This window comes from Brachycentrus maculatus, unplaced genomic scaffold (genome assembly GCF_059751285.1).
Source record: "Brachycentrus maculatus isolate JH-2025_06_01 unplaced genomic scaffold, ASM5975128v1 h1tg000042l, whole genome shotgun sequence".
Taxonomy (NCBI): Eukaryota; Metazoa; Arthropoda; class Insecta; order Trichoptera; family Brachycentridae; genus Brachycentrus; species Brachycentrus maculatus.
Genome location: NW_028280796.1, coordinates 1,529,180 through 1,668,991, shown reverse-complemented (window position 1 = coordinate 1,668,991; position 139,812 = coordinate 1,529,180). Strand labels below are relative to the sequence as shown.

Here is a 139,812-nt window from a genome sequence, read left to right as displayed (position 1 = left end):
CGTTCCCTTTCATTACAAAGCGATCCATACACTCGGCTAATAGTTCAACGACCCCTTCGCGGAGTGTGTGTATTCTGTTTATGTATACATATGGAATTTAAAGCTACCATTCACGCGCAAGTGTCGAACGGTATAATTTTTAAATGCACATGTAAACGTTTGCATAAAGTGCGAAGGTTGTTGAATAATTGAATATTAATATAGAACGCCAGTAACAAAACACTTTGATTAAGAAAACTATTAGGCATCCATAATTATGATTTTAACTGATAAAAACTATTAAGAAAAACATTGTTGAATGCATGTATACAATCCTTTGTACTTATTTTTTTTACAAGAATGTTAATAATATTAGTGCATGTTGGTCTACGGGTCGACCAAAAATCGCACGTGTTAAACATTTTGTGTAGTTTTAAGTGTGTAAATGGTGCTATGGTGGTATTGTTTGCATGTTGTAGTAGTGATTGTCCTGACGAAGAGACGGGTACGTCTCGAAACCGGTAGACATAAAAATCTCGGTGAGTGGTTATATACTAATATTATTAACATTTTTGTAAAAAAAATAAATAAGTAAAAATGACTAACCACAAAGTGAATGCTTTAAATATTAATAATATTGAAAATCTTTTGTAGATTGGTATACTTTAAAAAAAATATATATATTTCTGTTTTTTTTATTGTTTACAAATATACTGCAATTCAATACTTTTTCTGTACGCTTAAACGACTCATTATTAAAAATTGGTATCATATTGTGGTAGAGTGGGTTCGAACCCAAAAACTCTGACTCAAGAGTCCGTGACACTGACCGCAGGACTACAACTTGACACTAAATAACTACATAACTATCCTCTAACTAACTCTTCACCGCAGGAGTAGGCATCTCTATTTTAATAGTAATATTTTATTTCAGCGTTCGATCCTTTCATTGTCTTTGCAAACATATTTCACCTCTGCCACATTCATGCATCTCCTAATACATGCCCTCGGATTATTCTTCCTCCTTTTTCACATACATTCAAATATTTGGACTCTCCAAGTTTTCCTCTGCTCCTTTATCTAACTACATTTGCCCCATAAATTTGTTTTACCATTGTTTCTTCACTTATTCATTGGAGATGTCTAAACCATCTTAACACACCTCTCTTAAATTTATCGATAACGCTTATCTCGGCTTTGTATTCTTTTCTTATTCCACTGTGGATATGGGTCAAAAGAAGAATATATTTCTCACTCCTTTCAAGAACGTCATAAATCAAAATACTTGATTTTTCAGGAGAACGTTTTTAAAGTTTAAAAATATAATACAATGTATTAAAAATTAATATCAAGACACTTATTGAACTTTTTATTGTGCAACAGATCTTTTTAGGTAAAACCTGGAGGTTTTTTATCCATTTGAAAAATATTTATTATAGTTAAAAAAAAAAAAAAAAACCTTTTCTTCAAAATGCAAAAACAACACTTTCTGCCCTGTAGCGGGTAAATGTAAAGTTAAAAATATGCCGCTTTTGCTGAGATATAGTACATTTTCTGGGCATTCCGAAAATATGCACAACTGAAAATTGACGAATTTTGATTTATGACGTTCTTGAAAGGAGTGTGCGATATGTGATATGTGAAGGATGATGCCCTGTTTGAACGAAACGTAGGTAAAAAATATTCTAGTAAAATATATTTTTTTAATAGACACTACACAAAAGACAACATCAAAGTAGATTTAATTTGTTTAACGACCACCAACCGGCTCTCGTATAAGGATTACCTTAAAAGAAGATTATATCTTACAGTAGGTATTCATCAAATGCATTTGGAACTGAGATATAAGGGTTAAAAGTTATGAAACCGTTATTTATTTGTGTGTTAATTCTCAAACTTCAAATTTCATTATTACGGCACCGACTTGGTTGACAGACCGGTTTCCAAATTTAACCGATAGCTACTCATAAATAAAATGCAAAATTTTGACAACTTTGTATGCATATCTGATTATCACTTTCGTGTATGCAAGCCTTTAAGTTAACACGTTCGTATTTAGCATGAAGACTGTGTGTATCTGAACTCACGTTTGTGTGAGCTGACTTTCACTCACACATTAATGTGTCTAGTCGTGTACGTATACGAGAGAACCTCACACGGGCTTAGGACACAAAAGAATAGCACCATTAGCACGATTTGTGTGAATTTTCATTTCTAACCTATTAACCTAATGTATGGGTTATTGTCCTTTTGGCCTGAATGTGCCATATTTAAAATGTAAATATTAAAATAATTCAGAAACTAGGTAATTTTAAACAAATATTTATGCATGTCTTTCAGGAAAAAGGCCACCAGAGTACATTATTTATAAATAGGTACCGTATTTTTTGGACTGACATAAAAATATCAATCAGCAGCTTTAAAAAATTACAGCTAGTGGTGAAATCATATAATTATTAACTTACATTTGATATATCGCTCACTCCTTTCATGAACGCCATAAATAAAAAATCGTCAATTTTCAGTTGTGCGTGTTTTCGGAATGCCCAGAAAATGTACTATATCCCAGCAAAAGAGGCATATTTTTAACTTAATATTTACCCGCTACAGGGCAGAAAGTGTTGTTTTTGCATTTTGAAGAAAAGGTATTGTTTAAGCATTTTTTTAAACATACAAAATATTTTTCAAATGGAGTAAAAACCTTCAGGTTTTACCTAAAAAGATCTGTTGCACAGAAAAAAGTTTAATAAGTGGCTTGATATTTATTTTTAATACATTGTATTATATTTTTAAACGTTCTCCTGATAAATGAAGTTTTTTGATTTATGACGTTCTTGATAGGAGTAAGCGATATGTACTTTATATGAACTTATTATATGCATTACATGTAATACAATTTCCACAACATCTATTTTTCCTTTGATTCAAATATATCATTTGACTTTTTTACATTACCTTATAATTTAAAATAATAGACATTCTACTACATATTTAAAGCTTACTTATTTTTTTTGGGAATATGGCAAACTGTGCGTTATTTTCTGTTTAAGGCAGCTTGATGCCATTGCAGTATTTCATATTTTTCTTCATAAAATGTAGATACATTTTAAAACGGACTCGTTTTTTTTAAGAAAATAAAGGTTATAATATCGCTCACTACTTTCAAGAACGTCATAAATAAAAAATCGTCAATTTTCAGTTGTGCATGTTTTCAGAATGCTCAGAAAATGTACTACATCCCAGCAAAAGAGGCATATTTTAAACTTAATATTTACCCGCTACAGGGCAGAAAATGTTGTTTTTGCATTTTGAAGAAAAGGTATTTATTAATATTTTTTTTAAATATACTAAATATTTTTCAAATGGAGAAAAAACCTTCAGGTTATACCTGAAAATATCTGTTGCGCAATAAAAAGTTCAATAATTTATTGATATTTATTTTTAATACATTGTATTATATTTTTAAACTTTAAAAACGTTCTCCTGAAAAATCAAGTTTTTTGATTTATGACGTTCTTGAAAGGAGTGCGCGATATGTTTTTGACAATCTTAAACAAGAAATGGAATAAAAGAGTATTTGATAATAAAATACAAAGCAATATCTTAAAATACGAAAAAAATAACTTTACAAACAGTTACACTGTTTGCCGTTCTAAATTAAAGAAAATGTTATAGGTAAAAATATTGGAATCAAGGAAAAATAATTTGATATTATTATAAGATACTGTTAATTATCTATATCAATTAGACTATCAAGGTTATTTTAATATTATGTTAAACTAACCTTGACACGGGTTGATTAACATTTGTATATAAAAATAAAAATCTTTATCGAAGGTTTTTGATTGCCCATCTAAGGATTAAAAGTTCAAATTTTCGATGACTTATAAATGCTTTTTTTTATCTCACTGTGTCTATGATCTTTGAATGAAACTGCTGTTTGGTCAATTTTTAAAAATCTCGAGTTTTATATCAAACCGAAATTTTTTTATTTTTTTTTAAAATAAAAACCTAATATATCCATATATTCTTTAAACGTTTTCATAATCTTTTTATATTAAATAATAATAATAATAAATAAAAACATTCCACGTTTCATTAATAAGAGCAATTTTTCTACAAAATTTAAATGATATACAACAAAACGTAATAAAACATTTTAAAAACACCTGTCAAACGAACCATAATAATGAACAATTTAAACTAAATATTGTATTTTATATTAAATCAAAAAGCCTTTTAAATCATTAATTAAAATAATTATCCTAATTTTATAACACTTAATTGACTCAAACGTAAAAATACATACACGATTTTAAACCAATGTTTTTTTTAAGGTACAGTTAAGAACTATTTTGACACTCACACACTTCACAAAGGCACTGATTGTAATTTTTGGACCTTGATTATAAATGTAATGTGTACAGCGTTTTGCATCGATAAATTGCATTAGAGCTTGATGTGGATCGAACAGAACTGAATCTATAAGTGTACAAAAACACAAGGTGCAAGTAGATATTATTCCATGTAGTTGCAATTTACAGGTACGAATGGCACGAGCACATTTACGTCAGTGGATTGAATTCATTCAGATGTATTGAAATATTCACGTGGTAAGGGAATAACAACCATCGGCTCTAGAATGCTGTTATTGTTGTTTTTTACTATAAAAAAGGTTAATTGAGGGGTGTTTTATGAAGCTTTATAGATATATTTATACATACATATATATATATATATATATATATATATATATATATATATATATATATATATATATATATATATATATATATATATATATATATATATATATATATATATATATATATATATATATATATATATATATATATATATATATATATTTAACAAAACATGTAAACAGTAATTCCAAAACCATAATGTATAATACTTTAAATATATTAAATACGAAATAACTAAATAAATATTTTGTCAAGTACAAACGATATAACGTATAAATTAATTACATAAAATTTTCGCGATTCGCATTGCATAAAAAATAAAGATAAATTAAAATTACATTTTTACATAATATATTTAGATACGTGTAGGTTAAAAATGATCACACTGTTTTTCATTAACATGTTAAAAGATGATCGGTTGAGTTAAAAGTCTATACAACAAAAGGAATTAAGCGGAACCTCTTCCTCTATATATAAATCCTATCCTCATCATGTTTTTTTGTTAGTATACTTAAAATTCAAGACAAACGTAATCTTTCCATTTATAAAAATCAACGCATAAAAATATCCCATAAATTGTTAATGGTACCAGTCATGGATCTGTCAAAAATTGAGGTTATTATACATACTACAGGAGAGGCACAGCGAATCTAAATATAAAAGTTTTCCTTATGTATAAATATTTAAAATGTATTATGTTATACTTAAAAATGTAAATATATTAAATAAATAAATTAAAAAAAAAATACTCGTATGCACATATACGAGAATATGTAAGTATCGCAAAATATACATTAAAATACATTTATTTACTGATATTAAATGGAAACATGACATATGACATCGAAAGACGTTTGGTGGATACGTTTCCTGTATTCTAAAAAAAAATCATGGTATTAAAAACATACTTTAAGCATATGCCTAATAATACTTTTTGCACAATAAATTGATCTCCTTATATCCAATTGTCGAGATCACTAGCACAAATTACATTTTGATTAACGAAAATAAATCAGTAATACCACGGTCATCCTTTTATGATTATAGATTTATTTCCAAGCTGGGAATGAAACAGTATTGTTTTACAAATATTTCATAAACCAAATGTTCAGTTTCACTGTTTATATCTGCAAAGCATAACTTTCTCTTCTTTCAAATTCCAATCAAATATTACATTTGCTGCTGTAGGGAAACATTCATTATTATTGACACCGGCTAATGACCCCAGTCGCTGTCACCTGTCAGTCACAGATGTGGTAACTGCGCGAGTTTTCACAATCGGCTTGCAATAATAACAACTATATTGCATTTATTCTGCCTTCGTGGGAACGGATTGACAATGAGAATGGTTGCACAATGTCATCAAGTAATGACTTGATAGAATCTCATTTACGACTAGTGCAAAATGAAGTATGTTGTCCGGTTAATAGCATTGAATGTGTACGTACGCAAAGCGTATTCCGTTATATGAAAAAAACGGATAAAAGTGAAATTAAAAAGCCCTTATATGTACTGTTTTATAAAATTCAAATCTCTTTTTTTGCAAGTTTTAAAAAAAATATAATTTACGAAGTTGCAATAAGTATTATAAAAACTATCATTTTACCGGTATTTATCAATATCAGGGTAAGAAAAAACAATATTTTGAGTTTTTAATTAATGTTTTACTTCGTAAATATCACTATTAATATATTTAATACCACTAATAGTGGTATTTACTAAGTAAAACATTTATTAAAAATAGATAGATTTTACCACAAAGTGACTGCTGAATCAATTAATGAAAATATTTTGAGTATTATATACTTGAATATAATACATTATGTTTTACAAAATAACGAACGGAAAACGATTTTGATACAAATAACGTAAATTTTATTTATGCTTCTATCGTACCATTTCTTTATTTGAATATCTGCCAAAACAACATGGATCAATTTTTTGATTACAAGTTCCAGTAATAAATAGGATATAAAAGTAAGAAAGAGATTCTTCATCCGCGAGAAAAGTAAGGAGATATAGCTGATAAAAAAAATCCGCATTATAATATCATCTACCGTTTTCACTTCTTGGTTCGGATCGTATTGCAAATGATATCTGATCAGTTTGATGATGGACACATCGGCTGCCTCGGGTTTTCAACGAATGGCTATTCGCATCCATAAAATACAAGTCACGTGATCATGGGCAAAAATATAAATCGTAAAAATGAGAGATTTTCTAAACACATTGGGAAGAAATAAATTAATAAATGATTACTAGGAATAAATCCCAAATTTTAACAAAAACCTAATTGACTTCAACCATTGAACGCTGTTGACTTATTATAACTTTATGATTGCCGTGTTTTGCAGAAACTCCGCTGCAATACTTTGAATAAAAAACTTACACAAATGAATAGTATGATCGCTTAACCCAGCCGAATTCCAGATCACAAGACCTGGGATGCTCAGACTTACATATTTTTTTTCAAATAAAGATTAACGATGGATATTTCATATCAAGTTGAGACACCTTTGATATTGACATCTCATCCATAGAGTAAATAATCTAGTGTTTGATAATATAATAACTTTATTGTAAAAAATACTTATTGACCACCAAAAAAGCACTTGGCTGTTTTTTTTCAAAAACAAATTGACCTCAGCTTAAAGGTATTCTAGATTCTTTGCGTTCTAAAATCAGATGTCAAACCTTTTTTGGATCTGAAGAGATTATGTTCGGATTTTCAATTTCAAGTTTTCAGAACCTTTTCAGGATGAGAGGAGAGAATTCACGGTCTTCTGCAGTTAGAAAGTTAGTTTTCAGGAACGAGAAAATATCAATTGACAAATTATCTTTATTAATATTATTTTTCTTTGAGTTCTAAAATCAGATGTCAAACCTTTTTTGGATCTGAAGAGATTATGTTCGAATTTTCAGTTTCAAGTTTTCACAACCTTTTCAGGATGAGAGGAGTGAATTCACGGTCGTCTGCAGTTAGAAAATTAGTTTTCAGGATCGAGAAAATATCAATTGACAAATTATCTTGACTTTTTCTGGATTATCGGGACTCCATTGTCGACAATGGCGACGCATTCTGACGTATCGGTTTAAGGCCGATGACAATATGACCGAACGCTTGCGACATGATTTGAATTGAGTTGAGGTTATTTTTCTATGGTTAACACTTAGATACAGTTTCATGACGAAATGTAATGAAAAAAGTTCAATTGAAAACAAACAGTACCTCGACACAATCTCACGTCTAAATGATGACCGATTGAGACACGCGCTGTTCGGTAAATAAACGTATAATGCTTCTTTTTTATTGTTCCATCTTATATTGGAGGCTGGCTCTCATTATGGCTATTCTAAATCCACTGACAGCCGCACGAAACAATTGTCTTTGCACACGTACCCGTCTTTCAGGCTTCCACGTATGATGAGATGATGAGATTGTACAATATATTTTGACTCCATCATAATATGACCGGTTTATTTAATCTTCCGTATTTCAATGCTACGACTCACTTATCGTTCATTTGATATGCACTGAAGAACTTGAATACAGATAAACTTCGTTTTGCACCGGTTTGATTTACGCCGATTCACAAAAACGCCGGCTCGTGCCGGCAGTGGGTTTCCCTAACCAAGAATTAGAAGATTTGATGGAGGAATTAGACCCCCCTCAAGAAAATTATGGGAAAATCCTAAAAACAGCCGATATAACTCGTATCCTTTTTTTCAAAGAAAGGTGAAAGATGAGCTCTATGAAATAGACGGGGATTTCAATCGAAGCGTATATGTTAAAAGAAGCGTCATTTTCACTTATGTTATGATTCTTCAAGAAAGGAAGCAATAACCAAGCAAATAAAGTTAGATGCGTTTCAAAAGAAATTTTAGTGATTTTTCAATCTAACATTTATTTGATTTTACCCTGGGCTTGTACCTGAAGCGCAAGACTAATCTTTTCTTCATGTATTTAACGATCAAGCTTCCATGCAATGCAGTGCCCTATGCACCATTGGGTGCAGATGAGGATTGGAAGAAGAAGAAGGAGAAGAAGAATAATAAATAAACATATTATTATTAGATTAACATATTAAAAATATTTTTTTTTAAATTTGGACACGGAGCCTAAGATTTTTTTTCCATTATATTTATGTTCGTTTTACGCCGGTGTCTCTCGGAACAGAACTCCAGCGTAAAACGAGGATTACTTGTGTTTGTGACTAGGCCTCAACGACAACATAGCTCATGGTCCAGCGTCGACGGCTGACAGAATGACGCAGATACACAGCGGACCACGTGCTGGTCTAGTAAAATGTTCACATTAAATAATGGGCCCTATTTGGCGCTCTGGCCTTTCGCATCGTGTCGTTAAATTGTCCGGCCCGATCGTGACCGCCAGCGCCGGTCGCTTGGCCTGGTTCGGCCGGTCGCCGGTACCGGGTCACCGGCAAACCGCTATTTCGGCGTGAGCGCCGTACTCGATGGGCCGGTAAAGAAAAAAAACAATGATGTTGGTGATTAGCAACGGTACTCTTGGGCCCAACACGGCACATGTTGATGAGCTTGAATAATTTGTTTTGGGCCTAAAATCGGTCATCTGCCGAGTTGCGGTAGCCGCGGTTAACGGCTTATAGAATGATCGATATTGTTACACAATAGCGATGGGGTGAATTGAACTGTTAAAGAACTATCCGTTCATCCGTTGGAATGTATGAAGTCGATTGATTGATTTTATTGATTTGAAAATAATTTTTGGCTTCTGAAAACGGATGAAATTGTTTAAAGTCTATTCTTCATTACCTACGGTTATTATTTTACAGCCAATAAGGTGAATTCAAAACTTTTTTGTTTTAAATCAAATAAAAAGATCTGTGAATTTAGTTTCAGAAAGAATAAAAACACAAAAAAATAAGGAAAATTTAACAGTTGAAATATAAAATTTATAAACAGGTTTTATTATTTCATTTGGGCTGGCGCTTTTATCTAACACATGCACTTGTATTTCTAATCATCACATTCTTCATAATCACTAATTAATATTTACGATCAAATTATGCGCAGAAAAAAACGAAATTTTTTGATGAATTTTGGCGTTTAATCACACATTGAAATACCATGATATAATTGACTAACCTGACAAAACATAACTACAGTTTTGACAGCAGTAAATAGGTTAATTAAAATAAATGTATGTAAATTTTACACAAATTTTAATCCCGGGCAGCGTAGGGCATGTACAGTTAATTTTACGATATTCACATTAGAAATGAAATAAAATTTGCTTTAAAAAATGCTAAATACATAACAGAAGTTTTTAGAGCTTTGCGGTTAACCCTTTCAGTCCCAAGTATTTGACATTCAACAATACCCTTACCACACACACACATTAATACCATTGTCATATTTATTTTAAATATTTATCTAATCTGCATCCGTAAATAATAAGGGATATATCTTACATAGATCTAAAGACAAGGCAATTGAGATGGTTTGGGCACATATGATGCAGATCATATTACGAACAACGCATATATATATTTATATATATATATATATATATATATATATATATATATATATATATATATATATATATATATATATATATATATATATATATATATATATATATATATATATATATATATATATATATATATATATATATATATATATATATATATATATATATATATATATATATATATATGTAAGTTGCGCAATATCTCACTCATTAATTATCTAAATGCAAGGTGATCAGTCTTTCGCTTCAGGCGCTAGGTCAATTTTTTCTTGAAAAAATAATTATTTCATCAAATAATTATTTAATCTTGGATTCAAACTCGAGGCCATAGTATTCATTGAACTTTTATTTAACTTCATTATTATTTGAAAAAACAGTCAATTATATATCGCTTACTCCTTTCAACAACGTCATATATCAAAAATCGACAATTTTCAGTTGTTCATGTACATGTTTTCGGAATGCCCAGAAAATGTACTATATTCCAGGGAAAGGGATAATTTAATATTTACCCGCTACAGGGCAGAAAGTGTTGTTATTGCATTTTGAAGAAAAGGTTATTATTTTAAGAAACTATTTTAAAGAAAGGTTTAATTATTTTTTTAAATAAACAAAATATTTTTCAAATGGAGAAAAAACCTTCAGGTTTTACCTAAAAAAATCTGTTGCACGGTAAAAAGTTCAATGAGTGGCTTGATATTTATTTTAAATACATTTTATTTTATTTTTATAAACTTTTAAAACGATCTCCTGAAAAATCAAGTTTTTTATGTATGACGTTGTTGAAAGGAGTGAGCGATATATTACAAATATAAAGAGTTAAGTATCGTTTTTTTTAAATATTAAAGTCTTAAAATTTAAATGTAACGAGAAAAATCCTTCATTTCACTATTGCATATTGCAGATAAAGTAACGGGGATACAAACCCGGATTATTTCAATCAATCTAATATATTTAAAAACTTAGTTCTGAATTGTGCAGAATGTTTGATTTTAAACTTTTAAATAAAAAAAAGAGTTTCTGCTTACCAATGTTTTCCTCATCCCACCATAAATGTCTCTAGTGACTCTCGCACACTGTATTACCAATTGGATCAATATGTCTAGAATCTTCAAGAATTTGAATAGTGTGGTTGTCAATCATGGGTGAATGCTACACGTGTGTAAAATGATCACTTAAACCAGCCTATGACGGTCGTAAGCCCTGTAAATACCCATACTTCCATATTATTCTTCAACTTTGTATAGATATTAACAATAATAAGGAAACCACTAAATTTTTTTCTTAGAGTAATATTATCATATCATAATATCAAGATAATTTTTTTCAGCAAAAAGTTTGTAATTAAATATGTATAAACTTTTAAATCAGCTGACACTAAAGGGTTAGTTAGCCTTACATTAAATAAACGGGGCATAGGTTCAGAATTGTAAAACTGGGTCCAAGATAAAATTTTGACTGACTAAAACGGTAACCTTCCTTGGCAACAACGGAGTATTCAAACAGTTAGAGTTAACTGGTTCAGTTTATCAACAATAGTTTAAAAAGAGCATTAAAAATATTTGTAAGGCAAATAAAACTATTATTTATTATAAATATCGCGCAGAGGAAAGAAGGAAAGAAAAGTTTTCGGGAATTTAGAGGGATAACGACTTGTCCCTCTAAATTCCCGAATTTTGTACAGTTTTGTACAGTTGAATGAAATTCACATTTCTACTTTTTTGAGCTGATGTTTTGAGCTTCCATACAAATGAATATGTTGGAACATGTGTTTTATTTTATTTTTATTTTAGGCGTATTCTAGTATATTATTTATAAACATATACCAGAATACGCCTGAAAAGAAATTGCTGATTTTTAAATATTTAATTTATCTTAGCCAGATAATTTTTACTTACAGTGTTTTGAATGTGTCCTCAACCTTTAAAAAAAATCAAATAAAGGATTTATCTCCTGTGAGATTGTTATCAAAAGTTTCAAGCAGCAATGTTATGGAAAGAGATTTTTTTTTACAATTTGGACATAATTTATTTTCAATTAATTTATCTTTCATAAATTTTTATTAGTTATAAATTAGTTATGTTTCATATTATTTTCCAACCGATAAAATATATATAACCAAATTGTTTTAACTTTTATTTACAAACGAGCCTCAGATGATTTTTAACGTTATCGTTACGTGATTCGATGTAAAACTTTTCTTTTCAAAAATGTTTAGCAGCCGCAGTCCGCAGAATGATACGAAAACGGATTATATAAACAAATAGGAAGATATCACATATATTTATGTATTGCCTTAAAATTAATGGTCACATCATTACTTGTACATGATAATTTAACATGCAGCTAAGGTTTAAAGTCCTTCGTTTTCCTAACTTAGAAATAAATGTAAATATTATATGCTCGTGTCATATTGATCAATGTAATGTTTTTTTGGGGTCGTAATTTCAATATACGTATTTAATTTTTATTTGTTCATACTTTTATAAACAAATACGAGTATGTCTCCCAAAAAAGTAATTGTGTTTGGGAGGAACATAGATTAGTATGAATAGAGCTTATACATAAATGTGAATGCATTTTTAAAATTATAAATGTCGAATACAAATATTCTTTAAAATATACTATACACTATAAAAAAACAAGTTAATGTCCATGAAATTTTATATGAGATGTTTATTTTTAACGTAATTTATTTATTTTCAAGTTTTATTTGTATGCAGCGTTTCTTTATTTTTAATTTGATTTGTTTCATAATAGTTTTTTTTTCAGCGGGACGTTGCAATGCCCAGATATGTATAATTTTGTTGAAATTACTTGTTGTTACAGTAAGGTACATTAATATACTTATTAAAATTTTACAAACACTTTATTGTAAACACGTTATTTTTGGATATTTAGAAAGGGATGAAAAAATAATCAGGGATGTAAAAAAACAGTTCTTTTCGTCTTCTGAATTTCGATCAGTCAGTTATATTGAAATGATGTAAAATAGATTTTATTTTATATTTTTTACCGATTGGAATTATTATTATATTAACCCCAGTGCTTCCATTACTAACGAGTTCCGACTCAAAAAATGTATTTTACTTCTATACAAGAAACTTTTATGATCATTAATATCGTATTCAATAATAACTTAATATGAATTAATATAAATAATCTTCCGACTGATTCCAGAAGATCTTCAGCGTGCAAAGGATCTATTTTTCTATAGTGCAATTCATTATTTTTCGATCTATAAGTATTAACTTATTTATCAGTTATTTAGATTTTAATATTTTAACAATGGTTGTCATTCAATTGTCGGTCGAATTTGTTCGGTCGATCAAAATGCAAATATCAAAACTCACACAGTATAACTGCGTGTGAATTAAGCCTAACGAGGAAAACTTTAATACATAATATTATTAAGTTCTAAGATTAATGGGGTAAAGTAACGCGTTTTCTCCAGTTTCTGTCGATTCCCAAAGGTACGTAGGTATGCGAGCAGGTTCCTACCGGATTTGAAAAGGTAACCGCTGGTTGGGCAGGTAGGTACGGGTACCTACCGAGTACCTACCGAGTTTGGTTGCTACGGTGTGTGCGGCTCACGTGCAAGTAGGGCATCGCGGGTTAAAAGTGCAACTTGACCGTTAATGCAAACGAGATGAGTAGATATCACGTGTACTTCCAAAGGCACTCTGGGACCGGGTAGTCCAGGTCGATAACGTCCCGGTTGTGTCGAAGGCACGAATCTACAATTGACTGTTCAAAAATCTCTTAAAAGGTAAATTGTGTTGAACATAATGCGTTATATCCTTTATAGAACGAGTCAATGAAATTAATAATTTCGTTAATATTTGCAATTTACCATGAAACCGTTATTCTTATTATTGTTAAGACTAATTTTCGTTAATATTTTCTTATTATTTTTCTATTTTTGTAATGGTTATGTATATGTATTAGGTACCATCGCAACTAAAAAAACTTCTTTATAAGGTAGAATCACTAGGTTGAAAAACTTACAGTCGATTCCGTCTAATTGCCACAAATCGAAACCCAATTGAGACAATTTGAGACTCATTTGAGACACACTTTTGTCTCAATTAAGGAATTGTCATTTTTCTACTTTGGGTATGTTTTTTGTTATTTTTAATTTGATATTTTTGGATGAAAATATCAATTTTCAATAAAAAAAAACCTTACTATTTTATGATTGTCCCTTTAATCATCATCATAATCGTCGTATAATAATCGTCATAATTTTTGGTAAATCAATTTTTCAAAGAAATCTTAGGCAGGTAAATTAAAGTACTGAGTTTTGACAGATTGTTAAAATCGGATTACAAACATTCAGTTGAATAGACAAATGGATATGGGATTGAATGACATAAACTAATGCATCCGTGCTTTTTAATTTTGATCGTAACCTATTAAAATGTTAATTATTGTCGAAAACATTTCATAAAAAAATAATCGGAACATTTAGCATGTCTTAAAATTTACCATTTTGTAGACGTTGAATTTTGCCAGTACAGAGATAAAATTGTAAATATTATACGATTCCTTACATATTGATATTTTAATTTCTATTGTATATTCACAAAGATCGACTGCCAATAAATAATGAGGTACATCGAATGCTAAATAATAATGTCTGTATTCATGAGAACAGTATAACCTTTCGGTTATATCGTGACAAGATTGCGGAGGTATGGTATTCCAAGTCTAAAGGTCTCCAGTGCGACGCTTTCAGTACCTAATCAATATTTTAATTTCAGGTATTAAATTTAACAATTTACTAAAAGTATTGTAATTTCTACAGTCTAAATTCCCCAAGGATTTAACCTAAGTGGAGTGAATGGATGAAATAAACTGCAACTGTAATTTTACGCCATATTAAATTTTACTATCCATTAATTTTATGAAATGAATTATTCTCCGACAATGAGGTAGATACTTATTTCCTTAATGAATGTCGTACCCTCGCAATATAACGAAATGTTATTACGAAAAAAAAAATTGAAATTCTAAAAAACGAACATTTTTTTTTCTTCATTTACGAATTATTATTTTAGATCTCGTATATTTAGGAATAAATTTATTAAATTGAGTCCTTTTTGAGTGTGTCCAAATACTTGTTCACAAAATCTGGATCATCTCCAATTATAGGGGTTATTTGATGAGATGTCGAAAAATCTTCGAAAAAAGATGTCTCTTTTTTATCAAGTTTTATTTCCTTAGACTCGTCTTAGTAAAAGTAAAGTGAGTTAAAATATTTATTATTTGAAATGACAGCAATAACCAATAACTTTAAGTTGGAAAATATTAGTGATATGAATTATTACAATATAATAGCATATCTTTCACACATATTATATTTTGTCTTGTGTTTTATTTGTTTGTTTATTTGGCTTAAAAAGAGACTTAAAATTTGGATAACTGAAATCAAGACAAAAATACTTAATGATTAAATGAACTAATCACTCATTTCACTCTCATAAATTAAAATTATTACACCTTGTTCCATATAAAGGCAAAATTATGAATAATCTTGAAAATTTAGAAATCCAAAAAAACCTAAATTCTAATAATAATTTATTAAATAATTTATTGTTTCAAAATTCTTCACCGTTGCTTTCCATTTTTCCTTTGTTTTCGAACTCCGCCCCTTGACTAACCCTTTCCTTTTACTTTCCCCTCTCCTTATTTATAGAACAATTTTATATTTTATATTTTAGTTATTATACAGACCTGAATGATGGAAGCTTAACTTCTGAAACATGTAGTCTATAATAAAACTCAAGTGGTAAAAAACAAGTGTTTTCTTTAATCATTATACAATTAAATGTTTTGCAAATTTCGAATTTTCTATAAAACGATTTTTTCCTTTGATTTATTATTTCATAGTAATATGGATATTACAATTTAATTGTTGATTTCATATTAAGCAAAAATAGGAATATTTGAATTTTACCTGCATTATATCGCTGCCAAATAAATTTTCAACACTAAACAATATCTGTGGTCATTCCAGAAAACAGTTTCCTTCACTGTGTTAGCAGACAGCTAGTTTCTTAGTAGTCAGCTTCGTTTCCTTTTATGCTGATTGGCCTTTTTTGCGAAATTTTGTGACATATTTTTTGTAGTTGTGATAATTAATCATGTATAAAAAGTAAGTTTGCAAGTGTTTTTCTACTAAATCATTTAAATACATAAATAAATGTACAAAATTTGCCACATTAAAATTATCTTGAATTTAGATTCAAGGCAAAACTCGGAATGATTTTTCTAGGTGAGATGGCATTTAGCTGTTTTAATGGAACATTGTCCTTGACATATAGATTACGTTCGCAGGTATCAAAATGACATTTTGTCGGCCCGATCCGTTAAGTGTCAAACTCTATCCGGGCTTAGCCTGCAGGAGAGGGTAATTCAAAGAATATTAACGGTTATCCGAAGTATTTTGTTATATTATTCGTAATTCCCATATGTACATATTTTAATCGTGTTAATGACGGTAAACCCAGATTTGTGAACGAAAAATTGAGAGCAATCAAAATATTATGAATAAAAATACTGGTCAAAATAAAACTTGTCAATAAAAATTGTAAATCATATTTTCAAAGCGTCTCCTAGTATGTAAAATAATTCGGGAAGAATCTTATTGTAGATACATTTCTTGAAGGTCTCTCCTAAAAAAAAAATATTACTTAACTCAGCTATAGATAGTACCGAGAACTTGTGAAAGAATGTGTAAATTGAAGAATTAATGCGATTTTCAATTTAGAGTAGGTACCTACTGTGTTTGTCAATGATGGGTAAAATGGTGAATGTTAAATAAAGTGATCACTTAAATCAGCCATGTAAATATCAAGAATTCCAAATTTTCCTTTGCCTTTGTTGAGATTTTATTGTTGAGTTGATTTTTTTTTAGTTATCTCATATAGATAATATGGGGTTCAACACTATAAAGGTTGGATACCATAAATTATAAAATAGCTATAATATGCATAATAAGAAGCAATGGTACATACCATTGTTTCTTAAAATGTTTAGATGTGTATGTATTTATATGCAATTTCTAATGATTTATTTGTTGGTTTTATTGCATATATTTTTTTTAAGGATTAAAAAAATGTAATGAAACAAATAATTAATTAAAATTTTCCTTTAAATGTATTATATATTGAAATATTTTATGAAGCAAAGTTATGTACTTATATGCATTTTGTAGCTATTTTAAAATTTATGGTTCATATAAGTAACAACGTAGGTATTTTAAAATTTACTATAATACATGGTGCTATATTTATAATACACAACATCTATTCGTATTGAAGACAGTTTATAAATACGGTTAAATACACATTTAAACGTGTAATACGGAAGATATGGTCAAACCTCAATATAAGAGACCTAGACATTAGAGAAACCTCTTTAAAGAGAGCTGGCTTAAGGTTCACTGTAAGAGAGATCTCTTTATAATAGAAAAATATTCCAGTCCAGTAAATCAAGATTTGACTATATTTAACAAAAATACACATTTTTTTACATAACAATATTAATGTTTAATCAATATTTTTTTGTGGAATTGCTAGTAATAAATTGGATCGATTTATATTAATTGAGTGATCATGGCAATGTTTTTTTTAATTTTAATTTTAATCATTTAGTAATTATTTCCCGGTGAAACGAATGTTATTTTACACGTTAATTTACCTTGAACGCCAAAAAACCTTCTGGCAAGCCAATCTCGCAGTTGGGCAGTTTTTCTTTTACAAATTATCAATCGTTTAATATAAATATAACTACGATTTTGTTTTACGTACCCGATATCTATGTACTCTGTACGAGTATATTTCCTCCAGAAATAATGGTTCAGTATTTTCCTCGGTCTTCATAAATTTGTTTAACTGTTCTTTCCTCACACATACGTTACACATCGCACACTCCTTTCAAGAACGTCATAAATCAAAAAACTTTATTTTTCAACGTTTTTAAAGTTTAAAAATATAACATAATGTATGAAAAATAAATATCAAGACACTTATTGAACTTTTTACTGTGCAACAGATCTTTTTATGTAAAACCATCAGGTTTTTTCTCCATTTGAAAAATATTTACTAATTATAAAAAAATAATTAAACAATACAATTAAACAATTTTCTTCAAAATGCAAAAACAACATTTTCTGATATGTAGCGGGTAAATATTAAGTTAAAAATATGCCTCTTTTGCTGGGATATAGCACATTTTCTGGGCATTCCGTAAACATGAAAATTTACGAATTTTGATTTATGAAGTTCTTGAAAGGAGTGAGCGACATGTCCAAACCATCTCAACACACCATTCTTAATTTTATCGATAATGCTTATCTCAGCCTTGCATTTTTTCCTTATTTCACCATTCACGAGTCTTACGCAATCTTTTATAGGTTGAGTGTTAAATTAGATATTCCTCCCGAGTGATAATACCCTATTGTATATGCAGGAGTTATTCGGGCTAGTTTAAAAATCATCTTTTCCGCGTGTCCTTTTGGCCGTGCAAACTCTGCGGTCGAAATCCGAAGCGCGCGGGTCGACCGGTCCGCAGGCGGGGGGGGGGGGGGGAGGGCAGTTAGTGGGGGGGAGGGGCAGTCTAACACTAGTGACCCAGAGCCGCGGCGACCAGTGGGTCGGCCGATATGCTGAGCGCAGGGTTGGCACAAGAGATAATTAGTATTCCTAGGGGTATAGAATTGTAAGTATGTACATAGATATAAGAACAAACAAGTAAATTCACTACATGAGTAAAATCAAGAATTAAAATCATACGACTAAGTAACTTCACTGCTAACTTAGAATCAATGAAATGTATAAACTCTTGCCTCTAGCGAGATAGCGAGTGTTTTGCCAAGAATTTTCACTCATGAATTACATGAAATTATAGTAACTTTAAACATAAAGAGTAAATCCACTCTCAAGTAGGCATTGGCTATGAAACTTATAAAGTTGAAGCCTGAGTAGGGACATGATAAACGGTGTTGCATAAGCCGTAGCTAGATTTCAGAGTCACTTGGACCTTAGGTTATTTAAAAAAAACACAAAGGAAAATGTTTTTAATGATATTTAACGGAGACGGATCCTTTAAAAAAAAAGAAGAAAATATTTGTGTTTTTATTATTTACAAAAATACTTTTTCTGTGAGCTTCAGCGGCTCATTATTATAAATAGGTATCAAATTATGGTAGAGTGGGTTTGAACCGAGAACCTCTGACTCAAGAGTCCGCGACACTAAATATGGGACCTAAACCCGACGCAACGACAAGTTTTTAAGATGGGATTATGGAAGTCTGGGAGTTTACAGAGCTTACTAATCAAATAAACATTTTGACAATAACCACTTGTTAAACCTAGTTAATTAAATTCAGCTGGAGGCGCGTTGCAGGAGCCTGGTGAGGACCTGTCCGATATCGGATCCGTGATAGCTCATAAGGAACTGCCACGAGAGGTGGTAACACACATGATAAAAATAGTAGAGGACATGGTACCATGAACCAAGGTAGGATACAAAATACTGAACCATCTTCAAGTGGAACGGAAGGTTTGTTGACGACAGTCAACAATCCAGCTTCTCCCGAGGAGTTTAACGTGGTTTTCTCCCAGCAATGAGCAAATGCTGAGAAGTTCCTGATAGCCTTTAATTAATTGAAGAATATTACAAACACTTTATAAGGGTATCTGCTAAATAAAAAGCTTACTCGACTTAACTATTGATGGTGCCGAAAACTCACATGTGATAAAAAAGTGTCAATTAAAGCATCCAAAATTTGAGTAGTGTGGTTGTCAATCATGGGTAGAATAGTAAATGTTACACCTGTATAAAGTGATTATACAATCCAGCTTATGTTAGATCTTAAGCCACATAAATATCAAGATTTCCATATTTTTCTTTAACTAAGTTGAGATGTCAACGAAATGCATTTGTTTCCTGCAAGCGCTGGTAGCCCTGCAATGCTTTTTCAGCGAACTGTTAGCGCGAGCCGCACGTTGCTTGCTCTAATCGTCCGATCCTCTATAATAATATCTGATGTCGTTTGACATTCCGCCATCTTTCCTTTTCATGGCGGAACTAAAGCCAGAACTAGTTTATTTGCTCGTATTTCCGGCAGACATGGCGCATGGCGTGGCCTATCTCCGGGAACTAACCGCAAGATAAATAAGCAAATTGACAGATATATAGGCAACGCGATTAATACAAAGTAATCACGTCCAACGCATAAATATTTCAACTGGAAAAGATCCTGAATATTATCGAATTGCTCCAAGTAGCTTTTTTTTAAATAGAGAATTAATTAATTAGGTAATATTGTGTAAACCCGGGATTGTACATTCTGTATTCAAAAAAATATTGGGGAAATTCGATAATTTTCAGGAACTTTTACCATTGAAATATCTATTCATGGGACGCGATTACGTTGTATTGATGATGTTGCCTATATACCTGTCAATTTAGTTATTTATCTTGTAATTACGTTGAGAAAGAAAATGTTGTATATATATATATATATATATATATATATAATATATATATATATATATATATATATATATATATATATATATATATATATATATAAATATATACAAAACCTGAAGGTTGAATAAGATGGTAAAATTGTATAAACTTTTTCTTTATACGTCTTAAAAGACGTATGTAGAAAAGGTTTTTAAAAAACCGAACGATATTCCAAAATGATTTTAGAATAACAAAATGCAAGACCAAGCAATTCCAGCAAATTTACAAATATTTGGGAATCAAATATTTGAATAACCTTCCTACGTATATAAAAATTAAAAATTTAAACTATTTAATAAATTAAATGCTTTTTATGAAAAAATAACTAAAATACGATTCAAATATCAAAGTCTGAATTATATATGTAGTTGATAAGTACAATAAATTTACTCGTACATTCAGTGAGATTCTCTTTCTGAGTACAAGGGCTTGGTCTCTTTTTTGGAAAAGCACAGCTTAACTAATATAAAATATGTTACAAGTAGAAATGTAGTTTTAATAATTAAAATGCAATATATTGGACGATTTGAATATAAAGGCTATGATGCCTTAGACGAAAAAAAACACACAAAAATATTGAGTTTTCTGAAAAGTTACTGAAAAGCATCTTACATTGCAGCTACCTACCTAAAAAGTAACTACCCACTCCGGGACTCGAACTGGGACTTTCAGATATAACGTCTCTAGTCGATTGTGCTAAGGTTATCTATGAAAGCATTACTTATAAGCTCTTTCGTATACATATAGATAATAATAAAAAAAAACAAAAGAATTTCATAAACGTTATATCGTAGTCGTACAGGAGAAAGTGACCAACTAACAAAACGTAAAATGTTCAGGAGGTCCATTTAAGTCACTTTTGCTTGGCAAGAAAATAAACATTAATGCAGTTAGTCATTTTTAACAAGTCAATATATTATACTTCCATGTTTAAAATCCTTTGGGATTTATTTCAGGGCAAAATTAAGCTTGTATCAGATATCAAATAGTCAATGATCACGTTTTTGTAAAAGATGCACTTGGTCACTTTCTCCTGTATGACTACGATATGTACCGTTCAATCAATTTTTAAAAAAAATCCTGTTTTCATCAGATAGTACAAGCTACAAAGATTTTTGAATGATTTTATACTAAAAACGCAACACGCGAATTACTATTGTAAAACCATTTTTCCTCAATAGAAAACTTATTCGATTTGTCACGCGTTTCGAAAGTTATGGAAGAAAATAACATAAAATATTAAAAATCATATGAATGCTTACCAGACAACGTCATGGTCTGATTATTATAAACGAAAGTTGTATACTATCCCACTTATATTTTAAATATTCTTATGTATGATAAATAAAAGTCTCTACGCAAACCTGTTTTAGACAAGCCTAGATTCCGAATTATTTGTTTAGACGCCTACTTAATTCAATAAATAGTTATTATTAAGTAGGAAGTCGACACAAGTCACAGGAAAATATTTCCATTCATTTCATATAATCGAATGAATAAGAAATGTGGGTTTGAAATGATATTTATAATTTAGTGCATAATAATCTAGAATCAACAAAAAAAATATTAACACATCAATTTTAAATCGGATAGATTTTTTTACTTTGAAAATTCACTCTTGCCGAGGGTTGCTATATGCTGTTTTTCGATTAGTTACACTTAAAAAGGGAAATAATATTGTTTCATGCGATCAAGTCCAAGTAATAACGTGGTAAACGGAAGCTACACAGATTATAAATTCCTCAAGAAGTTTTTTTTCTAAACTCATTAAACATCTGTTCCATTCAAAAAGTGCAGCAAAAACTGCGATTCTTTGCACAGCTTATTTTAAAATAACGCACTGGCAACAATAATGCATTTATTATGTTAATATTACAAAATATGATGCAAATTTTTTATATTGTTTTCATTAAATTAAATTCTGGTTCACTTATTTATTCATGCATGTATTTCAACGTTCGTTACAATGTAAAGGAATATAAATAATATTATGCCTAACGTATATAGTGCAAAAATAATTTGCATATTATTGACGAGACTTTGAACATGCTATACAACATTCAAATTAGCTTTGATTAAAACATTATTTTTTCTAAAAGTCCTTTGCAATTTAAATTTATTAGATTTTCAATTCATTCTCTCGTTTATCCAGCAATTAATTATTAAATACGTTTTTTAATTGTTTAACCTGTTACATTGATATTGCCTTTTTAGCACTTTGATTTTATAGTCTTTCGTTTTATTTTTGTTCGATCTGTCGAATGAATTATAATATTCATAAAAAATCGGTTGAATTTGTACTTTTTATTTTGTATATTTTTAACAAAAATGCTAGTTATATTAGTATATACCCACTCATTTTTTGTAAGTGGATATATACAAATATTACCAACATTTTTTGAAAAAAATTAAATGCTTTACATATTAATAACATTGAGAATATTATGCTTTCTTTCTTATAAATTGTATTACAGTTTAACGGACCTTAAAAATAACTTTACAGACAGAAATATATATATATATATATATATATATATATATATATATATATATATATATATATATATATATATATATATATATATATATATATATATATATATATATATATATATATATATATATATATATATATATACATATATGTATATATATATATATATATATATATATATATATATATATATGTATGTATATGTATATATATATATATATATATATATATATATATATATATATATATATATATATATATATATATATATGTATATGTGTATATATATATATATATATATATATATATAAATATATATATATATATATATATATATATATATATATATATATATATATATATATATATATATATATATATATATATATATATATATATATATATATATATATATATATATATATATATATATATATATATATATATATATATATATATATATATATATATATATATATATATATATATATATATATATATATATATATATATATATATATATATATATATATATATATATATATATGTATACTCACATAAGAAGTGGAGACATTTATAAATAGCGATGAATAATGACAAGAATTTGCTAAAATGATGCAAAAAATTCACATAAAAAGTAATACATATATTATACAATAAAAACTTGACGATTGTCAAATAATATATGCAATTAAGAGTAGGAAAAAAAATGGCGCCGAAACTTGCACTGCGTAAAAAATGTGTCCACGTGCTTTTAAGTAAACACTAATAACTATTATATTTAACAAGACGTCCTCCAAAGTACAGGAAGCATACCAACGCAAAACTGATTTTTTTAAACAAGTAAGAAAAATAATTAATTACATAGATTGATTGATGTATTATAACGAAATTCGCGACGGTCGTTGAAATGTCGTTTTCGGAGACGTCGCGTCGGTTTTCCCGCGTTAAATTAGAAGTTGATGTAAGGAGAGTGAATTGACACTTGACGTGCTGCGGCGTCCCCCAGTAGAGGTATACTAAAGAGTAAAGAGTAAGTTGGCATTACCTGACCGATTGTGTCAGTGGTACAGTGGTACCTAATCGGCGTCGAGAACCGGCACAATTTCCCGATAACGTTACCGAAGGGGACTTGAACGCTTGCAACGATTGAACACGGTAAGGAAAAGCAAAAATATGCAGTTTGTATGTGCTGTGATAAAAAAAACATGCGATAGTACAAATGTAATCCATAATTTTTTTTTTTTTTAATTATTTTAATTTATTTTGAAAATTAACAGAACATTTACAATAATGAATAACAAATAAAACAGGCAATTGTAACATACCAATTACAAAATTTCACAAATGTTAAATGAGTTAAAAGTAAACAGCAAGAATAAAATATAGCAAAAGGTAATAGGCGGACTTAATTTAATTTAATATTTTTGATATTTTTGAAGATACTTTGAATTATATATTTTGAAGGTACATTTTGTGCATAGATAAAGAAGAATATGGATTTCTGGTCTTTACAGGGCTTATGACCTGTCATAAGCTGTTTAATTAATCACCTAATTTAACATAATATGTACCGTAATTAAAAAAAATATTGTACAAATGTAATCCATTATTTTTGTACATTTTTGACACCTTAACAGAGTTGAAGAATATGAATGTCTCTCTATTTACAGGGCTTACGATGTATCATAGGCTGGTAAAGTGATCACTTTACACACGTGCAACATTCACCATTCTACCCATGTTTGACAAACAACCTTCTCAAATTATAGGAACTCCTACATATATCATTAATCTCATGACAAAGCATGTGAGTTCACTAGAACCATATTTCGTTAGATTGGGAAAGCTTTTATCCAGCAACTACCCATTCATTTATTCATAAGTGTTTATTTTAGATTATATATTAATAATAGGATTATTTTTAACATTCAAAATATAAATATAAAATAGAAATATCAGTAATTTACAAGAAACTTATAAATTTATAATAAACTTTGAATCACAATTGTGGTATGACGCACAAAACTATCCTAATGTTTTTATTTTATTTAATATGTAGATCTTCTATTAAACTAACATGAAAATATACTGTTTTTATAGCATCTATGGATACTTTTTATTCGAAATATTCCCTTCCGAATTTTCCATAAAATTTAAAACATGCATTGATTGCAACGTGTCCCCTAAATTTTCTGTTACTGAACACTTTGCTGCATCCGTTCATGCTATATGAAATTGTCATATCGATGCGTCCGACAAATAAAGTCGAATCTGCAAAAAGGCTTCTTCACAAAGGATCGATTTTAATTTCCAATACCCTTTTTTAACAAACTTAACAACAACAAAAAAATTTAATTGATATTTTTTTTGGTCTATTTAGTCCTTTCAATTTAGGAAAATCGAGTCTGAGTAGAGAAACCAAAACCTTGCAACGTATATAAATCATTTTGAATCGAAAAACGTTATTAACCATTTCATTACGATACTCGGAAAAATAATTCAATACTTAAAAGAAAACATTTGAGTGTATATATTTTTAACACATATTTTTATGTTTTTATTTTTATTTTTTAAGATCTTGCCTTATTCATCAAACGAGATGGTGTACTATAAGTTTGTTTATATATAAATATATTTTAAATTACCTATAGGTACTGAAAGAATTATACACACATGTACCATCTTAAATGGTGGAAGTTTTTACTTATTTTGGTATCTACCTCGCTTTTTCAAAAGGCATGTGAATGTATAGTCGCACAAAATATGTTTTATGGATACTGTTATATGTCAGAAAACCGCAGGCCATTACATTTTATAGCTTCAAATTTACCAGAAAAATCTATACATGATATTCTGATGATTTGCTTTAAATATATTTTTTAATGATTTTATGCAGTGCTCGGAATTTCGGATTTAATTGACGGTCTATATCTGATTCTGTGCTCTATGCACCATAGAAAGAAGAGTAATGAACGAATAAACAAATCTTTTCGAAAATAAATGTACAATAAGTAAATATTTCAATTTTAATATAGTAATCCACAGACATAATTATGAAATACTTCATTTACAGTAAGTACCTAATTTTATTCTGATACGATGTTACTACATTTAGTTTTTTTTCTTTTTTAAATTGGTATTACAATCGTTTTTCTAAGGCATGAACTATGAAAAACCAGGGACCGAAGTATTTTGTTGTTATAATTCAAATGTAACTTTGTTTTAAACCCAACGATTTTGATTTTGAAACAAAGTTACATTTTAAATATAAAATGGAAAATCACAAAGTGCATCAAATATAAATTATATTTTGCTGTAGCATTTTTGGTTATATTTCTAATTCTTATGTATAAAAAAGAGAAAAACTTATTATGCTGCTAGGTATTTTATATATTTATCTATAATTCAACTACATTTATAGTACATTCTTTTTACTCGCGAGGATTTAAAATTTTTTAAAGATATTGTCTCAAGGTATTAAAGAGACATGTCTTCAGTTACATTAGATTTTTATAGATGGCGAGGCTTATGACCCTGGTCTTCACTGCTTTAAATATTGACGATTATATTTATTTCGAATCATGAATAATTAAGATTCGGTAAATCCGTGTTACAAAAAAGGATTTCGCAGAAATATGCATTGTTTCAAATGTGAATCCGCATTCCTTAGATTGTACTATAAAATGTTCATAAAAAAGCACCCTTTGAATTCTAAAGCTCTAAAATGCCCAATGATCTTTCAAAATACTAAGAAATACTGACTGGAATATCTGAAATTTTAATTGATTTACTATTATATTCGTATATCCGTAATAATAATATGTGGTTACGTTCAGATAGCGACAAGATACTCAGTTAGGTACTTTTTTATATTGCTTCATGATAGTTTTTTTTATGTTACGATTGCATTTTGCGGCTGTCTGTGGTAAAAGGAACCGCTACAAATTTTAACGTTAATTTAAAATGATCGAGTTTTGTCTTTTATAGAAGATGCATCAGCCAATTTTAAGTATACAAATTAAAGCATAAAAATAAAATACCTGTGACATAGTTTGTGTAATAGTTTGTTGGTGAAGTACTTAAAACTGGGTTTTCGTCCAAAAATGTTAACACACGAAATGCCAATGCTAAAAATGAAGAAATGGTATAATAACAAACAACGGCTACATCATAAGGAAACATTTTTACCCTGTTTTTCGTTTTATGTATTATAGAAAAGATCCATATTGCAGTTTACAGTTATTGTTGCTGTAAACATTTTCAAATTTTACCTTTTTCATTTGGTTGGACAAACGACATTTGAATTTAAAAAAAGCCTATAAAAAGCTTCGGCACATAATATGCACATACTTATATCATCTTATTTGATCAATGGAATCTTTCGACAGATGGAAAATTAGTAAGTATTTCCAGTTTTTTAGATTATATCGCGCCGCCACACTACTGTTCACCCTAAATCTAAGTTATTTAAAAAAAAATAAAGAGGTATATATTTTTGTGTTTATTATTTACCAAATACTTAAATTTAATACTATTTCTGTGAGCCAAAGGGGCTCCTTATTAAAAATAGGTAACAAATTTAAGATGGAACGATAGCTGGTCTTCCACCTCCCAGGAGCGACCCGAGAATGACAGGACCTAGTCCTAAAAGAAGAAGAAGAAGAAGAAGAAGAAGAACAAATTTTAGTAGAGTTGGTTCAAACCCAGAAACTCTGACTCAAGAATCAAACTTTTCAAAACCGAAACTACTTTTTGTTAGCTACATTGTGGAATGCTTAACCGTTTACTTTCTTTGAACGACCATTATTCTCCATACGTAAAGAGGATTTTCTAATTGAAAAATGGTTAGCGATCTTTCCCGATTCTCTCGGCCAAGAAGTAGGCTGTTCGATTGACACCGCTGGCCCGCTAACACACTGAATGGGAGTAGGTACTATCCACTTACTGGAGTGCGTGCCCGCTACCTACCCACTCAGCCGGGTAGGTACCTGGCACTTCTGCAGTGACGCGACGCGATCTGCTGATGGCTAACAACCAGCCGCGGGTTTACGGGACTTTGCTACGTCACCCACACGTGACCAGTGACGTACATACGACGAAAAAAGAAATAAATATATATGTTTTAAATTAAGTTAAGTAAGATAATTGCGAAGCAGTAAGATAATTGTCCGCTTCCGCAGTGTAATGGTCAGCACGCTCGGCTACCGTACTGGAGGTCCCGGGTTCGATTCCCAGGGAGGGTTAAATAAATATAGGTGATTTTTTCACTTTAATATATATTCAATATTACCCTGGACTGGTACCTGAAGCGGAGGGCTGATCACCTTTCCTTCATGTGTTAATGATCAAGATAACACTGCATTTATATGAAGCAGTGCCCTATGCACCATTGGGGTGCGAATAAGGGTTTGAATAAGATAATTGAATTTTATCTCTGAAGCAGCTAAAAGAGTAAACTATTTCGATATTAAAATTTTTGAATAATGTGGAAAATCATTGCATGACATCATTAAAAACGTTAAAGATATACAAAATGAATGTAAGGCTGAACGAGGGATAATTGAACATATTAAGAAGAGTTCATTAAGGTGTTATGGACATGTGGAGCAAATGAATAATGAGAGAATGACTAAGCAAATATGTGTGGTGAATGTGAGACGGAGAACAGAACGAGGACGGCCTACAAAGACTTGACACAATCAGATCAAGCAGAACCTAACATCTGGCGGTGTCAAAAGTCTGCGTAATCGAAGGACATGTATGACTAGATGTATGGATGTGAAGGAAGCGAGGAGTGTATGTCAGGATAGAAGAGTAAGGTGTTCTAACCTCTCTGCCTACCCCTGCGGAGAAACGACGTAATATTAGTAGGAGTAGTAGTCAATTTTATTATTTTAAATGTATCGTTAACGTAATGCTATACATTATCGAAAAGACACCAAGTAAGTGGACAATATTTCCGATCGAAAAAAATGAATGTGGAAAACGCCAGCCAAAAACGCGGACGAAAATCTAGTGTAAGTTGGCTTTGCTTAAATTCTCAAAAAAAATCTTCTTGGCCGCTGGTAAAGATTTGAGACATTATTTCAAATTCACTCTTTATTTATCAATTTAATTTAGACAATATTTTGTAAGAATGGTTCAAACAATATTTGGAAAAACCTAATTGATCGTTATAATATAGAGCCATCTATTTACGTTTGTTAAAAGCTAGTATTTTTTTTTCGAACGAAGTGCTATGCGTGTGGTGTGTTCGTAATTAGGTAGGCGCAAAACAAAAACTCGTTTTATATAATATTTTAAATCATTGTTTTATCACGTCAGTAAGTTTTTTTGGCAAAATAAAACAAAAATATAGTGATAACTATTATTCTGAAATATAGTTTAGGGTTATTCTGAAATTATGCATAGTAAAAACAATATAATTTTTTGACATCTCATCAAAGATGAAGAAGAATATGGAAGTCTGGGCATTTACGGGACTGACGACCGTCATAGGCTAGTTTAAGTGATCACTTTACACACGTGTAACATTCACCAATTCTACCCATTATTGACAACCACACTACTCAAATTATTGGAAGTTCTGTATGTATGAACCAATTTAGAAACCTTGTTCTTGAATCACTAGAACTTCACTAGAGACATCTATTGGTGAGATGTAAAGAAGCTTTTTACTAAGCAGAAAATCTTAAATTAAATGTTGTAAGTAAAAACAATATATTGTCAAATATTTTTTTTTAGTAAAATCTTTTTTCTTGTTTTCCCTCCAAAATCAAAAAATATTTCATTTTGGTAGTAGTGGGTAAAAAGTAATGGCCTCCTTACTTTCCGCTCAGTAAAACAAAGCAAAATTTTTCTAATATTTTATTTCACAGATAATTGTTGAATTTTCTGAGTACGTCAATTTCTATTTTCAGATCTCATTTCGACAAAATATTTACATATCTAATATGTGAAAAAAAACGACCTTGGCCTTCGCCTTTGCGGTATTGATGTATTCATTTATGTAAATTATTAAAATGCAAAATATAAATTCATGCATTATCTTCTCGCATTTTAGTCGTACCTAAACACCATTGCAATTAAAGTATTAACATATTTTTAAATCTTAAAGGTAAAAAAACACGTCTTTGTACGAAATAAGGTACCTACTAAGAAATTTATTAAATCTTACATAAGTCATATAATTTTTATTATGGTGTTAAGAACATCGAAATATATTGAATAAAAAATTAACATTGCAGATTTTATTGGTCAAAAATGACTGATGAAATATATAAACCTGCCATTTAATTAATCGGTTGAAAATTATTAAAATATATTAAAATTCTTTTGATTAAATAAAAAACCAAAACATTTCAATGTTTTTAAAAAATTATTGTAATAAAATATTTTTAGTCCCAGTGAGTATATTTTACACACAAAATATTATTATTTAAAAAAATTGTCAAGGAGTTTATTTTTTCGAGTTTTCTAGGAGGTGAAATATTTAATTTGAAAATAATCTCAAATACATACATTAAAACGTGTTTCAGTTATATTGCTTTACATAGAACTTGCATGTTGTTTGCTCTTTGGCACATGCAAAAAAAAGAAGTTTAAATATGGGAAAAAGGTGAGAAAGGCACAGTGTGTAACCCAGCTTATAATAGTTCGTAAAAAACTGCATCGTCTCTCTAACGGTATCCTTAAAGATGGTCATAATTAAAAATTATTAATTAATAAAATAAAAATATCTCAACGTATTTTATTTTATTGCGATATCTGGAACACGGGAGCACTATTCGCTTCCATTGTTACCGTCCTGGGTCAAGTTATGGACAGTGGAAGAGGGCCTAGTTAGCTTATTTGATTGGTCAACCCATACTTATATCTATCCTATTGTAAACATTTTTCTCTCTACTATTCGCGTAGTTACTGTCCTAATTCTTCTTTTCAACGTGCCTAAAATACAAATGGATACATAGGTACAAAATAAGCGACAGAAACATTATGTGTTATTTCATAGTGAACAACATATAAAAAATAGCGATTTGATTCACGATTTTTGGCCTTAAAACTCAAGGTATACAATGCCGTTGAAAGTGAGTAGAACTGAAAATAATAAAAATGAGCACTATCTTTATTTTGAAGACTGTTAGAAACATTACTATTCTGAAAATTGCTTTGCTACGAGTTGTGTACGGGTTGCTAATTTATTTATAACATGAAAAAAACTATTACAATGGTATAAAAGTACATTGTAGTAAGTAGGAAAATACGAAATGTCCGCGCTTTGCCGAATATTTCTTATGTTGCCAACTTCACGTTCATTTGACTCAGCGTTGCCAATGCATTAATCTATTCCACATTTCAAATTTTAATTCCTTCACTTGGCAACGCGGGTCGGCTCGCATATGTCAAATGTCAGATCGCGAGTAGAGTTTGTTTGTCTCGGAAAATTTGAATAAAGATAGTTAATACAAGGTAGCAATATGGAAGTGCAAATATTTGGTGTGTTAACAGTAATTTTGCTTTTATTGTGTGATAGTTATCAAGGAAAATCCAAGTCATTTACCTCTGCAAGGGTATGTAAAAAATATTTTTAAAGTTTTATTCAAACCTGTTACAGGTGGCTTTCACAATTTTTGTGTTTGAAGGATACGTAATTATATACTTGTGATAACGTGTGAAAACAGTATGCGGAACTTTATAATTAATCTTTGTTTTGTATTTAATGGTTTCATTTATTTTTATAATGAAGTGAAGAGTAGCCTCCTGCACATATTTATCCTGATGTTGATAATTGCCACGGCATATTCATATGTATTATAAAAAAAAGTATTTGAAGACGACGAATATTTGTACTTAAATAAAATTATTGTTAGTAAAACAAGGCCGTTTAAAAAGATTTAATTAAATAAATAATCGCAAGGTTCTTTTTATCACTTTCTGCACTCAGTGGTGCATAGGGCACATCAGATCGACGAGGTGTTAGCTTAATTTTTTAATATATGAAAGTCAATTGATTACTTAGATGCCCGAGACTATTGGATCTAGGAGTGGAATATATTTTAAAAACATATTACATATATAAGAGTAACTTATATAATATTCCCGATGAGTAGTTTCCATTACTCATTTTAGGATTAAGGTTAACAAAAAAAGTAAATATAAAAAATAAAAAAAAAAACAAAAGCTAAGAGTGTAATACAGTACAAAATAAAAATAAAATATATTTAAAAAAAACAGTAAGAACAATAGTAAAAATAAACAAGGCTCAAGCATAAATAAGAAATATAGTCAGAACCATAGCAAAAATAATCAACACTAAGCACAAATAAGAAAGTAAAAAAGATAAAAAATTAAATAAAACTAACAGGGCAAAATGTAACACATATTTTTTTTATAAGATACAGATGATTATGGAGGGGAAATAGTTGGTAGGAAAAGGCAAAATAGCATCCATTAAAGCGGACTAAATATTGATTTTAAATATTTTTTCTTTGCAGACTGCTCACAAGGGTGTGGAACTAACGGACAACGATGCCGCTAAACTTGCCAAGATGACGAGCACTGTGAATATGGACTCCATTCTGGATAACGTGCTAGTTCCTCGCGTCGTCGGGACTGTGGGGCACGATAGAGTTGCCGATTACATCGCCCAGACTATGGAGGGGCTCGGGTGGGATGTTGAGAGGGATACATTCAACGATGTGACCCCTCTATTTGGAGAACTACAGTTCCAGAATATCATTGCAAAGTTGAACCCCAATGCAGATCGGTTTCTGGTCCTAGCTTGCCATTACGATAGCAAATATGTGCGCGAACACGATTTTGTCGGTAAGTTAAATGATGTGCAGCTATCCCTCGGTATTGATTATTTTTTTTCTCATCATATATACCCAACTAACCATCACGTCGCTTCACTGCAGGGGTAGGCAAAGAAATAGAAATAGATAAACACAAGTCATAAAAAATATTTATACAGTTAAATAAACGGATTAAAAGCTGTGAAAAGGGAAACAACAGAATCGCTTATTTCTTCTTCTTCTTTTTCTTGATCATCCCAAGAGCTACAAGCCTCCGCTTGTAGCTCTTGGGATGTTGACTCCCAGCTGTTTCCACCTTTTTGGAGGTCTGCCTGGGAGTCTGCGTCCTTCAGAGATTCCTTGAAGATATGTGGAAGTCTGTCATCTGACATTCTGTTTACATGATCATTCCAGTATCGCCTTCGTTGTCGTCCCCAATTGCTAACTAATAAAGTAATATAGTTGGTACTTCAGCTCAATATGATTGTCTCTTCAGGCCAAAATAAATCCTTTAGGCCACTGTTTTGGGTGTTGAATATTTAATAATAATTTTTTTATTTTCGAATTGTCCTTATATTTTAATATAAATAATATTCTTAGTAAGTAAGAACTTTGATTTTGTACTTTGCCAATCCAAATCTAACAACATAACCACATTTATGAATTTGTAAAAAGTGTCAAGATTAGAGTGTGTGCAAAACAGAGAACATACACTTAAAACCTTTACCTTGTGGGTGGGTACATTTCTGCACACAATGTGAGCACTAATATTATCAGTAAGCGGATATGATTTATTGACAATAGATCGCCGAAATGTTATCTTGCCAATGTGAAGTGAAATGGATTACGCGTAATAATATTACAATGTTGTTTTTTGTTGTATCCAATGTTGTTACTCAAACATAATAAAGTATCATTATTCATACGGAATAAAATTTTGAATTGAATTTAAATTTTAGTTAAATGCTGTATTTTTTTTTTATAGATTGAATGTAGATATTTGATAATCGAAATAAAAAATATATATAATCCTATCAAGTTGAGAATAAAAAAGAGAAGCTCCATCGCTAGTCGGCTATATCATATTAATATTGCAGTACTCCTTATGATTCTAGGTTTTCCTCAATATCTTCTTTCTGGTGATAGATTTTGCATCCAGTCTTTGGTTGCCACTCTAGGACTTTTTCCCCTCCAGCTAGTTTCTCGATATATGACCTGTTCATTCTTATTTTCTCCAAGCAACTTTGCAAGCTATATCCGCAACTTTAATTCTCCTCCGAATCTCTACATTTCCGATTCGGTGTCGGTAGAGATACTCATTTCTCTCTGCGCCGCTCATAGCCACTAAATAATCTGCTTAGTAAGGGTCCTTTAACAGATTGTTATTTTTATGTATGTATTTTGCAAAACGTTAATATATTTTAATGAAATTTTCATGGTTGCTGGTTCAGTGGCTTTGACTAATTGAAATTCACAGTACAGGCAGTGGCTGGAGTTCTAGGTTCTCATAAATAATGTATGTACATATTTAAAATACCTCTTTCTCAATTTATGTTTGAATATAGCAGTTCTGCATGTTAATTTGATGAAGTAAAAATCAGGTAAAATTATAAATGTAATGAAAATTTAACTGGTTGCTTGGATATTTAATAAATATTTAATGGTTATTTCAAAAAAGTTTTTCTTCGTCTTGTTTGTCCTTTAGCTGCACCTAATTGTGTATAGTGCATTGGCTCAGGTAAAGATGCATTATATTGATGTTTTAACGTTTTTAATGTTTTTGTCCGGTGTTTTGTTTTGGTCCGGTCGATTGATGCTCAAGGACCGAAAGGGTATTTTTACCTTCTGCGCCGGCCTCATTTCAAAGTCAGAAAAGAAGGAATTATTAATTGTTTTTATATGAATATAATGTACCAATCTCTTTGTTAAGGTCTAAACCATATGTACACAATTATCAAAGCCCGTCGCCAGCGGTCCACAGGCGTATAAAACACCCGTCCAAAATGTGATAATGAAATACTGTCTTAATTAAGTGACATAAATTTGCATTGGTTTCTATTCCATAAGATTTAGCCCTAATAAGCAGTTTTCCTAAATAACTAGTCGTTCAACAAGCAGAATACTGTTTTTGCACAGAATAAATAAATAACCTTGAAGGTGGGCAGGTCAGCGACATGTCTCCTACAATTGTTATTTCCTTGTATTTTTATACCTCTAATTCGTGTTGAAATATTTGATGACACATCACATGTCATGGTTAAATAAATATAATTCAATTAATTTCCACAAGGTTGTTTTCAATTGGTCAGGTTATGGTGGTGTTTATTTGACTGGTTTATTTGTCCTTATTTTGCTTGTGGTGAAGCGGTACCCAAACTTTGTGATGAAAAATTACTTTTTTTTTTAAACTGGCTGCACCCGGCCACATGTTCTTTGGGTCAGTCTGGTTAAATGGATAAAAATAGAAAACACACATTTAATTTCACAATGTTTATGAGGCAAATAAAATATTCTTCTTCTTCTGTGCGTGTCATGTCAGGTCCCCCTGACGTCAACTATCTTTTGAGAGTAATTGTTGTCTTGGGCAGCTCTAAACAGCACCTTGATGGTCCTGCACCTAACTTTCGTTGTAAACAAAACTAACCATTTTCCCATCTAAGGTACTTTATAAATTTATTAAGGAAAATATTAAATGGTCCTTGGATTAATGCATTTTTAATGTCAATTTCTTGTTATTCAGCAAATGTTTTTTTTCATAAAAAACTGACAAGCCCCATAGCATAGTCGGGTACATGCACAGCTGTGAAACTGGTGTTGCGGGTTTGATTCCCGCCAATGGCAAAATAAATTTAAGAAATATTTATTTTAAATTAGTCTGGGTCCTTGTAATGTTTTTTCACACATACCTTTTCTTTCTAACTAACTAACCTACCTACAGACAAGTCTCTAAAATTGAGGCTTTGTGGGTTATTCCTTAAAAAAAATCCTTTGAAAAGTTTTGTATACTAAGAAAAATCTAAAATAAAGAGTATGTACTTTTGGATTAAAGTTGTGTGAAATTAAGATATTAAGGTACAAAATACTTAAAGATATGACATTTGGTTATCTCCAGGCGCTACAGATTCTGCCGTTCCCTGCGCCATGATGATCCACCTGGCCCACGTGCTGAAGAATCAGCTAAACGCAGCCCGAAGCAGGTCGGATATCAGCCTGCAGTTGGTCTTCTTCGACGGGGAGGAGGCCTTCCGCCAGTGGGGGCCCACGGACTCCATCTACGGGGCCCGCCACCTCGCCGACAAATGGGAAAAGAAGTTCTACAAGAATGTCGGAAACGATGTTGCCATGGAACTAGACAGAATTGTACGTAGAATTTTTTAAAATCCTTTTTCAGATCCTGTATAAGACATATCGTGTGCTGATCAGAAACGTCTAGTCAATAAAAAAAATAGAAAATTCTTTGAAATAATTTATGGGTTTCATATCTTTTTGGATAATGTGCTAGTTCCTCGCGTCGTCGGCACTTTGGGGCACGATAGAGATTCCGATTATCTCGCCCAGACTATGGAGGGACTCGACTGAGACATATTGCGTACTGATCAGAAACGTCTAGTCAATAAATAATTAGGAAATTTGTTTAAATAATTTATGGGCATTGAAATAGAATTGCAGAAAAATCAAGAAAAACAGTATTTATTGATTTAGGAATTAAACAGCACAATATAAAAAGTAGAGTAAATATAATACATGCAAAATATATAAATTACTATGCTTCTACAAAGAGTTTTTTTTTGGTATAGAAATGGGTGGAATTATTAGTAAAGTATTTGTCCGCCTCCGTAGTGTAATGGTTAACACGCCCGGCTACCGTACTGGAGGTCCCAGTTTCGATTTTCAGTAATATTTGATTTCATTTAAAACATTATTGTTTATGGAAATAACATTTATTTCTTACGTATATTTCATCCGATATGATTTGCATATTTTTTGTTACCATGTTTGTAACATTACAAAGCAATAATAAGGTAAAATATTTGTATAGTGTCAGTGGATAATATAAATCTAGTAAAATATTCTATTGTTATTTGATATACGTGAATATTATGATTAAACTAAACTGATTTTCTTGCTTATTGAGAAATTTGTAAAAATAAAGTGGTTTGTATTTCAACTCAATTTAGACATGCTTAACAAGCATTTTATTTTATAACAACCAAATATTTTGGTGAGTTATTATTGTTTTTGTACTCTATTGTATTTTTGTGTTTTTAGATAATATAAGATATTTTAAAAAAATGTCCATCTCTGTGGTGTAATGGTAACCACGTTTGGCTACCTTGCTGGAGACCAGATTCCATTCTCAGAGGGGTTAAAATAAATATACATGTTTTTTTACTATTATTTAATAATAGTAAGGTAATTAATAAGGAAGGAATGCTAAGCTGAGACAAGCATTATCGATAAAGTTAAGAAAAGTATGTTGAGATGGTTTGGACATGTAGAACGAATGAGTGAGGAAACAACGGTAAAACAAATTTATGAGGCGAATGTAATTGGAAAAAGGAGCAGAGGAAGACCGAGAAAAACTTGGCACGATCAAGTATGCCAAATACTTGAAAGTGGTCAGGTTAGGAGTCGAAACAATCGGCGGGTATGTACGTGGAAGAGGCGAAGAATGTTTGCAAGGACAGAGTGGTGTGGCGCTCTATTCTTTCTGCCTACCCCTGCGGAGAAGTGGCGTGATGGTTAGTTAGTTAGTTAGTTATTTAATAATATACCTATTATCATTTCTTTTTATTTAAATCTATATTTTTCACCTTGAACTGGTACTTAAAATGCAAAACTAATCACCCTGCCTTCATGATATTAAAGGTCAAGATAATACTTTGTCTCCGAGTGGGTACCGAAAAGGGTTAGAAAAATAACATTTTATTATTGATATCCATAAAAATGTTCATAATTTTAATATTTTCCAGGATCTGTTGGTGTTGCTAGACTTGCTCGGAACACCCAACCCCACGATATACAGTTACTTTGGGGAGACGGCTCGCTGGTTTGAACGTCTTGCAGACATTGAGGAGAGACTCGAAGAGATGGGCCAGTTGAGAGGCACTAAGAGGAAGTACTTCATCAACAGGCACTACGGCGCATACATAGAAGATGATCACATTCCTTTCTTGAGAAGAGGTACATGCACAACTTTATATTTTATAAAGAGTGTATATAGTCATGTCTATATATATATATACTCATATTCGCCTCTGTAGTGTAATGTTTAGCGTGTTAAGTAACCATGCTCCAGATCCCGGGTTCGATTCCCACGGGGGGGTGAAAATAAATAAATATTGGTGATTTTACACTCTAATATTTATTTTATATTACCCTGGACTGGTTTCTGAGCGTGTGATCACCTTGCCTTCATATAACTAACAACATAGATAACACTGATAACAATATGATGCAGTGCCATATGCACTATTTGGTTTGGATAAGGTTAGAAGAAGAAGTATAAAGTCAAGAGTTGGAATTATTGGCAAGTATGTATGAGAAACTTTTTTTAAGGGACTGAAAAAATAAACCTAAATGAAAAGAAATATAAATGGGAGGTATTGAAATAAAACAACATTTCAAATTTCACTTTTATAAGGAAGCACAGTCCACAATTAATGTAGGAACATCTGTCTGCTTCCAGTCTTCAGCAATGTCCAAATCAACACTTTGTGATTCACCGCGAGCTTATCTGTAGACCATATTATGCTTCTTTTTAAACCGATCTGTCCATTGGTAGGTAAAAATCTCAGTTAGTGGTTGTATACTAAAAGAAGATAAAAACGAAAATCATTTCCATAATTTTCTTTTCCCAATGTTTATCGTGGTGTAGTTAGGTAGACGCTTGACTGTAAAACTTGCGTCGTGGGTTCGATTCCCGCCAATTGCAAAATAAATTAAAGAAAGATTTTTATTTCAATTGGTTTGGGTGTTTATGGTGTATTTTTCACATTTACGTTCCCTATCTCTACTATCCTACCTGCAGACAAACCTCTAAAAGTAGAGGCTTTGCGAGTTATTCCTGTAAAAAAAAACCCTTGAGGTAGTATTTACAAAAATGGGACTAAATAAATTATCTAAAATTATATTATTATTACTGATTGTATGTATTATTACAAAACTAACAAATCTTTGTATGATTTTCAGGCGTGCCCATTCTACACATCATTCCTTCCCCGTTCCCCGATGTTTGGCACAAGCCGTCAGACAATCGGAGCGCAATACACATGCCCACCGTACAGAACTTGAACAAGATATTCCGCGTCTTTGTGTCCGAGTACTTGGGGCTGAATCTATGACTAGACCCGGATGAAGGATTTGGTGAAGAACTCAATGATGAACTTTAGCAGCCAAATCCTTGTGCCAACATGATTTAAAACAAATTGTAATGTTTAACAAACAAACAAAAAAAGACTTTTACACAGTGAAGCACCCATTACCCGCTCACTAAAAAACTTATACATACATACCTTGTTTTATTTTACGAGTCCAGTCATTTAAACAGTAGATTCATTGTGATCAAGGTTTTGATAGTTATCAAAATTAAATTGCTTCAATGCTCCCGGCTGATCATGTTTTAATAAAAAAATCTTGCCATCGTGTGTTAAAATTCCTAAAATAAATAAAAAGCATTAAGTTACACAGATAAAAATCTGAAAAAATACAAAGTAAAATATGAAATAGTTTGTGCTGTGTTGCTTAATCTTTAAAATATCCCATTGTATATATTTTTTCTTACATTCCATAATGACAGTATTACAAGTAATGTATTTTTTTGGATACTCCCAGACAGTAAGTTTTACCATAAATTTTGGTAAAAATAAATACATACATGAATAGTCATGCCTAACGATCTTAAGACAAAAAAGTCTCACTGTATGAAAAAATTGTACATACATTTAGATTATTATATGATATATATTCTGTATATTATCCATGTTTTATTTTATACTAGTGAGAGGATAAAAACAATTTATGCAAAGGTTTTTAAATAATTTTTTTTTGTACTAATCAACCATTCATAAAATGAATGAAAAATGTGTTTTTGTTAAATAAGAATTTTTAAATATTTTAAGCCCAAAAACAATGGACAGTATCTGTATTTAAGAGGGATTTATGTGAATTTATATTAAGATAAATTTAAGACTGCTGTAGACACAAACACACATCAGGAGCATTCCGCCCATGTATAGTTATTTCAGTTATCCGCCCAGTTGTTGATATATGCGACTTACATATCGAGAGTTTGTTTGGTGATTTAGTTTAAGTACGCTTATCATTCGGAATCGAATCCGAACCTTATATAATAGTACTGACTTTACCTGCGCATGTGCTTTAAGTGTTACAGTTATATCTTGTAGAACGACTCTAACGATACTGTTCATGTAGTCCAAAATAAATAATCGGTTACAAAGGATTAAAAATGGTTAATGGTTGCTGGGTTCATTAGTAATTATCAAGACAGCCTTAACACTGCCGTTGAGTTTTGAATGTGCACTTTTTTGTGCCAATTATGCCTCTGAAGTGAAAAACCAATGTTTTTTTTAATAAATTATTATCAGCATCTCTTCCTAAAACAGTCTTAAGTAAAAGTAGTTCTTAAATAAATCATTATCAATATCGGAGTAAAAATTTCATCTTAAATAAGTTTTTAATTCTTTTTTTGTTGTGATTTCATTATGTTTAATTCCTTCTGAATATTTTTATTTTACTGAGAATTTAAATAAAAATATACAGAAATGTATATGTATGGCGTATTTTTAGTTAAAAACTTTTTTCTGATTCGGGTGGTATTTGTATAGTAATCCTTCTTTTCATTAAGCCCTTAAAAATCTTAATTAAACCATACAAATACAATTTATTATATGGCAAAATAAATATGTATCGTCTGCTTTTATACAATTTTAACGAGTATTTTTTTTATTTATTTATTTATAGAATGCTCACTACACAAATTGAGATAAAGAAAACATAGTACACAATTTTATAACATGTTAAAAATTTGTGATGATAAAATTTATAGTTGTGATTCATGTTAAAGCTATCTGCGGCAAATAGACGTGATCCTTACAATATTATGTCCAACATATCAAATAAGTTCATGTACTTAATAAAAATAATAAATCTATACTTTTAAATAATGATTGTAATGAAAAAGCCTCTATAAGGTATTTGGTTGTATGTAGTATAACAAAATGTATGTTTTTATTTTTATTTTTAAATAAATTATATAAAGTTTGTTAGAATTTGGTTTCTTGTTTTTATTATTATCCAAAATTGATTCAACATTCAAGGATTTGATATCCTATAATTGTTTGGCCACATCTATAGCGGAATATTGGCAATCTGCAATGATATTTTTAATTATATATTAGTTGTTCCAGCTATGCATTACTGTGACTAAAAAAAACACACTTTTATAATATGTATAATTTCACGATACTTGTGAAGCAATCAAATTATGAAAAATCTATGAAACAAGAATTTAATTAAAACATTAAAAATGCTAAGTGACATCGGCTGTCAAGAGCACGCTGTCCACAATTAGCATTTTAAGTACTATGTGTGTTCAATAGATGGCGCTGCTGTTGTAGTAAAAAAATGGTTTAAAAAAACACGATTTTTACCTGTCACAAGTAAAAACTCCTATCACATTTTTATACATAAACACGCCCGTAATCGAATGCAATGGCGTAATTTTTTTTTAACTCAATCGGTTTAAGATTTTGAACCAACAAACATTTATTTATATCGATCAACAAAAATATAGCAGTTAATACGAATATAGATGTCCGGGTATTTACGGTTCTTGAAATTTGGTTTCTATGATTGTCAATCATAAATGAAAAGGTGAAGAGTAAGTACAGTGTATGAAATGATTACTTAAATCACATAATGACAGGTTGTAAGCCCTTCAAACCAGGACTTATTCTCATCTAAATATTTTTTTCATACAAATGATAAACTATGGACAGAATAGAGAATGTTATACAGTCTATAGAGATCACTTAAGCCAACCAATTCTAGGTCGTAAACTGTGTGAATCCTCAGACTCTCATATTCCCTTCATATAAAAAATTCTTTGTCTCAGTTAAGAAATCCAATACATTGCTCTCGGTAGTGAAATTCAATTCTTAAGTACTTCTTCTTCAAACCCTTATCCGCACCCCAGTGGTGCATTGGGCTCTGCATAAAAACGCAGTGTTATCTTGATCATTAACACATGAAGGAAAGGTGATCAGCCCTCCGCTTCAGGTACCAGTCCAGGGTGATATTGAATAAATATTAGAGTGAAAAAAATCACTTTTTATTTGACCCCCCCCCCCTGGGAATCGAACCCGGGACCTCCAGAACGGTAGCCGAGCGTGTTACCATTACACTATGGAGGCGGACAGACTTCTTAAGTACAATCAAATAAATAAACTGGACAATTATAAATAATCAATTGTTCACAACATTAGTATATAAATTGAAATAATATTTCAGGGTTCTGAATACTTGAAAATAAATTGGAAAGAATTCTCTCCCATGGTCAGAAAAAGTTTTTTACTTCCCAAAGTTCTCAACAGATGGCAGTTTCAATTGAAATTTAAAGTGGGTGTTAAGATTTTACATTTCGCTCACTCCTTTCAAGAACGTCATAAATCAAAATACTTGATTTTTCAGGAGAATGTTTTTAAAGTTTAAAAAAATAATACAATGTATTAAAAATAAATATCAAGCCACTTATTGAACTTTTTACTGTGTAACAGATCTTATTAGGTAAAACCTGAAGGTTTTTTCTCCATTTGAAAAATATTTAGTTTATTTAAAAAAATAATTAAAACATACCTTTTCTTCAAAATGCAAAAACAACACTTTCTGCCCTGTAGCGGGTAAATATGAAGTTAAAAATATGCCGCTTTTGCTGGGATATAGTACATTTTCTGGGCATTCCGAAAACATGCACAACTGAAAATTTACGATTTTTGATTTATGACATTCTTGAAAGGAGTGAGCGATATATGAACTTCCAAGAATTCAGGCAATATGGATATTATAACAAATATATACTACAGATGTATCACAGAACAAAGTAATTGATGGGAAGGGAATACGGAAGTCTGAAAATTTACTAAACTTACGAACTGTCATAGGGTGGCGTAAGTGATTGCGTCATACATTCATCATTGTACCAGGGGTGACCCAGTGTAACATTCACCATTTCACTCATGACTGATTTTTTTAAATTACCTAACGTCCAAGTGACTCTGAAATCTAGCTACGGCAACACCGTTTATCATGTGCCTACTCAGGCTTCAACTTTCAAGTTTCATAGCCTATGCCTACTCGTAAGTGGATTTACTCTTTATGGAATTTTCACTGATGAATTACATGAAATTAAGTTACCACAATTTCATGTTATTCATGAGTGAAAATTGTAGGCAAAAACACTTGCTTTTTTTTAAACTTGTACACATTATATTGAATATCTGAGCACCCATTCATATGCGAGTAAGAGGTGACATCTAGCGGGACTCTCGCGAAGTAAATAGCTAAATTTATGCGCCATTCTTGTGAATCATTTACTCGAGACATTTAAAAATAATAAAAGTATAATCATATTCCATATTCGTTTAAGATTCAGTTCAAAAAAGGTAATATTGTTTGCATAATAATGAAAATAACTCATGGCCATGATTGTTTTGCAAAATTATCTTCTGAAATATGGGAAATGCAAATAAAATGTGGTCTGCGTTCTATCCTCTATTCTTACCTCTGAGAAGTTGCCATGTTCATGAGTTAGTCGTATGCATTACTTATCATTTTTATACACCATTTCACTTTATTTATTTAATTATGCTATCTCAGAAAAATATAATACATACTAAAATTATCTGACATTTGACATTAGAACTGGTGTGAAGTTCGCGAACTAGACTCGACCGCGATGGTTGTCGTTTAGTTATCGTTTGAAAAATGCAAATATATTGTTTTAAAAGACTTTAATTAATCAAGCACAACTTATTCATAAGTGATTATTGACCCCTTTGCACCGAACTAATAAACTATTTATTTATTTCACGTGAAAAATAAAACATAACATAGAATCTTTGTGCATTAACTGTCAAAATGAACGCCCGTTTATATGAAAAATGTGACAATAGTTGTTCTAGTTTAGATATAACTCTATCAGAAAATACACCTTTATTGAAAAAAGGACGAAATGATAGGACGCCTTTGATTAGAAAGTGTTCTACGGATGTATTGGAAACACATTATCACGTTTATGGAGACGGTAAGTTTTTACTTCTTTTTTATTTCACAAATCAGCTGATGTGTGCACAAATAAAGTGGCGCGAATTCGTCGCTTATCAGATAAGGCAAGTGGTTGAACTCCAAACGATCTATGTACCAATATGGTAAAATAATATTGCTTACTTGTTTTCGAAGAGCGATGTTTTTTTAAAAAATATTTTATTATTATTTAATATGGTTACAAAAGCTTAAGGAAAAAAAACTCATTTTGTAAACATTTCTGCTTTTACAATCTTAAAATTAATAACGCATTTCTCTCCAATAAAGAGACTAAGCTCTTGTGCTTGGGGAGGGACTACGCGTATTATTTATTGTTTATGTTAGAATAATTTATTTTTGTTAACATTTTAATGTTTTAATTTTTTTATATTTGTAGGAAGGTTATTAAAGTTCTTGGTTCCCAAATATTTAAAGTTCTGTTGGAATTGTTTGGTATAACATTTTGGTATTGTAAAGTAAGTATTAAGTACCTATTGTAAGATTTAAGTATTGTTCACCCTTAATGTGATGTGCATACAAATTATGCATAGCATCTTTGTTTTTATTTTATCTGCATCCAATGGTGCAAAAACCTTGTTGTTGACTTAAAAATAAAGGATAATGGATAACATAAAAGTAAATAAATAAATGTTTAAATATTTTAGCCATGTAATTATTCAGCGAATTTTGCACAGCTAGGTGAAAAAATGTAATCGGTAATGCAGATTAGTGTTTTACCGTGAATTTTTTTATTTGTTTGCCACATATATAATTCAAACATATCATATTTAAAAATTGCAAAGAGTTTCATATTTGTAATATGTACTACATAGATCAAAATTTTGAAAAAGAATCAAATTAATTTACGTAGGTACTACTATAAAAAAGAAGAGTTATTCAAGACAACTTTGTAAATAAAAATTATGCGTTTTCAAAAAAGTACTGGAATAAAATAAGATTCGCTTTTTATAAATTGATATGTATAATATAATTTGTAAGTGAAGAGTTTCTGGTAAAATATATATATACTTATGTAAAAGTACTATATACCACATTGCCAAACGGTCTTTTCCGTTGGCAATTTATCATAATTCCGAATGCATAAATTCCCTAGACAAATTCCGAAAGTGGAATATTTTCCGCTGGAAAATATAAATAACCGTGTGATTAATAAGTAGTTTTTGCATGAGATTCATACATTTTGAATTCCGAAATAGGAAAACGTCCGTTTGCGGGGGTAAATGATATCCAAGGATTTGCCAAATTATTTAGAACAGTGTTCCGCACACTTTTCAGTTCAAGGAACACCTGCCAAATAAAGAAATTTCAGAGGTACACCAAACAAAAAAAACAAAGTTGATTTAATATTGATTTATTATCAAAACATAATGCGAAAACATGTAATATCATAGCAAAGTTTATTTAATATCTTCACAAAATTAGACTTTTTTCGCGGCACACCAACTAATCACCACAGTACACCAGTGTGCCGCGGGACACACTTTGCGGAACAATGATTTAGAACATAAATAAATGAATGAAATTTTGTTTGTAAATGAATGAGTATATATAGCCATGTAGAACGTTTGGAGTTTCTAGTCTGGATTATCTGTTGGAATTTTCCGACCTAGATTCTGTATGGAAATATTATTGTGTAGACATTATTATAATATGTATACATATTGTTTTATTGATCTCTCTACCTTGTCTTGGTTAGACAATCTTATCTCGAAAATATAACTACTTGTTTCTCTGTTATCTATGTGTGTATATATGTGCATATGCATATCTGTAGTTTTAATGGACCACATGTTACTATAAAATTAAAGTTTAATATCCAAAACCAATCATTTGACATACGCGGAGAAGACGTACTTAATGATTTTGTTTGTAAAGTTTCTTACTATACAACACAAAAGTAACAACTAAGGCACCCATTTGTGCTATAACTTCTTTATTATATGTTTTTTAAAGGTGGACGTTATTTTTAACTTATGTTATCAAACTCACTTACTGACTTATCATCACGCTCCTTTTCCGCAGCGGTAGGCAGAGAAAATAAAACGTCACACCAATCTTTCTTAACAGTCAGTTTTCCTCGGTCGTCCTCTGCTTCTTTTTCCAACTACATTTACCTCATAAATTTATTTAACCGTTCTTTTCTCACTCATACATTCCACATGTCCATACCATTTTAACACACCTTTCTTAATTTTATATATGATGCTTATCTCAGCCTTGCATTTATTTTCTTATTTCACTATTCGAACATCTATCATACATCTTTTTGCCGCATATTCGTCAAGGAAAAACAGCAACAAAAAACCCTTTTATTTCACTCGTCTTCGCCCGTCAGTGTGATATAAACTTAAAATACAGATACACATGCTACTAATAAAGTATGCTTTTGAGCATGCTCTCTAGCTGTATACATTTGCTTGAGATAAGCATACTAGTTTCCATACATCGATACTAGTATGCTCATAAGCAAATCTGTTCAGACGCACTCAGATACCAGGGTTATTAAAATTGTCTTTGAAAAATTCGTTTTAAGCTATTCAAGCATTTTGAATCTAAATATATAAAAAAAACACAACTTAATAATTGAGAGTACATACTTACTTTCAAAAAATTTATAACCTCCCCTGTAAAATTTCGTTATATGCAGTTAGGATAGTCCTGCATTCAGATAACTAAATAGCTACGTACATATCGCTCACTCCTTTCAAGAATGTCATAAATCAAAAATCGTCAATTTTCAGTTGTGCATGTTTTCGGAATGTCCAGAAAATGTACTATATCCCAGCAAAAGAGGCATATTTTGAACTTAATATTTGTCCGCTAATTATTTTTTTAAATATACTAAATAATAATAATCGTCGGGTATGTATGAGGAGATGCATGAATGTAGAAGAGGCAAAGAATGTTTGCAAAGACAGAGTGGTGTGGCGTTCGATTCTCTCTGCCTACCCCTGCGGGGAAGCGGCGTGATGGTTAGTTAGTTAGTTAGTCTAAATATTTTTCAAATGGAGAAAAAACCTTCAGGTTTTACCTAAAAAGATCTGTTGCACAGTAAAAAGTTCAATAAGTGGCTTGATATTTATTTTCAATATATTATATTATATCTTAAAACTTTAAAAACGTTCTGAAAAAACGAGTTTTTTGATTTTTGACGTTTTTGAAAGGAGTGAGCGATATGTTTATACCGTCGCTCTTAGTAATTTGATGTTACGCCTTCGTTTCGTTTACTGTAATCTACCAATCTCAACTGTTAAACAAATTGCCTGAACTTAGGCGTTTATATATATTTTTTTTTCAACGCATCGCATCGCATTCCCGTACTTGTGTTTCCGTTTGCAAATGCAATACGAGGAAGTATTATCTCCAAAAAACACGGTTCTTGAACTTGCCTCGATCATGGGTTTGTAAAAACAATAACATATATTTTGATGTATTTTGGGGTGTTCGTTGTGGTGTAGCTGATAAACCACCATGAAAACACCAGCTCAAAAATAGTTTCTCGGGGACACCAAAGTTCTCTTCTGCATAGCGCCTGCTCGCGTCACTTTTTGTTTGATAATATTGCATAAAAAAGTGCTGAGCCATTACTGTCTCCTGTTGAACACGCAAACGAAAATACGCCACCGATATGCGGTATTGGATTCAATTCAAACCTTGCTTCCGCAAATGAATGCCCAAAGTAAGGCCAGACCAATCGATATTGGATAAAAGTGCTCACTGGTCAATAAAGATGTTTTTTACAAAAGGAAAAAATGTTTTTTGACAATAGTAAGTACAAATAAATATGAATCATTGGTTTTAGTTTTTCTACATTGAGTAATTCGAGGATCATTCAAAAATATAAATTGCACCCTTTCGAGGTCACTATTTGATGCAGTGTGGTGCATACATTATCTCTGCATTAGAATAATTTGATGTTTGTCCGCCTCCGTGGTGTAATGGTCAGCGTGTTTAGCTACCGTGCTGGAGGTCCCGGGCTCGATTCCCAGACGGGGGTGAAAATAAATATTAGTGATTTTACACTGTAATATTTATTTAATATTGCCCTGGACTGGTTCCTGAAGCGCAAGAGTGATCACCTTGCCTTCATGTAAGCAATGATCAAGATAACACTGCGTCAATTCGATACAGTGCCCTATGCACCATTGGGTGCGGATAAGGGTTATAAAGAATAATGTTACGTCTCGTTTGAAAATGAATTCTACAATTTTAACAGTCATGTAATTATTTTCATAAAAAAAAACAACTCTAATATATAAATCTGAAAAAAAACCGTAAGAAATATAATGGCAAAACAGTTATTAAAAAAAAGTAAAGCCAAATCTGGGCCACAACATATCGAATTTTGTTATTGTATCCTACCGTCTGCTACATTGCATTATGCACAATATACGAGACACGTTTTCGAAAATTATGGCACATAAGAACAGCCATTGTAACCAAAATCAGAAGTAAAAAAAAATATATATTACATTAATTTACATAATGAAGTCTGATAATATCACACGTACTCGAGTGGAACGTATTTTGAAAGAGCACATTTGAAAGGAATCGAATCACAATCTGAGCGACAAAAAATGATAGTGTATTTTTTTTAATACAGTGTTATAACTATTGACATCTGATACCATGCAAAACATTTTATATTGAAATTGGTTGATGCGTATAAAGGATAAGTGTGTCAACATATCTTCATGAACATGGTTACATATCCAAAATAATAAAATGATTTGGCGAATAAACTGCTTTAAGGCACATGATGATTAATCGCAACTTAATTTTTTTGAACCTTGGTAACATTTGAACTAATTGAATTTTATGCTTAAAATACCGTTTGTATTATTTTTTTGTAAACCCCTACTATAACGTTGAGGCGTTATCGGAAGGGACGTTATAAGGGGTTAATGTTTAAAATTGTATATTTTCATTTTAACCAGCGGAAAACATTTAAGCTCCAAAACATTCTTTCCGATAACGTGGTTCTTATATCAACGTCATAGGGGTGTTTACTGAATATTCAATGCTATTTTCAGGTAAGCATAAGCTGCTTATGTTTTTAAATAGGAATAAGGTGTGTCAGTGAGGGGTCAAACCTAAAGCCTCAGATTTCAACGACACTAGCTAACTACAGGACCCCACTCAAACACCTCTTTATTTGTATATGTACATACATAATATCGTGGACATACTAGTAAAAAACGTCAACTCTAAAATCCCTGTTTGAATAAACCCTGTTCATTAAAGCTATTAGCCTGCATAAAAAACCCGCAGTTAAACTTAAAGATTAATTTAGTTTTAAAATTACCTAAATATGATATTTTAAACAACAAAAGTGTAGTTTTCCAGTTCAAAAAACGTTGAAAACTTTATAATATGCATCACTAAGTCAGAATTTCATATTTTCGAGTTAACGTTTTTTGCCAGTATACCCACGATATGTAGCAACATAAGTTTACGTATGTACATACATAATATGTAGTTACATAAGATTATAGCGATGGAAAATAATATTTACGCTTGTTTTAGGAATGACGTTTTGCAAAACTATGTTTTATGCGTCGAGATGTTTGTTTTCTTTTTCGCGACAAGCAAAATTACGCGAAAAAAGCGATTTCGCGTAATTTTGCTTGTCAATTAATTGCGCGACTCTATTTTAGAACCAGTAATCAATAGCCCGCACTACATTTTTGTTTTAAAGTCAAATAACATGTAACGTAATTGTTTTTTTCTCAAAACACCGTTTTTGTATCGAAAACAAGAGTTTTTCTTCGAAATAAATGCATGGTTTTGAAAAGAAAAGAGTTATCGAAAGGTAAGGAGTTAATTTTTTTCAGTATATATTCTTAAAAAAAATGTGCCCAGAGAAAAACAAAGAAATACAACATTTTGAGTGTGACAAATACTGGTTCACAAAATCTGGATAATCTCCAGGAGTTATTTTCAAGTAATTGGAGATTATCCAGATTTTGTGAACAAGTATTTGGACACACTCAAAATGTTGTAAATAAATTATCTGGTCAAATTATAAGCTTAAATAATAAAAATGAAAATGGTATTTTCTGGCGTTTCTCATGTGTGTGATTGATATCCAGGATTTGGACCTCACATACTAATACAAGAGTTTCTGCTTGATAAAAAGCTTCTTAACATCTCACCAATAGATGTCTCTAGTGTAGTTCTAGTGATTCAAGAACAAGGTTTCTAAATTGGTTCATATATATAGAACTTCCAAGAATTTGAGTAGTGTGGTTGTCAATAATGGGTAGAATTGATGAATGTTACACGTGTGTAGAGTGATCACTTAAACCAGCCTATGACGGTCGTCAGCCCCGTAAATGCCCAGACTTCCGTATTCTTCTTCATCTTTGATGAGATGTCAAAAAATAATACAAAGAAATAGTTTATATTTTACCTATGCATGTAATTTATTATCATTGTTTGACATTATCATAAAAATGTTACAATCCCATATTGTGCTCCCTCAAATACAAATAAACTTCATATGAGATCCTTCTCAATTTGCTAATAAATAAATAATAATATGTTTTGAATATTGAAAGCATTAACTTTGTGGATCATATTGATGTATTATTTCGAGAAATAAAAATACTTTGTGTTCTGATCCACTCACATTTTTATTAACCAACTAGTTTCGGCAACAACCTGTTGCCCTCTTCAGTAATAAATGTAACCCTGAAGAGGGCAACAGGTTGTTGCCGAAACTAGTTGGTTAATAAAAATGTGAGTGGATCAGAACACAAAGTATTTTTATTTCTCGAAATAATAATATTTTGCTTCTGTGTCTAATAATCTACATACATATTCCACATAAGTGTTTTTTTATACTTATTAAAAAATATATATGTATGAAAACGCAATCAAGTTGATCTATAGGTTCGATTTTATTACTTATAATAGGGACGAAAATAAGATATGGCTATAATTACGGGCCATTGATATTTTTAGTTCATTAATAAACATCTTTAAGTCAAAATTTACAGAACAATTTTTGGATTTCTTGGTACGAATTTTATTTCGATTATTAGCTTCCCTAATTTGTACCAGTTTTTTTTAACCTTTTTTTTGTTTTTTCACCAAGTTTTGCATTTGTTTTATTACTTATACTTGTCTATTTGTTTTTCATTATTGTTATTTGAATTTTATATCATTTATTATTATTTTCTATGTAATCTATCTTAATTTCTAATTTCTATGTTCTTTTTTGTAAAAAGCAGTAATACCATAAATAAATAAATAAAAAATGGCATTTGAAATGTGGTGTTGGAGGCACATGCTCTGAATCCCATGGACAGGTAGACGCACCAACGAGTCCATTCGTCAGGAGTACACTTGGATGGCTTGACTCTGGCCAGTGTTTGGACACGATGGATTCTTCAGTTCTTTGGTGGCGTTGTGCGTGGCAATGAGGATAGCTTGGAACGACTGGTTGTGATTGGTAGCCTGAGGGCAAGAAAGGGAGAGAAATATCCCCCACACGATGGACCGATCAAGTTAAGACAGCAGCAGGCACCTCGGTGGTTGGAACGCTACGTGCAGCGCAGTCAAGGGATAATTAGAGAAGAGTCATTGCTTCGACAAGGGTCACAATCTTTAGTAATGAGGAGTAAGACGGAGAGCAAGTAAAGGAATGTTACAGATTAAAAAAAAATATATAGGTGAAATACTGACTTTATCGATGTGATACTGGTTCTAGATTCGATTCCAGTTGGTCAATCCTGTATATTTGTTTGTTTATCTAAAGATAAATTTGACTTTAGTTCTGGACTTTTATTTCTAATGTTTTAAAACCGGTTTTCTATATGTATTGTCCAATTTAAAACACGTATATTCATGAATATGAGTAAAGTAAAATTAACCAACCCACACATTATACATACCTACATATTTTAAGTGTTCTAATTGGCTCCTCGAATTGTCCATATATGGATACGATATTTGCTTGTTAAAAGATAGAAAAAAACGTCATATTGACTCAATATTTTAGCCGTCAGTACGATTTGTAAATATTTGGGAAAATTCAATATTCTGTAATATTTTGGTAAAATTATGAGGAATACATGAATTTCAATATCCTGGTAATGATAATGGATTTCTGGTTATTGAAATGATGTAGAATTATTATTAAGAGTCTGAACGAACTTTTCATTGAAAAATGAAAAACAGTGTCGGGTTGTGGTCCCGTGGTTAGTGTCGGGGACTCTTAAGTCAGAGTTTCTCGGTTCGAACCCACTCTACCACAATGTGATACGTATTTCTAAAAATGAACCGCTTAGTCTCACAAAAATAGTATGAAATTGAAATATTTGTGTAAATTATAAAAAACATAAATATTTCTCTTTTTATTAAAAAAAATGTTTTTTTACCACTTGAGTTTATTTTATTATAACGACTAGGTAGCTGTGCTTCCATCTTCAGGTTTAAATATAAACTAAAGCATAAATAATTATCTGTTCTCTAAATAAGGAGGGGGGTAAGTTAGGGGGAGGGAGGGTTAGTCAAGGGGTGGAGTTTAAAAATTAAGAAAAATGGAAAGCAAAGACCAGACCAGATTATTGTTAGCTAAATTCATTGATTTTCATCATTTTAAAAATGGCGTTACTTAAATTTATTTTCTAACTTAAAATTTGTAAACTGTGATCTGTGATCGAGTAGGTATAATCTAACTAACTAACTAACTAACCATCACGCCGCTTCCCCGCAGGGGTAGGCAGAGAGAATAGAACGCCACACCACTCTGTCTTTGCAAACATTTTTCGCCTCTTCCACGTTCATGCACCTCCTCATACATGCCCGCCGATTGTTACGACTCATAACCTCACCACTTTCAAGTATTTGGCTTACCTGATCGTGCCATGTTTTTCTCGGTCTTCCTCTGTTCCTTTTCCCAAGTACATTCGCTTCATAAATTTGTTTATAATCAATCAATGTTGTGTAAAATTAATCTTCTGATCAATCTAAGAGAGCTAGATATTCATACATCATATCACACATAAAATACTTAGCGTCTCGAATTTAAGGATTTCTGTGAATATTGTACCACAGAATATTATGCGTGACTGAAAAAAACAATGGCGGTACCTTTTGATCGTTCACTTAACTATGGGTCACCCTATATTATACGGTATAATTTATTCAAATATTGTTATTGTTTATAACTTCGCCTTCGGCATAAGTTATTGTTATTTTGGATTGATTATCTTAGGGAGCCACATTTTTCCTTGTAGATGAATTTAGTGTGGACAAACCCAAAAAAAGAGATTCGTTATTCTTGGAATAGAATTCTCTCTTTTAAAAACAACAATCTTGTTTATGTTTGTATGTGCAAATGTCGACACTAAGGTGTTATATTGAATATGATAAAAAAATATAAAAATAAGTTTTCGAAATATCTCACTTGAATATAAACGGAATAAAAATTATATCCCATAATATCTTTTTGTCCGCCTCCGTAGTGTAATGGTCAGCACGCTCGGCTACCGTTCTGGAGGTCCCGGGTTCGATTCCCAAGGAGTGTAAAATAAAATATAAGTGATTTTTTCACTGTCATATTTATTCAATATTACCATAGACTGGTACCTGAAGCGGAGGGCTGATCACCTTTCCTTCATGTGTAAACGATCAAGATAACACTGCGTTTATATGATACAGTGCCCTATGCACCATTGGGGTGCGGATAAGGGTTTTATTATTATTATTATATATCTTATTAGAAGATATGATGCGTTAACATAAACAAAAAAATATTTTGTCGAAGGTGCCTGTAGCACTAATCAAATCATCAAAGATAAGAATGCCAAGTCCACCACTAAAGCGTTACGGAGACAGCGTGCAAAGGGTTCACTTAAAGCTGCCAGTCACAAGTCAAGCCGTGTTAATTTTCATACTTATATATTCTTATCAAAAGGAACGGCTTAGTTTCTGCTGAGATATTAGTAAAAAATGTTTCGTGCGAAACTGTGTATTTATATTTATTTGAAAAATTGCTTACAAAGTATTTTTGTGTTGCTATTTTTCTGTTGTGTCAAAAGCATTGTATTGTAGTGGGTAAATACGTGCTTAAGAGATAGTATTATGAAAAATTTGAAAACAGTTTTTATAAGATTTTTTTGTTGTATGCATATTATGTTAAAAAAGATTTAAAAAAAAATGTTTGTAAAATAAACACCACCGACAAGACACATAAGGTGGCTTGGTGGGTCTCTGCAGAAAAGATTAAATATATTCTCAATATTATTAATATTTAAATCATTTACTTTGTGGTTAGTCATTTTTACTTATTTTTTTTTTACAAAAATGTTAATAAAATTAGAATATATAACCACTCACCGAGATTTTTACGTCTACCGGTTTCGAGACGTACCCGTCTCTTCGTCAGGACAATCACTAACACAGCATGCAAACAATACTACCCTTCAGAATATCTTTTATAATTACTTTTGATTGTTCTATATTTACGTTGGTAAATAAGTTGACGACATCGAACGACACTAATTTTGCATTTTTGAGGAGTACCAGGTTTTTAAGAGTGTCTATTAGCTCTAATGAGTTTTTAATTGTGTACTTAGTTTGGAAAATATTTTAATTATTTGATGTATTTGTAATAAATGACGCTAATTTAAAAGCTGGGGAATTTTTATTTATTTATTTATTTATTTATTTTCATAATACATAGATACATTCAATATACATATTCATTTCATATACACATTTATTATACGTATTACGGCTCTTTAGGCATGGCCTGTGTTGAGCCGAATACTAACATGGTAATACAAAGTTTATATGTATTTTTTTAAAATTTTTAATATACATATATTTTTTTTTAATGATTAGATTATAAACATAACATACAGGAGATACAAAAATAATTTATGTTTTAAGGTTTTTCAGTGTGATAATTACACCTGGACTTAAATTAATTCACTTTCCACCTTATGATTACCCACCAATTACATGATGACACAACCTAGGAGGTCTAATGGGATTATTATCCTTATGAAATTGCATGTGTTAGACATTTTGTGTAGTTTTGAGTGTGTAAATGGTGCTATGGTGGTGAAGGGTAGTATTGTTTGCATGCTGTGTTAGTGATTGTCCTGACGAAGAGACGGGTACGTCTCGAAACCGGTAGACGTAAAAATCTCGGTGAGAGGTTATATACTAATTTTATTAACATTTTTGTAAAAAAATAAATAAGTAAGGTTAATTATGTTTATATATTTGAAAATGAATATTTAAATGTATTTTTACTCGTATATTTAAGAAATATTTATTTAAAAAAAAAGTTTGGTTTGTATGTTACTACTTTAATGTAACTTAATTTTCTTTAAACCTAAGTAACATTTGACGCAATTGAATTTCATGCTTAAAATATTGTTTTTGTATTGAAAAAGTCGATTTTTCTTCGAAATAAATACAAAAAAGTAAAGAGTTATTGAAAAGTAAGGTTTTTAAAAAAAAAATCATTAAAATATTTTTTCTATGTATATATATATATATATATATATATATATATATATATATATATATATATATATATATACATATATATATATATATATATATATATATATATATATATATATATATATATATATATATATATATATATATATATATATATTTATATATATATATATATATATATATATATATATATATATATATATATATATATATATATATATATATATATATATATATATATATATAAAGTACTGGGTAACTTATATACTGCATTTGAGGTGCGATGTAATAAAAGTTTTACGATACAAATTACATTTACACAATGCTATAATACTCTTAATCTCACAAAGATTCCAAGTACACAAATTTCAAGAACAGCGATTCGTCTCTCGGGTCTAATCTGTCACCTGTTGTTTAAACTGTCACATACCAAACAAACTAGAAGAAGAAAAAACACACACCCGGCTCTGATTGGCCGCTGCTTTATTGGCGGGAGTATTTAAACAAGTAGCTGTCATTTCCAGAGGTTATTCCGCTATTGACTCTCGCGGCCAGAGCATCGTCTTAGCGTCGATCTCTACGCAGATGTACCAATTGTATATGTAGAAAATATACCATATAAACAATAGAACGATCATAAATATTACTATTGATTGTACCGTGAATTTGACGTTGCGTCTTTTGCAAAGCTTTTATTTTATTTTCATGAATAAAAACGAAAATATTTCATACGAGTTTTCTTGTGCGTCGAGCGATTCAAGACGGTTTTTAAATAAAAATAAATTGTCTTAAAACAATACTGGATTTAATGGTGCAGTGAAAGTTATTGTAAATCCATGAAATTATTTTCATTAATTAAATTGCGGTATGTTAATATCACCACTGTAAATTGTTGACGTGAAAGTAGCAAATTTAATATTTTCCGTTCACTTTGACAGCGGAATAATTTTAAACAGTTTTGTGGTTGTTTTAAAAAAATTAATTTGTTCAAAAAACTTTTCTAAAATGCTGACTGGGTGGAGAAAAACGGTGTCAAAATGTAAGTACCTACCAGTATTATGTTATTTATGAATAGGTACTTGAATGAAATTTTTGAATAGGAACATTAATGCTATTTTTTTACCTTATACGACCTTCTCAGTTTGATAATACACTGTATTTTTTTGTTCACCTCCGTGGTGTAATGGTTAGCGTATTTAGCTACTATGCTGGAAGTCTCGGGTTCAATTCCCAGGGGGGAAAGAAAAGATAAATATATAAGAAATTATGTTTTTTTTATTTACACAATTATTTCAATTCCATACTATTTCCATGAGCCTAAGCGACTCATTATAAGAAATAGGTATCAAATTGTAGAGTGGGTTCGAACCAAGAAACTCTGACTTTAAGAGTCTGCAACACTTACCACGGGACCACAACCCGATTTCGCAGTCTAATAACAAATGAAAAAATAGGTGATTAGCCCTCCGCTTCGGGTACCAGTTCAGGGTAATATTAAATTAATATTAGAGTGAAAAATTCACTTATATTTATTTGACCCCCCCTTGGAAATCGAACCGGGACCTCCAGAACGGTACCCGAGCGTGCTGACCTAATGGTAGCACACTACGGAAGCGGACAAAAACTTAACTAATATTTCCATAAATACCTAACTGATAATTTCACCACTTCCATTAAAAAATAACTCTTTTTAGGAAAAATATAGTATAGTAATATGCATATTTTGTATGTATTTACTATTCCTTTATATTGTGCTGTTTGATTCCTGGATCAATAAATATTGTTTTTTCTTGATTTTTCTACGATTCCACTTAGATGCCCATAAATTATTTCAACAGCTTTATCAATTATTTATAAACTAGATGTTTCTGATCGGTAAACGAAATGCCTCATACAGGATTTGACATCTCTTTAGCGTCAAGAAACTCGTTTTAAGCAAATAATTTACTGCGTATATTTCTACTACATGCATCAATATCAAACGGCAAATTAATGATTAAACGAATTTTCGGGCTCTTACTGAAAAAAATATGAACTCAAAAATACGCATTAATCGTATTTATACGTGTATTTTAATCAGGTTTTTTATATTTGCAGTTAATGCGTACAAAAATATATTTAATTATATAAAAACCTATCAAATTCACGAATAACTTTGAATTCTGTAATACGTTAATATTCCTATTTACCCTCTATTATTTTGATCCTTGGTTACATTAAGGCAAGGTGATTATTTCTGCGCTTCAGGTACCAGTCAAGAGTGTAATTTAATAAATATTGGAGTGAAAAATGACTTACAATTTTTTGAACCCCTTGGGAATCAAACCCTAGACCTCTGGTAAAGTAGTCAAACACGCTAACTATTGCTCACAATTTGATATTTTAACGGTACATTTTATTTAGTTTAATTTTTTGTTTGTTTCAAATAAACGTATGTAAATCGTTTAAATAAATTAGAAAAAAATATTATGATGATCTAGTTGTTTTGATAATATGAGTGCTATTTAAAATAGCTTCAAGTTTTTTTTTTTTTTTTTAATAAATAAAATGTAACTTTGTTTTAAAACCACCGTAAATATTTTATTTCAACTAAGTTACAATGAAATATTTATAGTGATTTTAAAACAAAGAGTAACATTTTAATTTTAAAATGGAAAATCGCAAAGTGAGTGTTTCAAATAAAAATTATAATAAATTTTTACTCTAAATATAATTTCTTACTTTAATTCGTTCGCCATTTTGTGAAAAATTATGTTAAACATATCGCTCACTCCTTTCAAGAACGTCATAAATCAAAAAACTTGATTTTTCAGGAGAACGTATTTAAAGTTTAAAAATATAATACAACGTATTAAAAATAAATATCAAGCCACTTACTGAACTTTTAACTATGCAAAAGATCTTTTTAAGTAAAACCTGAAGGTTTTTTCTCCATTTGAAAAATATTTAGTTTATTTAAAGAAATAATTAAACAATACATTTTCTTCAAAATGTAAAAACAACACTTTCTGCCCTGTAGCGGGTAAATCTTAAGTTAAAAATATGCCGCTTTTGCTGAGATAAAGTACATTTTCTGGACATTCCGAAAACATGCACAACTGAAAATTGACGATTTTTGATTTATGACGTTCTTGAAAGGAGTGAGCGATATTTCAACCAACTTGAAAGCAAAAATATCATATCCGAATATTTGAAAAAAAAACATTATTTTTAAATAACGACATGATGACTGTACAATTTCATGCCTACATTTTTGTTGGTAATATTATAATACTTGCATGTGATTTACACAAAGTTGTCTTCGTCAGAATGTGCATCAATGCCATGTTTCAAATTATACCTAAATGGTAAATCTTATTTATGCAAATGAACTAGTTGTAATGATAGGTTGTGTTTGGTTCAAACATTTGTATAAAGTTATACGATGGATAAAAAAAATCGGTACTGAAGAACAACCCAAAAGAAAACTGTATGTATAACTTAACGTAATAGGAATTTCCCAAAAGATTGATTGGAGAAATTGATTTGATTTGAAATACGTTATTATTTGCACATTATTATAATATATTTTAATTTTTCTATTTTTATTTTTTAGTAAAAAAATGTAGAATCTTCAGATACTTCTAACAAGTATTTTTGATGCAAATATTTTATCACTAACTCGCCGAAACCCAGCATTTAAAATTCATAAAAAAGATTTCGTAAAATTGTTAAATACTACATCTTTTGTTGCATTCTAAAACCAAATATCGGTTATTCCAATTTTTTGTGCCCTCTTTTTTAAAATGATCTAAAGTTTGAATCGTCATCATTCATGCACTAAATTTCAATATCATTTTACTTTTTTGTGATCAAATTTCAATACAAATTAATGCTCGTAAAATATTAAGAGCATACTAGCAGAACGCATTAAATCATGCAAACATGTTCCGAGATAATGGAGTGTAAAGGAGAATGTTTTTCTAGGTATTCTTACACACTACTCTTATTAAAATGAACATTTTATTTATCAGCTGTAAAGGTTATATTTTTGGGTACACACATTTAAAATAATTTTCATTATTTTTTTTTTGACATCTCATCAAAGATGAAGAAGAATATGGAAGTCTGGGCATTTACGGGGCTTACGACCGTCATAGGCTGGTTTGAGTGATCACTTTACACACGTGTAACATTCACCAATTCTGCCCATTATTGACAACCACACTACTCAAAAGAATAATGGGTAGAATTGGTGAATGTTACACGTGTGTAAAGTGATCACTCAAACCAGCCTATGACGGTCGTAAGCCCCGTAAATGCCCAGACTTCCATATTCTTCTTCATCTTTGATGAGATGTCAAAAAAAATAATATGAAAATAACTCCTGTAATTGGAGATAATCCAGATTTTGTGAACAAGTATTTGGACACACTCAAAATGTTGTAAAATAATATTAATTACAATAGATTAATATTAAATTCAAGTAAACTCCCACTGTTTTCAAGAAACAATAAAAAATAGTATTATTTACCAAGTAAAACATAAGTTGAACATAGATACATATTACCACAAAATAACTGAATCAAAGTTACAATTTTTTTAGCCATATATTTTTTTTTAATTACCGCCTGCCAAACGATAAAGGTATGTTTGCTTTTGGAAACCTGTGCCTATCTGTGTACAAAATTATAAAATCTGGCATAACGACGTTTTTTCAACTACGATTTCCAAAATTTATAATCATGGAATTCTTTCAGAAAATTTTTTCAGGAAAAATTTCAGAAAATAAGTTTTTTCGTACTTTTCTTTGAACGGTCTATACGCCATAGTCAAAATAGATAAAAGGCATAAAAAAGTCGAGTGACCTAATCCCATTTTTGCAAGGAAAGTAAAAATATAACAGTCACAATAAATTAACCGACACATGTATTATTTTTATTCGCTCAAAATCTCTTCCAGCAGGTTCAATAAAATTGTATGTTTATTCATTATTATCATTTCTTAACAATGAAAATGTATTCAGATTTCGAAGGTCGATTGCAAATTATAGTCACATGCTAAATATTTCTTAATACATACAAGTTATAACGAGTGGGAATAAAATGCATTCTTAAATGACATATTAGTATGCTATAATAGTCATTTATATAAGTCCATTTTCACAAGAAATTCGATCTACTAAATGCTTTTTATGAACAGTGTCTTGTTGTAAATGATTCATGTTAATTACTGATTGAAGAGATACTTTTTACATTAAAAAAAATGAGGCAGTGTACAACATTATTAGTGTGTTCAAATACTTGTTCACAAATCTGGATTATCTACAATTATAGGAGTAATTTTCATATTAGTCTTTTCATCTCATCAATAGATGTCTCTAGTGAAGTTCTATATATATATATATATATATATATATATATATATATATATATATATATATATATATATATATATATATATATATATATATATATATATATATATATATATATATATATATTATTAATATATATATATATATATATATATATATATATATATATATATATATATATATATATATATATATATATATATATATATATTTATATATATGTGTATATATATATATATATATATATATATATATATATATATATATATATACATACATATTTATATATATATATATATATATATATATATATATATATATATATATATATATGTATATATGTATATATATATATATATATAAATATATATATATATATATATATATATATATATATATATATATATATATATATATATATATATATATATATATATATATATATATATATATATATATATATATATATATATTTTGAACTTCCAAGAATTTTGGTAGTGTGGTTGTCAATCATGGATAGAATTGGTGAATGTTGCACGTGTGTAAAGTGACCATTTAAACCAGCCTATGACGGTCGTAAACCCCGTAAATGCCTAGACTGCTATATTCTTTTTCATCTTTGTTGAGATGTCAAAAAATAATATGAACGAGGTAGTTATTCATTTTCGTTATATACAAATATTGTGTAAATATCTCAGAAAGGCGTGTTAACATGGTTTGGGCATATGAATCGAATGAATGAAGAAAGGATAATTCAAATTTATGAGGCCAATGTGGTTGGTAATAGAAGCGGAGGAAGACCGAGGAAACTTGACGTAATCAATCACGGAATAATCAGTCGGAATAATCGGCGTGTATGTATGAATGTGGAAGAGGCGAAGATTGTTGTGGCGTTCTAATCTCTGCCTAGCCCTGCGGAGAAGCGGCGTGATGGTGAGTTAGATTATTAATAAAACAAAAATGTATAATATTTAAACGGGTCAATAGCGAGGCAATTTATTTATAATTAAGTATAATGATATTTTGGCACCGAGTATATTCCAGTGTAGTGCATACTTTGTACGGAGGTATATTTGTGTGAAAGTTTCTACACTTTTTGTTTGCCTTCTAATCTATCATGCTAGCGATAAATTAGTACTGTCATGCTCCATTTTCTCGGAATCGTAACTCAAAACTGCCATTTACATCTCTATTGTTCACCATATTGCATATCAGTTGTTTTTTGTTGTTTTTTAACCCTTTATTGCAAGCACTCCTTAATTAAACCATTTAATTTTGTATTGGAATGTGTGTAAAAAATCTGTTCATATTTGCTTGAATAATTTACGGAATTTGTGAAAACAGTTAGAAGTTTTGAATATTGAAAGCATTAACTTTGTGGATCATATTGATATATTATTTAGAGAAATAAAAATACTTTGTGTTATGATCCACTCACATTTTTATTAACCAAATATATACAATGATTTCCTTGCTACAATATTGCTGATTTGAAGTTGCTTACCGAATTCCATTGCCATTCATTGTGGTGTATTAATTAGTTTAAATTTTTATTATCGATTTATATTTTTATTTGAAGTCGCGGAAGACAAAGGGTTATTAGAGAACAAAGAAATTGTAAGTTAGTTTTGTTTTACAATTTATAATTTTTTTAGTATAAATTGCATAAATCAAATCGATATTGCAATGAAAAAGCAATGAGGGATGATAGAATATATGTCGTAGGAAAACATTGATTCCATTTTAAGGCTTTTCGATAGACGTACGACTATTTGGATTGTTGTCATAAAGATAATGAATATAATTACTCTTTGTCCTTAAAATCATATTTATTACTTTAATCCTTCTTTTCTATTATTTTATGGTATTGTAATTACTTCATCATTCATATTTAAAAAATAAATAAAATAAAATAAAAACCCCTATCCGCACCAAATGGTGCATAGGGCACTGCTTCATATAAACGCAGTGTTATCTTGATCGTTTACACATGAAGGAAAGGTGATCAGCCCTCCGCTTCAAGTACCAGTCCAGGGTAATATTAAATAAATATTAAAGCGAAAAAATCACTTATATTTATTTTACCCCCCCTGGGAATCGAACCCAGGACCTCCAAAACGGTAGCCGAGCGTGCTGACCATTACACTACGGAGGCGGACACAATTTAAAAAAAATTCGTTATTTTTCATTTCATCACTTCATCTTCATTCATAAGAACTATAAAGCGCTATAAAAGGTACAAACCGTATACTTTTGATGAGATATAAAATATTGCCTCAGTAAATAAAACGATGTAAATGAAAATGTGAATATTCCTTTGCTTAAAATCTTAAATATTAAGTGTTCACCGATTATACCGAAATATAATTATTCACCGATTGCTTTGATATTTTTTACACAGCGTTGCATTCAAATACGCGCGTGTTTTAACATACCTGTAATGTGTATTTTTGACAGGTAAAAGTATGCTTTGTGGACTGAAATGGCGGCACCATCTGTTAACATAAACGTTACAACAACACACGCAACACTAATATTTGCTCGTGTTGGACAGCTTGCTTCTTGACAGCTGCTGTCGCATTGACTTTTAATATTTCGATTGCATTGTTGTTTCGTGGATTTTTGATATTTTCATTGTTCACAAGCTTTTATTGGTTGTGAATAAATATACATATGAGAAGTGTGTTCTAATTTTATTTATTCCATTTGACCAGACTGAGTCACAGCAATCGCTTTAACAATAAAAGTAAATCAGATGTGTCATATAGCATTAAAAAAATATTTCTATTGTTTTAAATAATTGATTTGATCAATATCAACTTATATTGTTTTATACTATTATCAAAACATAATCGATGCAGAAATTTCAAGGTTGTGCTTTTTATTTTATTATTTATATTCATGCATAGATCTAGATAAAGTCCTTGATATATTGCCTGGTGTAAAAACACACTATCGAATCTTATAAAAAAAAAACCTTTTAGGAAAATCAGTGGTCCGTATAATGTATTTTTTTGCACGCATTTTAAGATGAAAAAACATCCCGGATTTCAGTACTTACTTCATTCTGTTTTATTTGACATACTTAATTTAAGTTCATATAGTAAACGTATATTTACTAACAACATTTTGAGTATGTCCAAATCTTTGTTCACAAATGTAAATTCGCCCTATAAGGAGCTATTTATATTGATATCATAACATATCGCTCACTCCTTTCAAGAACGTCTTCCACATCTCCTCATACATACACGCCGATTGTTTCGACTCTCAAATCGGCCGCTTTTAAGCATTTGGCGTACTTGAGCAAGCAAAATTTTACTCGGTCTTCCTCTGCTCCTTTTTTTTTAGCTAAATTCGCCTTCTAAATTTATTTCACAAGTCCAAACCATCTCAACACATCTTTCTCAATTTTATCCATAGTGCATACTTCAGCCTTGCATTTATTCCTTATTTCAGCATTCGAAGTAATCTATTATACATTATTTTGATGCATTTGACTGAGGGATCGCATTTCGATACATTCAGTCTACTTTCAACCTTCTTTTGCGAATTCCATGGTTCGCTTCCAAACATTAGGGTTGGAACCAGGACTCCGTGTGTGTACAGTCAGTTTAGCATTCGCTGATAGGTTTTTATTTGCTATAACTGATTTCAGTGCAGCGTTCACTTTTCTTTCTATATGTTTATCTATCTTTCCATCCCTAGACAACGTACTACCTAAATAAACCACATCATGGAAATATATAATTATTTTTTTACTATGCAACTATGTAGATGTTTCATTAAGATTATTATTATAGTATATAGTATATTATATATTTAAAGTATATTAAGTCTTAGTTGAGTTAAGGTAGTTTAGGTTAATAAATCGTACCATAATTAAAAAAAAACAGGAAAGAGGTGAATTTTAAATGAACTCTTACATAGGTATCCTCTTTTACAGTCTCTTTAAGAGTTGGTACCTACTTAGAATTAGAAATGTGAAGTAACGCAAAGTTAGATAAAGTTAAGTGAGTCTAATATTAGTTATATTATTTCGAGAAATAAAAATACTTTGTGTTCTGATCCACTCACATTTTTATTAACCAACTAGTTTCGGCAACAACCTGTTGCCCTCTTCAGGGTTACATTTTTTTTTTTTTTTATACATTTATTTATAAATGTAACCCTTAAGAGGGCAACAGGTTGTTGCTGAAACTAGTTGGTTAATAAAAATGTGAGTGGATCAGAACACAAAGTATTTTTATTTCTCGAAATAATATATCAATGTGATCCACAAAGTTAATGCTTTCAATATTTAAAACATAAGATTAGTTAGTTTATATATTATTTCGAGAAATAAAAATACTTTGTGTTCTGATCCACTCACATTTTTATTAACCAACTAGTTTCGGCAACAACCTGTTGCCCTCTTCAGGGTTACATTTATTAGTTTGTTTAGGTTAAAAAGTCGTTCCATAAAAAAAAAACATAAAAAAGGTGAATTTTTAATAAACTATTTGAGAGTCTTTAAAAGTCTTTAAAAGTCTCTTTATGAGTTTCGAAGAAGCTCGTTATTATTATTATTTAATGTATGCACGAAAATGACAATTGAATTTACGATATGACGAATTAATTAAAATTACTATTCGTCAATATAGATATAGAGATTGACAGTAAATGACAATAAAAAATAAAGATTGCGAGTATTGAACAATAAAGCATTAAGTTTATTTGGAAAATAACAATTGATTTTTTATCTTTTCTAATGTATTACTATCAATCAATCATTTAGGATTACTATTGTCCCTTATGAGATTCCTTGTTGTTTTAAATTTATTTATGTTACATTTATGATACGTCAAGATTACAATTATGTTGATTTTAAATGATTATAACATCTATGATATTCTCCATAGTTGCTACGAGTATATAATTTTGTTTAAAAACTGTCCATCAAACATCATCCCTTAGCTTTTCTCTCTACCTCCTTCCCTAAACTCTCTTTTTTCTTTGTCTTCCTTACTATCATCAATTCGTTATTAATATAAATATTTAATAAAATATCAAGCAGTACCATAATTAATTAATAAAGCAGTAATTTTTAATTTGTGCTTTATTTAATGTTCAAGCACTAGGCTGGATAAGTGATCACTTTACACACGTGTGCGGTCGCCACCCAGTAACGAGTACGTACCTAAACAAGGAACTAGCCATTCATATATAACACCACACATCGCTCACTCCTTTCAAGAACGTCATAAATCAAAATACTTGATTTTTTAGGAGAACGTTTTTAAAGTTTAAAAATATAATACAATTTATTAAAAATAAACATTGAACTTTTTACTGTGCAACAGATCTTTTTAGGTAAAACCTGTAGGTTTTTTCTCCATTTGAAAAATATTAAGTATATTAAAAAAAAATTAAACAATACCTTTTCTTCAAAATGTAAAAATAACACTTTCTGTCCTGTAGCGGGTAAATATTAAGTTTAAAATATGCCTCTTTTGCTGGGATATAGTACATTTTTTGCGCATTCAGAAAACATGCTCAACTGGAAATTGACGATTTTTGATTTATGACGTTCTTGAAAGGAGTGAGCGACATATAATAGTTAGCACCTCAGGTGTAACATTCGCCGTTCTACCTATGATTGACAACACACTCTTAAAATTTTCGGTACTTTGATACTAAATATACACATATATATATATATATATATATATATATATATATATATATATATATATATATATATATATATATATATATATATATATATATATATATATATATATATATATATAAATATTTTATATATATATATATATATATATATACTTGTTACTGAGTCATTTCCACAACAATCAGTTCCTTTTACATAATTTTGACAAAATGAAAACAGTTACAAAAAACCTAACCATCTTCTTTCATCCTATTCCGATCTGTCATCATTTTGCGTATCAGATTTCCAGGGAGTTAAATATATTTTATTCCATCTATTTCTAGTAAATTACCGCGCTCAGGATTCAGGACTCATGCACCATAAAATCTTAGTAAACTTAACCTCCTTTACCGAAATTTTCATATGTAATCACCAAACCAATTAAGTTCAATTATTGTTTTTTTATATAAATTTAAGTTTAACTTAGTAAATGCCACTATTTCCTAAAATCTATTGTGACACGTGTTTCAAAGCAATAACTCTTACCACTCTGTAGGCCAGACATTCTGGCCCGTATGATTCTAGTAGGCAGCTCCGTGGGCCACGATGTCTGGCCCGGCGCAGGTATAACTTTTATCACTGATTTCTCTATCACCCAAGTATATTCTCCCAAAAAATATTTCAGATAATACAGTTAATCATAATTAACATGGTCATACGAATTGCCAGACAGAGTGTCCCAAAATTAGGGAATCAAAATATTAATTTTAATGGTTGAAAAACGTCGCATTTTTTTGATCAGAGTAGCTGGTCAGTTATGAGAAAAAATGGTCAGAGTGGAAAGGTTTAAAATATGATGCATTATACATGGCGAAAAATGATACGATACAAAAAAAAACAAAATGACGTTCGACGTTTTCTAGAGTCGCTAGTTTTTCGTCATGCCAAGATTAGTCGTTAAACTAAATTGAAGAATTCCATATCTGTGTCATGTATTTACTTTAAAACATTGATAACAGTTAGAAGTATGCACGTGGATTGATTGCGTGACTCTCCACGTGGAAAATGTAAGTGTAGATGAACTTCACAACATTTTGAGTGTGTTCAAATACTTGTTCACAAATCTGGGTTTTCACCATTTAAATTTTTTTAAATTTTTTTTTCTCACATCTCAACACATATTAAGAAGAATATGAAAGTATGGGTATTTAAAGGGCTTAGTATTTGGACACACTCAAAAAATAACTGGTCAAAATATAAGTTTTAAACTAAAAATTATGTTTTCAGGCGTTTTCCAGTATGTAAAAATAATCCGGGGTGCGGATCTTGCATACATTCAAATAAAAGGGTCCCTGCTCTAAAAGTTTTCTTAATCCAACGCAGATTGTTGTTGTGAACACATATGTAATGTTTCGTAAAATTGATACCACTTCTTCCAACCCTTATTCCCACCCAATGGTGCATAGGGCACTGCATCATACAAATTCAGTGTTATCTTGATCGTTAACACATGAAGGAAAGGTGATCCATCCGCCTCAAGTACCAGTCCAGGGTAATATGAAAGTGAAAAATAAACTTATATTCATTTGACTCAACACTCTGGGAATTGAACTCGGGACCTCCAGTACGATAGCCGAGCGTGTTGACCATTACACTACAGAGGCGGACAAATATATACATATGTAAGAGTCTAAAAAATTTGAGTAGTGTGGTTGTCGATCATGGGTAGAATGGTGAATGTTGCACTGTGTAAAGTGGTAACTTAACCAGTCTATGACAAGTAATAAGCCATGTTAGTACGCAGACATCCATTTTCTTCTTCATCTATATTGAGATGTTAAAAAAATGTGTAAATGAACTTATTATTTCTAACGGAAACTGACTTGCACAACTCGTATCTTCATGTATAGTTTAGTATAATCCATGAGCACGTACGTCTCCTAGCAATTGAAACAATGCAGCTAATAATATACAAATATACATATATTATAATGTGGATTTGATATGATATTAAATGAACGGCTGAATAAATGAAGTAAAATAAATAATGATTCCAGCGGTCTGAAAAATTCATATAATTGAATGAAATGTGAGATATTGTAAAACGGCGTAGTAAATAATTCATCGGATTAATACATATATATATATATATATATATATATATATATATATATATATATATATATATATATATATATATATATATATATATATATATATATATATATATATATATATATTTATATATTTATATATATATATATATATATATATATATATATATATATATATATATATATATATATATATATATATATAAAAAGATAAAAAAAGATAAAAACCCTTATCCGCACACCAATGGTGCATAGGGTACTGCATCATATAAACGCAGTGTTATCTTGATCGTTAACACATGAAGGAAAGGTGATCAGCCCTCCGTTTCAGGTTACCAGTCCAAGGTAATATTGGATAAATATTACAGTGAAATAATCACTTATATTTTACCTCCCTTGGGAATCGAACCCAGGACCTCCAGAACGGTAGCCGAGCGTGCTGACCATTACACTACGGAGGCGGACAATATATATATATATATATATATATATATATATATATATATATATATATATATATATATATATATATATATATATATATATATATTATATATATATATATATACTTATATATATATATATATATATATATATATATATATATATATATATATATATATATATATATATATATATATATATATACATATATTTATATATATATATATATATATATATATATATATATATATATATATATATATATATATATATATATATATATATATATATATGTATATATATATATATATATATATATATATATATATATATATATATATATATATATATATACACATTGTATATATATATATTATTTTTATTTTTTATATATATAAATAGAGAACGTTACACAAGCGTTTAAAGTGATCACTTAAGCCAGCCAGATCGCAAGCTCTGGTATTCTTAGATTTTCATTTTCATTTGATAAAAAAGGTGATTCGTCTCGGTAATATATAATATACATATGTAATGTATAATGATATATCATCTATAATATAATTTGATATATCATCCGTAAGATGAAAAATCCAATGTCTGAATAAATATTTAAAAAATATAAATATTTTCTCACAAAATGGCCTCTTGAAGTTATGTATGGTATTTGTTCTTAATTAAAACTCGTATATCTTAATCAAAGAATTTTGAGAGTGAAACCATCCTGACTTCTCAACATCATATTATACGGCCAGCCGCGAGGTAGACGACTTCCGGGCAGACCACCAAAGAGATGGATTAACAGCTGGGAATGGACGTCGCAGGAGGCTAATCCCTCTTAAAAATAGGCCACAAGGCCTACATTAAAAAGTAGAAGAAAAATATATTGAATTAATTTATCTCATTAATTGATTCGGCAGAAACTTTGTGGTGAAATCTATCCCTTTTGATTTTACCACAAAGAAATATCATAAATCAGAAATAGTAATATTTACCAAGTAAAACTTATTTATTTATTTTATTTATTCAATTATTTTCCTTCCAAAATGACACTTGGCGCAAAGGGTTAAAAAAGTTATCGTTACCGAGAAATATCGATCATAGCGTAACTATTTAACTAAGTGTAATTTTATCTTCCTCGACCTCTACTGTCTGCCGTCACCATCTATGTCATATTATACAATAATTGTAACAACGTAATACGGCCTTAGAGTTATTTTTTAAATGAGGTGTTAATCAATTGCTCTGCATCGAATCATGTCAACTCCATTTTTAGCTTAAGAAATTTTTTCACTAAAATAACTAGAAAAAATAATTTTACGAACAAATACATAACGAAAAGAAAAAAAATCTTGTTCTTTTCTTCATGGTTCAATAATGATTAATTTAATCCTACAAAGGTTGCCTGCATATATTTCTTTAAAATTATGAATGAAATTAATGGTTTCATTTACCGCATTTTGAGTGTGTCCAAATACTTGTTCACAAATCTGTATTTTTATTTATTTATCATTATTGAAAAAAATATGTACACTAAGTTACATTTTTTATACAATTTAATACAATTTCTATAGATTTTAATTCCGCTGAGCTACTCCAAAAAAAAGACTAAACTATTGTGCTTAGAGGGGGATTTTTTTTGATAGTGACATGTTATATGTTCATTCAAAAAAAATTTTTTCACTTAGGAGTTATTTTTTAAGTTTTTTGACATCTCAACAAGGATGAAGAAGAATATGGAAGTCTGGGAATTCACAGGCCTACGACCTGTCATGACTAAAATCATGGCTAGTTTACCCATGATTGTAAACCTCACTAGTCAATTTTTTGGAACTCCTAGATGTATTGATCAATCTCGTGACACAGTACATCTGAGTTTTCAACAGCCTTCTGTGTTCTTTATCCCAACTTATCGTCTTTGTAGACTGATACGGTCAGTTCTCTTCGTCCTCAGGTTGTATGTCATTCTATCAAATACAACGTCACCTAGGTCATACTTTCGAATCATGTTATCTTTCTGTAGCATCCATATTTTTTTTGGTGAACAGCCATCTACCTATGTTGGAATGAGAAACGTTTTTTATTGAACAGAATTCGGACTTTGCATACAAATACAAAGTTTTTTTGTTGCTATAATTTAACAATGACTCTCGTTTGACAACTATAGAAAAAAAGTTTCTAATGGGACATATGTATGTATTATTACCATACGTGATCAACAATCTAGATATATAATATTTTACAAGTATAAAAATATAGTAAATAAGAGTTTTAACGTATCTTGAATGTAAAAACATTATGAAAATCTTGCGCTACGACATAATGTTAGATTTTTCATGCCGAAACCCATTGCTAATCTATTTATGTGCAAGTTACACTTATTTAGTTTTGTTTCCTTGAAATTTTAACGTCGATATGGTTATAATATTAAAACACCTAGTTTTATTTTTTTGGTCTGAACTCTACGATACACATAAAATATCAACTCACATTCCAAATGAGCTGTAACTTTAAAGTACAGTAAAGTTAGATTTATTTTTAAAAAATAATTATGAAGAATATATTTTTATTATTTTAAAACATAATAATTGTAGGTGTTTATTAATTTTAAATCAAACACAGATTTTTTGAGTCAACTAACTTAGTAGACTAAAAAAATATGTGTTTGATTTAAAATTAATACATAAATTAAAATGGAGTTCTACAAATTAAACGCCAAATCAATAAATTGAGTAAGCTTCCCCATAAGAAAAATGTAAAAAAAATATTTGAAAAATAAAAAAGAATAAAAACAGTGATGTGTAATGCCAATATAAGTATTTATCATAATATGATATATTCATGATAAACACATTAAAGTTAGTTTGAATTTTAAACTTTAAATTTTTTTATTCAAAATAATTATATTTATAAGCTTCCCCATAAGAAAAATGTTAAAAAAGATTTAATGGATTAAAATAAAATAAAAAGAAAACTGAACTGATGTAGAATACCAATATATCTATCAACATATAATATTCATGAGTAACACATTTAAATTAGTCCAAATTATTAATTTAATAAATCTGTGGTTATATAAAAGACGTATAATAAACACCGTATCATTAAATTTAGTCGTATAATCGAATTACCGATTTATTCGATTATCGTGACCGCTTTTTCCTATTACTAAAACACACACAGCATAGTTGCTTAATTATGCTCACTGCTTAGCATAAATTTGCATTTCGCGTCGCTGTAAAGACCTCAATTATGACATTTTAGTTTTCTTTGGGGTCATCCGTGTTATTTATGACGTTCTTCAGTAGATAATGTGCCGTAATAACTCAAAATTTGTCCCCATGATATTCGCATTCTGGAATAAGGTCAACAAGAATACTATTACATTTTTTAAATCGAAAAATGAGTTACATTTCTTCGACGTATCAACATATGTAGATGAATAATAACATGAAAGTCTTTACAGGCCGTATGGCGTCATAGGCTGGTGATCACTTTACACATCGCTCACTCCTTTTAAGAACGTCATAAATAAAAAAAACGTGATTTTTCAGGAGAACGTTTTTAAAGTTAAATAATATAATACAATTTATTAAAAATAATTATCAAGCCACTTTTTGAACTTTTTACTGCGCAACAGATCTTTTTAGGTTAAATCTGAAAGTTTTTTCTCCATTTGAAAAATAACAAGTTTATTTAAAAAAAAATTAAACAAAACCATTTCTTCAAAATGCAAAAACAACACTTTCTGCCCTGTAGCGGGTAAATATTAAGTTAAAAACATGCCGCTTTTGCTGGGATATAGTACATTTTCTGGGCATTCCGAAAATATGCACAACTGAAAATTGACAATTTTTGATTTATGACGTTCTTGAAAGGAGTGAGCGACATGTGCAACATTTACCATTCTATCCATGATTGACAACCACACTATTAACATTTTTGGAATTCCCACATTTATTATTAATTTTATGTTGTAATTTAATTGTACGTTTGAGTTCACTAAAGCTATCTATATTGGATTGAGAAAGCTTTTATTTACAGAGCCTTTTTTGATGTTTGCAAGATCCGAACCCCTGTTTATTTTTTCATACTGGGAAACGCATGAAAACAAGGTTTTTAATTATTTGCAGCTTATTATTCGACCAGTTATTTTTTTTGACCAGTTATTTTTTCGACCATTTTAACAACATTTGAGTGTGTCCAAATACTAGTTCACAAATCTGGGGTTTCTCCACTAAGGAGTTATTATAATTTTTTAACAATTAAATATCTATTTTTTACATACAAAATGTAAAAAATAAATTGTACGTGAAAAAAAATTAAGGTTTGTGGGTAAATATTTCGGCACACTCTAATTGTTGAAATATAAGTCTTTCAGTTACAAAAACCATACAAGTATATACTTATATTTTAAGTTAAGAAAAAAAAAACGCATTTTAAAATATGTTTTTACGTATAAATGAATTTAAGGGGAATATTTGTCATTCCAAAAAATACTTTCCTTTTCAAAATTTTTCTAAAAAATATTTCCCTATTTTATAATGATAATCCAGAAAGTATCACGATTTTCTGTATTAGATATTGGAAAATGAGCTGGAAATGTTCAATGTATTCATGTAATACATTTCTGATATCATATCGACTGGACTTAGGTATAATTTAAAATAATGTCAATTACCTGTATTTTTTATTATTTATTATTAGTTTCATCGCCTTCCGTCTTCCAGAGAATACGACAAGTAGACAATAAGTCAAGTTTAAATACCCGTTGATCTGCGGTGATCCTGTAATAGGGGTAATCAAATAGATTATAAGTACACCTTAATGACATAATGTGTACTAGTCATTATATTTCTGAGTCATGTCTGATTACATATTATTACATTTTGAAGTTTTTTTTTTACTATATCCGTATTTTTAATCAGGTACATAGGTAGTGCATCGGCGCGCAGAATATATGATTTGCGTGCATCATGCAATCATATAACACAGGCATAGTTGCAGAATACTTCATTCAATATTTTTCTCCTTCTTTTTTTGCACAGTTCTACCTCGAAGTTTAAGTGTTTGTTTGTTTAATAAACCGTTTAGGAGAATTGCAAAAATTACTTCTAAATCAATTTTTATAATTTTTAATATTTTTTAAAATAATAAAAAAAAAAATAATAAACCCTTATCCGTACCCCAATGGTGCATAGGGCACTGCGTCATATAAACGCAGTGTTATCTTGATCCTTTACACATGAAGGAAAGGTGATCAGACCTCCGCTTCAGGTACCAGTCCAGGGTAATATTGAATAAATATGACAGTAAAAAAATCACTTATATTTATTTTACCCCCCTTGGGAATCGAAATCGTAGCCGAGCGTGCTGACCATTACACTACGGAGGCGGACTAAACTTTTGAATACTATTTATTAGCTGCGTATTTTTTTAATGATTATGTGTGTTTTGATAATTCTTCTTATATGAAGTATTTTAGTATATTCCTGATATGAAGTATTTTAAACTACTTAAATCACAATAAAGTTTGAGTTCAATTATGGTCCCGTGGTTATTGTCGCGGACTCAGGAGGTTTGACCCCACTCCACCACAACTTGATTTCTATTTTAAAACACAATTTTCATAAAGCTAGTTCTGATTGTTTAAATATAACACGCTTAGATTTGTCTTAAAAATGTGTTGATATTTCAAACCCAACCCGCTTAGATTTACCTAAAAATAGTTTTGATTTTTCAATCACAACCTGCTTAGAATTACTATAAAAGGGCTGATTTTTTTTACATAGACCGCGTAGATTCACCTTAAAAACTGGTTTTCAGATATAACCCGTTTAGGTTAACTTAAAAGACTAGTTTTGAGTATATCTGAGAACAAATATATTTATTTTCATATAATTTTTTTTGGGTACTTTGCTGAAAAAATCTACATCCATGGAAAAATTTGACATGCGCACAATTTGATATTTGTGGATGTTATTGCTCTGTGTTTTTTAGTGTCTATTTTTTATATTTGTTTCTCTAGCATGTCGGAAAATACCTTATTTACAATATATTTAATTATCTTAAATATTTGTTGTATTATCTCCATACATTAATTACTAATTTCTATGGAATTCTATAAAACAATGAAAAATCCTGTCAATACACTTTCTGTGATCAGATTACAAAATATACATACAATAAAGGAATTTTGTTGTTTCGTGTTTATATGTAGATCTCTGATCTATCTAAACACTCAATCGTGATTTTATCGCTTTTATTTTACTGATATATCTTTAAACACTTCAATAGTTTTAATGTCTTTGACTAATTATCTGATTTTCTTCTACGTATCAATGAAGATTGTCTAAACATTGTTATACATTCTATTGTTTCAATTTATCTTGTTATCATACATACTGTTTCGAGAATTTTAGTTTTTTTTATCAAAGATTTTATACAATACTGGTAATAACGTCCGCCTTAAATGTTAACGACCTACTCATCCGGCAGCGATCGTGCAAATTCGGAGATCTGTATAAATAAAAATTTTCACATTATTTTTTGATATCTCAGCATAGATAAAGAAGAATATGAAAGTCTGGGCATTTACGGGGCTTATGACTGTCATAGGCTGGTTAAAGTGATCACCCTACACACGTGTAACATTAACCTATTCTACCCGTGATTGACAACCACACTACTAAAATTCTCGGAAGTTCTATATATATGATCCAATTTAGAAATATTGTACAAGAATCACTAGAATTTTTCACGAGAGACACTATTGGTGAGATGAAGAAACTTAATTATTATTATTGAGCGGAAACTCTTATTCCTGACTTCCATATTCTTCTTCATCTTTGTTAAGATGTCAAAAAATAATATGAAAAATAACTCCTATAATTGCAGATAATCTAGATTTGTGAACATTTAAGTATTTGGACACACTCAAAATGTTGTTAATAAAAATGTTAATTTTCATAAGTTATTCGCTGATTGCTTTGAAATTTTTACGCATCGTTGAATTGGAATACGTTTGTGTTTTTATATATGTGCCTGTGACAGATGTTTTTTACCTATGACAAGGGAAAACATGTTTTTGTCATTAACTGATTCGACAGTCACTTTGTGGTAAAATCTATCCATTTTTAATTGAAGTTTTGTTTAGTAAATACCACTATTTTATTAACCAAGTAAGACTGTTTTTTATTTATAACAGCTTTTTAAACCGCAATAACAGCGTAATACCTACTAAGCTTTGCTCGTAGCGGACAGCGTGCTTATTAACAGCTGCTGTCACTTTTACTCACTGCCACAACTATACTTGTTTTTTACTGTCTTTTCATAGATTTTAAATATTTTTATTGCTTCAAAAGAACTGTGATATGAATATTAGAAATGTGTGCTTTTTTACTTTTCTATTTAATCAGACAGTGCCACAGCCGTGCGTAGAAATGTCGGGTTTTACTCGATTTTATTCTGCTTACCAACCATATTCGCCTCATCAATTTGTTCTACTCTTTTTTCTTCACATATTCGATTCACATGCCCAAACCATCTCAAGACACTTTTATTAATTTTATCAACAATGCATGTCTCAGCCTCGCATTCTTTGCTTATATCACCATTCGAACATCTATCGTCACACATGGTTGTGCCGCACTGAGAGATCGCATTTCGACTGCGTTCAGTCTACTTTCATCCCTCTTTTGCCAACTCCATGTTTCATAAAAAAAAATAGGTCTGGAACCAGAATTCCATTGCACGCTGTTAACTAGTCAATATATTTGAAGGGATTTCTCATAAACTATGTATTCCAACCACATTCGCCTCATTAATTTGTTTCACTATTGGATTTAAGTTTTGTACTGACATTTCTTGGTGGAACTGCATTTTATGGAATAAAATAAGAACTATGTAGTTTTTTCTACATGAATTTTATTTGACCATCGTTACCGACATTATCAGACTGGTTTGATGATGTTGGTTACGACGAAACCCGGTCGCTGATCAAATAAAATTGTTGTGGAAAAAAATACATCATTCTAATTTTATTCTATGTTTTACTATTATTTCTCCTCTCATTCGAATCACACCCCCAATCAAAATATCATTTATTATGTACCTCCCTACAAAAATTATTTCTTTATCATTATAACCTCGAATTCCAAATTATTTTGGTACTTTATAACAATAAAAAAAACGGAGATAAGACTTATAAATTAGTAATTATAAACAGCGTCGTCATCTTTCCTAAAATTCATTGTTCTCCTCTCCCATAAGCCGACACGAGTTTGATTGATTTGGAAATCAATTATGCGATTTTTTTGATAATTTAAGCGATAAGAAGACAATAGGAATTATAAAAATCCACGATTGCGATCATTTATTACAAGTTTTATGAATCAAACATGCTTAGTGACGTTTTAAAACCTTATTTACGTATTATTTATGTCAAAAATTAATGCTTATTGATCATTATCATCGTATCATAAATATCCCTGTTATTGTGACATTTAAGTATCGACTTATTATGACTTCAAGATTGGTTCAGACAATACCCAGGGCTGTGAATTCCATATAGGCAGAAAAGCAGTACCTATCCTAACTTACCCGCATGACATATCGCTCACTCCTTTCAACGTCATAAATCAAAATATTTGATTTTTCTGGAGATCGTTTTTAAAATTTAAGAATAAAATAAAATGTTTTTAAAATAAATATCAAGCCACTTATTAAACTTTTTAATGTGCAACAGATCTTTTTAGGTAAAACCTGAAGAGTTTTTCTCCATTTGAAAAATATTAAGTATATTTAAAAAAAAAATTAAACAGTACCTTTTCTTCAAAATGTAAAAACAACACTTTCTGCTCTGTAGCGGGTAAATATTTAGTTAAAAATATGCCTATATAAAATTTTTTTCTGGGCATTCCAAAAACATGTACAACTGAATATCGACGATTTTTGATATATGACTTTGTTGAAAGGAGTGAGCGATATAAAAACGCAACCAGTACCTACCCTACCTTAGTAAGTAGTACCTAGCTTACCTTACTACCTACCTCTACTGCCTATCCTAGTAAGTAGTACCAGCTTACCTTACTACCTACCTCTACTGCCTATCCTAGTAAGTAGTACCAGCTTACCTTACTACCTACCTCTACTGCCTATCCTAGTAAGTAGTACCAGCTTACCTTACTACCTACCTTTACTGCCAACCCTTATTAATTCTTTGTGCACGCCACTGATAATACCATATTAGTTTACAACTAAAATGACTGTTTAAAAAATATTTATTATTAATAAAACCTAGTATGTTTTTTAAACGGTTATATTTACAACATTTTCGGTGTGTCCAAATACTAGTTCACAAATCTGGATTATCTCTGCTTAAGAGTTATTTTTTTTACATGTTTGTCATTTCAACATAAATACGCGGGTAAAATTAATTTCAGCTAGTAAACGCTGTTTATTTTTATAGGTTTATTAAAGACTCCTTTTTGTGGTATTATTTATATACAGGAAAACCGAATATTTGAAATAATCATGAATGAATTAATAAGTGGAAGTTCTTGTAATTTAAATAAATATTTAAATACATGTACATACAAATAGTATTCATCAGGAATTGAAAAGAGTTATATAGTCAATATAAATAAAAATATAAATCTTTTTTGACATATTTATCAACATAGATGAAGAATAATATGGAAGTCTGGGTATTTACAGGGCTTATGCCCTGTAATCAGAAAATATTTGCATTATTAACAATAAAGTAATGCAATTATTTCTGTTAATAAATGAAATATTATAATAACGGTTTGAACGGATAAAAAATTGTGTAAAAATTCCACGATACGAGCTATTTCACAGTTCATATGAATATCTAGCTAAGTGGATTCTATTAAGGCCTAGATCTCAAGCGTTCAAATCAAAATGTGCTCGGCCGCGCTGAGGGCTAGACGTGTGTTCACGTTCATTTTTGCCAATAACTTTTTTCTATTCAAAACCTAATATTAATTTCGAAAAAAAAATTAATGCAAAAAACGGTGTTTTAATAATAATTCAGTTACGTCAAATGTTACTTCGGTTAAGAGTAAGTAAAGTTGCATTTTAAAGTATATTGAAAAAAACGTATACTAAAACTTTTCTCAATAATAATAATAATATTATTTTGTCCGCCTCCATAGTGTAGTGGCTAGCGCGCTAGGCTACCATGCTGGAAGTCCCGGGTTCGATTCCCAAGAGGGTCAAAATAAATATTAGTGATTTTTCAGTCTAATATTTATTTAATATGACCCTGGACTGGTACCTGAAGCGGAAGGCTGATCACCTTTCCTTGTATTTAACGATCAAGATAACACTGCTTCTATACGAGGCAGTGCCCTATGCACCATCGGGGTGCGGATAAGGGTTAGAATAAATGTTATACAGTTCACTGTTTATTACTGAAGATATTGCCAGTAAGCCCCTAATGCACTAACTCAATTTTATAATAAAGATTAATAAATCCATTATAAATTATACAGCCTTGTGATTTCAACACTATCCTGGCTGTTAGCATTATCATTTAATTATTATAAAGTATAATCCGTAGCTATGAGCTGGTCAACTTGACCGAATTTTTGTTTTTTTTTTCTACCAAATTTGTATTCATGTTATCATGAAATTATAAAATATGTACACAGTACGAATCGAAGGTTTATTTGCAGTGTATTTGTTAAGTTGGTAAATTTTGCAGGAAAGATAAAAACACATAAGTATTTTATAAAGTTTATTTTCATTGTAAAAAAATTAAAACTTATAATATTTTATTAACGTTGATAAGAAAATTTATGGAATTATCTGTGTAATATGCTATTATTTTTTATTGTTTTTTTTTTTTTTTTAATTTTATTTTTAAATTGTACCAATTAGTAAAATTATCATTATTTTCGTATATTTATTCCAAAAAGTAATATGTATGAGTGAATCGTTAACTTTTTCATATTCAAAAGACACCCACGATTCTAAATGGACATTTCTTACGCTAAAATCATAGGTGTCTTTTTCAAATATGAAAATACGGACGATTTAGATATCATTTTTGGAATAAAGACTTATTTTTTTTGCGTTGTAGCACTTTGGCATTTAACCAGCGATATAATTATTAAAAACAAATGGACACTTGTTAAATACCACTTTTTGAATTTTATTTCATTATACATGACTTACTTAAAAAACTACAGTTGTGTTCATCCACAGGTGATAACTAAAACCGTTATTAGTTTTACTTATCACCTGTCGATGAAATCAACTTTTTCGAAACTAGTCGTGTGTTATAAAATAAAACCCAATAAGTGGTATTATACAAGTGTGCTCAAAGCTAACCGCTTCTTTATCAAGACTGATTAATACTTAAACACTATCTACTAAACAATATTCAAAATATTTTCAAAATATTAAGACTTTCCCTAATCGTCAAAATATTTTGAATATTGTTTAAAAGACAGTGTTTTAGTATTAATCAGTCTAGATAAAGCGGTTAGTTTCGAAACCGGTAGACATTATAATTAAGTTGTAATAAAATATTTATAGTGATTTTAAAACAAAGTAATATTAATTATATAATGGAAAATCACAAAGTTAGTCCTTCAAAAATAAATTATATACTAAAATTATATTTAAATTTAAAACTAAATCATCTTCTTCTCCTGAGATAGTCTCGATATTTTTACATCGCTGGTAAGAAAGAGGATGACATCGCCAAGTATTTGTTACAATAGATCTCTAAGTAACTTGTACAATGGCGTTTAAACAATAATATTTTTTAATAGGAAAAAATATCAATCAATGTCATCGGACAAGGCCACAGCGATAGTGGCAACAACTTACAGCTGAGAATCTTATATTATTTTTTGACATCTCATCAAAGATGAAGAAGAATTTGGAAGTCTGGGCATTTACGGGGCTGACGACCGTCATAGGCTGGTTTAAGTGATCACTTTACATACGTGTAACATTCACCAATTCTACCCATTATTGACGACCACACTACTCAAATTCTTGGAAGTTCTATATATATGAACCAATTCAACTGAGGTACGAAGAAGTCAGTAATCATGGTTCTGTAGCGCTCTCCATTGACCGTAAGATTCTGGGCGGCATCGTCTTTAAAAAAATATTTACTTATAACCCTTATCCGCACCCAATGGTGCATAGGCACTGCATCGAATTGATACAGTGTTATCTTAATCATTACTTACACGAAGGCAAGGTGATCACTCTTGCGCTTCAGGAACCAGTCCAGGGTAATATTAAATAAAATATTACAGTGTAAAATCACTAATATTTATTTTCACCCCTCCTCGGAATCGAACCCGGGACCTCCAGCACGGTAGCTAAACACGCTGACCATAACACCACGGAGGCGGACAAAAAAATATGGGCCAATGATTCGTAACCTGCCCGTAAAGCACACCAAACAGTGACTTTTAATGGATGTAAGGGCATATCGACAAAGGCTCCTGGGTTTACTCCACTCCAAATTCGGCGATTCTGCGTATTGACATAGCCATATTTAAAGAAAATATTAAAAATACTATAGTTATAAAAATATATTACTTGCATTAATCAAAAACATTTTTTTTCATTAATAAAAAAAACATCATTCCAAAAAAAACATCTATTTTCTCATTATAAAATTCTAAATACTTAACCAAGAATGTGGCGGTGAACAAAATTTCACCGGTGAACAAAATTTTGCGTTGATAAAGAGTATCTGTCAATATGATTTTCTTTATATAATACACTTAGTGATGGAGAAAGCAGACATTGCTTGTAAGAGAAAAATAATGAAATAAAAATTATCAAACACTTTTTTTTTAAATCACTGAACCACATACGGCCAAAATGATCTGGTTTTAAGTATGATTATATACGTATTTTATGTTTTGATTTAGTGTTACGTTCTGGTGGGTTTTTCCTATGCACAGCGACTGATTGGATTAGTATCGGTAACACAAGTTTCGATAGTTTTTTTATATATGTACTTTTTATTATTAAAACATCATGTGACCAAAATTTTATTGATAGGTCAGTAATCATGTCCGTCGAAAAACCCAAATTGTTTCAACCTGTAAAAAACTGATACGCATAGATATCTCATTATTATCACTTGCTTCGCAATCGTAGTTCAATGATTCGACATAAATGTAACACGACAAAAAATAGGTTATAAAACGATAAAAATATTTCAAAACTAGCTGCACCTAGTCAGGCGTTGCTGTGGCATTGTCTGGTTAAACGAAATGGAAAGAAAATAGAAAATACACATTTTTAATATGAATGTGAAGCTTGTGAAGCAATGAAAATATAAAAATCTATGAAAGAACAATGCTTTCCAAAATATATAATAATGCTAAATGGCCGCAGCTGCGGTGCTGTAACGTTCAACAGATGGTGCTGCCATTGCAGTGAGAATACACTTTTCTCAGGCAAAAACGCCTGTCGCAATAATTTATGTAGCGTATACGTAAAAAAATAATTTTTAACTTGAGAAATAAGTACAAAAAGTGTATTTCATTTGATTCGTGCAACTTGATTATTTCGTTCATTGCTAAGCTACAATATTTTGTTTTGCAAAAATATGTTGGAATATCTTGATATCTCAACAAAGATAAAGAAGAATGACGTGTAACATTCATCATTGTCCTATGATTGACAACCACACTACTCAAATTTCGGATGTTGTATTTATGTTTCAATTGGCACCTTTCACATCCTAGTTCTTAGCACTATCCATGGTTGACGTAAGAAAGTTTTCAATTCGCAGAGACCTTTATGAAATGTATGTTAGATATTTCCTGAATTTTTACACATACTGGAAGACGCTTGAAACATGATTTTTTACTTTTATTTTACTTATGTTTTGACCAGTTGTTACATTCACAATATTTTGAGAAGCATGTGAAAGAAGGTGTCAATTGATACATAAATATAACTTCCAAAATTTGATTAGCGGTAGTCAATCATGGGAAGAATGGTAAACATTATTCGTGTATAAAGTGATCACTTATATCAGACATGTCGTTTGCCCTGTAAATACCAAGACTTCTATATTAATTTTCTTGAGATATCGATATAAATATATTATTTTGGGAAATGAAAGGACTTTGTTTTTTGATCCATTCACATTTTTATTAAAAACCAACTATAATAGTTTCAGCAACAACATCTGTTGCCCTCATTAGGGTTTAATTTATGTCATATATGACGAATATCAACATAAAATATAGAATTGAATTAACCACGAAACAATTTCACAAAATATTGCAATTGCCTAACATATAAGTATGTTAAAATTTATTTAATATTCATAAAATACAGAATTGTTTTTAGTTGGTTTAAAAAAAATGTAAGTGGATAAAAAACAAAGTGTTTTTATTTCTCAAAATAAAATATCACAATGATTTACAAAGTCAATGCCTTCAATATTCAAAATCAATATAAATAACTCCTATTTTATTTATTTTTTCAACATTTAGTTTGCGGTAAGACATGGTGAAATTGTAAAAGAAAAACTCTTGTTTTTTACCGCCCCTCCTTACTTGCAGAATAGATAATTATTTATGCTTTAGTTGATATTTAGACTTGGAGATGGAAGTATAGCTTCCGAAACTAGTCGTTAAAATAAAATAAAAGTTAATTTTTTAAAATAAGGTAAAAACAAGTGGTTTTCTTTTACAAAAAATAACTCCTACGTGGACCAAACCAAGATTTGTTGAACAAAGATTTCGACACTTCAAAATGTTGTACTAAAAGATTGTCTAAACATGAAATCTCCCTGACATTCAAGTGTTTTTTTTTCCTATTGAATTTGATTATATGGCTTCTGATTTGATGTTTCAGCATTAGTTAACTGTTAGTTTTAAAATAAAAAATACATTCCTCAAACAGGAATTTGATAATTACCGCACGAAACAGGTTCTTTATCAGCTTAAATTATTTCATGGCAGCGCTTAGTGGGTTAAGCCACCTTAAACAATGTGCAAATAAACACATTTGCAGAAATTAAGAATCTAAATTGTACACACATGCACTAACTAAAATTAAAAATAAGTATATATTGTTGGTATAATCCCTCATGAATGATTATTATCATAAAACTTTAAATGTACCTATGGTATGGGATGTATTATACAGCTTAATATTTTTTTATGGTTTGTTTTTAATTTTTATTTGTAAATTAAGCATAAATTTGATTTTTTTGTTTTTGTATTAAAAAAGGTTTTGGCGTTATAACTCGTTAAGTCGATAGAACTCGAGGCTTATAAAAAATATTACACAGCCTGATAATGTTTCATAATCTGTTTTTATTATTTTTGTTAATTAAGTATAAATTGGTATTTTTATTGTAGTATTAAAAAAAATGTTCTGGCGTTAGAACTCGACGCTAATTAAAAAATAAGATTTTTTTATTTTTTACCAGACAAACCATACATCATCATGCACCGTCGTCATCACTCTCTTCCAGACTTCTTTTTAACGTGCATGCCTTTTGATTTCTGATAAATGAAGTTGGATAAATATATGACACCGTCTGAAAGCAGAATTTTGAAAATAATTTTGTTATATTTCATTACGTTTTTCGTTTTTATTATTTTTTCCGATGACATTTACTTGAATCGTTATATTTTTATACACATCTCCTTTATGATTGCCTCTGAAGCATCTGAAATTTTAGGTATTACGACATAAACGACATACTATCCTGAAAACAACAATATCAAAGGTCATGAAAATTGAAGAAATTTAATTATAATTAACGTCATCTTAAACTAATAATAAATTAACGTTTTATCGGTTGAATCCTGCGTATTGTGTATATTCGATAGCTACAAGCTACGAGTACGTCTTAAACTATAGTGTAAGGTGGAACAAGTAAAGTAGAATTTTGCAATAAAGTTGCAGCAAGTACGCAATAAAATCTTATTGCAGTTAATTATTAGCACAGTCAAGGTAGGAATACGTAGGTACTGTTACGTAAAATACGAAAGTTTAAATACACCGGTAGGTACCCTTGGCCAAGACATATTTCTGTGAAACAGATCTCTTCATACCTTATGTGCGCCCGGTAGATAACGCAGTTTTAACTTACATATGAGGCTATAATGAACATTGTCGCATGTTCTTATTACGTCATTTTTTAGCGAATCTGTGAATATCTCACATTCATCAGAAATCAATATATATTTTTTGTAAATTTGCTTGTGAAATATTATATTTTTTTCTGCAATATTTTATTTGTTTTGTAAACTACGAATGTATTTAAATCTATACCTTTTCAAATTTATAGTTATTTGTAAATAATATGTATCATGTATCTGAATGACTTGAATCACTTGAGTGATCGGTTCACTAAGACCGGGTCAACCGAACGATAGATCCTTCGTCAGATAAATCACGTCGGAAAGAGAGAAAATTATCGATAACTTATTGATTCATTGATTCAATGAATCGGTCAGCAAATTTATATTATGAAACCTTACTTTTCCCTTACAAAATTCTGTTAAGACCTTTATTTTTTATCTCCCCGGTCCAAAATTTATCACTGAACCAGTGAATCGCACTGATTCAGTACACCACTGAACGTGCCGGAGTTAGTGAATAAGATTGACTCGAAATTGGGATCCGGTCACTCGATCTGCATAAGAACCAGTCATTAAGAGCTAGTCGTTCACGATCGAATCGCGTCTATTTTACAATACCTGAATACATAAATGGCATATTATAAAATCGATATACTTATTATGTTTTTATATTTATCTTGATGTTTTTGATATTTGAAAAAATATACTACTTTATATCTTACGACATTTCTAGAACAGGCTTATAATAAAACTTACTATAAGTTATTACGAGTAAACCAACATTTGATTGTAATTAGTAAATGATCTTGATTTGCCCTACTTCAGCAAATTTCTTAGAAAATCTGCTAATAACGTGATATTGATTTAAAATGTAGCATGTTTAATGCCTTAATCTCTTACTAATCTAACCGAACCCAATCTTAAGTAATCATTTTTTGTTCATAATTGTAAATCTAATTTTATAAATATATGCTTGTGCAAAAAGTCAATGTTAAAGAAATTTTCAAAGACAATATTCTGTTGCAATGCCTCATAAATGTCATACTTTTAATATTGATACTCATGAATAAGATTTTTTAAAAATCAGCTACCTATGAGGAATGTATGTATATAAAATAACAATATATTTTTAGAATTAGCGGTTTACCAAGTAAAATTTAAATTGAAAAAAGATAGTTTTTACCACAAAGTGACTGCAGAATAATTTATTTTGAACATTAATTTTGAAGTATAAATAAAAAAAAACTTGGAAATCATTTTTTTTTAAATTTTTTGTCCAAAAATTTCCATTTTATTCTATCAATAAATAATAATAATCTGCCACTTATTGAAAATGATAAAGGTCACTGTAATATTGAAGGCACAAAATACGATAAATCGCAACTTAATTTTCTCTCAACCCAAGCAACATTGAACGTTATTTGTTTATTAAAACACCGTTTATGTATTAAAAAATAGTTATTCTTCGAAATAAATACATAGATTTGAAAAGAAAAGAGTTATTGAATGGTAAGAAGTTAAAATTTTTAACTCTCGAGATCTCGGCCTTAAAGAAAACAGATGTATAACGACAATTAAATATTGAAGTGAACTATGATGGGTCTATTTCTCTTAGAGCATTTCGTTGGGATATTGTTTTGATCGGTCCATTTTGATGGCTCACGTATGTTGTGTGGTACATACACTAATTATCGTCTCTAATGGCATCTTTCTAAACTTTCATGTGATTCTGAGTCATGAGACATCTTACGTCGACATAACAATCTGCTCCACTTTGAAATATCGTTATTCTTTCACTACCTCCATTTGCGGCTGTGTTTCTTCCGTTCACATTCTCAAAATTCCTTTTCTTTAATTGCTCAGTAACGAAGATGAAACTACGATGTCTGCCCATTTGACTTAAAGTAAAGTCTCATCCTGTACAATATGCATTCGCTCGTCTTTAGGAGAGAGACAAACATAAAAATACAAAAATAAATAACAAAATGTCGTTATTTTTTTAAGCGAAACTTCTTAGTTTATAAAAAAATATTCTTAAATAGATCGCGTCATTCAGCCATGAATTTGATTGCATTAACAATTTTAATTTTATAAATAAATATTGTAAAATGTGTCCTCGGCAATGGAAAACTCAGTGAGGGCACATTGTTGTAATTATTTATTTGTAATGACGAAATAAATAAATAACAAAGTTATTAAATGAAAAATCATAAAGGTTGCACTTCGAATGATGCTTCGATTTTGAATTTAACGAAACTAAAATGACAACAACTAAAATTATATTTTTTTAAATTTCATTTATTTCATAAAGTTTCAAGAGATTTTATGAAAATATTTAAATTCGTTTTCTAGACATTTCTACTTTTCAATCTTAAAATTAATTACGCTCTAATAAACAGATAAATCTCTTGTGCTTGGAGAGGGACTTACACTCATTATTTATTGTTTATTTTATGGGTGATATAATGAATTTATTATTAATATCAGGGCTTTTTAACTATATAACGCGATGGAACGGCGTTCCGGCACCTTTGTTTCACGAATATATTAAAAATAAAAATAAAAAAATTAATTAGACGAAACAATGTTTGCGCTTACGTCATTGCGATATTTATTTATATAATTCATTAAAATGATAAAATATGGCATTGTAATGAATATTTAAATGATATATTTTTTTTTGTAAAAACCTTGATATGAAGAGAGTTCTGGGACCTTTTTTGTGTAAAAAACGCCTTGATTATTATATATATATATATTTTTAATTAACATGTTCAAAATTAATTTATTTTATTTTATTTTATTACTATCCAATGCACGTCTGATCTAGATTGTAGAGGAAGTGCACTACGAAGGCAATATATAATTGCAGAACTACAATTCATATCGCCGATGCACGGCAGGCGGCCGAAGAGAGTCTTTATATAATTTCTGAAGAAAAACTTTCGCAATCACAACACCGACTTATCGACTTACATACCGTGACACGAGACGCTCAGTAATGCGCATAAATGTGATCTATTGGGCCGACCGACAGGTGTTGTGCGCATGACGGGCCTGCTAATCCCACGGCTGAGCGGTCCACGTTCTCGCCCGTCGGCCCGGAGATCGAGAGTTCGATTGTTCAATTATTATTTGCCTTCATTTTTCGTCTTTTTTATGTAACTGACATGTAAATACGAAATATGTCATTTTTAAAAACTGATTTTAAATTTAATTGGTTACTTAGTTAAAATCTTAAGTTTTTACGGCGTCATAATGTTATTTGTCAAATTGTTATTGATGTCAAATTTATAAAGCAAATGTAGTTGGAAAAATCAGCAGATGAAGACCGAGGAAATTAAAAAGTATGTCAAATACTTGAAAGTGGTCAGGTCAGGAGTCAAAATAATGGCGGGTATGTATGAGGAGATGCATTAATGCGGATGAGGCAAAGAATTATTGCAAAGACAGTATTGTGTCGTTCCATTCTCTCTGCTTACCTCTGCGGTAAGCGGCGTAATGATTGAGTTAGTTATAATGTTATTTTCCGTTATTATGCTTTCTTATATGTGTCGGGTTAGCGTTCAATAGCTATTTTTTACAGTTGTTCGAAAAACTATGATTATTTATATATGTACACACTATTACCATTTTATAAAAGTACAAATGGCTGGCTCAGTTTGGTGCACTAGGATCGTTCAATTAGTCTAGTTGTTTTGTTGTATTTTTCATACTTTCCTTCCCATTATTTTTTTCCTACCCTTTGCAAGCTTTTTGTATAAAAGCTTTGTGAGTTGCTTCGTGAATGATGTACCTTTAACCCTATTTAATATTTTATATATTCTGCTGCTATATGTAGATAGTAAGAATATTTAGACTATTCAATCATTTACCTTAAGGCGGGATAAGCCGCAATGCGATGTTACACGTGTGTAAAGTGTTCATTTAACCAGGAAATGACAAGTCATAGGCCCTGTAAATACCCAGACTTCTATATTCTTCTTCTTCATCCATGATGAGATGTCAAAAAATGTAAAAAAAATAACTCCTAAGTGAAGAAACCCTGATTCGTAAACAAGTATTTGGTCACACGCAAAATGTTGCATTTATTTTTATATTGACTCGGTTAGATATCAAATATAGGTGAATGTACCAAACACAACACAGCGGAGTGTTATGAAAACAAACAAGGTTGAATACTAACCGAAAAATTGTCGGTACATGGACCTAGAACATGATCCAAAGTTTCGGCGAAATTGACAAATGTCAAATGTGCCATTATTTTATTACAGTTACAATAAAGTAATTGTTGAAAAAGTGAAATCCATGTTCGTACTAAAAGCAAATGGGTTACAAATTTCTATATCCGGTTACAAAACTATTGTAAAAGTTATTGAACCGTGGACCTGCTAAAATTTGCAAACAAGTAAAGTTTAATAAAACGTAGGTACGTATTTGGTATGTAGGTTTAAGTATTTACTTAAATTTTTTGTGGAATCGGTTAGTGCATTGGTTAAATTTTCGTTAATGTGCTTCATGAGCGCATAATTAGAGGAAGACCGAGAAAAACTTGGCATGATCAAGTATTTCAAATGCTTGAAAGTGGCCAGGCCAGGAGTCGGAATAATCGGCTGGTATGTATGAAGTGATGCATGAGTGTTGAAGAGGTGAAGATTGTTTGGAAAGACAGATTCTACCCATGATTGACAACCACACTACTCAAAAGTCATACATATATGATCAATCTCATGACGTTCCGTGATTGAGTTCACAATAGCCATCTATGATTGGATTAAGAGAGCATTTATTTAGCAGAGACTCTTTTTATTTGTATACAAGATCCGAATCCAAATTATTTTACATAATTTTGTGAATAGTATTAATGTGTTTCGTGATGACAGCAGAAGGAACGTACATAAATACAGTAATATTGTATTTTAACAGCTGTAGGAAGAGAGGAACGATTCAAGGGAGTAGTGCACAATTGAGGGACAGTTATGTAGGGCAAAAATCAACGCCTTGGCATACGCTTAATTGCGTCGTGGGTTCGATTCCCGCCAATTGCAAAATGAATTTGAGAATATTTTTTCCGATTGGTCTGCGTATTTTTTGCATTTTTCGTATCTAACTCCCTTATTTTCCTACCTGCAGACGAGCCTTTAAAATAGAGTCTTTCCGGGTTTTCCTTTAAAAAAAAAGAATGTATTTTATCATGACGATGTTTGTATGTAGTGTTATATTGTGAGAATAGTGATGTGATTGACCATGTAATAAACACTCGCTAAGATTGTTATATGTCCAATAAACGACGTCGTAGAGAATGTTTGAAAGTACCTAGTGAAAGAAAAAGAAGCTTTATACACAGTTTAAATTACTGTTTTTTTTCCACAAAACTTTTGTAAACATCACTTTTGTTTTCCTTCTCTCTGAAATATGTGTTATAAATCTGAATATTTTTAGATCAAGTGAGAGTTGTTTTTTTCGCAAATTACGAGATGGCGATGGTGATATGATAATTCTGCGCTTCAGTAACTTTTTAAATTAAAATATTATATTTTAGATATACTTAATTTAATTTTGTTCAGCCTGGATTTAAACCCGGGACCTCATGCATGGTAGCCTAACGTGCTGATTACTGTACTAATTGAGACTTTCTCTATCGGCTTTCTCCTTGAATTTTATATCTCGAAAATGGGAAAAAAATCTTAATAATACTTACATAAATATAACTTCTTAAATATTTTTTTAGATACTAAACATAAATTCAGGTAGGTCTAAGGAATAAGATCGCAAGATTGATCACTCGCTTTTTATATCACAGAAGTCAATGCCCAACGCACCATTTAAGTGAAAATATGGGTCAAATCCTGCTGTATTGTATTCGCTCCTTAACCTCATTCAACAGATTCTTCTCCTATGCCCAATAATCTGTAGCGCAGGACTGATCACCTTGTTTTCATTGAATGATTAATAGAAACGTTTATAAAACCACAATATCCAAAACACAGATATACACTAAACAAAACCTAATATATGCTGTTTTTGGTCAAAAGAACTATGATTATTATGTAATAAGGTAGTATAACTTGCTTCCATAAAGTCATTAAATAATGAAAATAAGTATCAGAGCTATTTAATACACGGATAATGGAGGTGGGTAGATCTAAAATAGATCGCATCATTCGGATATGCATTCTTTGATTGCATGTCATAAAAAAATTACATTTCATATATTTTTTCACATCTCAACATATATGAAGTCTGGGTAGTTATGGAAGTCTGGGTATTAACAGGGCTTACGATGTGTCATAAAAATGTAAAAATAAAAATTAAAGGAATCCCAGATTAGTGTATACCTTTAAGTAATTGGACATACTTAAAATGTTGTAAATTAACAATTCATATAAATTAAAAAATAAATATTGTAAAATGTGCCCTCGGCACGGGTAAAACCCGGTGAGTGCACATTACTGTAAATTGTAATTTGTAATTATGAGTATGATAAAAATAAATAAATAAATTTAATTCAAACTTGATTTAATCCGATGTACTACGCGCCAGAGTATGGATAGGACCACAAAATTGTTTTTCGGTTGGGCCATTTTGTATGCAAATATGTCGTTTTTTTTAATGAATAAAATAAGATTCTCTGGAATCTCATTTTTGTCTAAAAATTAATGCAAATGTAATCTATGTATATCTGATTTCAATAATGGGACTACATTAAACAGTTTTCTAAATGTTTTTCCTTATTGCAAATTGCGGCATTTACGATGTGCATTAAAAGCGGCATTTTTACAGTCGATAAATTGTTTTCCTACTGTGAAAACGTGTTACAACTATTTATATTACGAGTAGGCATTAAAAAAACAATTGTCTGTGTTAATGAATTGTGTTATCTTTACCACGATTTTGATAATACGAAGAAAATAATTTATTAATTATAAAATAATTTTAACAAATTATCGTGCCTTTAATTTTGAGAGTGATATAAAAATATATTATTCGAATAAAAAAGTAAACTCATTATAAAATTTAGAGATTTTGGAAATTGATTTTTTTAAACATTATTAACAACCAAGTAAATTTAAGTGATAACCCTGTTTTAAATATTTTCTCTTTACCTAGAAATAATAATAATAAAAACTCCATGCCTCCAACCCTCTCACTCCAAACCTTCCTCCGTTATTCAGCCTACTCCCCTATTCATATTTCTGTCTCAAATTTAGTACGTATCCGTCGCTGAAAAAAACAAAGTGCTGCGGTTGGAATAATAGTATCAAAAATTTGTGTGATTAAAAACATGTTTTGTTTATTCGATCAAGTTTATAAAATGTGCCACAAAGTATCAGCGAAGTACATGGAAGAAATTATTTTTTATTTGTTTAATTAATATTCTCAATTACACTTGGGTCTCTTTTTATGCGATAGATACGTTCCACAAGGAGTAGCATAAAAAATTCGTACAAAAAAACTTGAAGTACATACAAAACTGGGGGATAGGTTCCATTATTTTAAAAAAACCTCATAGCTTCAAATCAAAATGATAGAATGTACCAGAATAGCATAAAAAAGTTTTATAAAAATAAAAACAGAAGAATTTTTTCCTCAATTAAATATCCACACATGGAAAATCGTATTTGAGATAAATCTTCAATCCAAATTACAAGTGCTTTTTCTTTTTTTCCAATCTAAATCGATGAAATACGATGTAAGATTTGAGCTTAACTTTGTGTCAGTGACACAATCACAGTTTAACGGTTGTAACCTGCGCTAGTCTAAATTTTAGATTTTTATGCGAATTCGGATAAAAAAATCTTTAACTGCATACAAAAATAAGGGATGGGTTCCATTACATATGAAAATTGCTTAGCTTCAAAATCGCATAAAAACAGACCCAAGTGTACATATGTTTAATTTCTCGGAGGGTTTAGAAAAATATAGAATACATCATCATTTCATCTGTCACATGTGATTTTAGATGATTCAAGTTTTTCGACGAAGGATTTACATTTTTATTTTATATATATATATATATATATATATATATATATATATATATATATATATATATATATATATATATATATATATATATATATATATATATATTATTTACATATATAGATATGTATTTAAATTACAAGAACTTCCACTTATTGGTTTATTGTTTTACTTTCAAAATAATTTATAGATGAAGAATAACTATTTCAAATGTCCAGTTTTCCTGTATACAAATAATACTGAGAACAAAAAGGACTCTATTATAAATCATAAGTTATCAGCGTTTACTAACTGAAATTAATTTTAGTCACGTTCAGAAGCTGTTTATATCGTAATAAAAATTATACATACATCCTGTTCTGTGGTCAAATTGTTTCTTTAAAGATTTTAGCCACTATATTCAATTAACATAACAGTCTTGTTATTTTAAAATGTGTTTTTTTTTGTTGGCATACTTGGCAAGTATTCTAATTCTAACATTTTTTCATTTACGTATTTTTTCAAAAAATTCATAATTATTATAATCGTTAATGAGCTATTTGTCATAAATATTATTTGTTTATAATTTCTGAAATCGACATTTATATTTTTCACGCTGAGCTTCTTCACTCGTGTCCTCTGTATTTTAACTGTTACATCTACTCCTAGGTCAAAGAATCTGAAACGTAGAACTGATGTCTACAAGTATTATTACTATTCTTACCATGACGTCCTTTTCTGTATACGTTGGCAGAGAGGTTGGCAGAGATTCTCTACTTCTATTTATTACCAACCAAATTCGCCTCAAATATGAAAAAAACTCCTGTAATTGGAGATAATCCAGATTTTGTGAACAAGTATTTGGACACACTCAAAATGTTGTAAATAAATTAACTGGTCAAATTATAAGCTTAAATAATAAAAATGAAAATGGTATTTTCTGGCGTTTCTCATGTGTGTGATTGAAATCCAGGATTCGGACTTCACATACTAATATAAGAGTTTCTGCTTAGTAAAAAGCTTCTTTACATCTCACCAATAGATGTCTCTAGTGAAGTTCTAGTGATTCAAGAACAAGGTTTCTAAATTGGTTCATATATATAGAACTTCCAAGAATTCGAGTAGTGTGGTTGTCAATAATGGGTAGAATTGGTGAATGTTACACGTGTGTAAAGTGATCACTTAAACCAGCATATGACGGTCGTCAGCTCCGTAAATGCCCAGACTTCCATATTCTTCTTCATTTTTGATGAGATGTCAAAAAATAATATTTACGTTTTTATTTATTTGTATAGATATAATATATAACTTTTGCATCCTGTATGCGTTATGAGTTCTTTCTCATACCGAACGCTACTTATGGCCGGTATCAATCAGCGAGAGCTCGATGACAGGCGAACCTCGGAGTTCCGCGCCGCTGGAATTCCAAGTGGCCGCACGCGGAAGCCGGAAGGTGTCGCAAGCCGCCGGAGGACAATGGGAGCCGCATTGTCTGGCACTACGCATGCTCGTCATGCCGCGGGGACGGGTTCGATCCCATCGCCGAGGGATTTCTCGACCGATTTCTCCTTGGTGTGGATCTGTTGCGTCACTCCGATGAATTATAACTGATGCGTACCCGTTTTAATTCAGGGCGACGACGCACCTCGCTCGACTATTCCGCACGGAATGCGTTTTGTGTATACATATTATGTAACTTGCGAAAGAAACGATATGTGAAACGGGTATGTATGACAATATCATGTGCCACACACGTGTTTGGCTATTGTTCACGATGTCCGAAAAAAAAACGGTGATATATTTTTTTGACATTTCGGTGAACTCTACAACATATCGCTCACTCCTTTCAAGAACGTCATAAATCAAAAAACTTGATTTTGCAGGAGATTGTTTTAAAAGTTTAAAAATATAATGAAATGTATTAAAAATAAATATCAAGCCACTTATTGAACTTTTTACTGTGCAACAGATCTTTTTAGGTGAAACCTGAAGGTTTTTTCTCCATTTGAAAAATATTTAGTTTATTTAAAAAAAATAATTAAACGATACATTTGATAAAAAACGCAAAAACAACACTTTCTGCCCTGTAGCGGGTAAATATTGAGTTAAAAATATGCCTCTTTTGCTGGGATATAGAACATTTTCTGGGCATTCCGAAAACATGCACAACTGAAAATTGAGGATTTTTGATTTATGACGTTCTTGAAAGGAGTGAGCGATATCTTTATAAAACTAATTAACTTTGTTTTCACCACTTTTTTTACTTATACAATTCAACCTACCGGTTTCGACAATACCTTGTCATCATCAGGGTTTATTTTAAATAAAAAACATTAAAATACTCTCAACAAAAACATCCATACACTCCATAAAAATCCTAAATGTAAAACATTCAAGAAATCTACAACATATCCTTAAAGCCTAGATCTCGAGCGTTCAAATCACAACTCCGATGGCTGGACGTCTCTTCGTGGTCATTTTTTTAGAATATATCGTAGTCATACAGGAGAAAGTGACCAAGTGCATTGTTTTACAAAAACGTGATCATTGACTATTTGACATCTTACTAGCTTAATATTGCCCTGCAAAAATGCCAAAGGGTTTTAAATTTGGAGGTATAATATATTGACTAGTTAAAAATGACTAACGGTTATTGGTGTTTATTTTCTTGCCAAGCAATAGTGACTTAAATGGCTCTCCTGAACATTTAACGTTTTGGTAGTTGGTCACTTTCTCCTGTACGAGTACGATATATTTAATTTTTAATTTTTTTTTTTAACATAAGTATGTATTGAAAAAATAATATTATTAAATCCTTACCTTTCAACTCTTTTCTTTTCAAACCCGTATATTTATATAGAAGAAATACGCATTTTTCCTTATGAAAACAGTATTTTAAGCAAAAAATGCAATTACGTGAAATGTTTTGAGAAAATTTAATTGTGATTAAACGTATTTTAGGTCACAAAGCGGGATTTCAATTGTCCGTAACTTAATTTTCTTCAAACCCAAGTAACGTTATTACTTTTTTAGCTTTAAACATCGTTTTTGTTTTGAAAATATGAGTTTTTCTTTTAAATAAATATATTGTTTTGAAAAGAAAGAGAGAAAAATGGAGTTATTGAAAGGTTATTCGCCAAATTCTAATAAATAATCTAAAAATTGGCATTGAGTTGCGGGCTTTTGATTATCCCGCATTACACTGCTACCTCAAAACAAAAGTGGTGTTGCGTGTTGTAATACAATATACAAAGATAAAAAAATAATAAACCGACAATCTCGTAACACATTTGCATTACGGTTTTACGGGTGTATAAAAATGTTTGCAAATTGAACAAACGTCTACGGCCTATTCAAGTAAGTTTACCAAAGTGTGGTTGCCTAAATATTTCAAACTATTTAATGATGTCGCAACCAAGAAATCGGTTACACACAGTTGAACACGATCTTTTGAAATTCGCAAATATTATTCATAATATGTAGATATTTTGCCTACTTGGAAGAAATTCTTTATGTGATTGATATGTATCAAGTATGTTTATGGCAGAATTATACAAATTCATGCCGTATTTGTGCTTGGAAAGTGTTTTTTTGTTTGTTTGTATATATAATTTTGCACACAACTGTACATTAACCTGTAAGTTGATGTATGAAGATTTTTATGCCTCAAAAACCTTTTTATGAGAACTTTTATTTTGACATCTCAACATAGATGAAGAAGAACATGGAAGTCTGGGTATTTACAGGGCTTACGACCTGTCAATCATGGGTAGAATGGTGAATATTGCATGACATATCTTAATCCCTGTAAATACCAAGAACTTTTTATTCTCTTTCATCCATGTTGGGAAGTCAAAATGTAATAAAAGTGAAGGATTTCAGATGTGTGAACAAGTAAGTATTTGGACACATTTAAAATATTGTACGCAAAACAGTTATACTATGCCTTCATGCTAAGTTGTCATATTGCGAAATGGGATCCCTCAGACGAATGTGCGGCAAAACGATGTATGATAGATGTTCGTTGTGAACCTTTTTTATAAGCTAGTTCACGGGGGGTTGACGTATCGTCCAAAATTGATAACGTTTTATACTTTTCTTCTATCGTTAAATCAATCTGAAATTATAATCTTACGTATTTTGCTTGAAAAATTTAATTAAATACAATTTTCGAGTTAAAATACGTAGGTACCTGCATTTAAAGGTCAATCACCTGAAAGGAACGAAAGCAGACTAAAAGCATTTCTTGAAATTGGGAATCCAATTATGTTCAATTACATCTCTTTTTTGCTTTTTAACCCTTTATTGACTTCATGTATTTTTTTGGGGGAGTTATTTTTTCATATTTAAATAACTACCTACTACATACTTAAATAACTATCATATATAAATTTAAGTTTTGTACTGAAATTTCTTGGTGGAACTACATTTTATATAATAATATAAAAACGTTTGTAGTTTTTTTCCACATATATTTTATTTGACCAGCAAACGGGTTTTCGTCGTTATCGACATCATGAGACTGGTGATGTCTGTCTGCCATTACCGTGATTATTTGTCTGATGATGTTGGTAACTACGAATCCCGGTCATTGGTCAACTTAAATATATTGCTCACTCCTTTCAACAACGTCATATATCAAAAAACTTGATTTTTCAGGAGATCGTTTTTAAAGTTTAAGAATAAAATGGTATATATTAAAAATAAATATCAAGCCACTCATTGAACTTTTTACTGTGCCACAGATCTTTTTAGGTAAAACCTGAAGGTTTCTTCTTAATTTGTAAAATATTTAGTTTATTTAAGAAAAAATAATTAAACAATACATTTTTTCTTCCAAATGCAAAAACAACACTTTCTGCCCTGTAGAGCATGGGTCGGCAACCTGCGGCCCGCGGGCTTCATGCGGCCCGCGAGACATTTTGGTGCGGTCCGCGAGATTCTCGCCGCAACGCACATGACGGACGATATTATACACAACCGAGTGAAAGGAAGCGAGAAAGGGAGCGAAGGGAATCTCATTGATTTTATTAAATACAATAAATGTCGTTAAAATATACACTTAGCGTTTTATTTTTAAAACTAAAATATTTGCACATAAATATTGTATGTATACCTACTGCAAGTGCGGCCCGCAATGATCCCCATGAAAAATATTTGGCCCTTTTACAACAAAAGGTTGCCGACCCATGCTGTAGAGGGTAAATATTAAGTTAAAAATATGCCGCTTTTGCTGGGATATACTAAATTTTCTGGGCATTCCGAAAACTTGCACAACTGAAAATTGACGATTTTTGATATATGACGTCATTGAAAGGAGTGAGCGATACGTGGAAAAAATATTATTTTATTTTATACAATACCTAAAATAAAATACATTTTATTTCCACTTTTATTCCAAGCGACCAGGTTGCATCGTTACCTACATCATCAGACTAAAACGATTGTCTTTACATCTAAGATAAATCCCTTATTTTTTACGGACGCAGATTAGATAAAGAATTGAAATAAATACGTCAATGAGTAATTATTTCGACGGAAAAAAACATATTTCGTAACAATAGTATGAAATAAAAGGATAATTATTTATCTTCATATCATATTTTCATTTCTATTACGTATCAAATTATGCGCATGACTAATTGATATAATTTTTGTCACAAAGTTATTTCGCATAAAATAATTAGAAAAAAATCAAGAATATTATAAAAAGGAAGAATGGTGATTCCAAGAAAGAATGTTGTTGAAAAAAAAAACATGTGTGTTAAGTAATTACTTAAATCAGCCAAAAACAGGTCGTAACCCCTTTAAATAATCAGATTTCCATAGTCTTCTCCATCTTTGTTGAGATGTCAATAAAAATAACTCATAAATGGACAAACGCAGATTTGTGAACAAAGATTTTGACACATTCAAAATATTGTAAAAAATAATAATTATTAAGAATAAAATTCTTTATAATTTTTTTTGACATCTCATAAAGATGAGTAAGAAATATGGAAATCTGGGCATTTACGGGGCTGACGACCAGTCCCGTAAATGCCCAGACATCTAAATTTCTTCATCTTTGATGAGATGTCAAAAAATAAAATGAAAAATAACTTCTATAATTGGAAATAATCCAGATTTGTGAACAAGTATTTGGACACACTCAAAATATTGTAAATAAAATCCTTTCATCCAATTTCATAATTGTAATTCCACGATAATCAAAATATCACAATTTGTACTCATGTTCTCACATTCCAATTTTTATTATAACGTTATATTTTTTTTAACGATAAGGCAGACAAGAAACGTCAACACTCGTTTAAGGAACCTTTTTATTTTATTTTTATTTTAGGTGTTTCTTTTTGTATAATTTCTAAATAATGGAGGCTAAGTAAAATGTATATATCTATTACCTTAAACATAATTATTTTCAATACGAATATAATGTTTTTTACTTTATTATATGCAGGTGCCATATTAGAAACGTGTTCGTTTAAAAGCTCACGTAAGCCTCTGAAAAAAAATCAAAATGGTTACATCATAGTACTTACATAGAAAGGGAATTTAATTAAAGTTTATATATTCATATATTTTATGCTGTTTTCAAACGGCTATGAATAATGTTTAATGTTCCAGTGTACTAAGGATCAATTTGATGAAGTCGTATGTAACTTATAATGCCATTTCACGAAATTTTTGGAGAAACCATTGATTTCGGCGTTTTAGTAGTGAAACATCAGTTTTATGATATCTGTAAATAATACTATCCGATTTCGTAAGGTTAAATTGATAAATAATCGTTTTTTTTTCCTGTTAATGTGACGGCTGTATTAGTTATCAAACATCAAATTTATCAATATTAATATTATTTATTATATAAGACACTGGATTTTTCACCCTTCGGGCGTTTGTCCACTTCATGGAATTACACGGAATTTTACCGTCCAGCACTTCAGTTAGCGTGATAAAACGATGATTGGCTTGGATTGGCTTGTGCTTTGTCCATCTTTCTTTGGATCTGTGCTCTTGATCGGTGCGTGAACACGTTGCGAGTAAATTCTATTACGCTCAACTGTCGTAGTCGCTTTTATTTTCAAAACCGGACTGCCGGACGGTGAAATTCTATTCGGTAAATTTATTTGTAAAATTTAACTTTTTTCCGTATTCTCGAAGTTGTAGTCGTACATGTAGCCCTGAAATCACATGTTATGGTAATAGGAGCACTTGTTCCGAAATATTCCGACGCTTGGGTCACTGGCCATACACACATGACTGAAGGCAACCCGAGGGGCTAATGACACCAGCATGCTGCAGCAGAGTGCGAAAATACGAATATAATAATAAATATGTGCAATAGTTTAAAAATTCAGCGCGCATGTTACTCTGAAGGTCTGCTGGAGCGCTGGTACGATTTCACAAGGATGTTGGCGTGTCTTACCATAATATGGAACGTATCGCGGCGAGTGCGGCATTAAAATTCATAATACAATCTAATTAACGCGCGCGTAATATCCTTATAACTAGATGTCGTCCTCAAAACTGGCTATAAAACTACTGATTAACCCCTTAACGGTATCCGCTGGTACGCTCAAACTTATACTATTATATTTTCAATATTATTAATGTTTAAAGCATTTACTTTGTATTTTGTATATTAAAAGCTTTGTTTACATTGTGGTATGGTAATATAACACTCTCCTTATCACTCATAGTTCACTTTGTGTAATACCACTTTTACAAACACTTATTTGTGACTACCGGTTTCCGAATAATCATTCCATTTTTTTTAATTGAACATTTGTATGATACCACTTATTGATTCTATTTTATTTCATTACACACGACTAGTTTCGAAACCAGCTGTTGTTCTCGAAACTGAAATAAAACTCAATAAGTTGTATTCAACAAGTGTTGAATTAAAAAAAAAACCGCTTAAACTTAAGCTTACCTCAACATTTTTCATGTTTTATTTTATTTTTTGGAGAAACAGATTTACTTTCTTCTTTCTGTTCTTTACATCTCACCGATAGATGTCTCTAGTGAAGTTCTAGTGATTCAAGAACAAGGTTTCTAAATTGGTTCATACATATAGAACTTCCAAGAATTTGAGTAGTGTGGTTGTCAATAATGGGCAGAATTGTTCAATGTTACATGTATGTAAAGTGATCACTTAAACCAGCCTATGACGGTCGTCAGCCCCGTAAATGCCCAGACATCCATATTCTTCTTAATCTTTGATGAGATATCAAAAATGATATGAAAATAACTCTTATAATATTATTTTTGACATCTCATCAAAGATGAAGAAGAATATGGAATTCTGGGCATTTACGGGGCTGACGACCGTCATAGGCTGGTTTAAGTGATCCTTTACACACGTGTAACATTCACCAATTCTATCATTATTGACAACCACACTACTCAAATTCTTGAAAAAAAGTCCTATAATCGGAGATAATCCAGATTTTGTGAATTTGGACACACTCAAAATGTTGTAACTCTTATAATTGGAGATAATCCAGATTTGTGAACAAGTATTTGGACGCACTCAAAATGTTGTATGTTATGAATAGTTAATTTAAAAAATGAGTAAAATATTTAACTCTGTATCTGGATCGTTCAAAACAAGTGACAATGTGATCGTTTCTGATTTCTTGGTTTCATTTATTTATTCAACAATTCGACATTAATTATTATCAGATGTATCGCTTTAATATGATAAAAATGCTGTTTAGACATTCACAACTTCATAATTGTATTACTACTTTTCCATTATGACATTTTGTATATGTTGCCGTAAGTATCGAGACACGTGATGAATTCAATTATAAATATTACTAAAACGTACCACAACGAGATTGCTGAATCGATGAATGAAATTACGATCTTGTTTCGCTCATAACTTGTATTTTAATTTACAAACAATTTATTGAAAATAATTTTATTAAATAATACAAATTCATAGTGCATTATACATGGTATATTTTTATTATTTTTATTATTAGCATTTTACTAATAAACTTTGTGATTTGGTCATCATATCATAAGATGTTCGGAAAAATAAAAATCTTTGATTTCTATTATGTCAATTTATATAGTCTAAAATATCCAAGGCGCAATAACTGTCTGTTATTGCATAGTACACATAGTATTTTAGTGAACCAATGTATTCCGTCCGCCTCCGTAGTGTAATGGTCAGCACGCTCGGCTACCGTTCTGGTGGTCCCGGGTTCGATTCCCAGGGTGGGTCAAATAAATATAAGTGATTTTTTCACTGCAATATTTATTGAATATTACCCTGGACTAGTTCCTGAAGCGGAGGGCTGATCACCTTTCCTTCATGTGTAAATGATCAAGATAACACTGCGTTTATATGAAACAGTGCCCTTTGCACCATTGGGGTGCGTATAAGGGTTTTTTATTATTATTATGTATTTAATAATTAGTCCGCCTTCGTAGTATAATGGTCAGCATGCTCAGCTACCGTTCTGGAGGTTTATATGATGCAGTGCCCTATGCACCACTGGGCTACGGATAAGGGTTTGAAGAAGAAGAGTTTAATCTCTTAAAGTTAGAAAACCTTAGATACTTAAAAAAAAGACAAGATAGAAATATTCATCTGTGTAACAGAAAATATAATTGATTCCTATATAATTTATATTTGAAGCACTAACTTTGTGATTTTCCATTTTAAAATTAAAATGTAACTTTGTTTTAAAATCACTATAATTTTTTTATTATAACTTAATTTTAATGTCTACCGGTTTCGAAGCTTACCGCTTCTTTATCAAAACTGATTAATACTTTGATATTTAATATAATTGTTATAATAAAATAATTATAGTGATTTTAAAACAAAGTAACATTTTAATTATTTTATTATATTATATAATCAATTCCTTTTATACGATGAATTGTTTGTATAGTTGTAAATATGTATAAAAAGATATAAGTAATTTCTATGTCTACCGGTTTCGAAGCTTACCGGCTCTTTATGAAAACGGATTAATACTTTGATATTTAATATAATTGTTATAATAAAATAATTATAGTGATTTCAAAACAAAGTAACATTTTAATTATTTTATTATAATAAATAATTAATTAATTTTATACGATGAATTGTTTGTTTAGTTGTAATATGTATAAAGAGATATAAGTAATTTTCTAAGAGTGACAATAACCGAAGTCTTTACTTTACCTGTTTAGATCTATATTGCTTAGGTAAAAATAATCGTTATTACGTCAGATTGTTTTGTATATTAGGTCAATACGAATACAAAGTTGGTATAAACAATATAGTTCCATGTATTCTATGTTCTTATTCTGACCAAAATGTTAAAAAAACTTTTGTAAATCTAACACATGTTATGTTATTTTGCTTATATAAATAAAGTAAATCTTTGTACATTGTTAAGTTTTTCATTGATTGCTTTGAATTTTTCATACATCACTGGATCGACTAGAATACGCGCGAGTTTTTTAAATACAGGTAAAAAATATAGTTTTTATTGAAAACAGTTTTTGCCGTAATGGCAGTGCCATCTGTTGGATGTTACAACAACACACACAAAACTAAACATTGATCATGGCGGACAGCGTGCTTCTTGATAGTGCTTTCACTTGATTTTTTCGTTGTTTTCTCTTGCATAGATTTTTTATATTTTCATTGCTTCACAAACATTATAAAATTAAACATTTAAGAATTGTGTGCTGTTTTTTTTTATTTTTTCCATTTAGCCAGATTTTGCCACAGCAACGCATAGCTGGGTGGGTACAGCTGATGTTAAATAAAATTAGAGATAAAAAATTCACATAAAGAATTGGTCATATCGTAAAAAGGACTTTGACTCGAGCTTTGAATAAATGATTTATTCCAACAATATGAATATATGTATTATATGTTCTTTTACATTACATTTAAATGAATTTCTAAATTAAAGTTTAATTTTATATTTCTTACACTAAAAAAGTTTATTGTGAAACACGTTTCTTAATAAAGAAAAACAAAGTTTGGAACTTGTTGCCACACAAAATTACGACATAAACTTTTTTTAATATTTGAGTAACGACAATATCAGAAGGAGAGTAATTTCCTTTCATTATTTTAAACATACACACTTCTATTCATCGAACCACTTTCCACTCAATAAAATCCTACGTAATTTATTGCAGAATTCATTGAAATAATTTCAGATATTATATATAAATCAGTTATAACTGGATAAAATTGGCACTCAGAATCACGAATCTTATAAATAAGATTCTATAACAACTGTTATGTCGGATAATCATACTTTACTTTTTGTTATTATGCAGCCGAACGAACTGAAGGCCTTTTCCTGTTTCCACACTCTACCGCACATTGAATACGATTTTAAGATTAAATTTTAATATAATTCAATCTTCAGTGGCCATGTCTTAAATACATCTGGAAATAAGTTAAGAAAAAAATGCTGAATATGCATTATCTTATTTTTAAATGAATGCATGCAAATGGTACGGTATCTGGGCTACTATTGTATCTTTCATTTAATTTGTATTATTTTTTATTATTATTAGACACTAGAATATTCACCCTTTGGATAATATGTATGTTCATTTATTAATTGATTCGGCGTTTAATTTGTAGAACTCCATTTTAATTTATGTATTAATTGTTACATCAAACACAGATTTTTTGAGTCTACTGAGTTGTATTTTTATTGTTAAAAAAACACATCAAAATTAATATTGTGACAATTGTTTCGCCTAGTTATGGAATCTTTTGACATTCGTTTGAAAATGCCAAAACTAGACGAAACAATTGTCATAATATTAATTTTTGTGTTTTTTAAACAATAAAATACAACTTAGTAGATTTAAAAATCTGTTTGATTATGTGTGAGATTATTGGGACCATCTGTCGTTGGTTTAAGAAAACTTTTATTTGGAAGAGACGCTTTTATTTAGGTGTATACAAAATCATAGTCGGATTATTTTACATAAGACGCCTGAACACATGATTTTCAATTTTATGCGGCTTATAATTTGACAAGTTATTATATCCACGATATTTTGAGTGAGTCTAAATACTTTTGTACTCGTACTTTTGTTTGTTTGGAGATATTGCTTTGTAGCAATATCCTATGAAATTTATTTATCCATTCGTAGAACAATTTATGGCTGCGAGACATGGTCCCTATCTGAAAGAGATAAGAATAGGCTGAATGCGTTGGAGAAGTGGATCTATAGAATAATGCTCGGGATATCCTGGAGAGACCACATCTCCAACGACGAGGTGCTACGATTGATCGAGGAAAGGAAACACCCACTCGCGACTATCTCCAAAAGACGCGCCGAATGGATCGGCCATGTGTTTAGACAAGAGGGCTTCCTGCACCAAATAACAGAGGGGACGATCGAGGGAATAAACGCCAGAGGACGCCCAAGCCGCGAATACCTAAGTGACTTATACGAAGACATGGGCTGCTCGACGTATGAGGGGCTGAAGAGGACTTCCGAAAATAGGCGAGAATGGCGAAAGAGATGTCATCTGTTGCTACAGACCAATCCGCAGGATTGAGACCAAGGAAGAAGAATAACAATTTAATAAATAAATGTTTTTATTTCTTAATCGATTGTGGGTACTGATGCATTCGTAAGGGGTTAAATCACAGTAGCGTTTTTTCGCTAGGTCAATGGCTTTTGAAACACGATGTTATTTTTGACCAATTTGAAGAGCATCAACTTAAGTCTATAAACAAACAAAATAATGGTCATAAAATTATATGCAATGTCAATAGTCACAAGCTAATGTCGACGGCCTTCACTACACTTGTTATTAGCAAATTAAGTAACTAACTGTCCTTTTTTATACTTAGTTCATTGAAGTTCAAAAGCGGTAGAAATTACAACATAAAACATGTTCATAATGGTGTACCAATTTTATTCAATCGTTTAATCGTTGAAGAGTACGTTCATTGCGGTCTAAGTTCTAGAAGTATATATCTAAATATATATATATATATATATATATATATATATATATATATATATATATATATATATATATATATATATATATATATATATATATATATATATATATATATATATATATATATATATATATATATATATATATATATATATATATATATATATATATATATATATATATATATATATATATATATATATATATATATATATATATATATATATATATATATATATATATGTGTTCTTCTTAGAACACCTAGCGCGTGGCAATGAGGATAGCCTGGAAAGATCGGTAGCGATTGGTAGCCTGGAGGTGAAGAGAGGGAGAGGAATATCCCTCACACAATCGAGTGATCAAGTTAAGATAGCAGCAGGCACCTCGGTGGTTGGAGCGATACGTGCAGCGCAGTCAAGGAATATCTGAACAAGAGTGATTGCTTCGACAAGTGTCACAACCCTCAGTAATGTAGTAAGACGGAGAAAGATACCATATATGTATATTTATTCCTGGCTCCATCCCAACTTATCGACTTTGTAGACTATTGGGGTTAGCTCTCCTCGTCCTCAGGTTGTAGGTCCTTCTATCATGGACAACGTCACCTAGGCCATGCCTTCGAATAATGTTATTATTCTGTAGCATACATGAATTTTTTGGTCTTCCTCTAGATATTTTTCGAGGAAGATCCATTATTATTATTTTTTGATAAAGATTTAAAATAAATACGTCAATGAGTAATAATTGAGACGGAAAAAAATACTTCGCAACAATATGTATGAATAAAAAAATAATTATCTTTCTAAATATTATATCTTAAGATTTGCAAGATATCTCGAATGCCTTTTTTATGACCTTTCTAAAGAGTTTTTTTTTTCACTATAATTGTAATTTAATTTTGATTCCGCATACTCAGAAATCATTTCCTTATTATTAATGCTTTTTATATTTCTTCCCGTTTTTATTTCTTTGTTTTATAAACACATAATGTTTTGTACTGACATTTCTTCGTGGAACTCCATTTTAAAGAATTAATTTACAATTTAATACTTTTTTACACATAAATATTATTTGACCAGCGACCGGGTTTTGGCTTAACCGATATTATCAGACCGGTGTCGGTTAAGCCTAAACCCTGTCGTTTTTTTTTTCACAATATATTAGGTTTAAATTGTGTGATAAAAAAAAATCTTTTTACAAAGTTGAGTTTCGCAAGAGCAAATTTCGAGTTTGTGAAGAAAATTTTGGACACACATAAAATATTGTAAATGTACGTTGAAACTATTGACGTGCATTGCATGATTGCCACTGTGGTTACAGGTGACTGAACGGCCTTAAAATTCATCGTCACACCCACTAGAACAATGAATTACAGTATTCCTAATACAATATACTCCTTTACGTATAATGAACTTCTCCATATAAAAGGCATCCACATTCTATCACGTAAATGTCACGAGTTAACCAGCAGGCAATAAAGTTAACTTTGGACTTTATGTTGACACAATTATAATTCTGACGCGCGGGTCTTGCCTTAATGGGGTTGTAGATAAAATTTGAACTTGCTATTATAAAAAAAATCTCAACAAAGACGGAGAATCCTGATCATTTACAGGGCTTACGATCTGTCCTCGACGGGTTTAATTTATTACTAATACATTCTGTCATAGGGTGGTATGATTTATTGATTTGTAACTGGTCCAATGTATGTAGGTAGACACCACCAGTCTGAGGATGTCGGTAACGACAAAAACCCGTTTACTGGTCAAATAAAATATATGTGGAAAAAACTAAAAAGTTTTTATTTTATTATATAATATGCAGTTCCACCAAGATATTTCAGTGCAAGGCTAAAATTAATATATAGTAGTTGTTGCTTTTATTTGTAAAATATAATTCCCCCACAAAAATACATACAGTCAATAAAGACAACATTTTGAGTGAGTCCAAATACTTGTTCACAAAATCTGGATTATCTCCTACAGGAGTTAATTTTCATATTATTTTTTGACAAATATTAGAATTTGAGTAGTGTGGTTGTCAATCATGGGTAGAATTGGTAAATGTTGCACGTGTGTAAAGTGATCACTTAACCAGTCTATGATAAGTCGTAAGTTCTGTAAATGCCCAAACTTCAATATTCTTCTTTATCTATATTGAGATATCAAAAATGTAGAAATTAACTCATAATAATGTAGTTGAGATAATTCAGATTTGTGAACAAGTATTTGGACACACTTAAAATGTCATAATTAAGGTATTTGAAAAAGTATGAAATATGATATAATATATAATAGCCACAATCATTTGATGAGTCGATTTTTTTGTATTACACTCTGTACAAAATGTCGCCGTAGCTATCAACAAAAGCATCTATTGAGTATTATTTTTTACTGTCAATTTGAATTTAGTTACGGCTTTATATAAGCAGTAGTTCTATTGTAATAACTTCCGAAGGTTTTGTCATTGTCATTTAAATTATGTAACTTTTTAATAGTGCTTACGTGGAAAACTTTCACTTCATAATGTATTTATAAGTTTTCCGTTATTTTATTTTACTTTTTATTGTCAAGAGGCAAGTCAAAAGTTTACTACTTCCTTCCTCCATCTGCGTCTTTCTAGAAATAAACTACAGTCTGTGACTCTGGCCTGAGATTGATTCGCACCAATTGTAAAAATGAATTTATGAAATGTTTAGTTATACAAAAATACAGACCTATTCAAGTCTGCATTTTTGAAACTTTTTCTCCACATCTTTTTTCACGAGACCTTTTAACAATTCTAGTTACTTCAAGTAATACAATTCAAATTTTTGATATACGTACATATTTTAAATTATTACAGTTTTCAGTCTAATAGTTTTTATATTATTTTTTGACATCTCATCAAAGATGAAGAAGAATATGGAAGTCTGGGCATTTACGGGGCTGACGACCGTCATAGGCTGGTTTAAGTCATCACTTTACACACGTGTAACATTCACCAATTCTACCCATTATTGACAACCACACTACTCAAATTCTTGGATGTTCTATATATATGAACCAATTTAGAAACATAGTTCTTGAATCACTAGAACTTCACTAGAGATTTCTATTGGTGAGACGAAAAGAAGCTTTTTATTGAACAGAAACTCTTTTATTCTCAATATTATTAATATTTAAAGCATTTACTTTGTGGTTAGTCATTTTTACTTATTTATTTTTTTACAAAAATGTTAATTAAATTAGTATATAACCACTCACCGATCGGTGAGTGGTTATATACTAATTTAATTAACATTTTTGTAAAAAAATAAATAAGAAACTCTTTTATTAGTATGTGAGGTCCGAATCCTGGATTATAATCACACACATGAGAAACGCCAGAAAATACCATTTTCATTTTCATTATTTAAGCTAATAATTTGACCAGATAATTTATTCACAACATTTTGACTGTCCAAATACTTCTTCACAAAATCTGGATTACCTCTTATTACAGGAGTTATTTTCATATTATTTTTTGACATCTCATGACAGATGAACATCAAAATCTTTGATGAGATGTCAAAAAATAATATGAAAATAACTCCTGTAATTAGAGATAATCCAGATTTTGTGAACAAGTATTTGGACACACTCAAATGTTGCAATAGTTTTTAGGCTAGTAGAGCTTTCGTTTTAAAAAGGATTCGAGTAGTCGATAGAAAGAACGAAATTCTGACTTGGAGATTACTATCCTAACATTTTAAACATGTCGTAAATGTTTAAAAAAATATGTATTTTGTATATTAAAAGCATTGTTAACTTTGTGGTATAGTAATTAACACTATTCTCATCATTTACACAAAGTGAACGATGAATGATGAGGAGAGTGTTACGTATTTAGTGTTTTTAATGTTCGACAATGATATTAAATAATGGATGCCCATCTGTCCGTTCCTTGTAAACATAACCCGTCCATTACCACTTTAGTTTAGCAACATGGTCTATATCAGAGGTTCCCAAACTCTTCTATCTCGTAGACCCCTTGCCTTACCTGAAATTGATTTTTATCAAATTCATTAATTTCAAAAATATTTTTGACAGCCGGTATATGTAGTGTTACTCACTTTGAACCACACATGTTAGGTTTTATACATTTATGTTTTAAATTCAAATTAAAACATAGACCCCTTGCAAGTTGTCATAGACCCCTGGGGGTCGATAAAGACCACTATGGGAATCACTGGTCTATATCAACAAACTTTGTCCGGTGTGTGATTTCTTCGTTTCTAATTTTATATCTCAGATCTAAGCCTATAGGATTTGTCTCTCCATAGAGCGCTGTGCACATCTCAATTTACGTATGGTCCCCGCTGTCAAGATAATAGTTTTCAGACCATACGTAAGCACAGGGAGGATACATCGCTCACTCCTTTCAAGAACGTCATAAATCAAAAAAATAGATTTTTCAGGAGAACGTTTTTAAAGTTTAACAATATAATGCAATGTATTAAAAATAAATATCAAGCCACTTATTGAACTTTTCACTGTGCAACAGATCGTTTTAGGTAAAACCTAAAGGTTTTTTATCCATTTCAAAAATATTTAGGATATTTAAAAAATAATTAAACAATAACATTTCTTCAAAATACAAAAGCAACACTCTCTGCCCTGTAGCGGGTAAATATTAAGTTTTTATATATGCCGCTTTTGCTGGGATATAGTACATTTTCTCGGCATTCCGAAAACATGCACAACTGAAAATTGATGTTTTTTGATTTATGACGTTCTTGAAAGGAGTGAGCGACATGTTTCGAGTACTTGTCGTTTTAGATTAATGGGATATCCCGGGAATGTCCTAAAGAATAAGTATATTCTAATCAAACTTTTGCCTCAACTTTTATTGGTTTATCTGTGAATAAACTATGTATCATATAATATCACTACGAAGCCCCCCCTTGTAGTATTTTACGACAGTGGCGTTATATAAATTATCGATTATTTGATCATTTTAAAAATGATGGTTAATATCTCAAAGTACCAAAAACATCATAAATTCTTCACATATCGTTCATAAGCGCGTGGTAATAATAAATTGTTATTTTTTTACGGAAATCTTTTGAATTGAGCAATTGACTGGTTATATAGATAACCTCAAGTGTCACATTTACTCGGGTATTGCCGTAATTTAGGATAAAACATGTCATAAAATTACGGGTTTAGGAGCAATTCTGTCATTATTTGTGGTTCTAGAGATAAGTGCGGTATCTTATCTCAATAGCACAATTTTATATAAACAATAAACGTCCAGATAAATGAAAAATGTCGGCTTTGATTAATTGCTGAGGTATTAATTTCTCAAATACTTTATGTCCACTATTTTAGAGTTTTGTGTAGTAAAATTAATTTATTATAATATGTATTTAATAGCAAAGTTTATTGGTCTTAAAGTATTCTTCAATAAATCATATAGTATGGTATTGTGAGAATCAATTGTGTCAGTCAGTTGAACCATTTTTTATTTGATAATGGGAATGAGGTTTGATATATATACTGTTTTTAAGTTATTATTTATCATGAGATATCTGCCTCCATAGTGTAGTGGTTACCGCGTTTGGTTACCATGCTGGATATTCCGGGTTGAATTCCCAGGGGGGTCAAAGTATAAAAAGGTGTTTTTCACTCCTATATTTATTTAATAATAATTTTATTTGTTTATTTTTCAAAACATATAACATACATAAGTCATATATATAATATTCCCGATGAGTAATTTCTATTTCTCATTTGGGACATGGGATTAAGGTAAACAGGACTGGAACACAAAGTTACAAAAAAGATTAAAAAAAAATAATCAAAACTAATGGTATATGCTGAAACTGCATCATCAGTATATATCATAATGTTAATGATCTTAAAGCAGAAACCATTCTATAATATTTGTCTATTTTATTTTTTACATAATTCATTTAGGGGATTGTCGAACCTCGCGCGTGGTAGCTAAACGTATAACGCCACTTCATCAAATTATATCAATACGAATGTAATAATGACTGCTAGATTTTTCATTATATCTTTTTTCATTGGTAAAAGCATTCATTTCCTTCCAAGTGCCATTTAAAATTTGTCTTTATGGTAGATACTAATATGTACATACTTAGCTTTATTGTACATGTATCGTAGTATAATACTATAAATTATAACAATGAGTTGATAATGATTTAATAGGTCTATAAAATCTCATGCAGTGTTTTGTAATGTTCTTATTTTTTACAACGCTGGAAATTCTTGGAAGCCATTTCACGTCAAAAGTATCACTCAATTACGTACAGTAAATAAATTACGTATACTCAAAATCTACTTATTTGAACAAGACAATAACAAGATAAAAAAGCAGGATCAAATCAAACAAAAGCAAGCATACATATTCATAATAATAAAAAAATAATAAAACCCTTATCCGCACCCCAATGGTGCATAGGGCACTGCTTCATATGAACACAGTGTTATCTTGATCGTTTTCACACGAAGGAAAGGTGATCAGCCCTCCACTTCAGGTACCAGTCCAGGGTAATATTGAATAAATATTACAGTGAAAAAATCACTTATATTTATTTGACCCCCCTGGGAATCGAACCCGGGACCTCCAGAACGGTAGCCGAGCGTGCTGACCATTACAATACAGAGGCGGACATATCCATAAGCATACATTTACAGTCGATCAAGGAAATTTAAATATTATTTATTTATTATCATATGTACATTATGTGAATGGATTTTTGTCACGATGTTGGTTTATTGGCTAAATTAATATGAAAAATTACATGACTATCGATAACATTCTTATTGAAATCTGTAGAGCACTAAGGGAGATATTAAGGTTTATACTTCAGCTATTTGAATAAAACGAAAAACGTGCGAAATATTAGAAAAACATAAAAACATACTATATTTAAGACACTGTTTGCAATAAATTCCGCGTAGCTCCAAAAGTTCAGATTTCCAGAAAATATTGGTTGTAGTAAAAAGTTTGATTTTTATGAAGTGTATTTTTATCGAGGTGTTCGAGATAAGTGTTACGCATTTCTTGAACTGCGCAACACATAAACGTCTCTATTCCCTAGAATCTTGTAATTAAGTATTTTAACTCTCCACAACCTAGCAATAATCGATTCTTTCCCTTTTAAAATATATTGATAAAATAATGATATATTTTTTAAGAGGATGCTCCTTAAATACTGCCTTCAACTTAGCCCAAGACCATACCGATGGAGGCAAATCAAATACTATGTTCCGGATAAAAAATATATAGGAGACTGTGACGCTCAGAATAAATTGGACAAAGAAAAAATAATTCAATCAATCACTTATTTTATACTACTACAGTTTAATCGTTTTCGCTTTTTTGATATTATAATATATATTCTCGCTAATTAACGTAGCCTTCCTTGTAAAATGTTGCATTATAAAGTTTAATGATTTCTGCTGTTTATTTAGCGATGATGTTCTTTATTTGTGATCAACATTCCGCAGTTCAGTCCCGGGTGTCGGCACAGGCCACTTTTCAGAAATCTGAAGTATGTTTGTAAATTATAAGCAGCTATGCAAATAAATTAGGCAATTTACGTGCCGCTGTAAAAACACGGTTTTTGAATATCAATTCATGTTTGATTAACATAATTTACTTTTGCAATGTGATTAGAGGTTAACCTAAGGCAAATTTAAATTCTGCTTTTCGATTTTAGTGTATAATAAATAAATGTTTTTTTTTATTACATTATAAAATTTACACTGAGTCTTTTTGTAATCGAAATCGCTTCGATGGCAATAAGAATATGTTTTTTTATTAAGGCATTCTTGAATTACTAATGTTATAATAAATATTGGTTTATATTCAGATGATTTTTGTCTTTTTCAAGAAAGGTACAATAGAATTTTAGTATTAAATAATATTTAATCAGCAAAATCTCATAGTCGTTTCACTGAAGGAATGCAAAAGTATTAAAAAATAACTTATAAGCATCACATAATTTAATGTTAGATACAAAAACACATTTTATAAACTTAAGCCAAATATTGATATGTACTTAAGTTTATATTTAATAAAATATATATGTGTAAACATAAAAGTTTTGTATGCGATTATAAATTTATTACTTGGTATATTGTGTCAAAATATGTATTAATATGTTGTAATTTTATAAAAAATATATATTTGAATAAATTCTAGTAAAACACTGAGGAATGTTATTATAGCAGATGTAAAAAATATTTTTAGTATTTTACCTTATTAAGCAATCACAGTGTATCGATTTTTTGTTAAAAATTCCTCTATCATTTTCAGTAGTTTTTTTGCGCTACGAATGTAAAGAGAATTTAGAGATTTTTCCTAATTGATCAAAGTGATTATTGGATTATGTTTTTATGTAAATTTCAAAAGCGTATTTATTAATTCAATGCTAAATTTGTACTTAAAAATGTTTGATTTATACGAAATGAGTATTTTAATGAGGTATTTACATATCTGATTTTTGACGAATTTTTTAAGACAATCAAATTCCTTCAACTTTTTGTGAGAATTTTAATACACGAAATTTAAGAAACGTATGTTACTTTGAAAGGCGACCGGCTTTTTTACTAGAAATTCAATCAATATTTATTTGTGCATTTAATTATTAAGCTATTAAGGGAACATACTAATGATATTCCACACTTGATTAAGCATAATATCTACTAATTGATGTCTTGGAAGAAACAATACAATACAATACAAAACAAATAGGTTTTTACGAATCATATGAATTATTATTTTATCAGTTGTTACAAATGAATACATTGATATTTGCTGAATAATCAATACGCTTTAATATGATTTTCATTGTTACCTGGGTGATTGAAGCAGCTCAAGTATATCAGAAAGACGAGGTAAAAATAAAATATGATTCTGTAGTTTAAAACGTCTCGAAAGATGAACTGATATACCAGAACGTGGCAGACGACAAGAATAAATAAATATTGATACAAAGTGATTTAAAACTAGCCTTTATTATTCAATGAAAATGAAAAACCACGAAGTAACATTTCAAGTATTGCTTATATTAAATTTTTACTATTATTTAATATTTCTAACGAGTATTTTTAAATACTATTTACATAATTTTATTTATCTATGTTTGATTAACGATTTTAAGGTGACTTTAAATTATCAATAACTTTTAAATGTTTTGTTACATATTTTATTTATATGATACCTATCAATAAATGGGTTTAGGCCTTAAAAATAATAAAAACCGTTTTGTTTTAAATAAAAAACGTGTTTATTTGTTCGAGGTGTTTATTTGCTTAGTGTGTTTTTATTGGGAAACTTATATTCTTGCGAGGTAGCTACCTACATGTTTGTGTAAATATTTTCATGAAAACCTAGCTCGGGACAAATTAGCAAGATTTCTGCGTCATAATTATCATGAAAGTTGTGAATAATTGTGCAATTTCGTGTTTAGCAAATATATGGTAATGGTGTCTTCCTTCCTATTGTGACCATTTTCATTTTCATACTACACATTGTACAGCTACAGTAAGATCTGGAGAAGTACTTTGTACTTGGAAGTTTATTTGAAGTTTTTTCGGTATTTGTCGCTTGAATATATATGAAATATTAAAAAGCAAACGCTACAAATATTATTTAATTTATTTGAGGAGTTTAATATGGTAAATTACATTTTTAATTTAAGTATTCCTTAGTAAATACCACTATTTCTTAAAATCTATTGTGAAACATGTTTCCATGTATTTAAAATACCGTAAACGGTGTTTGAAAATGATGAAAAATGCAGCAAAACACATGTTACAATAGATTTTAAGAAATACTAATATTTACTAAGTAAAACTTAAATTAAAATGTATAGATTTTACCACAAGGTGACTGTCAAATCAATTAATGAAAAAAATATATATACATTAGTTTGATTTACATTATGAACAAGATTTATTGATTGTATGTTTTTCTTATGAATCAATTATTGTACCAAGCAGTGAGGTCGACATGATTCCGATAGACTTCCCTCTATTTGATTGAAATTGGACATGGCTATTCCCGAAAGTCATGCCTCTATTTACGTCATCAATCTGTATTAACCGAAGCAACAATAGACATTTAACCACACGATTTGATTCGTGAGACAAATAATTAATATTTTTAAGTTTTACTTTGTAATGCTCGGGGTTTTTCTTTTCTATAACGATACCGACGTCATGCAGTACGTGAATTTTATGTCAATTCAAACAGGATCTATTTTATTCAATAAATTTAATAGAGACCTTTCCTGCGCATGCGCCTTAAGTATAATATCTTTTAAGCTTAGATATGTGGTTTTTGAAAACACGTCGCAGAAATAGTAGGATCAGGTTAGGAGTTGGGGGGTGAGTCGAGAAAACCGAGGAAGAATGGTTTTTTGTTACAGTGGCAGTGTCATCTTTTGAACAGAACAGCAGCCAACGCATTACTAAACATTGATAACGACGGGCAGCGTGCTTCTTGACATCTGCTGTCACATAGTATTTTCGAATCTTCTTCTTCTTCTTCATGAGCCTTTTGTCCTCCACTGCTGGATATAAACCTCTTCCCCTTCTTTCCATTTCCTTCGATCGCTTGCTGCTTGCAACTAGTTTCTACCCCCCACAGCGACTATATCGTTGGACCATCTCTTTTGGGGTCTTCCGACACCTCTTTTGTTCTTCTAAGGTCTCCATCGTAAAATTTTAGGGTGATTGTAAATGTTTTTGATTGCGTTGCATAAATTTCCAATATTTTCAATACTCCCCAAGCGCTGTGAAATTAAACATATTTTAAATATGTAGTTTTTATTTTATTTCTCTCCCATTTAATCCCAATGAATCGTAGCACTGCACGGCCGGGTATTGGATAGTCTAGATATAAAATAATATGTAACTGGATTATCATGAAAAGTACTGAATTTTTATTTTATCCTAATAATGTAATTTTTTTTGTTTCAGTATTTATAATACCGCAAAGATGGGTGTTCGCTATCATGGGATTCTTGGCTATAGCCAACGCCTACACCATGAGAGTCTGTCTAAACTTGGCCATCACCGAAATGGTGTATAGAAACGATGTGAGTACCTGAATTTTAATTTTTCATTTTTATTTTTAATTAAATTTGCCATTGTTAAAATACCACTATTTCTTAAAATGTATTGTGACAGACGATAATGCGAGCAAGGAGAGTGATTTACTGATTGATGTTAGCAAATCCAAAAGTATCGTTTTTGAAAGAGATGAATTTAGATCTGGGTGTGAAATATTGGTAAACGTGAAAATTACGGAACAGGTTGATGATATTGTATACTTGAGAAGAATGTCTTCTAGGGATGGAAAGATTGATAAAGATATAGAGAGGAGAGTAAATCCTAGTAACAGAGTGAATGGTGGACTTAAATCAGTTATAGCAAATAAAAACCCGACTGCCAGTACATAACGGAGACCTGGTTCCAACCCTTATTTATGGAAGTGAGGCACTGAGCTAGTAAAAGAAGGATGAAAAAAAACTGAATGCAGTCAAATGCGATCCCTCAGATCTATGTGCGGCCAAACGATGTACGATAGATGTTTGAATTATGAAATAAGGAAGGAATGGAAAGCTGAGATAAGCATTATCGATACAATTAAGAAAGGTGTGTTGAGATAGTTTGGACACGTAGAACGAATGAGAGAGAAAAGAACGGTAAAACAAATTTATGGGCGAATGTAGTTGGAAAAAGGAGCAGAGGAAGACTGAGAAACACTTAGCACGATCAGGTATGTCAAATACTTGAAAGCGGTCAGGTCAGGAGTCAGAATAATCGGCGTGTATGTATGAGGAGATGCATGAATATGGAAGATGCGAATAATGTTTGCTCAGATAGAGTAGTGTGGCATTCTAATCTCTCTGCCTAGCCCTGCGAGAAACTGCGTGATGGTTAGTTAGTTACAATGTTTATAAAATAAAACAACTTTGTTTTAACCACTTTTTTTATTATTAGTACACTTTTACGTACCGGTTTCGACAAGAACCTTGTCATCATCAGGGTTTATCAAATTCTAAAACAGTAAAATTATTAACATACTCATAATTAATTACATTCCCTTACCAAAAACTTCCACACACTCCGTAAAAAATCCTACATGTTATTTTTATTTTGCGGCTTCATACTGTTTTTGGGTGATTCCATTTGTAGTTGTTTTTTGGAGTTGCTACGCAATGCAAACATAATATTTAGGATTTTTTACGGAGTGTGTGGAAGTTTTTGGTAAGGGAATGTAATTAATTATGAGTATTTTAATGATTTTAATGTAATAGAATTTAATAAACCCTGATGGCGACAAGGTTCTTGTTGAAACCGGTAGGTTAAAGTGTACTAATAATAAAAAAAGTGGTCAAAACAAAGTTGTTTATTTACATAATTTTATTAAGTTTATAAAAAGTGCCACAAAATATCTGCGAAAAACATTCAAGAAAAGTTACAATGTTATAAAAAACTAACTAACTAACCATCACGCCGCTTCCCCGCAGGGGTAGGCAGAGAGAATAGAGCGCCACACCACTCTGTCCTTGCAAACATTCTTCGCCTCTTCCACGTTCATGCATCTCCTCATACATACCCGCCGATTGTTACGACTCCTAACCTGACCACTTTCAAGTATTTGGCATACCTGATCGTGCCATGTTTTTCTCGGTCTTCCTCTGCTTCTTTTCCCGCTAACATTCGCCTCATAAATTTGTTTTACCGTTCTTTCCTCACTCATTCGTTCTACATGTCCAAACCATCTCAACACACCTTTCTTAATTTTAATTTCTTTCTTAATTTACTGTGTAATATCATACTCAAAAAATGCCGTAAGAAATGTCGGAGTTTTCCTCGCAACACCACGTTTTTTCGTGTATTTAAATATCACGCAGGTACAAAGCTATTGTATTAAATACATGATTCGTTGTGCGGTTAACATATCAATTCGTTTGCGGCGTTTACGTAATTCTGACACGTGACCATACAAAAGCGACTTGCTTTCAGAAAACCATTGTCGCATAATAGGAAACGTACACCGATAAAGGAAACAGTACCTTCTCGGATAACATTCACGCGGTTCATCCTTCAAGGATGGACTACTTTACTGTCGACTCGACGCAGACGTGCCATCATTATTTAAAAGAATTAGATCTTGAATGTGTCCAAAACTTGACGAAACAAAATACTGGAATTAACTGTTTATATCCAGTATTTTGTACCACTATATACATTGAATTGAACGCAAAGTTAATTCTGTTCAATATTTTGGAATGAAATTAATCTAAATTTAAGTATTTCATTCAATTACTGTCGTTTGTGGAGATAAATCCTTTTTGTACATATTTGTGGCCAACGTCTTTTTATCCTAACATTGAAAAAAATCCTTACCGTTTGATAGTGTCCAAAAGTGCACCCAATGGTGCATAGGGTACTGCATCATAGTGACGCAGTATTATCTTGATCGTTACTTACACGATCATTCCTGTGCTTCAGGAACCAGTCCAGGGTTATATCTAAATACATATTAGAGTGTACAATCATTTATATTTATTTTCACTCCCCCCCTGGGATCGTACCCGGGACCTCCAGCACGGTAGCTAGCAACACGCTAACCATTACACCTAAGAGGCGGACAAGATTTATCTGTACAATAATTTACCGTTATTTGGATATTTATCTATCAACAGATATACCCTTTAGGAGAGGTTCTCCTATCTTATATTTAGTATACGGCAAGTATTTGGATTAGTATAAAAAATAACTGTCAAAGTGACGTTTTTCGAACGAATAGAAGCATGCAAGGGCAAGACGACTGTCCAAACTCAAAACACAGTAAGGGACATTTTTTTGCAGTACGTTTTTTTGCATTTTTGGACTAAGTAGACTCTACTCAATCCAAAAATGCAAAAAAACGTACTACAAAAAAATGTCCCTTACTGTGTTTTAAGTTTGGACAGCCGAAGAGTAACAACGTTTTTTTCAAATTTCTACTTTTTATAAAGTTTCTGTAATCTCTACGAATCGGGTTGTATTAATATTGATTGTAAGCGCACGGGGTCCAAACTGATGTAAGGAGTGAGTATTTGGTTTATATGCTCGTTTCAAAGAACGCGAATGCCGCCAATAATATACATATAAAAAAAAATTGTTAAGAATATTTTACTGAGAAGGCTATGGTTGGTTGAATGAAGCTTGCCAATTTACATACTTTGTAGAGAAGGTATTCTCTCTTGAAATTTCAGGAATTTTATACAAATCAATTCTCAATAAATTATCATAAATTATTGTCATTTAATTTTTTTTTACTAAAATGTTAATAATATTAGTATATAACCACTCACCGGAATGTTTATGTCTACCGGTTTCGAGACGTACCCGTCTCTTCGTCGGGACAATCACTACCATAGCATGCAAACAATACTACCCTTCACTACCATAGCACCACATGTATTTACACACTTAAAAAACACATGCGATTTTTTTTTCATTTTGTTTTCATTTTAAAACTATTTCACCTTTTATTTGAACAGCAACAATTAGTCAATATCAAAGACATACCACTTGGTGAATTTCGCAATAAAGCTGCATAACCTAAAATTATCCATAAAATCATTAAATAACGGAACTTTAAAAAAAATTGCAGTTAATACTTGGATATTTGAAATGGGTAGATACAAAAAAGGTCGTGTCATTCTGCCATAGCATCCACGAGTGCACTATTCAAGACAAAGTACAATAATACCTAACAAGGCCTAGATCACAAGATTTTAAATCACAACGCGCTCGGCCGTGATGAAGGCTGGACGTGTATTCACGCTGATTTTTGTTTTAGAATATACATATATTGGAATTAGACTTTTTTAGAATTTATGTTGAAAAAATGTTTTTCTAAATTTTTTAACTCCTTACCTTTCAATTCTTCAAAATCATGTATCTTTTTCGAAAAACAACTAATTCATTACAAAAACGTTTTTTTAAGAAAAATATCAATTACGTCAAATATTACCTGGGTTTAAGAGAAAATTAATTTGCCATTTGTCATATCGCTCACTCCTTTCAAGAACGTCATAAATAAAAAAAACTTGATTTTTCAGAATGTTTTTAATGTTTAAAAATATAATACAATGTATTAAAAATCAATAGCAAGCCGTTTACTGAACTTTTTACTTTGCAACAGATCTTTTTAAGTAAAACCTGAAGGTTTTTTCTCCATTTGAAAAATATTTAGTATATTTGAAAAAAATATTAAACAATACCTTTTCTTCAAAATGCAAAAACACATTCTGCCCTGTAGCGGGTAAATATTAAGTTAAAAATATGCCGCTTTTGCTGGGATATAGTACATTTTCTGGGCATTCCGAAAACATGCACAACTATTTTTTTAATTTTATTTATGAGGTTCTTGAAAGGAGTGAGTGATATGTGGGGCCATAAAACATTTGGCATAGGAAAACCCAGTGAGGATACTTAATTTTTATTAAAAATATTGTTATTTTTTGTAAGATTGAATAAATAAAAAATAAGTTAGTGAAAAATAAATTAAAATAAAGACTGTTTTGTTAATTCTGTTTTTATTTTTTTTAGACTGAAGATCCTGATATTATTTGTACCGATGAAGGATGCTGGAAGGGGGATGTAAGTATTAAATAATTTTTTGTCGAAATTATTAAACGCTTTATACTCTATATTTTAGTATATTTATATTTTTGTTGTCGTAAAATATTAAATAAAGTTTTTACATAATTTTTCTGACCTCTCAACATAGATGAAGAAGAAATAATATGGAAGCCTGGGCATTCACAGGGCTCACGACCTTCATAGGCTAAGTCGTAGCCCTGTAAATGCCCAGACTCCATATTATTTCTTCTTCATCTACAAATATTAAGATGTCATAAAATAATGTCATCTCCTGATTGGAGATAATCAATTAGGGATCAACTTTATTTGTTTATTATGAACTATACACATCCACTTGAATTTTTAAAAGATATGAAATAAATATGCCATAAATCCTTGTCCATAATAGGCACTTTTCCAAGGCAATTAACAAATATAAAAATAAAATAAAAATCTGGAGATAATCCAGATTTGTGAACATGTGTTTGGACACCTCCGTAGTGTAGTGGTCAGCGCGTTGGCTACCGTGCTGGAGTTCCCGGGTTCTATTCCCAGGGGGGTCAAAATAAATATGGGTGATTTTTCATTCTCATATTTATTTAATATCACCCTGGACTGTTAGCGCAGGGTTGATCACCTTGCCTTCATGCAATTAACGATCAAGATAACACTGTGTCGCTACGATGAAGTGCCCTATGCACCATTGGGTGCGCATAATGGATATAAAAAAATTGGACACACTCAAAATGTTGTGAATAATACTATTTGTGGTGTTTTCTTCCAGAGGGAATATTACATCTGGTCGGAAGAGACCCAAGGGATAATTCTGAGTTCCTTTTTCTACGGGTACATCGTGACCCATCTTCCTGGGGGTATAATCGCCGAGAAGTTCGGCGGGAAGTACTCCCTCGGTCTGGGCATCCTGTCTACAGCCGTCTTCACCCTCATTACGCCAGTCGTCATCCAGACGGGAGGATATAAGGCGCTTATCGCGCTCAGGGTCCTGGAGGGACTCGGTGAGGTAAGAAAATAATATTTAAAATGTTGGTTTGAATCTCTGGGTTGGTTTCAATTTCATAGGTGTCCCAACTTGATATGAAATATCTGTAGTTCTTTTGTTATATGTAAAAATATGGAAGTCTGAGGATCTAAGGGCTTACGACCTGGCATTTGGCTGGCTTAGCGATCACAAAGTAATCGGGTGAGGCAAAAAATATGAGAAGAATATACATATATTTCAAGATTGATGAATTGAAATACATAATATTGCACCTTTGCCGTGAAAATAGACAGGTGAATTCGATAAAGAAAACTGTAGTCGATTGCTCTTAAAACAGGCATTTTCTACAAAATAAACGGCATTTCCACGTCTTCAAATCAACTAAAAATAGATGATGGATTAATGATAAATTTCCTGATAAATAAAAGTCCTGGGATGCTCAGACTTCCATCTTCTTTCATATAAAAAGGAACCATAGATATCAAATTGGGACACATAAAATATTTCTATAATAAATTTAAAAAAACTACATAGTTTTTTCCATAAATGTTTTATTTGACCAGTGACCGGGTTTCGTTGATATCGGTAATAACAAAACCCGGTCACTGGCCAAATAAAATGCATGCGGGAAAAGACTTAGGTAGTGTTTATGTTATTATATAAAGCATTTTGAAGGTATTATTTTGAGAAATAAAAAGACTTTATTTTTTTATCCTTTCACATTTTTATTAACAACAAACTAGTTTATGACTTAAACCCTGAAGAGGGCAACAGGTTGAAGCCGAAACTAGTTGGTTGTTAATAAAAATGTGAGTGGGTCAAAAAACAAAGTCTTTTTTTTTCTCAAAATAATATATCAATATGATCCACAAAGTTAATGCATTCAATATTTAAAAAAAAAAACATTTTTAAGGTCGCTGTTTTTTATGCTCATTTTTATCTGGAGAATCTTATTCGGGTATAGTATTTTAAGCGAAACTACCTAACACCGTTACTAGTTCCAATCAACGAACAATTCTGTAATTACTGGTCGTTTACTGCACATACTAACAACACTTCTAGTAATAAAATATACAGGAAAACAAGCAAGGAACAAACTTCTAATAGTAATAGACCAGAACAATAAAACACGTTTTGTCGAAACAAAAAAAAAACGATTAGAATTAGAGCGCCTTGCGTTTCTTGCACTTGTAGCATTGTGCCAATCGATTCTTAAATACCTACTGGCCTCGAAAATTATTTCATCTTATTATATTATTTATTATTTTACAATACTTTTTGACAATGACACAGATAAAAGTGTCTGTAAAGCGTGCCATCCTTATTGCATCAGTGATCGAGTTACATTGATAGAGTTAAAGTCAAAGAATTTTTTCAACAACTAGATCAGTGTTCCGCAAACTTTTTCTGTTCTACCAAACCAAGAAATTTTTGAGGTACACCAAAGAAAAAACAAAATGTTTTTGATTTTGTATTGATTTATTATAAAAATTAACATATTACGTTTAATGCGAAATGTGAGCCTGTTTAACACAGCGTAGGAGATCAAAATTTGGAGCAATTGTTTATACGGATGTTATCTTAAAAAAACTAGACTTTTTTCCGCGGCACACCAACTAATCACCTCGTAATCATCACCAGTGTGCCGCGGCACACACTTTGTGGGACACTGAACTAGACCACCCGGGGGTCGACCGAATCGTATTGACTTTGACGATTTTAATTACATTTTTCATCTACGGAAGAGAAGCTTTTGTTTTTAGACATTTTTTTTTGTATAGCAGAGGTCATAAAACGCTACGTTTTATTTATATAATGGATCAAGGCTATTTTTTTATTATTCTTAAATACCTACTTCGCGGTTTAACTACGTTTTGCTGAATTTGATCTATTAATATTTTTTGTTTGTTTAAACCTGCTTTTGGAATATGACGCTCTTTTGTGGTGGAAAATCATAATCCAACCTAACTAATTAACCATCACGCTGCTTCACCGCAGGGGTAGGCAGAGAGAATAGAACGCCACACCACTTTGTCTTTGCAAGCATTCTACGCCTCTTCCACATTCATGTATCTCCTCATACATGCCCGCTGATTATTTCGACTCCTAACCTAACCGCTTTCAAGTGTTTGACATACCTGATCGTGACTAGTTTTTCTCGGTCTTCTACTGCTTCTTTTACCAACTATGGACAATCGCTTCATAAATTTGTTTTACCGTTCTTTTCCCACTCATTCGTTCTATATGTCCAAACCATCTCAACACACCTTTATTTTATCTATAATGCTTATCTCAGTCTTGCATTCTTTCCTTATTTCACCATTCGAACATCTATCTCTCACACATGGTGGAGAATCATGGCTAGCCAAAAGATGTCTTCAGCTACGCGTTAAATTAATATCGGCAGAATGACATAGAGAAATGCACACTTTGATCATATTATTTAATAGTAAAACTAAACAGTAAAGTCTTATCGCTATCTTTACTCGCCTTGCTAAGTACACGGAGAAAAAAAAGCGCTGACACTGAGAAAATACAATAATTACAGGCCATCATATGGCGTCGTAACCTCATAGGTAATATGTGATATAATCTGATTATTTATTATTATATCATATATATGCAGAAATGGAATAAATTGCAATAAATGCAAGAATGTCATTTTATATATCTAAAGTAGCTAAATTTAGAAATAAATGCAGACAAAATAAATTACGCGTAAATTAACAATCATGTTAGTACTTATGTCGTTCTGTCAAACGCTAAGCGCTTATAAGAAATTTTATCAATGTTCAAAATAGTTATTTCGTGACTTAAATATATGGTTTGTTAAATTTTATTTATTGTTTCGGCATTAACTTTTTGGTAAGACATGCTACAATGATTGAAGAAAACACTTGTTTTTATTACAACTTGAGTTTTATTATAGACTACATGTTTCAGAAGTTAAACTTCGATCATTCGGATCTGTATAATAACATATTTTAGGTCTGTTATTATACAGACCTGAATGATGGAAGTTTAACTTATGAAACATGTAGTCTATAATAAAACTCATGTGGTAAAAAACAAGTGTTTTCTGCAATCATTGTAAGTATGTTAAATTTGTGGAAAATTTAAACTATACTAAAAAAAATCAATAATGCCAAATTGTTCAAACAAACGTTTGGTTACCATTCTGACCCATCTATGCAATATAAACTTTTTTTTTTTGTTTGAAACTATTATATATATATATATATATATATATATATATATATATATATATATATATATATATATATATATATATATATATATATATATATATATATATATATATATATATATATATATATATATATATATATATATATATATATATATATATATATATATATATATATATATATATATATATATATATATATATATATATATATATATATATATATATATATATATATATATATATATATATATATATATATATATATATATATATATATATATATATATATATATATATATATATATATATATATATATATATATATATATATATATATATATATATATATATATATATATATATATATATATATATATATATATATATATATATATATATATATATATATATATATATATATATATATATATATATATATATATATAATTTTTATTTTTATTTTTTAAAAAATGCATAAAAAGAGAAGTACCTATTTGCGTTTTTATTATTTTACAAAATTACTTCAATTTACTATTTCTGTGAGCCTAAGCGGCTCATTATTAGAAATAGGTATCAAATTGTGGTAGAGTGGGCTCGAACTGAGAAATTCTGACTTAAGAAGTCCACGACACTAACCATGGGACCACAACCCGACACAACTAATACAAATCAGTCTTGAAAAAGAAGCATTTAGCTTCGAAACTGGTAGACATTATAATTAAGTAATAATAAAATATTAATTATTTATTAATAAATGATTTAAAAACAAAGATATATTTTAATTTTAAAATGCAAAATCACAAGGTTATTGCTTAAATTTGGTCTGATTTAGAAACCTTAATCTTTGTACTGTAGATATTTGGCTCTTTGACTACTGCTCTATCTAAAAACGAAGTGTTGTCTTTAATCATTGTAACATGTCTTACCACAAAGTAAATGCCGAAACAATAAATAAAATACTGCTCTATCTCATTAAATCGCCGTTTCTTGCCAACAGTTGTTACCACGGGCTGCTGTATCCTACGCCTCAATACTCAAATCCTCACAAAGTCAACAAGAAACCATTTATAATTATTTTCTTTCCTTTTCTTTTCAGGGTACTACTTTCCCAGCTCTCAATGCTCTGCTGGCGCAGTGGGCTCCGTTGGAAGAGAGGGGTCGCATGGGTTCACTCGTGTTCGGCGGTGCCCAGATAGGAAACATAGCCGGCACCCTACTGTCCGGAGTGCTGATGAACAACGGCAGCTGGCCTTCCGTGTTCTACTTGTTTGGAGGAATCGGTCTTCTGTGGTTTGTTCTATGGGTACGTTGTCAATCATTATTGTAATTTTTTTTAGGAAAACCAACAGCTACATATACAAGACAGTTAACAAAACAATTAACACAAAGCCAATTAAAGATCTTCACAAATAGATACATGATGTATAAAAAACATTCATTCGCAAACAAACACACTCACACACACATATGCTTACATGGCACCTACACACATATACACACACGCACCCACACACACTCACCTTAACATACAAATCCACAATTAACCATTATTCGGAGAGCAAGCACTTATGTGATTATTTTCGAGATTAAAATTGTAAAACATTCGCCAAAAATATGAATTCTGTCTATAATTAGTAAAATTATAAGGAAGGTTATTTCTTAGTGGTATTACAGAAACATTAATAAAGAGCTTAAAGAGTTTACTATATAAAGTAAAAGTAAACTTAAAATACGCTTAAAGTGTATACTGTATTGCAAAACCCTTTTCAGCTCATCCTATAGGGTTTCGCATGACCGGAATGGTGAAGGATGTGCCATTTGTTGCTGCAGACCAATCCACAGGATTGAGACCATAGAGAGAGAATTATGTTGGGACCAATTGGAAGAATTATTATGACCAATTTTAAATATAACGAAAAAACTATGCGTAGAGCAACCGTTATCCTCTGATTCCTTATTGACAGTGTTAGTTTGTGTCATATAATTTTGCTAACAAAAGTATTGTTCGGGAATAAAAAGAGGTTGATAATCAATAAAAATAAAAATGTAAATACATTTTACAACATTTTAAGTGTGTCCAAATATTTGTTCACAAATCTGGATTATCTCCAAGTGGGAGTTATTTTTACATGATTTAAAATTAATGTAAATACATTTTGTCATCTAAACCAAGATGAAGATGAACATGGAAGTCGGGGTATTTACAGGGTTTTTGACCTGTTATAGGCTGGATAAGTGATCACGTTACACACGTGTAACATTTACCATTCTTCCAATGATTGACAACCACTCTACTCAAATTTTTCTACAAAACTTATTCTTACTTATATGTGTTGAAATGTCAAAATGTTAAAATAGCTCCTTAGTGGAGTAACCCGGATTTGTGAATAAGGGTTTGAACACACCCCAAAATGTTGAAATGAAGATTGTTAATGTTGGTTTATTTAAAATCTTGAATCGCCATGACTTTTTTCCCCTCGCTTTGAAATTTAAACATGACGCTGCATTTGAATATGTGCATATTTTTATATACACTGTGCCTTCAATTTGTAAATATGTATTTTTTTTCAGGTTATCCTCTGCTACAGTGATCCCAACTCTCACCCCTTTATTTCTGACAGCGAGAAGAAGTATTTGGAAGAGGCTCTTGGAGGTGGCAGACCAAAAGATATCAAGACTCCTTGGGTTGCAATTCTTACTTCTGTTCCACTGTGGGCTTTGATCGCTGCTCAGGTAAGAACATAAGATACTTCAGCAACTTTTCTGTAATCCCGATACTTGATATTTTGAAGTATTGATTTTGTTTTGAAAAGACCTTATTTTGTTTTTTACACAGTGGTAAACTTTTTTTTAAGTATCATGAAAAAAATATAAAAAAGACATTATTAACATACATTCATATGATGGCTAAAATATCATGAAAGCCATTCTTCTTCATCCTTGCTGTCACATCCTTGGAGGACCACTACTAGAATACGAGAAGGTGAAGCTCTTACCACTAAGACAGGTCGCGAGCTACATGACTCATTGTCTACATATAAGCTCTATATTGAGCTATATATGAGGTCTATTGTGACTTCACTGTCATCGCTTGAGAGTGAGGTCACAATAGACCTAATATGATCACTGTGACATAGGGGATGCAAGATTTCTTGACCTGTGAGGTGAAGAAATAAGATAACAAAAGATAAAGAAAAAGTATGATTTTTTTTTAAAAAAACACTGTTTATATACGATCCATATATTTACACCAGTGGGTGCAGATAATGGTAAGCAGAAGAAGAAGATACATTCAAGCTTGTATTATACACATTGTCAGTGTATAAGTCACATTAGCTAGAATTAACATATTTCGGACGGGTGTTTTTTGTGATTTGATAATTGTGTACATATAGTTTAGAACTTAATAAAGAGATTGGTACATAATATTTATAAAAAAACATTAAATAATTCCTTCTTCTCTGACTTTGAAATTAGTTCGGTGCAAAAGGTAAAAATACCTTTCCCGTCCTTAAGTATCAATCGATCGAACAGGTAGAAATACCTTTCCAGTCCTTAAGTGTAGTCACACTGCAGGTATACAGTCCCAAGTTTCTTATCCAACGCTGCTATTCTTCTTTTTCTACCCGCTGTATTTGTTCCATTTCCTTTAGCAATTTTAATTAATATTTTCATCATATTTTTTCCAGATTGGTCACGATTGGGGGTACTTCACGATGGTCACAGACCTTCCCAAATACATGAGGGATGTCTTGAAGTTTGATGTGCTGAAGACCGGAATCTGGGCCACTCTTCCATACATTGTCATGTGGTTCACTTCCATAGGGTTCGGATGGATTTGCGATTTGTGCATCGACAAAAAGTGGCTGACCACCACTGTTGCGAGGAAGATTTTCACAACCATAGGTAATGTTCAGATTTCCTCGTTTCTAGTTTTAGGAGAATCTTGGGTAATTTTAATTTATAGCCAGTATTACTTCTATGTAAGAAATATGTTTATTAGGAGAGAGCCAAACATAGAAATCAGTTACGAACAGATTACTACTTAATTTAATCTCTGAAATAATACAGTATTTTCACTTTGAATATTGACATTTTACAAACCAAATTGGGCATTTAACAAAACAAATTGGACGTTATATTATATTTTATAAAAAAGACTGAATTTTTAAAAATGTATTCATATTAGTACTACATATATGGTCATGGTGTGAATAACTGCCCACATTTTTTATTCGTAAGCCTAGCAAGTGCGTTAGTCTTCAAGTTGGCATTTTATATGTACATATATTATATGTATATTTGATTGTTGCATTTATAAAAACAACTCAAGCGTGTCAATTTCATATAAGATTCAGACCTTGCATACAAATAGAAAGAGTCTTTGCTTAATAAAGCTTTCCCTATTCCAACATAGATGGCTGTTGTGAATTCCAAGTACTAGGTCACTAGTTTGATAATTTTTTTTAGAAGTTCCAAAAATTTTGTAATGTGGTTGTCAGTCATGGGTAAAATTGGTGAATTTTACATGTGTGTAAATGGATCACTTGACCAAGCCTATGACGGTCGTAACCCCTGTAAATTCCTAGACTTCCATATTTTTCTTCGTCTATGTTGAGATGTCAAAAATGATGATATCTATTATACTATAGAGACCCTGCTGGTCAGGTATGTGTGGATGAGTTGCATGGTACCATAGGCAGCATCAAATGGAAAATCAACTGTAATTTTTCCAGCGAACATGCATGTCGACTCATTTATTTTATTTATTCAATTTATTAATTTATGAATTAACATACACATTGCAAACTCAAATTTAAATTGTATACATTAATAAAAATAGAAAATAAGCAAGAATACTATTGCTAAAGGTGTAGAAGAATCCCGCTTCGGAAAACTCCTTCAGACACATGGAACATATCAATGTCCAATGAGATATTGTTCAACATAGCGGTAGCTCTTCCTACAGCCATAACCATCGGCAGGTTGGTCCTGTGTATAGGAATGTGAAACAATCTATGTCGCCGCTGTCTTAGGTAACTATCGGGAACATACAGACCAATGTTCCGGATAATTTCAGGATTATCGATCATACCGCAAAACAATCGATAAAAATGTGTAATCAAATACACATTCCTTTTAGTCTCTAAACTATTGTGCCAAGCATCATTTATCTTGCAATAATCGGGTTGTGACTTGCTGTATATCATTCATCAGTATATTTACGGCTTCGTCAATGATAAAAATCAGATGAATCCTTTCGATTCATTGATTGTCCCCATTAAACACAATGAACAATTAACAACTCAGAAAGGAACACAACAGAGTGACAGTTAAAATTTTATTACTGTATCATAATTGTTTTTTTTTGCTGTTATAAGAACATTGACTTACAATTGTTTTTATTTTATTATTTTATTAGAAGCAGCTTACTTGTTGCTTTTTACCAATGCCACACCTTCTTTTTATCTAGCACCGGATCATAGTTTTCAGTTAATAAGTGATTGTTTGTTATCCGTCAAATATTTGAAAAATTTGACATTGTAGTAATTTTAAACTAATATTTATATTATTCATTTAGTTATCTCGAGTTTGACATTTTGTGTATATATAACATTCATCTACTTAGTTAAAAACAAATAATATTATCTTAAAGTCTGTCAAACACTATTTGTTTACGGATTTTAAGCACTCAACTTACTCAAACTGAAACTAATCTTTACAATTTTGTCACCGTAATCTCAGATCGATGTTTAAACATGTTTTTGTTAATTTATCTTAAATATGTACGTTGCAAACAAATCACACTTCCACGTAATAATTAAAGACAGCCAATAACACTGCCATATTCATGTCTTTCATCAAAAATATGGCGAGCCATCATCTTAGCATACTCTGTATGGAAAAGACACTTTACGTCACTCGAAATCTCATTGCTTTAACCCTTTAAGTGCCAGAAGATATTAGTAAGGCTGTTCCAGGTAGGCCGTAACATTTTAAGAAAAGTAAAATCTAACATAATTATATTTTGAGGATATTATTCAGACTTTAAAATCAGTTAAATATGTCATATCGCTCACTCCTTTCAAGAACAATTATAAATGTCATAAATCGTCAATTTTCAGTTGTGCATGTTTTCGGAATGCCCAGAAAATGTACTGTATTCCAGCAAAAGAGGCATATTTTTAGCTTAATATTTACCCACTAGAAGGCAGAAAATGTTGTTTTTGCATTTAAAGAAAAGGTATTGTTTAATTATTTTTTTAAATATGGTATATTAAATATTTTTCAAATGGAGAAAAAACCTTCAGGTTTTACCTAAAAAGATCTGAGGCACAGTAAAAAGTTCAATAAGTGGCTTAATTTTTTGATTTTGAATACTTTGTGTTATATTTTTAAACTTTAAAAACATTCTTCTGAAAAATCTAGTTTTTTGATATATGACGTTCTTGAAAGGAGTGAGCGATATGTGCTCCACATTTTAAATTATAATTAGTGCTTGGTATAGGAAGAAACAAGCACAAATATGAGTGCTAGTTTTGTATGGCCCGCCTAACTAGCACGGCATTGGAGAGCGCGTAAATGCGCTTAAGGCAGAGGACCGGTTAAAGGACTCTCATATATATTAGTAGTGTCCAAGTTACATAAGCTAGTACTAGTACGAGTATTCAACTCTGTTATCGCTGTTATTCTCATTTTTCTACCCATTTTTCTTTCTTCATTTTACTTTCTAAATAGCAGCAATGTCTTTTACCTTATTAAACCCTTAGAAATTGTTTTTTTTTAGCCTAAGTAGGAACACGATAAGCGGTGTTGTAAAGTCATAGCTAGATTTCACTCACTAAATTTTTTTTTGTAAATGGGTGTTGCATTTATTGTTTACCTTTCTTATGGTTTATAGATCATTCAGTAGAGGATCCGATACCTTGCGGGAAACCAGCTTGGCACAGCGCAGGTGTAAACTAAGCACCTTTGAGTTGAGCTTAGACTTTGATGTTCTCTGCGTTAATCTAACCTTGATGTTATGTGAAAGCACTAAAAATAAAGATTTCACTCATTTGGACATTGAGAAATTTAATAAAACCTTTGTACAAAACTATATTAGCTGTGTCTGAATATTTTTTTGGTTAATTTCAGCTGCTATTGGACCTGGAATTTGCATCATTCTTGCATCGTACGCTGGGAACAACGAGATGGCCGTAGTGGCCTTGTTCACCCTCTCCATGGGCCTGATGGGGGCCTTCTTCCCCGGCATGAAGGTCAACGCTCTGGACCTCAGCAACAACTTCGCCGGAACCCTGATGGCCATCGTCAACGGACTCGGAGCCCTGTCTGGCATCATCACTCCATACCTCGTGGGAATCTTGACTCCCGACGTAAGTACTTTGAAATTGTTACTATTAGGGCTAAATAATGTTCTAATCTAAAAGTAATAAATAAATATAAATATATTTCAAAACTGCCAACAGAACTCTTTCATTACTAGTTTAGTCTCAGTTTGTGATCTGTAACTGAGACACCAGCCTTCGTAAGTGATGTACATTACTATTTTACCTTCATAAGTGACGTACATTACATTACCTTTATATGTAATTTTTATGCGTTTTTATTTTTTTACTGGACCTTGACTTCATATCAATTCTTTATTTTAGTGCTTTCACACAAACATCATGGTTAGATTAACTCAGAGAACATCATAGTCTAAGCTTAACTCGAAGGTGCACAGTAGTGCATTCCGCCTCCGTACTGTAATGGTCAGCACGCTCGGCTACCGTTCTGGAGGTCCCGGGTTCGATTCCCAAGGGGGGTAAAATAAATATAAGTGATTTTTTCACTGTCATATTTATTCAATATTACCCTGGACTGGTACCTGAAGCGGAGGGCTGATCACCTTTCTTTCATGTGTAAACGATCAAGATAACACTGCGTTTATATGACGCAGTGCCCTATGCACCATTGGGGTGCGGATAAGGGTTTTATTATTGTTATTATTATTTTTTTTTTAATTTAGCATGAACTATCATTTGTTTCTTTCTTTTAATACATACATTGTAACATATATTTTTAAGACATTCCTAAATGTAAGTACAGTGAGTCTACAGTTATTTTACCTCCAGTTGTCATGTTGGCTAACTATATGTAAATCAAAGGTAAAATAAATATGAACATAAATAAATCAGAGGTAAAATAAATTCGAACGGACAGTAATTATTCGGGAGAATTTTCAATAATATCAAAATGAAGAACGCTATTTACTGCTCAAATTTCTCATCTGATGGCAGCACCATCTAAGAAACAAATGATAGTGTCTATTATCTATTGGTTTTGACACACATAAAATATTTGAGATATTCTAGTGTTTTCTATGAATCCATAAATTTTTAGGCAGCTAATAAACGTTTGCTGGCTTCAAGATTCCTGTCCTGTCTAATGCTCAGACTTCCATTTTCCTTTCATATAAAATTAAAGATGATTTGTCTCCATTACCTATGAAACATATCTTGATATTTATTTATTTGGAAATTTAACATAACAGTTGCATAAATACAAAGACAATAATGAGGAACAAAAAAAAACAGGTAATTGTAATATTCCATTTACAAAATTTCGCATATGTCGTTAATTGTAAATACCTGGAAGAGGGGCGGGAGGAAGAAAAAGGGGAAAAGGGAAAAATCATCAAAGAAAAATCGGAAAAGGGATCAAAGCTCAAGTCCATGACAAATTAAGTTAAAATTGAGATACACCACGATATAAACATTGACACACTATGTACTATGTACGCGATCGCAGTGCTGACAATGTCGAGAAAACATTTCCATATTCATCTATATCATCCTTAGGGTAAAAAACCTAAAAAAGCAAACCATCTTAACACTACAAATAAATGTTTTTAACATTTGAATGTGTCCAAATACTTGTTTACAAATCTGGATTATCTCCAATTTTAGGAGTTATTTTTCATATTATTTTTTGACATCACATCAAAGATGAAGAAGAATATGGAAGTCTGGGTATTTACGGGGCTAACAACCGTCATAGGCTGGTAAAGTGATCACTTTAACCAGCCTATGACGGTCGTCAGCCACGTAAATGCCCAGACTTCCATATTCTTCTTCATCTTTGTTGAGATGTTAAAAAAATATATGAAAAATAACACAGGTTGTCTGATAGAATAAATAATAAATTCTTGATGAACTTGTTTTCTTAAAACATTATTTCTTCACAACATATTAATATACCCTTTTTTATAATTTAATGTGTTATTTCTTGCAGAGCACCCTTGAACAATGGCGGACAGTTTTCTGGATTGTCTTTGGCGTTTTCGTAGTTACCAACTTGATCTTCGTCCTTTGGGCATCAGGAAACGAGCAGTGGTGGAACGACATTCCCAAGTACGGGTACCCCCCAAACTGGAAGCACAAGAAGACGATCGACACATTGGAAGTCCAGATGGAAAGTGGCAAGAAGATCTCCGGAAGGAGCGAGGAGCCAACGAACCCCGAAGAAGACGCAACACCAAAATTTTAAGTAAACAATTTTATCAGGCAGCGGGTTACTAGCCCGTAAAAAGGTGATAGAGTTTACACTAAGCAAACATTGTTCGAGTGGTATAGATAAGGTATGTGATTTTTAAGTCATTGGCTGTTATAATGCACTTATTTAAGGTTATGTGCTTGTTTTGCCAAGTGTACAAGTTATGATAATACTAATTTATGACTGAAAACAATTCGGCCTAAAACTGTACATTGAAAATTGAAAAAATATATACATATTTATTATTGAGGACATGCATATGCAACAATGAATTACATATATAAGTAGTAATTTTTTTTAGCAACATAAGTTTATTTATCATCCAATAGATTTTTTTCCATGTTATGTATAGAAGTCCACCCAGTAGTGGTTAGCGCGTTTAGCAACTTGCTGGTGAAAAAAGAAACCATATCTCAGATTGTGAATAATATTTCAGAATAGACCAATTCTTTGTCATCCCATATTAGGTTCAAGCCTTTCAAATAAATAAAGCCCAAAGCAAAAAAAAACTATACGCAAAGTTTCTGTCTAATTTTTGTCAGTTGCAAGGTGATTTGAAAAAAGTCATCTGCAAAAAAAGTTATGTCATGTGGAAATTGTTAAAAAAACAGTTGTATTTTGTCCAGCTCAGTATGTGAACTCACTCTCACAATGCCCTTTATGGTAATAAGTTGTTTGCCCGTGCATACCATCATAATATGTTTATTTTATATGTCTGGATTAAATGAAGTATGATATCTAGTTCATTAAGAGTCAAATAATCAAATTCTAATGTGATTAAAATAAGAATATGTTATAAATATATATTTTTAAAAATAAAACATTAATTGAGATTAGCTGTGATCATTAAAACACAATTTTATTAGATCAACCATTTTGTAATGACAGTGATTGTTTTTCAAAATAAATACATTTATTTACTTATAGTTCATTTACAATTCTTGTGATCTAAATGACAGTCAATACTTTAATTTGTTAATAAACAAAATTCTGCCGTTTTGCTGGCATCGAAACCATAAATCAACTACTCATTGTAGTCAGCTTCATTTTTAACGAGTGTCACGTTTTTGTTTAAAAACGTATTAAAATGGAAATTTATCCATAACATTACAATCAACTTCAAATGTAATTAATTTTTTTTTAAAAATATTTATTATTGTGATTATCAGCAGAAATTCAATTCACATTATAAATCACAAGACAGTGTACTATGCTTATTCAAATCTGTACAGAAATGATTAAACATCTTTATTCAATTTGTGTGAACAGCGGACAATATGTGATGTCATTACAAGCAATAGCTTGACACATCCCTGGTCAGAATGGGATTCTTTAGTCTTTGTACTATACTATTAACATTTTGTTTGTTGTCCCTGTTCAAGTATTTTGTACAAAGAATGGAGAAGCGATGGGTGTGGGCACTTTCATACACTGGTTTTAACAGCATTTATTCGATCTTTTAAAAACCATGCATATATGATGTAAAGTATTTCCAAATTAGTCAAATGCTTTTTTCCAACAATTGAATTCTAAAAATAAAAACTGGTAGAACTTACAGTTGACAGTTGGTATGTGAAATGCCCGATAGATGGCAGTCTACTGTTATCGCATTGCACTTTCAAGATTCGTGTATAATCATATTAAAGCATTTCATGATAGTTCATTAAGATTTGCTTTGAGCAATCTTATTCTTTGAAGTCCCATTTTTGTAGGTGATTTGTCAGTTTTATCTAAAAGACATTGTGTTGTAAGCTGTGTGTTTACTTTTTTATTTAAGCTAATTATTTAACCAATTTGCCTACATTTTTACTGCCTTTTAAATGCTGCATTTTTTGGATATTATTCTATGTGCCATTAGCAATTCCAGCTGATGTTTCTTATTGAATTGCAGCGTCTATCAGCTACGATCGTAGGTAAAAATTACCAATAACATGGCATAATAACCCAAAAAATCACTATCATTACTATTTTTTGCATAAGGAATTGAATGTAACATAATTAAATAAATGTATTATAAGACATTTTATCCTAAGCTACGTGTACTAAAAACTTATTTTATCTATGTGATAGTGTAATAAAAGTTGATTTTCTTTAAGATAAGTAAACGAAATGTCACCATTCTTTAGGATAAATGTTCAAAAAGTCACTGTTCTTTGAGATAAGTGCACTAAATATCACATTTATCTAATCCAATTGTTCTGAATGTCATCGTTATGAGTTTGTGATTAATTTTCAACATTCATGATATATCATAATACATGTACAAATGAGTGGTCTAGTTGAGTGTATGAAAGTTAATATTGTTACATTCCATTAGAGCAACTATTAAAAATAAATAAATTTACATGAACTAAATTTTAAAAATTACCATGTATGTATATACATACTATATTAATTAATTTTTTTAAGTTGAAAAGAAGCACAAGTACTATGGAGAGAGTGGCCATAAAAATATATTTTATAGAATTACCTACATATTCATTTATATATATAAGCTGTAATTGTTAAGTTATTTTCAATAGTTATTATTAAGAATTTATCGCCGTGTATTCATGTTTTTGTGTTATTAATACGATATAGAATGACCAGTATCAAAGTAGGCCAAATTGATCAACTGGATATTGACATGTTCACCGGAAAAATCCTTTTTAATCATGCAACATTCAAGTGGGCGTGTACTTTTCATAAAGACGTAGGTAAGTATTATATTATGATGCAGGCGTGAGGTAATTTTTTATCAACGCATATAATTTTTTTATCAATTGATTAAAAGATAGTGAAACATATATAGTGTTTAGTTACATATAAAAATGTAAAGAAAAATAAACAATAACAAAAAATAAACAAAAGTTCACTACATCCATACATTCATTAAACAAATAAACAAGTCTCACCCGTTCAAGGGTACAACATACATTTTGAGGACGTATTTATATGTCCTACCCATACTCAATACTTACTTTTGACATATATATAAGTCATGCTCAGTTAACAGGTTAATTAATACCAAAAATAAAAAATAAAAATCGATTTTCAGTATTTTGTTATATAAAAATATAGAAACCTTGGAAAAAACATTCAATATTTTTTTTACACACAGTAAAGAACAGAACAGTCTACCTGAAAAACAAGCATTTTGTTGACGATCTGTTGAAACTTAACTAAAGTAATATACAGAAAGCCTTTATTAAAGTATTTGATATATGTATTTTCTCGTTTCCAGAAGGACTCGAGTGACAAATGGTTACTTTTCAGGAGACACTCGAATTTGTGAGTTAGTCATGTACACAAGTATATTGTACATTTATATATTGCCAAGATTTCATCCCGATCGGTTATTACAAAACGGTATAGCAGTATGACTACTTAAAAAAGTTATAGCGCTTTAAATGTGTCTCCTAAAAAGCAACCATATATCACTCAATTTCTTGGATCTAGGGGTGTAATATATTTAAAATAATACAGATGATCCAAGGACGTATGCAAAATATCTTAAAATTTAAATTTTTTACAAATTTCAATAAACTAATATAAAATCATGAGTTTATGAAATACGAATTTTCTATAAGTATTTACTATTTTTTCTTAATTTTTGGTTAATACAGTACAAATAAAATCTTGCGTAGTAGTAATTATTTCTATTATCAGATTTCATGTTTCTTATTCTTAAAAAAAAAGTGTAAAACCGAATCATTATATTGCATTATGCTACAAAAATGTCCTCTTAATTTTGCAAAAATCGATAATGCATCTTTAGTACGTCATTCAAAGATGCCAATGTGCATTGACAATCCAATTTTTATTTATTTTATTATGTTATTATTACATTTAAAATTGCCTGCTTTATTTTACTGTATTTAAAGTAAGTTCTATGAGATTGAAGTGACCTTATATGAAACATTAAAATTTCTTATAATATATTTACAATTGTTCTACA

The 139,812-nt window shown here is 30.5% G+C and overlaps 2 protein-coding genes and 1 long non-coding RNA gene across 4 annotated transcripts; 2 read left to right on the top strand and 1 right to left on the bottom strand.

Moving 5' to 3' along the window:
* Positions 1 to 31,639: 31,639 nt before the first annotated feature.
* LOC148312388 (glutaminyl-peptide cyclotransferase-like) lies at positions 31,640 to 39,554 on the top strand. The gene is made up of 5 exons (XM_088277398.1): positions 31,640 to 31,812; positions 32,737 to 33,067; positions 36,149 to 36,396; positions 38,010 to 38,220; positions 39,229 to 39,554. Exons 1-5 carry the CDS (start codon positions 31,720 to 31,722, stop codon positions 39,378 to 39,380), a joined length of 1,035 nt encoding a protein of 344 aa, XP_088133524.1. The 5' UTR covers positions 31,640 to 31,719; the 3' UTR covers positions 39,381 to 39,554.
* Positions 38,659 to 39,678, bottom strand: LOC148312387 (uncharacterized). The gene is made up of 2 exons (XR_015839243.1): positions 39,552 to 39,678; positions 38,659 to 38,848 (listed from the first exon to the last, which is right to left on the bottom strand). It is a non-coding gene; the product is annotated as an uncharacterized LOC148312387 (long non-coding RNA).
* Positions 39,679 to 43,982: 4,304 nt separating this feature from the next.
* Positions 43,983 to 136,641, top strand: LOC148312386 (dietary and metabolic glutamate transporter-like). Of its 2 annotated transcripts, none has more exons than XM_088277396.1 (9): positions 43,983 to 44,359; positions 117,460 to 117,578; positions 122,095 to 122,145; positions 122,912 to 123,148; positions 127,435 to 127,641; positions 128,910 to 129,071; positions 130,028 to 130,244; positions 133,476 to 133,714; positions 135,615 to 136,471. In XM_088277396.1, the coding sequence occupies exons 1-9, from the start codon at positions 44,194 to 44,196 to the stop codon at positions 135,867 to 135,869; spliced, it is 1,653 nt and encodes a 550-aa protein (XP_088133522.1). In that variant the 5' UTR covers positions 43,983 to 44,193; the 3' UTR covers positions 135,870 to 136,471. The 2 variants fall into 2 exon arrangements, with proteins under 2 accessions (XP_088133522.1, XP_088133523.1); XM_088277397.1 differs by lacking the exon at positions 43,983 to 44,359 and adding an exon at positions 56,396 to 56,905 and having other exon boundaries at positions 135,615 to 136,641.
* Positions 136,642 to 139,812: the final 3,171 nt, after the last annotated feature.

Bases quoted from the DNA above. Each gene is read 5' to 3' on its own strand.
- LOC148312388 (XM_088277398.1), top strand. From the start codon at position 31,720: ATGGAAGTGCAAATATTTGGTGTGTTAACAGTAATTTTGCTTTTATTG. The intron at 31,813-32,736 runs GTATGTAAAAAA...TTTTCTTTGCAG, and splicing joins AGTCATTTACCTCTGCAAGG to ACTGCTCACAAGGGTGTGGA. The intron at 33,068-36,148 runs GTAAGTTAAATG...GGTTATCTCCAG, and splicing joins GCGCGAACACGATTTTGTCG to GCGCTACAGATTCTGCCGTT.
- LOC148312386 (XM_088277396.1), top strand. From the start codon at position 44,194: ATGAACGCCCGTTTATATGAAAAATGTGACAATAGTTGTTCTAGTTTA. The intron at 122,146-122,911 runs GTAAGTATTAAA...GTTTTCTTCCAG, and splicing joins AAGGATGCTGGAAGGGGGAT to AGGGAATATTACATCTGGTC. The intron at 129,072-130,027 runs GTAAGAACATAA...TATTTTTTCCAG, and splicing joins GGGCTTTGATCGCTGCTCAG to ATTGGTCACGATTGGGGGTA.